General features: G+C 37.3%; 19 protein-coding genes and 3 pseudogenes across 22 annotated transcripts; 9 read left to right on the top strand and 13 right to left on the bottom strand.

The window, feature by feature from the left end:
* Nucleotides 1-27,639: 27,639 nt before the first annotated feature.
* LOC126798396 (hsp70 nucleotide exchange factor FES1) lies at nt 27,640-29,707 on the top strand. Its single transcript, XM_050525353.1, has 6 exons — nt 27,640-27,977; nt 28,075-28,217; nt 28,332-28,382; nt 28,494-28,715; nt 28,828-28,930; nt 29,042-29,707. The coding sequence occupies exons 1-6, from the start codon at nt 27,892-27,894 to the stop codon at nt 29,586-29,588; spliced, it is 1,152 nt and encodes a 383-aa protein (XP_050381310.1). The 5' UTR covers nt 27,640-27,891; the 3' UTR covers nt 29,589-29,707.
* A 985-nt stretch (nt 29,708-30,692) lies between these two features.
* LOC126798393 (calcium-dependent protein kinase 13) lies at nt 30,693-35,414 on the bottom strand. Its single transcript, XM_050525349.1, has 7 exons — nt 34,531-35,414; nt 33,257-33,400; nt 32,960-33,112; nt 32,568-32,683; nt 32,312-32,479; nt 31,279-31,509; nt 30,693-31,195 (listed from the first exon to the last, which is right to left on the bottom strand). Exons 1-7 carry the CDS (start codon nt 35,150-35,152, stop codon nt 31,046-31,048), a joined length of 1,584 nt encoding a protein of 527 aa, XP_050381306.1. The 5' UTR covers nt 35,153-35,414; the 3' UTR covers nt 30,693-31,045.
* A 9,949-nt stretch (nt 35,415-45,363) lies between these two features.
* On the top strand, nt 45,364-47,060 carry LOC126798399 (trihelix transcription factor GT-3b). Its single transcript, XM_050525356.1, has 2 exons — nt 45,364-46,012; nt 46,307-47,060. Exons 1-2 carry the CDS (start codon nt 45,641-45,643, stop codon nt 46,874-46,876), a joined length of 942 nt encoding a protein of 313 aa, XP_050381313.1. The 5' UTR covers nt 45,364-45,640; the 3' UTR covers nt 46,877-47,060.
* Nucleotides 47,061-64,611: 17,551 nt separating this feature from the next.
* Nucleotides 64,612-66,336, bottom strand: LOC126798395 (uncharacterized). Its single transcript, XM_050525352.1, has 2 exons — nt 65,331-66,336; nt 64,612-65,236 (listed from the first exon to the last, which is right to left on the bottom strand). Exons 1-2 carry the CDS (start codon nt 66,259-66,261, stop codon nt 64,923-64,925), a joined length of 1,245 nt encoding a protein of 414 aa, XP_050381309.1. The 5' UTR covers nt 66,262-66,336; the 3' UTR covers nt 64,612-64,922.
* Nucleotides 66,337-68,604: 2,268 nt separating this feature from the next.
* Nucleotides 68,605-71,172, bottom strand: LOC126796734 (temperature-sensitive sn-2 acyl-lipid omega-3 desaturase (ferredoxin), chloroplastic-like; annotated as a pseudogene).
* Nucleotides 71,173-75,871: 4,699 nt separating this feature from the next.
* Nucleotides 75,872-77,013, top strand: LOC126798404 (selT-like protein). Its single transcript, XM_050525360.1, has 4 exons — nt 75,872-76,069; nt 76,199-76,272; nt 76,423-76,741; nt 76,842-77,013. Exons 1-4 carry the CDS (start codon nt 75,872-75,874, stop codon nt 76,944-76,946), a joined length of 696 nt encoding a protein of 231 aa, XP_050381317.1. The 3' UTR covers nt 76,947-77,013.
* A 65-nt stretch (nt 77,014-77,078) lies between these two features.
* On the bottom strand, nt 77,079-86,028 carry LOC126798390 (uncharacterized). 3 transcript variants are annotated; one of them, XM_050525344.1, is made up of 24 exons: nt 85,902-86,028; nt 85,442-85,575; nt 84,944-85,028; nt 84,442-84,495; nt 84,013-84,104; nt 83,778-83,881; nt 82,983-83,058; nt 82,001-82,460; nt 81,162-81,500; nt 80,845-81,051; nt 80,608-80,706; nt 80,455-80,527; nt 80,217-80,344; nt 79,835-80,129; nt 79,491-79,729; nt 79,272-79,396; nt 78,923-79,037; nt 78,777-78,832; nt 78,532-78,625; nt 78,258-78,444; nt 78,079-78,153; nt 77,894-77,997; nt 77,751-77,813; nt 77,079-77,518 (listed from the first exon to the last, which is right to left on the bottom strand). In XM_050525344.1, the coding sequence occupies exons 1-24, from the start codon at nt 85,956-85,958 to the stop codon at nt 77,411-77,413; spliced, it is 3,369 nt and encodes a 1,122-aa protein (XP_050381301.1). In that variant the 5' UTR covers nt 85,959-86,028; the 3' UTR covers nt 77,079-77,410. The 3 variants fall into 3 exon arrangements, with proteins under 3 accessions (XP_050381301.1, XP_050381302.1, XP_050381303.1); XM_050525345.1 differs by having other exon boundaries at nt 85,442-85,572; nt 85,902-86,022; XM_050525346.1 differs by lacking the exons at nt 84,013-84,104; nt 85,902-86,028 and having other exon boundaries at nt 85,442-85,501.
* An 842-nt stretch (nt 86,029-86,870) lies between these two features.
* LOC126798408 (acyl-coenzyme A oxidase 4, peroxisomal) lies at nt 86,871-90,814 on the top strand. The gene is given in 15 exon segments (XM_050525365.1): nt 86,871-86,971; nt 87,182-87,274; nt 87,563-87,669; nt 87,781-87,794; nt 87,796-87,853; nt 87,948-88,071; nt 88,261-88,334; nt 88,490-88,599; nt 88,792-88,951; nt 89,133-89,164; nt 89,660-89,707; nt 89,801-89,972; nt 90,054-90,110; nt 90,608-90,672; nt 90,674-90,814. Coding segments are annotated over 15 exon segments (1,224 nt in total). The 5' UTR covers nt 86,871-86,949; the 3' UTR covers nt 90,762-90,814.
* Nucleotides 90,815-91,784: 970 nt separating this feature from the next.
* LOC126796733 (protein RESPONSE TO ABA AND SALT 1-like) lies at nt 91,785-92,517 on the bottom strand. Its single transcript, XM_050523474.1, has one exon. The coding sequence runs from the start codon at nt 92,454-92,456 to the stop codon at nt 91,785-91,787; it is 672 nt and encodes a 223-aa protein (XP_050379431.1). The 5' UTR covers nt 92,457-92,517.
* Nucleotides 92,518-93,421: 904 nt separating this feature from the next.
* On the bottom strand, nt 93,422-95,946 carry LOC126798406 (PHD finger-like domain-containing protein 5A). The gene is made up of 2 exons (XM_050525363.1): nt 95,819-95,946; nt 93,422-94,075 (listed from the first exon to the last, which is right to left on the bottom strand). Exon 2 carries the CDS (start codon nt 94,046-94,048, stop codon nt 93,716-93,718), a length of 333 nt encoding a protein of 110 aa, XP_050381320.1. The 5' UTR covers nt 94,049-94,075; nt 95,819-95,946; the 3' UTR covers nt 93,422-93,715.
* On the bottom strand, nt 94,109-95,921 carry LOC126798405 (uncharacterized). The gene is made up of 2 exons (XM_050525362.1): nt 95,819-95,921; nt 94,109-95,340 (listed from the first exon to the last, which is right to left on the bottom strand). The coding sequence occupies exon 2, from the start codon at nt 95,255-95,257 to the stop codon at nt 94,640-94,642; it is 618 nt and encodes a 205-aa protein (XP_050381319.1). The 5' UTR covers nt 95,258-95,340; nt 95,819-95,921; the 3' UTR covers nt 94,109-94,639.
* A 387-nt stretch (nt 95,947-96,333) lies between the features above and the next one.
* LOC126798392 (phosphoinositide phosphatase SAC8) lies at nt 96,334-101,460 on the bottom strand. Of its 2 annotated transcripts, XM_050525348.1 has the most exons (20): nt 101,199-101,452; nt 101,025-101,099; nt 100,462-100,589; nt 100,286-100,377; nt 100,042-100,099; nt 99,848-99,904; nt 99,660-99,691; nt 99,419-99,501; nt 99,217-99,323; nt 98,921-99,007; nt 98,750-98,827; nt 98,532-98,596; nt 98,180-98,278; nt 97,967-98,066; nt 97,710-97,818; nt 97,553-97,625; nt 97,373-97,466; nt 97,188-97,262; nt 96,754-96,820; nt 96,334-96,675 (listed from the first exon to the last, which is right to left on the bottom strand). In XM_050525348.1, the coding sequence occupies exons 1-20, from the start codon at nt 101,359-101,361 to the stop codon at nt 96,548-96,550; spliced, it is 1,770 nt and encodes a 589-aa protein (XP_050381305.1). In that variant the 5' UTR covers nt 101,362-101,452; the 3' UTR covers nt 96,334-96,547. The 2 variants fall into 2 exon arrangements, 1 of the variants encoding a protein (XP_050381305.1); XR_007672518.1 differs by lacking the exons at nt 96,334-96,675; nt 96,754-96,820; nt 97,188-97,262; nt 97,373-97,466; nt 97,553-97,625 and having other exon boundaries at nt 97,778-97,818; nt 97,967-98,074; nt 101,199-101,460.
* A 415-nt stretch (nt 101,461-101,875) lies between these two features.
* Nucleotides 101,876-104,021, bottom strand: LOC126798400 (bifunctional monothiol glutaredoxin-S16, chloroplastic). Its single transcript, XM_050525357.1, has 2 exons — nt 103,582-104,021; nt 101,876-102,770 (listed from the first exon to the last, which is right to left on the bottom strand). The coding sequence occupies exons 1-2, from the start codon at nt 103,963-103,965 to the stop codon at nt 102,264-102,266; spliced, it is 891 nt and encodes a 296-aa protein (XP_050381314.1). The 5' UTR covers nt 103,966-104,021; the 3' UTR covers nt 101,876-102,263.
* A 2,133-nt stretch (nt 104,022-106,154) lies between these two features.
* LOC126798394 (protein trichome birefringence-like 3) lies at nt 106,155-108,248 on the top strand. The gene is made up of 6 exons (XM_050525351.1): nt 106,155-106,353; nt 106,445-106,685; nt 107,022-107,193; nt 107,276-107,475; nt 107,596-107,754; nt 107,876-108,248. The coding sequence occupies exons 1-6, from the start codon at nt 106,158-106,160 to the stop codon at nt 108,207-108,209; spliced, it is 1,302 nt and encodes a 433-aa protein (XP_050381308.1). The 5' UTR covers nt 106,155-106,157; the 3' UTR covers nt 108,210-108,248.
* Nucleotides 108,249-108,729: 481 nt separating this feature from the next.
* LOC126796732 (UPF0481 protein At3g47200-like) lies at nt 108,730-110,536 on the bottom strand (annotated as a pseudogene).
* An 866-nt stretch (nt 110,537-111,402) lies between these two features.
* Nucleotides 111,403-113,347, top strand: LOC126798407 (uncharacterized). The gene is made up of 5 exons (XM_050525364.1): nt 111,403-111,462; nt 111,647-111,748; nt 112,754-112,815; nt 112,894-112,943; nt 113,036-113,347. Exons 2-5 carry the CDS (start codon nt 111,669-111,671, stop codon nt 113,051-113,053), a joined length of 210 nt encoding a protein of 69 aa, XP_050381321.1. The 5' UTR covers nt 111,403-111,462; nt 111,647-111,668; the 3' UTR covers nt 113,054-113,347.
* A 114-nt stretch (nt 113,348-113,461) lies between these two features.
* LOC126798391 (AMP deaminase) lies at nt 113,462-120,031 on the bottom strand. Its single transcript, XM_050525347.1, has 19 exons — nt 119,531-120,031; nt 118,776-118,948; nt 118,367-118,553; nt 117,830-118,008; nt 117,691-117,742; nt 117,468-117,595; nt 117,184-117,363; nt 116,926-116,993; nt 116,673-116,815; nt 116,472-116,533; nt 116,084-116,197; nt 115,808-115,948; nt 115,423-115,575; nt 115,060-115,113; nt 114,877-114,987; nt 114,597-114,770; nt 114,433-114,513; nt 114,096-114,194; nt 113,462-113,947 (listed from the first exon to the last, which is right to left on the bottom strand). The coding sequence occupies exons 1-19, from the start codon at nt 119,877-119,879 to the stop codon at nt 113,879-113,881; spliced, it is 2,517 nt and encodes an 838-aa protein (XP_050381304.1). The 5' UTR covers nt 119,880-120,031; the 3' UTR covers nt 113,462-113,878.
* A 6,538-nt stretch (nt 120,032-126,569) lies between these two features.
* LOC126797934 (chlorophyll synthase, chloroplastic) lies at nt 126,570-131,416 on the top strand. Its single transcript, XM_050524706.1, has 15 exons — nt 126,570-126,722; nt 126,947-126,991; nt 127,140-127,228; nt 127,472-127,559; nt 128,105-128,190; nt 128,275-128,361; nt 128,469-128,534; nt 128,625-128,708; nt 128,824-128,885; nt 129,256-129,331; nt 129,427-129,489; nt 129,570-129,651; nt 129,813-129,889; nt 130,070-130,117; nt 130,503-131,416. The coding sequence occupies exons 1-15, from the start codon at nt 126,617-126,619 to the stop codon at nt 130,563-130,565; spliced, it is 1,122 nt and encodes a 373-aa protein (XP_050380663.1). The 5' UTR covers nt 126,570-126,616; the 3' UTR covers nt 130,566-131,416.
* A 226-nt stretch (nt 131,417-131,642) lies between these two features.
* On the bottom strand, nt 131,643-132,434 carry LOC126799025 (em-like protein GEA1). Its single transcript, XM_050526134.1, is given in 3 exon segments — nt 131,643-131,901; nt 131,904-132,133; nt 132,249-132,434. Coding segments are annotated over 3 exon segments (486 nt in total). The 5' UTR covers nt 132,382-132,434; the 3' UTR covers nt 131,643-131,778.
* A 1,107-nt stretch (nt 132,435-133,541) lies between these two features.
* LOC126799064 (late embryogenesis abundant protein EMB564-like) lies at nt 133,542-134,371 on the top strand. The gene is made up of 2 exons (XM_050526181.1): nt 133,542-133,825; nt 133,976-134,371. Exons 1-2 carry the CDS (start codon nt 133,693-133,695, stop codon nt 134,137-134,139), a joined length of 297 nt encoding a protein of 98 aa, XP_050382138.1. The 5' UTR covers nt 133,542-133,692; the 3' UTR covers nt 134,140-134,371.
* Nucleotides 134,372-137,069: 2,698 nt separating this feature from the next.
* Nucleotides 137,070-137,584, bottom strand: LOC126796731 (protein EMB-1-like; annotated as a pseudogene).
* Nucleotides 137,585-138,842: 1,258 nt separating this feature from the next.
* Nucleotides 138,843-140,299, top strand: LOC126800203 (mitochondrial succinate-fumarate transporter 1). Its single transcript, XM_050527519.1, has 2 exons — nt 138,843-139,247; nt 139,763-140,299. The coding sequence occupies exons 1-2, from the start codon at nt 138,843-138,845 to the stop codon at nt 140,297-140,299; spliced, it is 942 nt and encodes a 313-aa protein (XP_050383476.1).
* The last annotated feature ends 272 nt before the right edge of the window (nt 140,300-140,571 follow it).

The following is a 140,571-nucleotide window of genomic DNA, read 5'->3' as shown; positions in this document are numbered from 1 at the left end:
CTGAGATAAAGTACTCCCAAGTTCTAGTTCCCGCCAGCGTCTCGATTCTCGGCAGCCTTCTCAAAGTACTCTTTTGCCTACAACAATGCAGAACACAATATGTGAATCAACTTACAAATGAATATGACTGCATACGACCAACAACAATTATAAAATATATGAATCAATTTACATATGAATCTGACTGCAGAGCCCCTTAAAATGTTAAACCAGAGTGAACTGCATAACATGATACTCACAAATTCCAATTTTCTCATCAAATTCCACTGTTGTGACCTCCTGCAACATTCCCAACCATAAAAATCCCACATAATTAGGAAGATAAAGTTTAATCCGCAGCAAGCAGCAATTATTTGGAAGTAAAGGAATCGACTTACATCTGAGTTATTTGAAATTGAAAAGCTAGAAAGAAAAGAAAGAGGGTGAATCGACTTACAACGGGAAAATGATGGCATGATGCAAAAAAATTATTGTTGGCACCCCTACTAGCACAAAGCTAGTATGACATGCCACCGAGCATAAGCATCACTCTCTAGGTGGATCTACAAGTCACTATGTGGCTCAACCATGATATTCATAGCGTACCTCGTCATACAAGCTTTCCAATGATAGTCGGAACTCACCAAGACACCACCGGGAAGTCACATTTCCGACCTCATCAAGATGACTCCATAGTAAGCCTAGAGGGGCACTTGTCCCACATTGAAGAATATGTAAATGAGAGGGGTTCCCTCACCTATAAAATGGACCCCTCATCCCACTTAGAGGGGGATCACTACTTGTATAACTCAAGGCTATTTGCTTATACTAGTGGATTCAAGTGGACGTAGCCTACCCCAAGAGAGGGAAGTGAACCACTATACTTCTTGTGTCAAACTAACACTCACTAATAGCTAATCGTGTGATCAGCCACCCATCTGGTAATCACTACGTTAACAATTATGCAGCACAGGAGCAGAATGAGTTGATAACTAGATAAGCAATAATGTAATATGAATAAGTCCAGCAATAAATATATACATAATTTCAACAAAGTGACTAACGACAAGTTCTCATTGAGTCATTTCACAATTTAGCAACCTGTGCAGCAACTCAAGTGCTCAACAAATACATATTCATACAATCACACATTCACACCAGTCCAACAAAATGACAAAATTTTAAAGTCCCAAGTTGCAAGTTTAACACTTCAACAATTCAACATAAACTAGAAAACATAAAAAAGTTCAAAAATGATTTAATTAATTTCAATTTGTCTCTAAATTTTACACCCAAAATCAGTTTACCACTTAAATTTTTATTTTAATCAGTTCACCTTCTATATTTTCAAATGACATAATCTCACAATACGCAAAATGTATTAGTTGTATAAATGATAATTCATATAAGACAATATTTATTTTCTATTGTATAATTAAATGCACTTGGCATCCCTTAGAACATGTTGAAAATTTTGAAACAAGCACACAAGACAAAACTTGTATTAGTTGTATAAATGATTATTCATACAAGACAAGATTCATTTTTTGTTGTATAGTTAAATGCAGTTGGTCTCCCTAAGAACATGTTGAAAGTTCGTAAACATAAGCGCACAACGCAAAAGTTGTATTAGTTGAATAAATGATTATTCATACAAGCCACGATTCATTTTATGTTGTACAATCAAATGCACATGGCATCCCTAAGAACATGTTGAAAGTTATGAAACATAAGCACACAACACAAAACTTGTATTAGTTATATAAATGATTATTCATACAAGACAAGATTCATTTTTTGTTGTATAGTTAAATGCAGTTGGTCTCCCTAAGAACATGTTGAAAAGTTCTTAAACATAAGCACATAACACAAAATTTGTATTAGTTGTATAAATGATTATTCATAAAAGCCACGATTCATTTTCTGTTGTACAATCAAATGCACTTGGCCTGCTTAAGAACATGTTGAAAGTTCTGAAACATAAGCACACAACACAAAAGTTGTATTAGTTGTATAAATGATTATTCATACATGCCAAGATTCATTTTCTGTTGTACAATCAAATGCACTTGGCATTCCTAAGAACACGTTAACAGTTCTGAAATATAAGCATACAACACAACAGTTGTATTATAAATGATTGTTCCTACAAGACAAGATTTATATTCTGTTGTTCAAACTTTTTAGCAAGTTCAGTTAGTATCCCCAGCACATATTTGAATATGGCCAGGCCAATTATACATAAAATGAGTTTCATTCAAACAACAAAACATATATTATGTGTTGTAAAAATACTAGTCATGAAATTAGTAGTTTGAATTTGTTGTCTCTACAATTTTGCATGTTGTAAAAATTTGATGAAAGATTTCTATACAACACACAAATTTCAAATGTATTGTGTGATGAAATTAAAAAAATGAAAAGTCATTGATAACACAACACATGATGATAAGTTTAGTTATATAAAGAGAATCGAGTCATGAGACAAGCGATTACATTCATTCTATTGTCTTATGTATATTGTGTGATTGAGTTATTGTAGCAGTGTCGTTGGTTATGTTTTTAGCAATACTGTCTGTGATCCAGAAGTTATTACAGCTCTCTCTCGGAGTTATATATATATATATATATATATATATATATATATATATACAGTCTCTATCCAGAGTGAAACTTCACTTTGAAATTTCAGAGTGAAGTTCTAATTTGGCACACTTTTTGGTTAAATTTTTTCAGCATAAGCGATTCAATATTTAGGTATGCTATTCAAGATCATCTCTATAAAGTTTCATCCAATTTGATAATGATTTGAGCTTTTAAAATTGAGATTTACACGAACGGTTCACGTTGAATAGTTTTAATTCATTCATTGATTTAATCTAATTTCAATACCTTAACGATGTCCGAATTAGATGAAATTTTGTAGAGATGATCTTGAATAGCATACCTAAAGATTGAATCGCTTATGCTGAAAAAATTTGACCGAACAGTGTGCCAAAATTGGAACTTCACTATGAAATTTCAGAATGAAGCTTCACTCTGGATAGGAACTGTATATATATATACTGACTAGCATCAAGATTCCGATAATTTCAGCTATACGTATTTGTTTGCTGATGGATATCAGCTATATATACGTATCAATTCTCTGGTTCAATATTACGGTCTTTGCTGAGTTCAAATTTAACTATAGCATTTCTAAACGCCAATTAATGGATTTTCTGCTTGAAAAAAAAATTACTCAGCACGGGTCTGATATTCTTCTATGTCGGCTGAATTACATGCATAAAATAAGTGTGTGAATCCGTCACTGTTGATCAGAAGAAACAGAGCATATAAAAACTTTTTAATTAAGGACCCAGATCGATGATTATAGAATCTCGCTTTGTATGCATGTATTACTGAAAAAATTTATATTAGCCAATAACCGTGTGATCGGCCGGTGTGATGATCGACTTGCAGAACACACACACACACATATCTCTGACAGTCATGGTTGGTATATTTAGATTAAATCATCAACAGTCGAATTGAACTCTTCTTGACATGTTGGTGTCATTGACTCATTGTGTCAATATGATCGATAAAATATATATATATATATATATATATATATATATCTGACGGTCATCAACAGTCGAGTTGAACTCTTCTTGACAAGTTGGTGTCATTGACTCATTGTGTCAATTTGATCGATAAATATAAGCAACGGGAAGCCATTCAAATCAAGTGGTATAACTAGTTGAACACGTGTTTCAATTAAAATTCATTATATCATATTTCATTCAAGTTTTTAAGTATGTAAATCTCCAACCGATCAATCACTTTCCCTCTAAGTAAATTAAGTCCTTTATAGCCTTTGAACATATGTAGAATTGTAGATGACGCGTACAAGTTAACTTTCATCATTAATATAAGCCTTTTTCAAACGGCTGAAGTCGCTGAACCTATCTGGCTAATGAAACATCCGACAAACTTAATTACCATTGAGGGACCATTACTCTATATATAAACTTGCCACAAGATTCATTAATGTTGTAAATCCTCAAGTCTGTACGTATAACTGTCTATATATAAAGATTCATATACATGCATGTATGCGCCCCTAATCTCTGAAGTATGGAATACACACACACATGTATTCCATATATAAAAGGGGGATGCAGGGCGGCTTCTGGAAGAGATTTCTCGCTTGCACTCCCTAGCATATCAATGGTACAAGTACAATATTGCAACCAATATATGGTATTTTGCCAACTTTATAATTTTAATCGATGGTCTTTACAATCTTATCAAGTCTTTACGTTCTTTAAATATAATGATTAAATGACTCCCCGATCATGTGTTTTTACTTTTTATTTATCTAATTATTTATGTATATTGAATGAACTACAGAGAGAAAACTATGTATATATCTGGAAATGCCATCAATTTGTTAATTAAATAATTAACATCTCTATCTATATCTATGGAATTACTTGTTATCAAAACATACGTACAATACAAAGCTTGTATATAAGCTTTTTACGTGCATGGCCGACTAATTGTTGTCTTTTTGGGACAAGATTATTAGTACGTGGTACCATTATTGTTTATCGAGAGCGCGCATGGGTTTCCACTTTCCAGTATGTCTCGATCGATCTTCCAGTACCTTTGGGAGCTTATATACGAGTGTTCAATTAGTTTGTCTTTAAATGTACATGCATCAAAAGACTTGGTTTTGATCAATGTTGTAATGTTTAATAAGTTTGATCTAAAGCTGAAAGCTATATATGAAGCGTGTGAAATTTTCAAATCAGAAGGCATGGCATGGTACAATCTTTCAGCTGGTGTGATTTGAGTCCCATACGTACCCATCGCATATGGTAGGGCTTAACAGCATTGGCATCCTAGCTAACTTGGTCCCATGAACTGTCACTGTAACTTAATCAAAATCCATGCCTACGTAGTACGTACTACCTTCAAATCAGCAGCAAGGACAAACTAAATGGCCAAAGTAGTAATAAATGATCTCATGCATGTACATGGATGGATCTAGAATTTAATAACAGATTGTGTTTGAGCGAAGAATTTTTTATTTTTTAAGGACTTTATAATAGAGCAGTGATAATTTCAACATGGAAATGATAACTTACACATGTTAGAACAAGATAGAACGTTGATATTCAAATGAAATGAATTATCATATGTATTTTGTGTTGATGGAGAAACTTAGAAAAAACAGAACAAAAAAACCTAGAAAAACATAGCAAATTACTCAATTTTTCCTGAGCAACCTTAATTGATATATACTCAATTTGTTCACTCCAAAAGAATGAGGTGGGTTACAACAAACCTGAGCTCACCCCTAGATACGTGCATGTGCATGTATGCAACTTTGCGAAGTAAAATCAGAGGGATAAAGTGTCGACAACTGGATTTTCACTCAAACACCAATATGCATAAGAGTTCAAACTGTCATCGTGAGTTATAAAATGTAATTTAGGGATGTACATCATGTAGTTGGTACTTACATATTCTGCATATGATAGTACGTAGTACATAAAGTTGTAGTACAATATAAACTCTATATGTAGCCTCCAGTATGAAATGAATAGATATATGAAAATTCATTCTCTAAATCTCGTTTTATTTTAGAGTTGTAGTACAATGTAAACCTTATATGTAGCCTCTAGTGTGGATGAATAGATATGTGAAAATTTATTCTCCAAATCTCGTCTAAACTGACTTGGTATCAGAGCAAAGATCTGAAATGACTTTGTCTCTTTATTTTTCCTCTGCAATTTATTTGTGGGATTAAACCCGATTGTTAGGGTTTTTTTTATCTCCTCTCGATTTCGTCATCTTCTTCAGCCTGGTCAAAGACTTCCTTTGGGCACCCGACTGTTTGCTTGGGCACCCAATCAGTCCTACTCAATAGCCTTGTTAGTCCGCCGTCGCATCTCCTCCGACGTCCTCTGTTCAAAGTTGTCATCTTCAAGACATTATGGCATCGTCGTTGTCAACTTCAAGTCAGTCCAACGTCGTCGTCATCTTCAAGTCAGTCCGACATCGTCAGTCGGCGTGTCCTTGTTTCCTTTCGGCGTCGTCTCAGCTAAGCACATCTCATATCGGCTTGTTTCTCGATTTGTCGACCCACTCCAGATTTGTCTCAACTTGGTTCTAGATCGTCTCAGCTGTGACTTTCCTTCAAAACCAGTTAGCCGACCCATTTCAGTATTTTCCGACCATACCAGTCTGCTTGGGCTCCAACCTGCTCCATGAGCCAGTCCCTTTTTTGGCTTGATTTACTCACCGCACCCATCTATTTGATCAGTACACTGATTTTATTAACAAAACAAATCTCGTGTTTACGTTGGCAATTTGAACTTTGGGGTTTCAGATTTGGAGCTTGAGATTGAGTTCCGTAAGTTTGGAATTATCAGAAGAGTATGAGTTACAAAAAGGCCAATAGGTTATGGTTTTATTTATTTTGTCCACATTAGAGATGCAGAGAATATTGTACGAGAGTTGGATGGCCAAAATGGTTGGAGAGTTGAATTCTTGCACAACCCTAGACATGTTTTGGGCCAATATTACATGAATGGTAACATTTCTATCACTACAAAACCTCGGGTTGGTGGTAAGATCGGTATGGCTTTGAAAGTTTCTAACTTTGTTGGTTCTGATACTTGGATTATTGATTCTGGTGCCTCAAATCACATGACTTATAATAAATCTTACTATATTACTGAGTTATCTCATCCACATGTGTCTTATGTCACTAATGCTAATAGTGAGGCTTTTCCTGTGTTAGGGAGAGAGTCAGTTCGTATTACTCCTAGTTTAGAACTTCATAATGTTTATATGTACCTGATTTATCACATCACTTGTTATCTGTTTGCCAATTGTACACTGAGTCTCGATGCTCTGTAACATTTTTCCCATGTATGTGATTTTTCAGGATCTTCTCACTAGGAAGATACTCGGTCGGTGGGATTTGAGGGGCAGATTGTTTCACCTGGATCAAACATATGCATGAGAGAAATAAGGATAACAACCACCCACCACTCTGACAGTTAGTTCTAATCAGCTAAGTAAAATTTGGTTGTGGCATTGTCGATTTGGGCATTCATCTTTCCATGTTATGAAGAAAAAAACATGCATAATTTGTTTATTGGTGTGGATGAGTCTTTGCGTTGTGAAACATGTGTCTTTGCTAAGAGTAATCGTTCTACCTATCTGAATTGTTTTAAGAGTCTTGTCTCATTTTAATTAATTCATTCTAATGTTTGAGGACATTCTAAATAGCCTACAACCATGGGTATGAGGTACTATCTGTCGTTATTGATGATTGCACTAAAGTGTCATGGATTGCTCATTCAGATCAAAGATGAGGTTTTTCATGCTTTTCAAACTCTTCATATTTATGTCCAAACACAATATAATAACACCGTTAGAGTTCTTCTTTTTTATAATGGGGGGGGGAGTATGTCAACCGTGTATTTCAACAGTTTTGTAAAAGTCATGGGATTGTTCACCAAACTACATGTCCACTAACACCAGAACAAAATGGGGTGTCCGAAAGGAAAAACCGTCAATCTCCTTGATATGGCTCGTTCCATCTTCTTTAGTTCTTATATGCCTAAGTATCTCTGGGGTCATGTTGTAGAGGCTTCAACTTATCTTATCAATTATCTTCCATCCAGTGTCCTTCAAGAAAACATTCATGTTCAGGTTCTTGCATCTCATGTCTTCATTCCCTCATTTCACAATATGCATGCCCGTGTTTTTGGTTGTGTGACTTTTGTTCATGTTCCTAAAGGTTAGAGGAAATCTAAGTTGGATCCTCGGGCGATCTAATGTGTGTTTGTTGGTTATGGAAGCAGTCAGGAGGGATACAAGTGTTATTATCCACCCACCAGAAAGTACTATGTCACTATGGATGTTACTTTCTTTGAGAACATGAGTTATTTTACCTCTTCTGATACAACCCTTTAGGGGGAGAATCCATTTTTTGAAGAGCTATATCATGGAAATGAGGAGGAATCAAAAATAGTCATTGTCGAGGGATATGTTGACTCCAGTAGCAGAAACTCATTTGAAGGTGGAAACTTCAAATAATCAGGTACCAGTAGAAGCATGAACTTATTCTGAAGTAGATACTTCAGATAACCAGGTACTAGCAGTATTGAACGCTTCAAAGAACCATATTCCAGCAGTATCAAAAGCTTCATCAGTGGTAGAAGCATCAGACACTCAGGTTCCAGAATGAGAACCAATAGTTGAGAGAACATATGCCCCTTCTGCCATCACTCATACCCCTGACCAACAACTTCCTGGTGTCAAAGATCATTGATATGAGGTATGTTCATCCACTGGTACTAGTAGTGAGTCTGATAGTTGGCAATATGTGTTACCAAATAGGTCTACAAGAGGCCAACCCCCCAAAAGATATGAACCTAGTTTACAAGCCAAATCCAAATATCCAGTAGCTAATTATATGTCCACTAGAAGATTATCAAAGTCATATAAATCTTTTGTGAATCAAATATCTATTGTATCAATACCTAATAAAGTGCATGATGCATTGAGGGATCCAAAGTAAAGGAAAGCAATGGAGGAAAATATGAAGGGATTGCAAAAATATGATACTTGGGAACTTGTGTCTCCACCACATGGCAAGAACGTTGTAGGGTGTCGTTGGGTGTTCATTGTGAAGCATAATGCGGATGGATCAATAAGCCGGTATAAAGCACGTCTTGTTGCAAAAGGGTTCTCAGACATATGGTATTGATTATGATGACACTTTTGCTCATATTGCAAAGATAAACACTATCTGAGTTCCCCTTTAATTTGCTGCTAGTTTGAATTGGCCACTTCGACAGTTTGATGTCAAGAATGCATTTTTTCATAGAGAGTTAGATGAAGAGGTGTATATAAGTCTTTCTCTAGGGTACGTAACTACCGCTTCTGGTGATTTTGTGTGCAAATTAAGAAAGTCTCTATATGGTTTCAAACAGTCATCTTGTGTTTGGTTTGAGAGGTTTTCACAGTTTATGCGGAAGATTGATTACAAACAGAGTAAATCATATCATACTATGTTTCTTAAGCACCAGCAAGGGAATGTTGTTGCCTTGATTATATATGTTGATGATATGGTGATTACTGGCAATGATATTATAGAGATGGATCGGCTGCAGAGACAATTGTCCTCTGAGTTTGAGATGAAAGATTTGGGTGATCTCAAGTATTTCTTAGGGATTGAGGTAGCGAGGGGGAGAGACGGTATTTACTTTTGCCAGAGGAAGTACATACTTGATTTGCTGACAGAGACATGTATGTTAAATTGCTCACCCATTGACACCCCTATTGAACAAAACCATCGTCTAGCATAATATCCAGACTAGACACCAACTGATCGAGCTCATTATCAGAGATTAGTTGGACGCTTGAGTTATTTAACTCATATTAGACCAGATATTGCTTATATAGTGAGTGTAGTGAGCCAGTTCATGCATAATTCAAGTGAGAGTCACATGGATGCTATGAGAATTTTGAGGTACTTGAAGTCGGTTACAGGGATATGAGTAATGTTCTCTAAACACAACAACATTCTTAAGGTTAATGGCTTTACAGATGCAGACTGGGCTGGAAATATTACAGACATAAAGTCAACATCAGGTTAGTTATTGTGGAGCTAATTTGGTCACACAAAAGAGTAAGAAGCATAAAGTTGTGGCTCGATCAAGTGTTGAGGCTGAGTATAGAGGTATGGCTCATGGAATGTGTGAATTGTTATGGTAAGAAATCTGCTACGTGATTTGGGTGTTAAGTTGAAAAGTGTTATGCAATTGTATTGTGACAATAAAGCAGCAATTAATATATCACATAATCCAGTACATCATGATCGTACTAAACACGTCGAGATGGATCGTCTTTCACAAAAGAGAAGCTAGATGCAAAGATTATTAGTTTCCCTTTTGTTCCTACTGTAGAGTAGCTTGCATATATACTCACTAAAAAAATTCTAAAAATGTGTTTTATGACTCACCTAACAAGTTGGGCATAATTAATGTGTATGCGCTAACTTAAGGGGAAATGTCAGTGTGAGTCATGTAATGTAATTTAGGGATGTACACTATGTAGTTAGTACTTACATATTATGTATATGTAGTACGTGGTACATAGAGTTGTAGTATAATGTAAATTCTATATATAGCCTCAAGTGTGAAATGAATAGATATCTGAAAATTCATTATTCAAATATCATTTTATTTTAGAGTTGTAGTACAATGTAAACTCTATATGTAGCCTCCGGTATAAGATGGATAGATATCTGGAAAAAAATTTCTCCAAATCTCGTCTTATTTGACTCAAAGTTCAAACTTGGTATATGATCTAGAGCTGCTATTAGAGGGCTTCTGGTATAAAGAATTAACCGTCACAGTAAAATTAAGAGAAATTTCATTCTATGAATCGAAAATGCAAGGATATATACGTGCGGCTTGCAGTTGGAATAGTGTGCTGCACTGTGTGAAGTTGAAGTAATTAACACCACGAATCCACTCGATGAAAATTTGTATGGCGGCTATCGCATCTTATCGATCGATCATTTTATACAGATCTTAATTTGATCAGACCAGCTAGCTGGGATAACGGGACATACAGTCAATTCATACTAAAAAGCTCTATGGAGTTCTTCGATCACTACGCAATGACCGAGCTATCCCCTTCGATTGAATTGTCCACTAAAAACTTGGTGTGAAGTCACGGCATGAATAATAGCAATAGAAATTAAGAACTTTTAAAACGTGATGGTAATTGATTTTCCTTACCACCTAGTTTAGCTCGTAAAGTCTCCTAGGAACATCTACTTCAATACAGATACAGATACAGACCGCAAATTGGGGTATTGGATGAGAAGACTAAGCTAGTGTGCAACAGAGGCGGACCTAGTAGGTGGCAACCCAAACTTCTGCTGAGAAGAAAAAAATGGGCCACGTTAAAAAAATATTATATTGGGGTAAAATTGTAACATTATTAACAGTCTACCTATTAGTATTTAGCTCATATACATATCCAACAAAAGAAAATGAGACTTACAAATCTCATTGATCAAGTGATCAAACAAGAATTGTTCTGCATCTCAGTCTCTTTTCCCATAAAATCTCTATTTTCATAATCTTTCAATCTCAATTGCAACCTCTCAATCAGATTGGTCGTCTGCACTTCATCATCTTCACGTATGTATCTCTTGACTCTCTGATTAGCATTTTGTTCTAACTTTATTAAATTCCTAAAGTTAAAAATTAGGGTTTTGAATTGTTTGAGAATTTGTAAGGATTGGGGATTTGGGGTGTTGAGTTGTATTACTTGTTTAATGAAGAGTTGTGTTTTATATAATCTAAATAGCTAAATTCTCAAATCTCAATTGTATTTTATATGTTCTGTGATGTTGCTTAATAATTAATATGAAATTCTAAATTGAGATTAATGTGTTTTATACAATCTATAGGTTATACTTTACATAATCTATTGTTTTATCCAGTGATTTTGTATAATCTGTTACTTTTATATAATAAAATGTTTGTAACTTTTGATTTAATATGATGTCTGATCATCCCAAATCCAAACGATTCAAGAATATGTTTTCTTTCTATAAAAAGGATGTTGATAATCAAACTTCAACACCAGTTGCATCAGAGACTCCAATGCCTTGTTCTGATTGTCCTTCTTCCTTGCCAATTAATGAAGTTGAAACTCCATCAGAACATGATACTAATGTGCTTCCAACTGTAACTAATGTTCCAATAGAATCCCTTATCCAAGCTGATCCTGGATTATGTGAAATGATTTACAAGATCATATCTTAAGGCAGTATATCCTTATGGGACCTTGTCAACCCAAGTTACAAAATTATCCACAAACCTTTGATGTACGTAATAATCGTCGTTTTCAATATAGATGGTTCACAGTATTTCCTTGGATGGAGTATTCAGATTGCCCATATGCCTATTATGTTCACTGTTTTGCTTATCGATTACAGTTAGTTTTGAATGCATGTGTTAGAGATGTACATGATATGTCATTGTTTTTTCAGATGCTAAGTTCCATTGTTGTCTCTTCATCAAAGCGTACAAATCAGTTAAAAGATATTCAAAAGACAGAAATTGCATAAAGTTTAGCATATGAAAATCTTGAAACAAGAAGACAACTTAACCAAATCCGTAGTTTGAAGAGAGCAGGTATGACTAGATGGGGATCTGACTTTGCTTCCATTAGTACATTAGTCTATGTATTTAAGAAATTACTCAACTTCTTCAAAGCATGATGAATGATAAAGATCTCCTAGGAAGTGTAATAGGTGATGCAAAAGGTTACCTTAAGGCATTGAGGGCATTTGACTTTGTATTTTGTTTGTTTCTCACGAACAAAGTTATGAGAATTACCGATTTACTTTCTCAAGCTTTATAGAAGAAATCACAAGACATTGTTAATGCCATGAATTTGGTTTCAAGTACAAAAGCACTTCTTCAAGCTTTCAAAGATGATGGTTGGGATAGTTTTTTCCAAAGTGTCCTACAATTTGGTGAAAATCATGGTCTTGACATGCTTAATATGGATGCAGCTTATTCAATGGGTATTGGTCGTGGTTGTTAACAACATAATGTTGTTACAAATTAACATTATTATCAGTTTGACATGTTTAATATGATTATAGATGTTCAGATGATGGAGTTGGATGACAGGTTCACTGAAGAAACTATAGAGCTACTTATTTGGAGTTATGCGTTGGATCCTAAAAATCAGTTCAAAAAGTTCGACATGGAAAAGATTTGCAAGCTTGCTGAGACGTTTTATTCTGAAGACTTTGATACATCTGAGGTAATAGCTTTGAGATTACAATTAGAACATTATAAGTATCAAGTAGTTTTTGATAAAGATTTTCATAAACTATCTTTCCTTGCACAATTGTGTAGACGATTAGTTGAAACACACTTAGCACAACTTTTTTCCTTGGTTGATAGATTAATTCGTTTAGTCTTGACACTTCTTGTTTCCACTGCAACTACTAAACATGCATTTTCAACATGAAAATTATAAAGATTAGGCTTAGAAACAAGATGGAAGATGGATATCTTTCAGGTTGTATGATGCTCCATATTGAAAAACAATATGTTGACACTATTGACTCAGATGAAGTCATTGATCATTTTGAGTCTATTGGAGATTGTAGAGCCCAATTTCAGTAGAGCACATTGTATTTGTAATGGAATTATGTATTATTTGAAGTGTCAAGTAAATGTCTTTTTGGATTCTTGATGTATGGCAATAAGAATCGTATTTTGACTTAGCAAAATTTTTGCCTCTTCTCCATGAATATTTTTCTGCTCACTTAGCTTTAAGACACTAGATCCGCCATTGGTGTGCATATAAATAATGAATCTATATATTGCAGAACATATACATTGATATATAATGTACATAGAGTTTGGCATATATGATGACTAAATTAATCCTATGTGTGGTAAATAAGAAGCTTAATTATGCCTATTTGGCTTTTTTCAACATTTGCATTGTTTGATAGCTTAGTGTCACGTCCCGTTTTCGGGAGTGTCAATCGTGGGCGTCGCTGGTTGAATGAACATCATGCATAAGTGGGATTTGCTCCAAGATTAAAAGTGCGAGTGATATATGGCTGCTCCTTCCGAGGGGTTCAAGCAGGCCGATCCGAATCAATTCGGAGAGCTTGTCGTTAGTCGGTGACTTAACATTGAAGACAGGAGTTAGCCGCCCTACACACAGATTGGGGTCTGGAGCCGATCCCCTGATGAGTCTAAAACATGGCAAAACCAGTGCATTGCCCCGTTAAATAAGACAATAGAGCTAGGTCCGTGACATTAGGAATCGGATTCACTTTACTAGCTTGGTCTGTAGCTGTGGCTGCGCCTAACAGGACGAGAAACTCAGGCTAATATTGTACACAAATTGATAATCATTCTTGCTCTTCGATTTACTTGCATGATCGATAATGTTTATTTATGGATTCTGAACCTTCCATTTTGTCTCTTTTTCGGAATGACAGTGTTCATCGACTAATTAAGTAAACTCTTCAAATGTCTCATGATTAGATTCTTAAAATAAATTTAAAAGATAGACTAAGCCCTTGTGATTCTGTGAATTCTGTCCATCAGGGATAGAGAGTCGCCACGGCACAGTACATAAGGGTTTGATGTGAGGGCACTCGAAACTCAGACCATGGTTTTATACGAGTGGTTTAGAATATTGTCGTTTAACATATTGTCGTAGTTATGCATGTCTCCTCCTGGACGGTGTCGAATCATAACCAATAAAATTATAAAAGGGTAGCCCTCGCTGTCGTTGTTCTTCCGATCCTTACAGAAGTCACCACGGACAAATGATATACATGTTTGCCGACATGGTTGAATAAGGGCGTAATAGATTAAAGACCCAAAAATCAGCATTTTTTTATATTTAAACTTACTCTTAAAATTCTTTGAACAAGAAATAATAAAATAATTATTTGTTATAAGAAATAAAATTTATTCTTAATGAAAATTATTTTATTTATTACTGGTATAAATACATTTGGTATGTTTCTGAATTACTTAATTGTAACTTCACTTTAATATCCCATTACTTTATATTAATTCATTCATCTTGAAATCCCTTCATTTTTGAAATTCTTTGTCACCTCCAAATCTCTTACCCAAGTACTACCTTAGAGTATGTATTTTTGTTATTATATGTTTTCAGTGTGTGTGTTTACTAAATCTGAAAAACCTATGTAACCAGTAAAAAACATAATCATTATTATTCAGTGGAATACGTGATTCTACGAAATATGTATGTTTTTTCTTAAGCCTGCTAAATATGTGAGATGATTCATATGGTTACTTGTGTATTAGTTGTGATTTGTAGGTTTCATAATTCTTTTGAGTAGGTGGGTTTCAGAATTTGGTTTGAATTTATATCTGTAGAGCATGTGTGGTTTGTTGTGTATCTAAGGTTGAGGTAAGAAGTTATATTCTATAAAGCATTAAAATCTACTTAGTAGGTAACATGATTTGCATATGTTTAATAGGTATACGTAAAGTAGATTATTGTTTAGTAGGTAGTGAGATATGCATCTATAGTGTTGGAATTGGGCAATTATGAGATTTCATTTTGTTCTTTGAATTATAGTGTGTATGGTTATTTTGGTTTATGATATGTTATTTCAATCTGATGAATAGGTGAAAGGATAAAAAGTATATTCCAAGTATATGAAAAAAAAATGTTGATAACATAAAGTGATAGGAGGCTAAATAGACGTCAAGAGATGGAGAAATAAAAACTAAGGCAAAACTTAAGGCTCATTATGACAAATTCAAATAATTAATCGTCTTAAATAAGAAAAATATAGAAATTCATTCAATCATACCTCTGTTTCACTCTTGTATACTATATTATTTCTCTAAATTAATGTTGATACCCGAATTTCTCAAATTTCTCCAAAATGAAATTGTAATTTTCATTTATGATAGATACAATTAAATGTTAATTAAGTTAGAAAGTTGGTCAAAGCTAATTTCAATTTCTCAACCTAGAGGGTAAAAAAGTGAAACCATTCTAAATGAAAAATATTTCTTATAAAAATATTAGGTTAAAATAATTAATTTGGGTTTAGATTGATTAAACTTTTGGGTGTGGGTTTAGATTTAAGTGGGGGCTTCAAATTGAGTTTATGTCAAATTATCTCTGGAATAAATAGAGAGGGCTTTCAGATTCATCACGTTAAGAACGAGCATATATTTACTGTAAACGTATAGAAGCTACGTGACAATAGTCTTTGCCGTTCAGGGGAATGGGGATCACATATATATATCCGTTTCTAAATGGTTCCGTGTGTGTATATGTATACGGAGCTTTTTAGAAATAGACGTCCACAAAATATAAAATATGCATATGATAAATATGCCAGATGTAGACCATAACTATCCTATACGGCATTGGCATAAAGATGGAGCTCAATGTGATCGAGGTTGAAAGTATTACGGGCAAATCATCGCACACTATTAAGCTCGACTACAAATTCATAACAGATGAGTCCAATTGCAAAACAAAGTTCCATATTGAAGCTTGATATCCTTTTAGCAAGAGATACACTGTTATTGGTGCCCAATTCAGGCTAAAAGATGGATGACATCGGGGCATCCGCATTTTTTTTGTTTTGCGGATGTATGTTCTCGAACGAGCCTATATACACACACTTTTTGGCCTTTTCAAGTAAATATCATACTCAATGGTTTGGATCCTACAAACATAATATGATTACATAACCCCGGGTGCAGAAGGAATGTCAGGCCCGGGTATAAGATATATGACCAGCTTACCACTGCAAACATTTCCTTAGATAACAAAAAAAAAGATCATTTTTAATAGTGGAGTTTTACGTACACACCCATAAATATTTAATATAATTATATAAATAAAATTTTGCATGTATATTAAATGACCAAAATATGTAAATGTAACAATTAAAAAAAATTAAATTATCAAAAGCGGAGAATTTATTTTTGGAAACAATTAATATAAGAAAATGTACAAAGAAATTAAAATTAGCATATATTTTGATAGAAAATTAAGCAGAAAATTCAAACAATCAATTCATTCTTTAATTTTCACTGAAAAAATATCATTTCTATTTTTAGAGTCTCAAACAAGGTAATCAATTAAAAGAAATTATGATTTTCATTTCATAGAATTTCATCTTCTTACGTTATTAAAAAATAAATGTTCATCTTCTTCAGTTTTTCTTATATATATATATATATATAAATTCTTCATTTTTTATCATTATCATGTTTAAAGAATAAAAAAGAAACGACATGAATATTTATAAGATGTTAGTATATATATTAATATACTAATCAAACTAAAAAGTAGACTTGTATAGCTAAATGATATGGAATTTTGTGATATGTTTTAAAGAGATTTTGTGATTTTTTTTATTTAAGTGTCCTTTTGATAATTTATGTGGTGTATTTAATAAAAATATTGAAATGAGAATTTAAATAAGTGGTGCATTAAGTATAAATATATATTAAGAGGTTTACGATGTATATTTAAAATTTCTGTTTTTTAATGTGACCAACTTACTTGTATTGTGACTCCGGTCATCTCAGTCGTACGTACAATTAAACTAGCTACATGAACTCAACTGGAAACTGAAACTCATACAATATGCATTTTTTGTTTCTGATCTCAGAGCGCCACACAATGATGAAAACATTCGGAATAACTTTAGAAGATGGATGCATTATATCTTATTCTTATCATCACCATGCATGCATGTTTCTTCTGTTTGAATGTCTGATCGACGTGTTCGCTTCCCCATCTCTCAGGGACTACCTAGTAGCTAGTCCTAGCGTTCTGAGTTGTCTGCCAAAAGAAGAAGATAAAAAAAGCAGCTTGTGTCAACTCAAAAAAGCACAGTACCGATATCGATCAAGATGTGAAACGCAAAGAATTTCAAAAATGTGTTGGTTGTTCTTCGCAACGTGAAATATATTTATGTATGCATATTGGTAGAAGAAGATTTAGTATATGGCTTCATATCTTATAATCATATTACTCATATATGATCACGTTCCAATCAGCCTTACGTACAGATACGTGGTTTTGATTGATATACGTGCTGATTTGAACTTCTCATGCAGAAGCTGTAGTGATTAATTAGATCTTTGATTTAAACGTAGTTTATTAAGCTCAAGGAAAAAAATAATTAGCCCTACTAGTACTTAAGCTCTCAGCTAGCGTGCAGGTCTGTTTGAACTCCTCTGAACTCTCTGTTTAAGAATTGGTGTAGCTCGGTAAGCTCGCTATTTCTCTCATATATTGTAAGAGTGCAGCACACTCTTAAGTGATTGGTAACATATGCGTATGTGCGCATTAAACTTTTGATCGGAGGTGTTTTAACTAAAATTAAACTAATATATCGTCAGCATCGCTCAAGATGCTCAAACGATAACAACCCAAATTAGAGGATTGGGGCGGATACAAGACCATGCCTGATTGCCTGGTGGGGCTCAAGCCCACCCAAATTTTTTTGGGTTTAAAAAAAAATTAGGTATATATTATTATTTCTGTGGTATTTATATTTGTTCTCAGTCAAATTTTTCCTAATTATACTCATTCTACACTTCTGGCCTTTGTTATTTCCCACAACTCTCACTTCTTGACGCAGTTCACATCGTGTTCGTTATTAAACGTAAAGAGAAAGTGATATTCCCAACGTTTTGGTTCATTATGTCTTCTAGTTTCTGATTGATATATATATATATATTGTAAAATAATTTTCTTCTTCTTAAATAATCAAAATTTCTTAAGTAAAAACTCTTTTAATTATCTTCCCTCTATCTATTGATTTTGAAATTATAAGTACGAGTTATTGAGGTTCAATCTAAACAATTTGAAAAGAAAAAAAATTTCATAATATTCTTCTATTTGCATTCACACCCATTTTTAATTTAAAAACTCATTAATATTTACAGTTTACATGGTTGTAGGGGTAAAAAAAAATTTTGTCTTCGACCAAATTTAAAGCTCACCCCATGTCTAAATTCTGGATCCGCCACTGATTGTCTATCTCCTAAAATATAAACTATCGAGGCACAAATACGGTTAATTACTAGACTTTGCATTATGAAGTTTGGCACAATGGTGACAAAAGAGCTAGTATGTGGTGAAGATTGGCTTATTTGGCATCTTTAATTCTTTATCTGAGGCAATTACACGACAAAGACATAGTTGTAGCCGCATGTGGCTGCTTCGCCCAAGTAGGAGAGAAATTCGTGTAGAAATTGCGACACAAAACACAGATAAAGTGTTAGTCCATCTTGATCAGCTTCTTGCTTAGATTAACAGTTTATTTATTAATGCAGAAAACATGAAGAAGTTGGACAAGGTTCAAATTTATTTACATATGAAGTAGGGCACAGCTAGCTCAGTGGAACACGCTCGATCAACCAAAAAGGTTGGAGTGGACAAGATAGAAGACAGAGTTTGTCAATCTTGTCGATTATACCTAGCTTGCTTTGTATTTCAATGAATTCTTTTGGTTCAGTCGATCTCTGACTTCATTTTGTTTATCCAGCTGAATAGGTCGAAGCTGATCTATATAGATGCAGCCCTTATGTATAGTCCTCCAATTCTAATATCGTCAAAAGCCTTATCAAATGGGAGTTTGTCACCCGATAATAATTGAGATACATCTCACTGGCATATAATTCACAATCAAGATTATCCAATGATAATAGAAAAAATATAGGGTGTTACATTTTTCTCAAAGACGATGTGTTCATCATTATAAATCACTCAATAATAGATAACATACTTTCTTTACGTAATATCCATTGACTCAATATGTAACAATCTAGAAATTTCATTACCCCACTTAACATGCATGATAATATAATATAAGATGTTAATCGAGGAAGACTAAACATTCTACTATGCATACATCATGTATGTATGCAACTTAGAAGGGATCATAATATATATATATATATATATATATATATATATATATAACATGTTAATCGACAAAGACTTGAAACTCTAGAATACTGCATAACGATGCATCGATGCTCAGTATGGTACTTGATATCATCGTAGACTTAAGTATCGACTCTTGATATGTAAATATAGTGTCTTAGTTATATGTTGTGTATGCTCTAATTAGTAAATATTAACTTACTATGAATCTCCTATTTTTGCACCATTTTCAGAAGGCTTTTTAAATTTCATTATATCAACAAGTTCATCATTAACCAACACTCGTAATCTCACTGATAATTTTGATCTCAGTTCCAAAGCACTAATCATGCCAACTATGTAAATTAAATTACATGATATGAGTACAAAATTAAAGATCATATACATAACAACCAATCGTTACTTTAGTGAATGAGATTAACTTACCATCATCATGAACGACAACACCGTGATCCATTGTGCCTTAATCCGAAGTCGCAAGGTGTTAGGCAAGGTCTTCTGTTAGTCACTACTCTCTGCTTTCTCAATGGACAAAAACTTACGTAAATAACTCGTAGTGATAACAGGGACGTTTACCATCTATATATAGAGAATCTTTAACCCTTAAGAGTCATTCCATTAAAGACATCTTGTAAGTTAAGTTATCTTATTTAGATTCCTGATTCAATACTGATTTGTAGTCTTGCTTCTAGACTTAAATTAAGATTTCTTACCATAATGATATAATACACGAAATCATTAGGAACTAGATTTGATACTATCTTTGTTTCCATGTAGAAATAGATTATGACATTAAACATGATAATCATATAATATGTGATAGGTCCAAAATTGATCTAATAATCTCCCACTTGGACAATCACTTCCGGTTTATGAAAATCAAGTTCATGTAATGTCAGAAACTATACTACCTACTGTAATGCGCACCAGAAATAATTGAATCAAAAAACCCATCACAACATGGTCACCTTGCAGTTACTTATGCAGAACAAGAAACGAGTTACACTTTAACAAAAATGCAGAGTTTCTTTGCTAAAACATAAGCTCCTGCAAAATACATATGTCCAAAACCTCAGTATTGAGATATATATATATATATATATATATATATATATATATATATATATATAATGTGTATTAACAAGTATACATATACATCAAGTCCTACCGTATGTTCTAAAAACATAACTTCAAGCAATAAACTGGACACCAATGACTTTATAACTTGCTTGAACCACATCATCATGCTAGACATGATTAAAGTCATCTGATATGCAAGTATATATACAACTGTAACTTATTTGTATAAGTTTTCAGAAACTAATGTAAAGCTGCAGAATGATATAACAATTCTGAAATACCTCAAGACTTTATTTAAAACAAAGAAAACTGTTATTAAAAAGGTAATTAAAACCAGAACTCGAAACTTGTAAATTTTTAGTTTGCTCCTACTGGACTTAGCTCCCACTGACCTCAAGTATCTAAGTTAGGCAAAATGCCTATGCTCTCTATGTGTTTCTTGAACACTTTAACTGGTAATGCTTTTGTGAAAGGATCAGCTAATTGTGAGTTTGTATCTATGCTTAGAACCACTAACTCACCCCTTTTAACCATCTCTCTAACACTGTAATACTTTAAATCTATATACTTGGAATTGCTAGATCTCTTATTGTTCTTGCAGAAGTACACAGCTGCCTCATTGTCACAAAAAACTTCCAAATTTTTCTTCCACAATGTGACTGAGTGCTTGAGTCTGCTGTAGAAAATTTCTTATCCATACCCCTTCACACACTGCTTCATATACTGCTATGTAGTGGTGGGCATAAAAAATGGAAATCCCGATCCCGTCCCGATCCCGTCCCGAAATTCATAGGGACGGGACGGGACGGAGGTCTAAAAACGTTCGTCCCGTCCCGCTTCATTCTAGTGGGATGGGACGTGGGACGAATAATTTCTATCCCGCTTCGTCCCGTCCCGTCCCACCTTTAATGAAAACTTAAATTTTCTTATATATTTGTATCAAAATGAAACTAATTTATGTTCTTAATAACTCTAAAATTATATCAACTCAAATAATAATGGTAATTTATAATATTTTGAACATAATATGCATTTTTTTTGTTAAAATTTCATTATTAAATGTTACTTTGTTATGAAAAAAAATAAAAATATAGGTTTTTATTTAGCTTCATAAAAATGTGGGATTTGTCCCGTCCCATCCTGATCCCGTCCCGTCCCAACCGGGATTAATCCCGAGTGGGATGCATTCTTAAAAACCCTCGTCCCATCCCGATCCCGTCCCGATTCAAAAGAGTGGGACGGGACGTGGGATGAGCTCCGTCCCGTCCCATCCCGTCTCGTGCCCACCCCTACTGCTATGTACTCAGCTTGCATGGTTGAGGTTGTGATCAATGCCTGCTTCATGGTTTTCCAAGCAACAGCTCCTCCTGCTAGCATGTACACGTATCCACAAGTGGACTTCTTTGAATCAGGGTAATTCCCTGCAAAATCAGAATATGAAAATCCAATAACCTTCAAATCCTTGACTTGTCTGTAAACTAGCATGTGATTCTTTGTCTTCTGTAGATACCTCAACACCTTTTTCCCTGCAACCCAGTGTTCATGACCTAGATTAGATTGAAACCATGATAACATCCCAACTGCAAAAGCTAAGTCAGGTCTTGTGCAAACTTGAGCATACATGAGGCTTCCAACTAATCTTGCATAAGGCTTCCAACTAATCTTGCATAAGGCTTTGACTTCATGTTCTCCTTCTCAGTTTCAGTTTGTAGTTGTTGACCTTTTGTGAGCTTGTCACCTTTAGACATTGGAACTTCTCCTCCAGAGCACTGTTCCATACTAAATCTCTTCAGAACTTTAGAAATGTAATTTTCTTGGGACAATCCCAACAGTTTTTGTGCTCTATCTTTTTTAATCTCAATCCCTAGTACATATGATGCTTCACCTAGATCTTTCATGTCAAAATTCTTTGACAGAAAGCTTTTGATATCTTTTAGCAGTTTTAGATCGCTGCTAGCCAAAAGTATATCATCAACATATAGTACTAATAAAATAAATTGATCTCCAACTGTTTTTAAATAAACACACTCATCAACTAGATTTTCAGTGAAGCCAAAAGAGGAAATCACTGATTCAAATTTCTTGTACCACTGCCTGGAAGCTTGCTTGAGTCCATAAATTGATTTCTTCAGCTTGCAGACCAAATTCTCATTCCCTGCTTCAATAAATCCTTCTGGTTGTTTCATGTAGATCTCTTCATCAAGCTCTCCATTTAAGAAGGCTGTCTTGACATCCATCTAGTGCAGCACCATATCATAGTGTGCAACTAACGCCATAATAATCCTAAAAGAATCTTTACAAGAAATTGGAGAAAAATTCTCAGTATAGTCTATGCCTTCGTTCTGCGTAAATCCTTTTGCAACTAACCTTGCCTTGTGTCTTTCAGTGTTTCTTGTTGCATCTTTCTTGGTTTTGTAAACCCACTTGCAGCCAATTGCTTTTTGTCTTGGATCAGCTTCAACTAATTCTCAAACTTTATTTTTCTCCATTGACTCAATTTCAGATTTCATAGCTTCTTGCCACTTCTCTGACTCAACATATTCTGTAGCTTGAACAAAATTTGTTGAATCATTGTCTTCTGCACAATCTTCTACTATGTTTGTCTCAGTTAGATAACTGACAATGTAAGGACAATCCCCCCCCCCCAAATTTTACTTTTCTAGCTCTTTCGGATCTTCTAAGCATAGGATTTTGAGGAGGAGCTGTAATTGGATTATTTTGAGGTTGTGGAGGTTGTGGAATTAGATTAGGTTCTGCTGTAGGTGCAACTGCAGTAATTGGAGGATTCCAAACAACTATATTGTTTTATGGATTGTCAATTTGCATTCCTTGATCAACTTCATGATCATCTGCATCTTGATTTTCTCTAATGATGTCATCTGCTAATTCATTATCATTATCAAAAGGTAATATATTTGCTAAATTCTCATCCATCACAAGTTCTTTAAAGTCTGAGGATAAATCCTCATAAATTGTATTGTGAATTTTCTCATTTATGAATTTTACTTGAGGAGTTTCAAAAATTTTGGGTGAGTGTTTAGCAGAATATAGCTTGTAACCTTTAGATTTATCTGAATAACCTATGAAATAGCAGCTAACAGACTTTTCATCAAGCTTGCTCATTTTTGGATTATAAATCCGAGCTTCTGCTTGACAACCCCATACATGACAATGAAAAAGACTTGGTTTTCTACTACACCATAATTCAAAAGAAGTTTTCTCTATGACTTTACTTGGTGTTCTGTTGTAAATATAATTTGCAGTTTTTAAAGCCTCTCCCCATAAGAAATTTGGCAACCCAGTAGTACACATCATACACCTAACCATATTTAGAAGGGTTCTATTCTTTCTCTCTGCAACACCATTTTATTGGGGATTATAGGGTGTTGTATATTGAGCTTTAATTCCATGCTCTTGCAGATACAAGGCAAAAGGACCATTTTCTTGACATTTTTCTGTATATTTTCCATAAAATTCCCCACTTCTATCTGATCTTACTGTTTTGATCTTTCTCTCTAGTTGATTCTCTACCTCAGCCTTAAAGATTTGAAAAGCTTTAAGTGCCTGTGATTTTTCTAAGAGTAGAGAAACATAACCGTATCTAGAGAAATCATCAATGAATGTAATGAAATATACGTTTCCACAGATAGTTTGGTGTTTAAATGGACCACAAATATCAGTGTGTATGAGTTCCAACAATTCTTTACTTCTTACTGCAGTCTTTTTCCGTTTGTTTGTCATCTTACCCTTAAAACATTCAATACAATCATGAAGGTCTGAAAAGTCTAACTCGTTTAAAATGTTGTTCCTTACTAATAGTTTCAGTCTCTCTTTGGATACATGGCCTAATCTTCTATGCCATAAATATGCAGATTTTTCATTGTTCCTGGTTCTCTTAACACCAGTTAAGGTGCTAGTACTTTTAGTGTTATCTGTTTTAACAAAAAAAATATTTTGTTGAGATATTGAACAATTTAACTTTATGTGATCATCCAATATCACACCAGAACCAATTTGCTCTTTATTTCGAAAAATAAGAATTTCTTTATTTTCAATCAAAAAACTACATCCAGCTTTAACCAATTGAGAAACTGAAACTAAATTCCTTCTCATGGAAGGTACATAATAAACGTTATTCAAAACTAGAAATTTTCCATATCCTAAATCAAGCCTAAGACATCCTGCAGCTTTTACTGCCACCTTTATCCCGTTTCCAACACGCAAGCTAACATCCTCACTTCTTGGAGTCCTGGTCCTTTTGAACCCCTGTAAGGAATTAGTTATGTAAAGAGGTGACCCGGAATCAATCCACCAAGATTGTGGATTGATATTAACAAGATTAACTTCTAAAGAAAAAACTGTATTAGAAATAATCTTACCCTTTTTAGCTAGCCAAGCCTTATAGCCAGTACAATCCTTTTTCATGTGACCTACTTTCTTACAAAAGTAGCACTTGAATCTGAATGATTTGTTATCCTTTGGCCATGTGGTTGCTGATGTCTTAGAGATGATCTTGTTAGGCTTAAGCTTGTTCTGTGGATGTGACTTCTTTTTCTTAGGCTTTTCAAGAAGGTAAATAGTTGGGGTTTGCTTCTTAATCCTTTCTTCCTCATCAGAACAGATGGTTATTAGTTCATCTAGAGTCCAGTTTTCCTTTTGAGCATTATAGCTAGTCCTGAGATGGTCAAAACTACTTAGGAGTGTGTCCAGTGCATGATGCACTAGCAAGGTGTCTTGTACTCCCACCATCATCTCTTTAAGCCTATTGTTGATATTAATCGACTTTAATAAATGCTCCATGATTCCTCCAGTTCCTGAGTATTGCAGGCTATGATATTCCCTGTTTAGCCTAGCTATCTCAGCTTTCTCACTCTCCTTGAACTTAGCTGACACGGCCTCCAGAAAATCAGTAGCAAATTCCGGCTCAGCCACACATCCTCTAATGCTTTTAGACATAGACTGCCTAATAACATTCTTAGCCATCATGTTTGAATGCATCCACTTCTTATAGTTAGCTTTTACTGTGGTTTTATCATCTTCTGTTGGGGTTTCTGGTTTATCCTCTTGAAAACAGTAACCTATCTTGTCATTCATGGTGATATAGGTTTCTACAGAATCTTTCCAAGCTCTAAAGTTTGACTCAATAAGCATTAAAACACTGTTGAAAGTGAGGTAGGTGCTACCTAAGGAGCAAAAGAAAATTTTGTGAGTTCTTAGCTTTCAGTGTTTTCTGTTTTGTCATACAATGTCAATCAAGACAAGCATAAAACAAAAACAAAAATACCATAAAACAACACAGTCATATACTTGCATGTAATTCAATCCATAACTTTAATCAACACTAAGCAATACTTTTGAGCAATTACTTAACATTATGTAATTCTTTTCAATAAGCCACACAAGATAAAAACATGTTATCCAAAGAATCAAATCAACATCTTTAGACAGAAGATCTAATTCCAAGTATCCGAATTTATTTTCATCAAATATGACTATTGTATGTATTCTAAAATCATATTTTAACCACTTCTTTGGAAGAATAAAACATGAATTTAAAAACACATAAGACAACTTTCAGTTTGTTATCTTGAAAATTCCCTGTAGATATCAAAGAAGAATGCTTTGTGCAATATGTTTAATTATACCAACAGGAAACCACAAACTAATTTTGAGCTTACAACTTTGTTTTCTACCCAGATAATCTTTATAAGAAAACTAAGCTATGTGCCATGTAACCTTTTACAATGTATAAAATTAGGAGATTTCAAATTTCTGCATACATTGTCCATCAATTACAGTACACACAAACAATGCAATCATTCAATTCATTCAATTCAACCATAGAGTATATATTTGCATAGAAAATTAAATTTCCCAGCCATACAGGAACCACACGTCAACCACAATCCAAGTCTCTAAGCTACTCTTATATGCACGCTGGGTGTGCTCTAGGGTTCTTATGTATATTCATATATATATATATATATATATATATATATATATATACTTCATATAATCTGCTTAAATTGAAATCGGAAAACCTTTAAGAAAAAACCTGTTTTGCTTTTTCCTCAAATTTGCTGTAGTTTTTGAGCGGAAGCATGGAATAAATTTTCGAATCAGCAGCAGTTCCCTTTGGGTTATGAATCCAGTAAGAGACGTAAAGGACTCAATCGCTTCCGATCCAGTCGTCTTCCCATATCCAGAAGCTCAACGTTGTGAAAAACACAACGGCTAAATTTTTTTTTTTTGTTGTTCTTGAGTTCGGATTGGGTTGAGACCGGATCCGCGTGTTTGCAACCGGTTCGACCCGTAAAGCAAAATTCCTCAGTAGTAACGCTCGCGACCCTTCGTAACGCTCGCGATCCTCAGTGACGCTCGCGACCATCAAGTACACCAATTTTTTTTTTGTTAGAATCTAAAACCAATTTTTAGTTATGCAAAACTGAAAATTTTTTGTGCTCATAAGAGCTCTGATACCATATGTAAATTAAATTACATGATATGAGTACAAAACCAAAGATCATATGCATAACAATCAATCGTTACTTTAGTGTATTAGATTAACTTACCATCATCATGAACGACAACACCGTGATCCATTGTGCCTTAATCCAAAGTCGCAAGGTGTTAGGCAAGGTCTTCTGTTAGTCACTACTCTCTGCTTTCTCAATTGATAGAAACTTACGCAAATAACTCGTATTGATGACAGGAACGTTATCTTTAACCCTTAAGAGTCATTCCATTAAAGACATCTTGTAAGTTAAGTCATCTTATTTAGATTCCTAATTTAATACTGATTTGTAGTCTTGCTTCTAGACTTAAATTAGGATTCCTTACCATAATGATATAATATACGAAATCATTAGAAACTAGATTTGATACTATCTTTGTTTTCATGTAGAAATATATTATGACATTAAACATGATAATCATATTATATGTAATATGTCCAAAATTGATCTAACAAACTATCATTGGGTCTAGTAATCATGTGCTTGTCCAATAACTCATTGGTCCTGGAACATTAAACCCACCAAATCGACTAGCAGGCCTTAATCCCTAACCTACTAGGTGCCTTCGTCTCGTTGTCTTCTGTTTTCTCAACTTTCCGTCAGTGAGTTCCAGAGACATCTTGAATGTTCCCGAACCTGAACTCTAAGCCCTTCTCTTAATTTGCTCTATATAAACCATTTGCCGCGATCTCGATAATTCTCCTTCACTATTTCCTAAGCAGAACCCAAGTCATAGTTTTTCCGCAGGATTTGTAATTTCTCAGACAAAGCAACAATGGCCGGAGACGCACCCAACTGGGAAGGGCTGCTCAAATGGAGCCTTGCCAACTCCGACGGAACTCGCCCTAATCGCAATTTGAGGTATTCATCTCTCTAATCTTACAAAAACTCTGCAATTTGATGTGTGTTTAATTTGTTTGAGATAGAAATTGAGTGGTGTTGTGGTGGTGAATTGTAGTGATGAGGATCGGAAGTTTTTTATGGAAGCTATGCAAGCTCAGAGTATTGACGTTGTGAAGAGGATGAAGGAAATAACGCTTGTGATGAAGACTCCTGAGGAGGTTTTGGAAGCTCAGGGTGTTACTCCTGCTGACATTGAAGGTACTTCAATTTCATCTCTTGCTTTGCTTCATTTCAAGTTTTCGGCTTTTCGTGTTGTAAACTATAGCTTGTTGGTATTGGTATTGTTTAGTAAATGTTTGTGAACCTTGGCAGATTTGTTGGATGAGTTGCAGGAGCATGTTGAGTCCATTGACATGGCCAATGGTAAGTTTCTTACCTTTTCTGTTGAAGTCATTATTGTGTTTTATTGTGTGTGAGAAGATCATTGTAATGTAGCGGCAATTGTTAATCAGATGTAAATTTTATGTGTTATAGATCTTCACTCCATTGGTGGTTTGGCTCCTCTACTTGAACATTTGAAGAATTCCCATGCTAATATTCGAGCCAAGGCTGCAGAGGTTGTGGCCACGATTGTGCAGAACAATCCAAAGAGCCAACAACTTGTTATGGAAGCAAATGGCTTGGAGTATTTGTATCCCTTGTTCACATCCGACCCTGATGTCAATGTTCGCACCAAAGCTCTTGGTGCAATATCCTGTAAGTTTTGTTTATAGAACTATATTCGCTTCTCTGTACATGCTTGTGGGTTACGTTTCTGAGGCGAGTAATTAGCATGCCCTGATGCTTTGCAAATGGATTATTCTTTCAGCTTTAATCCGGGACAACAAACCTGGTGTCACTGCGTTTCGTCTAGCAAATGGTTATGCAGGCTTGAGAGGTGCTTTATCTTCTGAAAGTGTGAGATTTCAGAGGTAATGAAGGAATTAAGTTTCGTCAATATTCCCTTTTTATTTCGTCCACTATTTGCAATTATAGTTGCCCCTAAGGATGCATTTCTCATTATTTTTACTATTGATTTACAGGAAAGCTCTGAACTTGATTTCTTACCTTCTGCGTGAGAATAGTTCTGATTGCAACATAATAAGCGACCTAGGATTTCCACGCATAATGGTGCACCTTGCCTCCAGTGAAGATCTCGAAGTGCGGGAAGCTGCACTCCGGGGCCTTCTTGAGCTTGCTCGAGAAAAAACTGGCGGTGCTAAAGTGACGCCAGCTGAAGAAGATGAAAAGTTGAAGCAGCTTCTTGAAGACCGAATTAAAAACATCAGTCTGATGTCTCCTGAAGATCTTGGAGCAGCTAGAGAGGAGAGGCAGCTGGTAGATTCCCTATGGGGTGCCTGCTTCAAGGAGCCATCTTCTCTTCGTGAGAAGGGGCTTCTCGTGCTTCCCGGGGAAGATGCACCACCACCTGATGTTGCAAGCAAGCATTTCGAACCTGCCCTTAGAGCGTTGGCTCCAAATCCTGCCCATATAACACCAGAGACTGAGAGGAAAGAAAGTCCTCCATTGCTTCTAGGCGCAGGCCCTCCTCCTGGGGCTGGAGATGCCTCCAGTGGGAGGTTGCAGTGATATAGCTATGGCTGTTTTTTGCTAGCTCGTTGAACTTATTGTATCATCCTTTTGGTTGCTATCGAGATCGAAAAGCTTCTATTTTGCATCCTTATGTAGTTATTTTGAGTATTTTCTAGCAAGGCTGAAGTTGTGAAAATACCAAAGCTCTGCTATGAGTATTGCGAGTGTATATCTGCCTGCTTTGGCAACCCACACAAGTGCTCTCCCATCCATTTTGCATACATTGCACTAGATTTAAAACTCGACCCGCGATTTTAAGCCTTTGCCAAAAGTGATCTTACAATGAACTTGCGCGTAATGTCTTAATCTCAATCGGCTGAACAATGTTTCGCAACAAGGACTCAAGGATTTAGCTACTTGAGGGCTAATTTAGAGATGCCAAGTCGGAAGATCTGATGTTTGCACATTTGAGCCAGGATAGCCTACCTCTGCTCCTATAGAAAGCTCAATTTTGATGGCTAAGTGATAAGAGATGGTGTTGTTGCTGGCTTTTGTGATTCGCAATTCTGATGGTAACCCTTTATTTGCAGCTAAGGAAGTTGGGAGCACAAGTGTGTTAGTTGCTGAAGCAACTGTGCTTCACGAGATTTAAAATTAGCCTTTGGTGGAAGGTGTTTTGGGATGTGTTACCCCAAAACAGGAGACTCCAAAATTTTATTGGGGACGAAAAATGAAGCAGCAGCTCTTTGGCCAATTAAAACTTCCCTTGCGGACATTCAGGTTTTTGCTGCTCAATGTCACAACATCCTCTTCAGACATGAGTCGTGCGGCCATATTATGCTGCAAGCCTGCAAACAAGCTTGCTTTTCTTGGCCATGAGTCCCTTCAGCCGAAGGTCTGGTTATTTTATTCCCTTTTCTATGTCCCCAGCGTCTCTCTTTCATAAACTGGGAGGGGGAGGGGGAGAGAGAGAGAGAGAGAGAGAGAGAGAGATAGGCTGTAGTGTCTTCGTTGTAATTTTTCTTTATGAAGAAAAGGATTGTTAATCTCATACACAAAAGTCCAGGCATTTGTACAATTAGCCGTGTCTGAAGTAACAAGACATAGGCAAGGTTCAGTACAAATGATGCAAAGACCAAAAAAACAAGTGAAGGATGATGACACGCCTAGAACACGATGGCCTGGCATTCATATTTCTCTTAAAATATACCACACTACAAAGACGGTTCAATCCGATATCATCAACCAAAATAGAGCTACAGAAGAGTAGACGTGCACAAGATTGGAGAGAATCATACGTGGTGTGCCATACCTACATCGTAGCCTGTTTTACACAAGTGAAGGCAGTCAACCTCCATGATCCTTGTATGGCACCGAAGAAAAACGAGTCCCACTTCTAAACAAAAAGGACTCTACAGCAATAATCACAAAAGAAAGCAAGTAGCTGATGTGCAGGAGAAGATCCACTATTCTTTTGCATCAATGTCCGACGACCAACTTTGCCGACTATGTTTTCACTCATTCCCCAAATTTATTGAACCATCCTTCATCAGCTTTATGCTTAGGCTGTTAAATCTCCCTCTTGAGTAATGCCGAGAAGCCTTTCTCCAATCTGTCCCAGTCTTCATCATGGCAACAAATTCGTCATAACTGATAAGCCCATCCTGCATCCAGGAAACAAAAAATAACCTCAGTCTATTATCTGCCATATCATAGTTTAAACATAAGGAACTGCTTGGGCCCTCACCTTATCTGTGTCCACTTCGTGAAAGATGTCGTTCGCTACATCTGTACAATCATCTGCGCCATCTTCCATCAATGCATCACGGAGTTCGTCTGGCTCAATAAAGCCATTGCTATTCTTGTCAAAGTATGAAAAGGCCTTGTGAAGATGCTCATCATTGGCCATTCTCTGTAGGTGGAGGGAAACAGCAACAAACTCTCCATAGTCAAGAGTTCCTTTTCCATTAGTATCAACCTGTTGCAGCAAACCCAATCAAAATCACAAGAGACAGATATTGCTGGTAAAAGGACCGTTGAAGATCAATGCAACATGATGGTAATCCATCTTTAACATGACATTACAACAGTTTAACACACAGAAGCTTTATCATAACCTTCTTCTGTGGTTCCTTTTCCAAAATTGAGTAATATGTTTCCGATCAGGGATTTTGAGATGGATAGATTTTGGATTTATTGGTCGAAAGACAAGTAGGACATGTACTAGCAGTGTGAAGGCATGTCCGGATAAAAAATTCTTCTGCAACTGCCCGGAATGAGAAAGCACAAGTAGCAAACAACAAACACTGGGTGACGAAGCTCGACTGAGACTTGTAACAAAGGCTGTCTAAGCAATGAGTAGATATTCTGTTGAACAGCCTACTGTCCTCGCTGCTTAAACAGTAGTTACAAAATCCCAGGACTAATTTTTAATGAGAGTATTCAATGAGGTGGATAGAGCAAGACCACCTGATGTAAGCATGAGGGCCAACTGAACAGCCTTGAGTGGAGAAACTACTAAACAAGCTAAAAAATTTGGGGATAAAAGAAAACCCAAAGAAGCCATCTAGCTAATAGGAGGTTATTACTTATGCAGAGGGTCCCTATCTGATATCCTTAAACCCAATCTTATACGGATAAACCATATCTAAATGTGGATGATATGATTAGCCTTTGTTTAATTATATGATACTTAAGTTTAATGCTTCAAAGATTAAGCAACAGGTGAAGTCATGGAATAGTCTACTGTTAATTTAAGCAAGGTATGAAGTGATACTCACGGCTTCTATAAGCAATTGAACATCTGACTCGGCAAGTTGTGATCCATAATTCTTAAGTCCTGATTTTAACTCTTCAATAGAAACAATGCCATCATTATCAGTGTCCATCTTCTTAAACATCTCTTTAATGTCTTCTACTTCTTCCTTGGAAAAGAAATCAGCAATAACCTGTTTGAAGTTCAACAGAAATTGTTCACGCATTCAAAAAACTATTGCAGACAGTAACAATTAAAAATTATGGAAGCAGTCAACTAACCCTCAGAGCCTTTCTTTTGAATCTGTTCATCATGGAAAACTGCTTTAGCCTTGACTTAACAACATCTCCCAGAGGAACATTTGGAGCTTTCTTGGCATTTGTGAGCCAAGGATGCTCTGGGAAAAGAAAACAGACAGACATCAGTTGTAAAATAACTACATATTCTGCTTGTACGCAACAAACTGTATTTAACACTTGGTTATAGTTAAATACAGATGGCCAAGAAATGGCTGAAACTATCATACTAGTAGTATGATTCATCCTAAAACATAGCACATATTGAAGTAAGTTACCACAAATAGCCATCACAGGAAATTTATAACTTTCTGTAACCAATTATACCATCAGAAGTGTGTTTTCATCATAAGGAATCAGAAGGACAAGAAAAGTACCGAGCACTTGCTTGGCAGTTAATCTTAGCTTTGGGTCTGGCTCCAACATTTGCTTCACTAAACTCTTGGCACCCTCTGATATACTCGGCCATGGATCACGTTTGAAATCTATCAGCCCGCGAAGAATCGCTTGTGCAACCCCTTGTTCAGACTCTGCATAGCCATGCAAAAGTTAAATTAGACAGCCCTATTATAAAAGGATTCCTGAAGTAATATCGCACCAGGGTCATCCATGGAAAGAACACAGACCAAGAAGGATCTATAAAGCATTTGGAAGGAAAAGTAGGAAATAATTACCGGCCCAAAAAGGAGGAACCCCACACAACAAAATATAGAGTATAACCCCAGCACTCCATATATCTATTTCTGGCCCATAATTCCGCTTGAGCACCTCAGGAGCCATGTAATATGGGCTACCAACAATTTCTGAGAACCTCTCGCCTAAAATAAGTAGAAGTTAGGACATATATCATCAAGAAATAAGCACAAAGTATTAAAATGGTAGACCATACATGCGTACAATGTTATAAATTCAATAATAAGAACTTCAAGATTTCCTAACTTACACCCCACCGTAGGAGTCATGGAAAAAGAATATGAATGGTAAAATGTATATTCTTATGAACCATTACAGTTTGAAATAGAGCTAGCAACTCATCCACTTTCCACTTAAAAAACTCATAATTTTTATTAAATTATGGAACTCTTAGTTTCTTATTAAAATATGGAGTAGTTGTTCGTACAACCACTTTCTGTTATGGTATTCAAGTACCCATCTCTTTAATAATCCAAAACTAATTCGAATTGATGTTTTAAAAATTTAATGGCATGTTCAACTGTGACGGTCTTCTCTTGCTAGCTACTGCAAATTAACTTTTTCTAGCAAGTTCGTGACCCGGAAAAAGCACCTATGTTAGATTTCATTTCCTCCAAACTACTTGGCAAGAAATTTTCAATTTCAAACTGCTAGCAACTAAGGTTCCTCTAAAACCACTCTTCTAACATTCACAGGGAGTCTACATGATTAACGAACCCAAGACCAAGAAATAAATTACTAAAGAGCTATACATATCTTCAAAAGGTCAGTGTAAAATAAAGAAGTGATTAGGGTGTAATTTCTTTAATAAGACACTCTTAACACGTCAATTACTAGGCTGAAACGTATGTTTTTGCTATGCCTCCAAGCCTGAGATTGCAAATTAAAGCTCACAACCTTGAAATATGACTTTTTCAACAAAGAACCATATCAGCATCCATTTGTTTATAGTACATTGACTTAAGGTCTTAAGCAGAACCTAGAGCAGTAAAAACAGATGAGGAATTGAAGTACAGCAATCGAATAAACAATACAGTTTTGAGTGCTCTACAGAACTAAACCACGAATTCAAGCTCTACGAAACACTACAATTCAGCAACTACATAATCCAAGAAACAAGTGCCGCCAATTCTCCACATAAGTCAGTATCTAAACTCTCCAAGTCACTATACAGATACATTCATGCACACAACAGTAGTAGCTTCAATTCAAAGACTAGCATTACCGAATCGAAAGCCCTAAGTTAAAATCATACCTGGCTTGAAGAATATAGACAATCCGAAATCGATAGCCTTAAGAGGCGAGTTCTCCTTCTTATTAGCAAAGAGAAAATTCTCAGGCTTCAAGTCCCTGTGAATCACACCATGCTTGTGACAGAGCTGCACAACCTCCATAATCGTCCTCGTCACCGCCGCCGCAGCTCTCTCAGTATAATGCCCCCTGGCCACAATCCGATCGAAAAGCTCGCCGCCCTCGCACAACTCCATCACCAAATGCACGGCGTGCTCGTCCTCACACGCCTCCTTCAAGCTCACAATGCTCGAGTTCTTCGGCAGATGCTTCATTATCGCCACCTCCCGCCGCACGTCCTCCACGTCCACCGCCGTCCTCAGCTTCCGCTTCGATATGCTCTTGCAGGCCAGCAGCTCCCTCGAGCTCCGGTCAATACACAGGTACGTCACCCCAAACTCGCCGCGCCCGAGCTCCCGATCCACCAGGTACTTCTCGTCGATATTCTCCTTCGGGACTCCGGTCAGCACCGTCGTCGGCGCCTTCTTGCCGGCGTTGGAGTCCCTCCGGCCGTGATCGTGGCCGGAGAAGTTCGATTTCACATCCTCCCTGGCAACCGCCGCCGGAGATCTGCAGCAATTTCCCATTTCCGAACCCTAGACTCGCCTCCGCCGCTCCAAATCTCACTGGAAACCCTAACAAGCTCCGTGCTAGGGTTTCACATGATAATGCCTAAGCCCTAGAGCAAAGCTAACAGTACAGGAATCAAAACCGATTGAGAAATAGAAGATGAAAAGGTGTGGGAGAGGAAGAGTGAGGGTGTAGCGTAGAGTACGGTGTACCGTCGCTGAGGAGCTGAGAGAGTGAGCGAGGTGGTTTTAAGAGAGAAAGAGAGTGATTTATTTAATTATATTTTTGAATAGTTTTTTTTTGGTTAAAATATTTTTTTGAAGAGTTTAGGAAATGAGAAATAAAAAAAGCGTGACAAATGGAGAATATTTATATGTTGTTCTTGCCTTCTTGGTTCTGCGACTTTTGTCGGCTATTTTGGTTTGAACGGGACGGAGGCTCCGGACGGAGGACGGGGTGAGTTGGCCGTTGGAGTCTCTGGGCCCTTGGGTTCAGGATTTTTGGGGGGTTTAATTTAATTAAATTTATTATTTTTATATTTTGGGTTTTAATTAGTTAATTAATTCTTAAGCAACATGGCAGCACCTACCTAGACTCCTAGAGCCTAGAGGCAGAGACAGAATGATAGAGGAGATAAATTAATTGGTATTTATTCTGATGCCCCTCAATTTGAGATCCATTCCAATACTCTTCCTTTAATTAGAAACTCTAAACTCGTCTCAACTTCGGTTCTTTTGCACGCACAAGATATTGGTTCATTTCTTCACATGAAACATTGCTAGATTTGGGAAGGTGTAAGAGGAATAAGTGAGAAGGAAATAGGAAAGGCGGTGGACTTTATCGTTAGGTTCATTAAATATGGATAACGAGTTCATTAAAATATAATGATCTCATAAAGGAAATAATTACCTTACCTGCTCAAATGTAGTAATTCATCACCATTCCCAATTAATGATTAATAAGGGAATATTGAAAAGTCGTATTATGTAAAGTAATGCAACTTTAAAAAAAAGACTAATGTGGTTATAGTGTCGTCTTTATTTGGTTTTTTTTTTTTTTGACATTTGGTTTTACTTGTTATTATGCCTACACGAATAATTCCAATTTAGTCTACTTTTTTTTTACTGAATTTATTTTCTATTTTAATTAAGAGTTCTTGAATTTTACAAGGTCTACCAAATGAAAACAAATCAATTTCAATTTGAATTACTTTTTTGATTGGATTTGTTTTAAATTTTTTAAGAATTCTTGAGTTTTTCAAAGTCTACCAAAAGGAACACATAGGGAATGCAAGGAAGGAAATGTCGTAGGGCATCCCCAATAGATTTTTACTCGTAATTATACCTTTAATCTCTACTCAAACATGTGACTAAAAGAACACACAAAGTGGATTCATGGCCTTTTGGTTCATACTTAATCGATTATATTGCATACAATTAGATACTAGCTCTGGAAATTTTGTTTTCTCTAATGATATGTAGACTAGTGCTAATTGACTATAGTGTTAGATTGAGCAAGTTTGAATTAGCAAGGGTGATTCCATGGGGTGAATGAAGATCCAAATGTAAAAGAGGGAGTGTGATTGACAAAAGTTACTAACCAAGTAGAATGAGGGGGCTTAAACAAGAATAAGGAGAATAAGGATCGGCAGTGGGTTCGGACAATTACTACGGGACTCAAGCGGGGTCTCAATTTTCAACTTTTTGGGCCAGTCGGGCTTTTTAATAAAATCAATACAGACGAATTATCGGGTCGGGTCAATTATATTTATGTGTAATATATATTTATTAAGAAAAAAAATTAAAAATAGAATATAGTAATTATTGACATATACACAATAAAAAATATAACTAAATAATTTAATTATTAACATATGCAATAAATAAATACATATAAAATTATTATTTTAAAATAAATGAGGTTTCAACGGGTTTTTAAGCGGCTTTTTAGAGTCATGCTGAGCTTTGGTCTTATGGACTCCAACGGGCCAGGCCTTGGGTCGGGCTTAGACTTTGAACTTTCGGTCACTACCCCGTCTTATGGCCACAAAATCGGGCTTTTATTGGACCGGGCCGAGTCTTGGCCCATTGGGCCTCTGGACCGTTTGTGGGCCAAATGATGACCCTTAAGAGAATGTCAAGACCACAATGAGAAAAGGCCAAAGAAAAATGAGGACTCTCGAAATTAATGGCATGTTTACTTACTTAGAATGGAGTTGTATTCCGCTGGAATCAATTCCATTCCGGCGTTTACTTGCCAAGAGGAATGGAATTCGTGGTGGGACCCATCTCTAAAATTCATTCCAATTCCAGAAAAGTCATGGAATTGTAATACCAAGGGGCGAGGTGGGAATGAATATTTCTTCCAAAAATATCCTTATCCCTCTACTTATATTAGTTGTGTTTGGTTTAACATGTAGACAATACATAGTACCTTAATAAACCTCTACTTAATTAGCCATAGTACAAAATGACCTACTTAAATATATATTTTGATCAAGTGTTGTAAAGGAAACATTAAAGAAAGAGTTTTTTCTTATTTGTAAAAAGGTATTTTGGTAATTAACTTAAATTTAATTCTGATTCCTTATTACAAGTAAACAACAACAATCGTAACTAGTTTCTTTCCTATTCCTCCATAGTATTCCATTCCGTCTCTCATTCCTTCTGATTCCTATTCCATATTAATTCCATTCCGGGTAAGTAAACGTACCATAAGAAGAAAAGATGCTGCAATGCTGTAAGATTTATTAGTGAACATTATAGATTAAAAGGAAACTTGTTGTCTGCCTCCCTTTTTTGTTCGTTAGTTCCAATCTCATTCTCAAATTAAAGCCTAGTTATGATTGAGTAGGTCTCACTGACACTCTTACTACTTTTTTTTATTACTTTCATTTGCTTCTGTTTTGCTTGCATCCTCAAATTGTAGAAGCCAGAACTTTCATCATTTTGTTTGAATGTGGGCTTTTGGTGTAAATTGCTGGGTCCAATATGTTGTATGGCCTAAGATTACTTTTCCCATTTTTAGGTTAGAGTTCACTCTTTTGATGATTAATCCATAACAAGTTATTTAAAGCCTCCAGACAAGAAAGATTTTCTTCTTCAAGCTCCTAAAACTTACAATATATATTTTCAGTCATCTGATCTCCGGTGATTTAGCATGCCACTCCGGTCGACCTTGTGTTATGTGGTAGTGATTCTTCCTATTTACTTACGAACAAGACTAGGGTCACCAATCGAAACTCGCAAGAAAATGAGACTATAGGTAACAAGTGTAATGCAATATTATCGCTTATATGTATCAAGTTTACTGAGCTTATCATCGAACTATGATTGATTAATGGTTTGATTGCTTTTCGAATCGGTTGGATTGGTAAGAAATTGAACAGTTTGATTGAAGGTAAAGCTCGAGATAATGAGCCCTCTAATCAGTCTAATGCATCCGAGACTAAGAGTGTGAGAGAAACATTGGTATGTCCCCTGATCGAAGGACCAATTAAAACCAACACACAACAAGTTTCAAAGATGATATCCACATATAACACGGTACCCCTCTCGATCGAGTGCGGTATTGCCAAAATTCTCTTTTATGGGATAAGCAATGATAGCAAAAATGCTTCTACAAAAGACCAACAAAGGCAACATGCAATGTCACAAAGCAAAAGAGTGCGGCCGAAATGCCAAAAGACAAGAACATCATACAAGAGAAGATCATTGATTTACAACAAAGAGAGATATGACTACGACACTAGTACAGTGACTATATCTATATAATTAATTTGAAGAATTAAGGATATATAAACGAGTGCATGCACCGGATTTCCCTTCATCGTCTCCCTCTGCTCATTTCCTAGCTCCTCCATGAAATGGTGAAGCATGGTGGTCAATATGCACGTACGGCTTCACAAAAGCTCTTGCGGCAAAGTCGATCTATTGGAGCTATAATGATAAATATGTAACACAAATATTGTCATGCATATGTCTAGTATTCTTTTTGGCAACGCCACGGTTGATATAGCTAATGTACGTTTAGTAACCTCCTTTATGTTAAGGCTAGGCCATATGGGAAAGACATCAGCTAGTTTGTTTCAATTCTATAAACGAAGGATCTAAGTTGAAGCACTCTGCATGTTATTGAGATCATATGGGCAAGTCCAAGTGTGCACAGATAACCCTTTCGTGGTTGCACTGTGGTAAATATCAATGTGGGATAACCTTATCTGACACAGATTAAAATTAGTGTGAGAGGTTATTTTGCTAGCTAGTAGTGCCCTATGTAGCATGGACATGTCCCTCAGCCACCGTATCACGTGTCCATGCGTGTCCGACACGGACACGAACACTCATGGATACGTCCGGATACAGACGGACACGGCCCATACACGTGAGTATCTGCATCGGACATGCACAAACTTGGTCCGGATACGCTAACACGCACCAACTCATGATAAAAGTGAAAGTGCTTATGGTGGGATTCGAACCTCGTTTATCTAATGTATCCAACAACTCCTTAGTCATTCTAACATATTTAATTTTTGTTATATTTATGCACACTTTAATACAAGGAGAGAAACTCATGATAAAAGTAAGAATGTTTGTGGTGAGATTTGAACCTTAGTTATCCAAGCTACTTATCAAGTCCGTAGTCATTCCAACAAGTTATGTGTTCATAATTTTAATGCACATTTTGATATGTATATATATACACACACATTCTAAATACTTTCAAAATTTATAAATTATTTTTTAAATAAATATATATTAAAAATTATATTTAATTAAGGTTTCTATCACGTGTCCGTGTCAAAAAAACATTTAATTTACCGTGTATGTGGATCGAATTATATCTAATAGTGTCCGTGCTACATAGATAATGTCAAATGTACGGAGCATCATAAAAAATAAATATACCGGTACATACATTTTTACAAAAGGTATTGAAATTGAAGTGGAATAATAACTTAATAAGAAAGACTTCCTCAATCAACTAACTTTCAATATAATTTATTGATATTCTTGTTTTCTTTTATGTTCAAGTCTCACATCTGACGTACGTCTCTCTGCATTATAGAGATGATGATCATGATTTCTCAACTTTGACTAATAATTAAAGGCAACCAAACCCCTTAAAATCCTCCGATTTGAGTAAAACACATGCATGCATGCAACTCTATCTCCTGTTTTTTCTTATACAACTGTGACAAACATCATCAATATATTGGAAATAGCTCAATGAAGACCATTGACCAACATAACATTCGAGTACGGCATGCAAGAGACGATGGAAGATTATGTCCTTGAATCATGAGTTCATGACAATAATGAGATCAACATTGATACACATATGCAGTGTAATACTGTGATGTGGGGAACACTATATCCACGCATAACTCGTTACGATCGAATCACGGAGGAATGTCGGGTCATTTTTCATTTGAATAAGTCATGCGTGATGTTGCAACTTGCAACTTTTATTTTAATGAACTTGAGTTCTTCACAGAGAAATAAATGGTATTTGAGATGATGGGAAGTACTACAATGTTTGAAGTTTATTCCTTTAATATTAGTAGAGTAGTTAAACAAAACCATATCGATCACCACCCAACATCAGAACGAGTAGCCGTGACTTGTGTCGATCCTGCCAGAGTGCCAGTAGCCGTCGGCTCTCTTAACCAACGCTCGGGCCACCACTCTCCTCCATCAAAGGGCCACCACTCTCCATTTCACATATATACAACACTGCCGCCTCCGAGTTTGAGTAGATGGTACGTGCTTTCATATTAATATATATGAACAAAGAGAAAAAATATACAAGCTTATATGCACATGTGAGTTAATTTCTAGGCTCCACATCATTCGATCGGCTACATATATATATATATATATAGTACATATCCAGAGTGAAGCTTCACTCTGAAATTTCAGAGTGAAGCTTCAATTTTGGCACACTTTTCGGTCAAATTTTTTCACCATAAGCGATTCAATATTTAGGTATGCTATTCAAGATCATCTCTACAAAATTTCATCTAATTCGGACATCGTTAAGGTATTAAAATTAGATTAAATCAATGAATGAATTAAAACTGTTAAACGTGAACCGTTCGTGTAAATCTCAATTTTGAAAGCTCAAATCATTGTCAAATTGGATGAAACTTTATAGAGATGATCTTGAATAGCATATCTATATATTGAATCGCTTATGGTGAAAAAATTTGACCGAAAAGTGTGCCAAAATTGGAACTTCATTCTGAAATTTCAGAGTGAAGCTTCACTCTAGATATGGACTATATATATATATATATATATATGAAGGATACGTTTTCTCTTTAAGCTAAATCAATGTCAATTCGATTTTCTCATCTCAATCTAGCTAATAATCGAGGTTGTTTATAATCTGAATGTCAATTCTTCAGTCGAAATCGTCTATCTAAATAAACACTTGATCAACATCACGGGTGATATATATGACCCAATAATGATCGAGATTGAACATCATGCTTTCAATAGTTACTTGGTGATAGACCTGATCTTTAGTTGCGTACTATGAGTTTTTCGCATGCTAAATGAGAAATTACAGTGTAAAGTGCACAAAATCAAGTAGGCCGGGCTTCCAATATTCTTGGCCGGGAGCTGCATATTGAAGCAGCAACAGCCATGTGTAAGCAATACTAATTAAGCTCAGTTGTTGTTCTTGTTCATCTATACAGCTAACTTAATCCGGCTTGACTTGAAATCCTGGTTAATATTGGACTTTTGGATTATGAAGGTGACTCACGTAATTCCTGAAAATGACGAGACTACCTCCCATTGAGGAAACAAAAGTCAAAGTTTATAATCGATTAAAAAGATCAAAGCATCGCAATCGAATAACACACATAAATGCTAATTTCTTCATGTAAACATCAATCATGCGTATGATGGTTCGTCATCTTTTGCGTCTTTGTTAATTCTTGTCAAGTACAAGAGAGAATTACTTTGCCGCTAATGCCAAGAGAGATTTATTATCACAACACCGCTAAGTTACCATAAAAAATTACAGATCGATCGATATCTTTGTAAGTTTGTATTCGACAAATATACAAGTCTATGATTTTTGTGTTTGAGAAAGGTAACTGCTTACGTAATTAACCTTGGCTTTAGAGTTCTTGATTAATATATACAATTAAGTTGAGCGGCAGCCTCACTGGCTCAGGATCAAAGAGGTTAATATATAGAATAAGGTTCAACTAGGGAAATCGATCGAGGAGTACGTAAATAGAAGTAACATAAGGTGGCCGGTGTCTAAAACTCCGCTTCATATATATAGGAATATCTTACTGCGTGTCTGCGTGGTAGGCGTGATCAACTCTATGGTGGTTTATTTTAGACACACAATATGTCATTTTCGTTGCGGCAATGAAAAAGCTCTCATTTGAAGCCACTATACACGGGCATGTTTAGCACACCACTGACTTTTTCATCACACTTCAAATTAATTTCAACCGTAGTCTTGGAATTTTTTAAATACCCTTTGAATTTGAAGATCGTTATCATGCAATAATTCCATTCCCATTTTCATTAGTCAAAGTCACTTATTTTCAACAACATTAATATATTGACGCTTAGCTAAATTAAAAGAATCTACAACTTCCAATACGATTACCATCACTTCCTTTTTAGTTTCAATTTCCCCTTACGTAGTAGGTGAAGTAAGTCTCCAGTTTGGGGCAATAAGTTTTCCCTTTGATGGCACTAATTTGTAAACTAGTTATTGATTTGAGAGCATACGCCACCCATATATGTCAAAATGATGAATGTCAAAGGATGTTGTTCTAAATAGCGCCTCTAATTAAAACGAAATCTCGAACTATTTAGTAGGTGAAGGATTTAAAGTTGAGTTTAGATACGCTATTTTTATCACTAGGAGGAAGAAAAATTTAACAAAGAAGAGTGCTAATAAGATTCGTTGAAACTACTATTGCATGATGTTGCATATCAAAATCTAAAAAAAGAAGCAGCATTATTACTTTATTTTGATAACGACTGATATGAAGTTATACACTATTTTTTCATGCGAGGGTAAATTTCGTTTAGTAATGACTTATATGTGGAAGAGTTATATAAAAGAGGTGATCAATCCGATCAATAAATCTAATACATGTACCAAGGGAGGCTTCTTGTTATGTAAGCGATGTAAAATGGGATAAGATTCTTGTCAATACATTGGAAAAGAGTGGGGAGCTTAATCTATGGTAGACCTTCTAAAACAATTGGCTTTTACCATGGTCTAGTAGCTCATAGAAGAAGATGGTCAATGAGGAATCCACGTTTTACTTTTATTATTTTTCTTTCTTAATCTTAAGAGAGTCTTTCATGAAAATAAATTTATCGACCATTTTTTATTTGTGCACCATATGCTCACCATTCTAAACTCATGTCATATGTCACATTACTAAATTATTATCTAAATATGAGTTGAGAAAAAACACATGACATAAGTTTAAAAAAGTGGGCACAAAATAAGTAAATAAATAGTAGTCGGTAAATTTGATTTTATTTTTCACTATTTATGGAAATGTAGTCCTATCGGCCTCTCCCTCCCTCGATGTCCAATATGGTAATTTGCGTTCCTTGTTTATGACGTGGCTTGCGGGTATTGGTTGAATGGTTCTCGGTTGGTGTATGAACTGCAGGACTGGACACGAATGGGTAATTCCATCCACCAATCAATCTGAACCATGAAACTGGCGGCCCCAGGACATTCTCAATTCTCGTTTCTGCACGCACGCCACGTGGGTAAAAGAACAAGCGTCCACACGTGTGACATGGCATATAACGCGGTGGTGATGTGCCCATAGTCTCTAATTAATTAGATTGTTGATTAAGATTTTCAGAATGCAATCAGGTACATTTTTGCATTGAAATTAATTAATTATTGTTCTTATTTGATTTACTCAACTTTTTTTTTCAATCAAATGTTCTATCAACTTCTGCTCATAAATAAACAACTGAGCTTCTACACATCATCAATTTTGATTGAAAAAAACTTGCATCCAACATATTATGTATGCATGTATGTATGTGTGTGTCCAAACTCTATTTCATTTGAACATTTGAGAAATATAAATACATAATCTTAACTGTTCAAAAATTTAATTTATCAATAAAGATCATTCATGTAAAAAATCAATATAAATAAAAATCGTTTACTCGGTCGATTGTATCAAACAAATTAACATTCATAGTGAAAGTTACTACTAGTCGTCCATTTGTTTGATGCAATTGACCGAACAAACAATTTTTATTTACATTAATCTTTTACACGAATGATATTTTATAAGAATGATCTTTATTGATAAAAACTAAACTTTTGAATGGTTAATATCATGTATTTGTACTATCTAAGTGTATAAATAAAAGAATGTTCAGACGCACACATACAAACTAGGTTGGACGCAAGTTTATTCCATTTTAATTGAGAACTTAAGATAATTATTCAATCAGCTATATATGAAATCTTTTTTGTAAACATATTTGTCTATATTTTCCAGTGTTATTTGAGTTTTAATTTCACAATTGTAATTCAAATTACTGATATTAGTCTATGAATTTCTGTCTATTTTCATATGAAAGACCACATGCATGACTAGAATAGATAATATGAATTTAAAAACTACATTTTAGTAGGTAGCTAGAATGCACAATTAATTTAATTGTTATCTTGTCAATGAGTAGCTTTGGTAAAATATATATAAGATTCGCGGGCATAAGCTTTGCACTTTCCATGCAGAAAGATCATGGAAATCAAAGATTCAAAGCCCTCATTTTACCCGGTCTAGAAGCCTTTATTTTGTTGTCACCCTCACACGCTTCAAAAAGCAAGGACTTCAGAAAGCTAAAAAAATAGATCCTAAATAACAAGCATAGAATTTGAATTAATTATACCCGAAAAGAAAATCAGAATCTAATCAATTAATTCAAAAGTCCCAAACGAGCTTTCAGATAATCTTGCAGAGGAAGATTTTAAAAAATCGGGGGTGCAGACCAAGAGAGGATAAAGAGAGAGGGAGACCCCAGTGAGTCCAGCACAGCACTCTCTTGGAGTTTTCTAGTCAGCATGACGATACATAAACGCAATGGGAACAAATGGAGATGTGCACAAAAAGAAAAGAAAAGTTTCCGCGTAGACAGATGAGATGAGACTCAGATAGAGATACACAAACAGAGACGAAGAAGAAGAAGAAGAAGAAGAAGAAGAAGAAGAGTAGGAAATCAAATGAAATAAAAAGATATGATGGCTTGCTAGAAATACCTTTTCTTAGTTGCTTCTTCTTCTTCTTTCTTTAATTTGGCTTTCGTTTTTCTCCGAATCCAATCTGAAGCAGTAGTTTATTAATTCAAATTGGTTTTTAGTTTTATTTGTTTTCCCAGATTCACACCTGCTATTCACACCACCATGATCATATAACCAGCTAAACCCCCTTTTTATCCGATTCTTCTTCCTTTCTTTTCAAGATTTTAAAAGCCATGGACGGTCATTATCCTCACCATCTTCATCAGCAGCAGCAACAAGAGCTTCATCAGTTTCAGCTCCAACATCAGTTTCAGGTGGTTCAGCAACCCCAACAGCTCCTAACTCATCCCCCGCCGCAGCAGCAGCATCATCTCAGTCCTCCGATCACCGTCCACGTCGACGCAAGTGATAGGTTTCCCCAATGGAGCCTCCACGAGACGAAGGAGCTTATAACGATCAGGGCGGGGCTGGATCAGACGTTCATGGAGACCAAACGAAACAAGCAGCTTTGGGAAGTGATTGCGACCCAGATGAAGGATAAGGGCCACAACCGCAGCGCCGAACAGTGCAAATGTAAATGGAAGAACCTCGTCACCCGATACAAGGTATGAACTGAAAGTACTAAATCTGCAAAACCTAATCAAGAATTTTTTTAATTCAAATTAACAGATTTCTTTTTCAGATGAACATTTTAGTTATGTGATGGTTTGTTTGGAGTTATTCTTATTTCTTCCCCGATTCAATTCTTCAAGATTAAAGCTATCAAGATTTTAGATAACACCGTTATATATCTGCACCTCTTCTCGAGTGCAGTAAGCTTTATGGGAGTGTGAATAACACTTCTTGTCTGGCAGTAGACTGTGTGTATTTCTTATGCTGTGGTGAATGGTGGTATTTAGGGTTGTGAGACTGCGGAGGCGGAGAACATGAGGCAGCAATTCCCCTTCTTTAATGACCTGGCCACCATTATGGCTGCCAGGGAGCAAAGAAAAACGTGGGCAGAAGCTGACGGCATTGGAGGTGCAAGCGGGTCGAAAAAGAAAGCAGCCCCTGCGGTTTCGTCTGACGAAGAGGACGAGGATCACGAGGACAGCGAGGAGGCTGGGGAGAAGGGAATCACATCAGCGAGGAAGAAGAAGAAGGTAATGAAGACGGGTAATATTGGAAGCAGCACTGTGATGGGTGTGGGGGGCAACAATGTGAAGGAGATATTGGATGATTTCATGAGGCAACAGCTTCAGCTTGACATGCAATGGCGAGAGGAGTTTCAGACAAGAGAGAACGAGAGGAGGATGAGGGAGTACGAGTGGAGGCAGACAATGGAGGCTCTTGAAAATGAGAGGCTGATGCTGGAGAGGGAATGGAGGGAGAGAGAAGAGCAAAGGAGGATGAGAGAGGAAGCTAGGGCTGAGAAGAGAGATGCTATCCTCACAGCTTTGCTAGACAGGCTCAATAGGGGGGACATGTAAACAGCTTTAGCTTTGAGCAAGAGATCGAGAGGCTATGTTCATAGTTGTTCTCACCAATTAGCTAGCTAGCTGCAGAATTAGAAAGAACTCTCATTTGGGATTAATGTGCTGGTTTCAAATGGAATTCATACACATCTTTAAATTTAATGAATCTCTTTATTAGTTCTTGAAGTTGGTTTTCTTCCATTCTGTTCCACTTTCATGATCGATGTAGATATACATGCATCAGATTACGTATAAGAGGGATATAGACTTGTTTTCAAGTTGGTGCTCTCAAGTTGGTGGCATTCAAGTGCATGACTTATTTTCTGCATTTGAACTGTTTAATTTAGAGGGATATAGACTTGTCTTCTTCAACCCAGGTTTTATTAATTGTGTATCCATGGTCATATACTCATATAGTCATGTATATGCAGGTCGACAAATCGTCTGTGCATTTAGGATTACAACCAGTGCCTGGACATAAGATTTGATTATGCATGTCGATAATTAATTTTAGGTTCTACCTCATGAATCGAATTATCCCTTGCTTGTTATATATTCTTACGGCCGAAATGAGTCTTCTGGGGTTTAGATATCAAGTTATCTAAGTTTAGGGTTCATATATGGTATAGTACTTTCAGAGGAAGATTGTTCATTACTTAATTAGTTATAACTCGATCTAGCTATGCTATAGGGTGGATTAATTGAGGATTGTCGTGGCGGTGGAGTGAGGATTTGAATCCCTGATCGACTTATTCGAGCTAAAAAAGTATAAGGTTACGTACGTAGATATGATCGTTAGTAGTTCGACATGCATGTCATATTATGTTTCGTTTGGTTCGTAACCGATGAATTACTAATAAAATGTATCTACAAGATCAATCAAATTGACATTTATCACCAAATTTGTCGAGTAATGTATAAACAGTCGATCGTAAATAACAGTTATATGTTTCATATGTATTTATTTCATACGCATGTCTGAGCTACATATGTATATGTATGCACTCAATTAATATATTTTGAGACAGACATTGTATATGTACAAATATTTGTGATACGCAAGTAAACCCAAATTTTGGCTTCTATTACATTATTCTTCAAGTCTCACTTGTGGCATGTATATATATATATATATATATATATATATATATATATACACTCAATACTTTACATGTGAGTTGATAATTAACTTGATATCTAATTTTCTTGAACTAATGAAACTCTTCTTTTACTACTTAGAAGAAAAAAAGAAAATTCTTCTTTTACTATAAATCTGACATCTGAGTTTCTTGAGGTAATAACATTTGACATTACATCCAAGTTTTGTACTTGAAAGCTCCCTTGAAAGTTGAGAGCAGCTGATTTCAAGCACGACAGGCAGGTCTATATATGAGCGTGCTCCAATCTCTGATTTTTGCATGCGTTCTTCTTTGACATTCTAGCATTTACACCATGCCAATTCCGAGCTAAATATATAATCGTACGTTATGACTCGACAAGAAAAAATATGACATTGTTTTATAATGTATGTTGTGAATAATGAGGAGGATATATATATTAGAGACACTTCCCAAACAAATAATAAAATGCTTTGTTTTAACACCGTACATGGCATGTACTATTTGAAAACGTCTCCACCTTGTTCTTGTCTTCAAATTAAGTTCAACGATCGGGAGACGACTACACACCTAAATCACAAAATTCTTTGGTCAATGAGTTTATATTGAACGTAGGTTGCTTGGAATATACACGATCATTTCGTGTTAATTGGTTTGATGTATAATAGTAGTAGTGTAATAAAATTAGGATATTTCACTCTTAGTTTGGAGACCAATCATGCGACGGTAGCAAAAATTCCATTGATTGAACAAAAAAAAATCGCAATATATATGACAATAACTGGTTCAATTTAAAAATTCCACCAAACTAAGAAGTTAATGTAACGTACATATTGTTAAAGGAATCTTCATTCAGATATTAGCCATAATTTTCTTAAAAACTTTAACCTTCATAATTAAGTGTGATTGTATAACGGTTGTTTGTAAGTTGAGAATGATGGGATGGACTTCGGAGCTAAGATACAGGTCGACTCATTCCCATTACAGCTAATGTATGCCAAAATATTGTCATGTCTGCTAGCAGCTATGGCATTAGTCAGAAAATATGGACAAAATCGAAATACTAGCTTGGCGTACAAGTTTCACATCGATCTATATATCCAAACTGATCAATATGAGGTCTCCAGCTAAGCACTTAGCTAGCTTACCGTGTTGTTCTTGCCTCTCTGGCATCAGTGGAATATATACAAAAGAACGATGTGATCGAGTAGCCTTAGCCAGTAAAACCAGCACTGGTACGTGTGTTTTCCACCGACGCATATCCATCAGGGTTGGTGGACCAATATTAGATTTTGATATGCTCTCAGAGAGAAATCGAAGTGAAGAGGCTAGCTTCCAATTCATATCGGTAGTGAGTAGTCAATTTCATATGCGTTCTTCATTCTTCTCTTCTCTGTTGGATACTGGACCACGGATCTGATCTTCACCTGAAAATGCTCCTACATAATTTGCAACAAGTTACCATGCACTGGTCATTTTCCCTCCATTTGAAAGTGATCATCTGATGACAACACCTACCTTTTTTTTTGCTGCTTTTTCTTAATTTCCAAGGCATTTCGTTATCAATTTAAGTAAACAATATACTCTGTTTATCTAGTACTTGATTGATATACACACACACACCGACACACATATATTTTAAGTGCGGGAAGAAGCTTTCATGCACGTACGTACTTTTTAATTTGATTAGTGAGAATTCATTTTATACCTAATTTTTGGACACCCTTTTAGAATAGATCTACCCATAAATTTATTTCAATTTACACTATAATAATTCAAATTATGATGATTTTTATTTTTTAGCATAATTACATATTTCCTCTATTTAAATTTAATTAATCAACTATCATAATTAAATTTAATTTAGATCTATAATTAAGGTATTTTTTTCGTAATTTTGGGAGATTTTCTTAACTAATTAGTATTGCTAGAATTATGATAATTAATTTACATATATTAATAATTCAAAAGATTTATAGATTTAAATAATGAATGTAAAACTCAATCTAGGTAATTTAAATTTTCCTTTTGGTACTCAGTTAATATAGTTATTTTCAACAATTTGCACTAACTATTTCTCTTTTGGTCTTCTATTTGTAACCTAATTCAAAGGTAGATATTAATAAAAAAGAAATCTTTAAAGTAGAAGTCTAAGTTCTTAACCTAGTTAATATATTTTACTTTTACTTATAACTTATATGTTAGACGCGTTAGTTTATATGCATATACTTATATATTAGATAACAATTGAGACTAAACTATACGAAAATATAGAAAAATACCTAGAAGAAAGATACTTACAATAAGAAAAGATTTAAGAAATCAATCTCAAGAAAATAACATACTTGTTGGTAGAAACCAAGAGAATGTAACACTTGTTGGTAGAAACCAAGAGAATGTAACAATTATGCATAGATGATAGTGTAAGTGATACATAATTATTCACAAACAAACAAATTGATTTAATCTTCTTCCTCTTTGCACTAGTTCAAAAGAAATGAATTGTTTGTATCAATATTGATTCAGTTTAGCATTGGGCTATATATAAAGTTTTTTTCAATGCAAATTTGAAATGAATGGATGTACAAATTAAGTAGAGTTGTTTCCATTTTCAAACTAGTAGGGTAAAAAATAATTCAAAATGAAAAATATTTATTTTAAAATAAAACATATTAATTTGGGTATAGATTAAAAAAAAATTGGGTGTGGGTTTGGATTCAAAATGGGGCTTCAAATTGAGGTTATGTCTAATTATCTCTTAGTTGTATACATGTTTACAGAGAGGAAGAACGATTTTGGTACCATTAACAGTACCCTAGCCTCTAGGGCCCTTTCGAGTAGTGGGTGGTTTATCCTTGTATGAAAGTTTAAATTTACAAATTATATCCATAATTAACATCAATTATATAGTATTAATTGGCTATAATTAAATTATACAGAAGAAATGTAATCAAGTAGGGATTTCATGTCTATTGGCATGCATGTTGCTCATCTATCAAACGTTTGCATAAAGTACTAACAAAGTGGCGAGTCATTGAGAAAGAGTGCTGCTACTAAGTAAGTAAATGAGTCATTATGTTTATAAACAAGTGAGTTGTATCTGAACCGACCAACTGGTTATTAATTAATGTAGATGTACGTAGTGATATATCTCATTCACAATGTCTAACGTACATGAGGTTTAACTTCAAATCCTTTTGCCAAAAATACGTATCATAATATCCACGACTAATTAGTCTTGATTAAATATCTAACAATATTTTGATTAATAGACTAATAGTGGCTGAATAATGTAAGGAATTTTCTCGTTTCAAACATGTGATTTAGTCATAGTGCATGTAATTGTATAGTATATATCAAATTTCCCACTCTCCAAGCCATGTGGTCTCTGCGAAGTCTTTTCTCAATTTCCCCACGACTTGCTCCTTGCAATTCTACATGTGAAGGAATGTCCGCCATTTTGCCTGCAAATTTCCAAGCTTTGACCAACTGCTCTTTGTCCAACTAATAGGAAATTCAGTCGAACAACCTTTCGATGCGACCCTCAGTAGTCTCTATATAATAATCTCATTCCTAACTTTCAGACAATAGGCTTAATTATACAATAGCTGTTGTTGCCATTGTTGTTTCGCTATATCTAAAATACAAAAACATTGCTATTCCTAGATGGTTCAAATCAGCTATTACAGTTGATTTTCAAATGACAAATCTAGAAGGAGATTAATGTTATACATCAGTCAAGGGGAATGGGAACGTAACTGGCTTGATGGGCTCATCATAATATATATATATATATATATATATATATATATATATTGGCAATGTGACACTAGGATTTTGGGTTTTGGGGGGATTTGTTCTTCAACTGTGTCAATGATATTCGTCAGAGTAATGTTCTTTAAGAACTTGTTCATTAAATAAACGAGCATGTGAAGCTCTCACCTTGTGCTACGCATGCTACTTTGTAAGCTTGTTCATAAGTCATAACATTCCTTTGAAAAGGAAGTAAAAAAATCCACTTTATTGGTCTGCAAGAATTTTAAGAAGATACATAAGTTTAATATGGAGAATCTCTGTACTCTTTTAATTTGGGTTGGTTTTGTTAGTAGAAAATGATCGATTGTATAATCCGGGACGTTATGTTCTCTTCTCCTACATGCAGGGGCGGATCCAGCCCAAGGCTTGCCTGGGCTGGAGCCCATGCTTAAATTTTGGGTTTCAAAAAATTATTATATATTAACTAGCCCAAGAAAAAAAAACAGATTAGATATTCCTTCGTCTCTCTCCTCACGCGAAACCCTCTGCTGCTCAGCGCACACTGCCCAGCAGCCCACTGTTTTGATACATCACAAGGCTTTTGCAAAAAATCGTAAAATCTTCGAACTCTTTGGAGCTCTCTCTATCCTTGCCTCCCTATTTTCCCTTCTTTCTTCTTCTCCGATCCCAAACCCATCGCTCTCAACTCACGGAGACCCTCTCTCTCTCTCTCTCTCTCTCTCTCTCTCTCTCTCTCTCTCTCTCTCTCTCTCTCTCTCTCAACGGCCTTCGCGATCCTTCTCCAATCCCTAAACCGCTGCGTTTCGATCGGCTTTTCTTCTTCCTTCTTATTCTCCGTGTTCGAAAACCTAGGGTTTCCGCGGACCTCATTGAAGCTTAATCCTCCACCAGGCAAGTTATATAGTCTCTTCTGATTCTCGATTCCTGTTCTTGATTTGTTACGCTTCCAATTGATACGGTAGGAATTCGTTACTGCCATTTCTAGGCTGAATCGATTGCCTTACTCGTTCTTGTTCTTGCAAATGCTTTGGTTGAGATCGAGCCGTGCTGTAGGATGTGTAGCTTTGCAGTTATTGGTTCATATTGTTTGTTAGGTTTTTGTTTATAGTTGTTAATGTATGAATGGTTGATGTACTGGGCTATTGAAATAGCAGCACAAGAAAGCCCCTAGCTCTTTTTGAAACTAGTGGTGTTTGGTTTTGTTTCCGAGATCGGATTTTTTTCATTTATTAGTTTTAGCTCTTTGGCTTATGTTTAGTAACTTTAGGTTGAAACTGTGAATTAGTGTTTATCTGTGAGACTGTGACATTGGGAAGGAGGGTGGTTACTATTAATTGCAGTTCTCCTGCACTTAATGTAGCTGGAAATAGGATAATGGGGCGACCGAAGTTTGTGATCCGTGCTTGATCATGATCGATCGAGACTATATAACTTGCCTGGTGGAGGATTATAGGGAAGTGTTGTGTCTGTTGCTGACGTATAAATTCAAGGGAGAAAAGGTTTATGAGGCAACTTTCAGCTGGCTATGCTTATGTTATAAATAGCTAACTACATGGTGTGAGTTGTGACGATTAGTGCATGAACCTGAAGTTATTAGCTAATAAAGTTTTGGTTGTGTGGTGGTTTCTATTGTGTGTTACACTTAAGATTCTAGTATGAAGCTGGAAGACGGACTTTCGGACATTGCTTGTGTTTGAAGTTGCTCATCATGTCTTTCTTTATTAGTGCTTCATATGATACCTCATATATTGACGGCAGTACGGTATGCTCATATGTGTTTACTTGTGTTTACAGTTTTTATCCAAATTGTTTGAATGACCTTGTTTGAGAGCCTTCGAGTTTGTGTTTTGTCTGATTTTGATGTATAGAATCATGAAAGTCACAGAACATCTTTGTCAAACACTACAACGAAAAGCTATTGACATCCGAGCTGCATTGAACATTGTGGCACATACAAAATCGCTTCTTCAAGAGATGAGAGATGATGGTTGGAATGATTTTTTGGTAGCCCTTACTTCATTCTGTGAGAAACATAGCATCGATATGCCTGATATGACTGCTCGTTACTTGGATGGCACGGGTCGTCCATGTCAACAACATAATTTTATCACCATTGAGCACCATTTCCACATAGAGGTATTCAATGTTGTACTTGACTATCAATTTAGATTCTATATCTGATTTATGTCGGCAACTTGTTCAAAAAAGGAAGTCAGAGTTTTTTCCGATGATATATAGATTGATTTGCTTAGTGTTGACCATTCCCGTTTCTACTGCTACCACTGAGAGAGCTTTTTCATCCATGAACATAATAAAAAACAAACTCAGAAACAAGATAGAAGACGAATTTCTTGACGATTGCATGGTACTCCACATTGAGAAGGAATTTGCTGAAGCGGTTGATAATGAGGTGGTGATCAAAGATTTTGAAGAGTTGGTTCCACGTAGAGTAAAATTTAGTTAGTTTTTATTTATGTACCTTTTATATTGTATTGTATTGCATGTTGCGCAGAGTGTTCATGAGAAAGACTTGCTACATTATTTTTATTTAATTTGTACTGTTATATAAGCCACGTTATTAAAGCTCCTGCATCATTTCAATCCTGGATCCGCCCCTGCCTACATGTACTAGGACAACTGGTTTATGTTTACCAGCCTTTATCATTTCCATACACTCCTAAAACAATTGAAGTCATGCAAAGGTGGATCGAAGAACTTTTGAAGTACGTACGAAATTGATGAAGACGACTTGCTGCATGTATACATGCACACCTTTCCTTTTCTCGCCTTCATGATTGGCTAAATAGAACAATCCACTCCATAATGTATGCATATGTACAGAGTCAGAACTTGCTAAGAAGCTAGTATCTTTTTGTTCTGGACGGCGAATTGGGAAGAGAACACTTGCTCAGCTACAATTACGTACAGCCGGCGCGGGCCCTTGCTTGGAGTTCAAGAACGGGTTCTACTATACACGATGACATCAAGAGCATGGAATTAAAAGCCCTCGAACCGTTGTTCCATTTCAGAGAAGGCATAGTTCTCTCAGACCACTTGAACCAAATACCTCTGATTGCGTACTCGATAAGCATTAAGCGATCAACAGTGGAAGAAACCCTAATACCACTTACCCAATCACTCCATCCAAAAGCTGAATCCGCTAATTGGGTACATGCCTAGCTAGTTCGATCTCTGACTTCTTACTGTTTTGTAGTGACACCAATAGTAGTGATCAAAAGTTCAAAACCAATATGGGAACTTTGATAGTCATAATGAGGAAACCCTACTACCTGTACTGCCACTTCACCTTAATGTTCATCATGCACTCTGACACCCTCATTGCCTCAGAGCTCTGAATTAATAGGCTTTCAATAATATCCAGCCAGATTGATCATAACCGTGTTTATGGTCGGTATTCAAGAATCAAGACTTCAAGAGTTCAAGTACGTAGAAGGTCAGATGATCAGTCATCTGAGTATGTAGAGGAACAAAACAGTTTATATGATGACATGGAATAATTATTGGCCATGTAAATGCACATACGTACGTACAATTACTTAAAACTACATATATGTACGTATGGCAATTGTAAAGCTTACGTTTTTGTTTCTACAATTATATACAACAACTCAATGCTAGCTCGATCCTCAAAGTCTTAACATTAACTTCTACACAGTCGCATATTAACTGAGGTAGGAAACTAGTATTCATTGATCGAACATACTTGATTTCTCAGCAAAAATCATATAGGGCACGTTTGGTACAAGGGACTATGGTAGCTAGGCTTAATTTCTACCCGTGTCCAGCTCTCCTCAAACCAAGTTTATTCTACAATAAGCCAAACCCATGTTTGGGAGCAACTTGACTATGATAACCATTAACACCACTCTAGAAACAAAACCCATAAAGAAAGAGGAGTTGATGCTGATGAAACACAATTATGGGAAAGGAAAAAGGGAAGAAATACACGAACCCAAAAACAAAAAGGAGTCGGATACAATTTTATTGAATCATAGAATCATATTGGCTCAATCTTCTACAAATTTGCTCGACCAGTCCACATACCCATTAATCCCTATTCATCGTCCTTCTCTCCTCTTCTTCTGCATCAGTTTCTCTTGCTCACAACCAATTTCTCCCAAATTCCATTCAACTTGAACAGAATCCAAATTTCTAGAATTATGAACATAATCCAATTTTTTTTTTGTAAACTCGATCGATCGATCAACAATTCCATCTAAACTCCTTTAATCACCCAAACCCAGAACTTTCAAACACCAAACCAAACACCCACCGTGAAATTGATCAAAAACTCATAGCCCCAAATCAGCTTTGCTCATGTTGAGCACGCTGCGACAGCGACACTGAAATCCCGCCGGCGGCAGCGTGGCTTGATAGGGCGGCGGTGATGGACTTGATGGGTGACGGTGAGAGATTTGATGGGCAGTGGTGATGGGAGAAAATGAGAAGAAAAAGAGAAAGAAGAAGAAGAGTTTGCGTCAGACGGAGGTGCGAAGTCGCTGGGTTCATGGGTCGGCGAAGCTGCAGTCGACTCGGTGACGAAAGTCGAAGTCTCAAAAGGAAGCGAGAGGAGGCGAGGGCTTCTACAGTCCCCCCAAAATCGGCGCCTCTCCATAGTCCCGGAAATTAGAGAAGCGGGGACTAGCTAGTCTCATTTAACCTAATCCCGTGTTTTCCCAAACATGGGTTTCAGACTAACTTTTTGGACTATGGAGTCCAATCCCAGCTAATCCCCCGTAACAAACCGAAAATTCTTCCCTTCACTAGGTGAAGGTTCACATTCAGCTAATTTCACTGCGTGGCAGCACAACAGCCACAAAATTTGTTCAATCTTGTTATTTGACTAACGGGGTGACGAGAGTGTGTTATCGAGCCATAGTGAACACCACGTGCTTTTTGTGCAACTGTGGTTGTTTAAAAAAATTATTGCTTATGGTTCCCCCTCTCCGTCTCTTCTTCCTTTCTTATTCTATTCTATCCTAACAAGCTTTGAATTGAACATATGGAGGTCTAAAAGCCATCGGGTTCAAAATTGAAAATCAACAAGTCAGGTAAAAAAAAAGGGCAGTGAAGAGAGGGCGAAACCCCAGAAAAAGAAGGTATCAATTTGGGTTCAAACGGAAAATTAACGACTCTAGCATGTAGAGAAAAAGAAGAGGAATGATATTTTACCAATTTCATGGTGAGGGAATGGTTGGATTTAGGGGTGGACACGGGTCCATTCGGTTCGGTTTTGGACAAAACCCATAACCCAACCCAAATTTTAAATTCGGTTCGGTTCGGTTCGGTTTTTCTATTTTAGAGACTGTAACCCACAACCCAACCCAACCCGTACGGTTCGGTTCGGTTCGGTTTTTTTTTCGGTTTTACCCGTATGTAAAATACGTAATATTATATATATATTAATTCATCTAATTCAGACCTCATTTGACCGTCAGAATTTTCGGTAAATTGAAAACCACTATTATGCCCTAAGGGAGGATCAATTACAAAGATGCGAACGCCGAAAGCCGTTTGCATATTTGAAGTCAACTAATTTTGTTACCTATCGTGCGCGGTCGCACTGAAGAAATCTATTTGGCAAAACCCCGGTCAATGAGGTTTTATTATGTGAAAACACCTCTTTTTTGGTTGACCGTAAGTCCGAACGGTCAAATCATGTCCAAAACGGACGAAATTTTTACGGGGTCCCTAAATATATATACCGATCACATATGCTGGTGTCGATCGACCATATTTCGAATTAGAGTTGACGATCACCTAAGTGTCAACTAATGCATCATAACCTTTATATTAGGTTTAAAATAAAACTATCGCATTATGAAACGACTATATGAAGAAAACTTCTAGGGGTCGATCGACACCAGCTGATGTGATCGGTATATATATTTAGTGACCCTATACAAATTTCATCCAATTCAGACCTCATTTAACCGTTGGAATTTTCGGTAAATTGAAAACACCACTATTATGCCCTAAGGGAGGATTCATTACAAAGATGCGAACTCCGTAAGCCATTTACATATCTGAAGTCACCTAATTTTTGTTACATATCGTGTGTGGTCGCACTGAAGAAATCTATTTGACAAAACCCCAGTCAATGAGGTTTTATTATGTGAAAACGCCTCTTTTTTGGTTGACCGTAGGTATGAACGATCAAACCATGTCCAAAATGGACGAAATTTTTACGGGGTCCCTAAATATATATACCGATCACATTTGCTGGTGTCGATCGACCATATTTCGAATTAGAGTTGACGATCACCTAAGTGTCAACTAATGTATCATAACCTTTATATTAGGTTTAAAATAAAACTATCGCATTATGAAGCGACTATATGAAGAAAACTTCTAGGGATCAATCGACACCAGCTGATGTGATCGGTATATATATTTAGTGACCCTATAAAAATTTCATCAAGTTCAGACCTCATTTGACCGTCGGAATTTTCGGTAAATCGAAAACACCACTATTATGCCCTAAGGGATGACCTATTACAAAAATGCGAACGCCGAAAGCCGTTTGCATATTTGAAGTCAACTAATTTTTGTTACCTATCGTGCGCGGTCGCACTGAAGAAATCTATTTGGCAAAACCCCGGTCAATGAGGTTTTATTATGTGAAAACGCCTCTTTTTTGGTTGACCGTAAGCCCGAACGGTCAAACCATGTCCAAAACGGACGAAATTTTTACGGGGTCCCTAAATATATATACCGATCATATCTGCTGGTGTCGATCGACCATATTTCGAATTAGAGTTGATGACCACCTAAGTGTCAACTAATGTATCATAACCTTTATATTAGGTTTAAAATAAAACTATCGCATTATGAAGCGACTATATGAAGAAAATTTATAGGGATCGATCGACACCAGCTGATGTGATCGGTATATATATTTAGTGACCCTATAAAAATATCATCCAATTCAGACCTCATTTGACCGTCGGAATTTTCTGTAAATCGAAAACACCACTATTATGCCCTAAGGGAGGACCTATTACAAATATGCGAACGCCGAAAGTTGTTTGCATATCTGAAATCACCTAATTTTTATTACCTATCGTGCGTGGTCGCATAAAAGAAATCTATTTGGCAAAACCCCGGTCAATGGGGTTTCAATATGTCAAAACGCCTCTTTTTTAGTTAACCGTAGGTACGAATGGTCAAACCATGTCCAAAATAGATGAAATTTTTACGTGGTCCCTAGATATATATAACGATCACATCTGATGGTGTCGATCAACCATATTTCGAATTAGAGTTGGCGATTGCCTAAGTGTCAACTAATATATCATAACCTTTATATTAAGTTTAAAATAAAACTATCACATTATGAAGCGACTATATGAAGGAAGCAAGACGGCTAAATAATACGCCTCTTATACATTAGGTCAATTAAGTTAGAAATTATGTGAGGCTATGAGGCCGACTACACTATTTTTTATTAAAAAAATAATAATAATGTAAAATTATAAATATGACAAAATGATGTCGTTTTGTAACGTTGACCATTGACTTCGGGTTTTTCGGGTCGGTTCGGTTTCTAAGGGACTGAACCCAAAACCCAACCCAAACAGATTCGGTTCGGTTCGGTTTTTTTATTTTCGGTTCGGTTTTATTCGGGTTTTGGTTTTTTCGGGTTCGGTTTGGGTTCGGGTCCGTTTTTTTCGGTTTTCGGGTCAGTTTGTCCACCCCTAGTTGGATTGGCCGAAATCATGGAATTTGACAGGGAAGCTTTTATTATTCATCTCGTTGATTCTCCCTCTCTAGTGCATCGATCATACATGCAAGACCATGGACTGATATCCATTGAGAAGAGGAAGAGAAAAAGACCCCTCCGCCGCCATGCGGTGGCCGGAGGTGGAGCTGAAGCTTTTGGTGTGGTAGGACCATCAGACAGGTATGCTATCGTAGAGGAAAATGTTGGCACAGACCTTTACAAAATATGACATTCTCTATGGGTCTGGACAATGTATAATTATACTACATGCCCAAATAAGTGGGCTTTAGTTTCAAGAATATTGTTTTAATAAAATGATTTTAGGAATTCAATTTCTTTATGCATTTATAAAGAGACTATATGGAGATAATTTCTCGAGATAAATCGACAACATCTGATGTATTTGACACTTATATTTATAGATCATGTAAATTTTTTATCCAATTCGGCAATTCAGGCTTTGTCTGACCGTTTGAATTTCTGGTAAATTGAAAATACCACTAATATACTCTAAAGGATGTCACTAAATATATGTTCTGATCACATCGTTTGTTGTCGATAGACCATATTGTGAACTAGTGTTGTCAATCACTACAGTCTTCACTAACGTATCATAACTTCTATATTAAGTTTAGAATAAAATTAGTCACTTATTTAAAAAATTAAAATTAACTTATCACATTATAAAGTAAATGTGTGTGTTTATAAAAACAAAACTTCAGAGAGCGAATAAAATTTTAAAAAACCGATCGTAGGATATCGTCGCTATAGTGTATTATAGTCATGGTACAAATTTCACTAATTTTTAGTAACGTCTGAATCTTGATCCACACGGTTAACAATTTATACCTCATACCTTCCTAAGAGTGGCTATTTTTCTTGAATATAACTATTTGAAGAATTTTATATCACTTAATACAGTGCTTCAATGGTAGCGTGTAGTAATTTTCACGGAATTTTTCGGACAACACCGTTATTTTTAAAGAGTTTTTAAAGTTGATAATTCATTTAAAAAACCACACACAAAACAAGGTAGGCAAATAAGTGGCTAAAATTGTGTCACGTGTCCATTCTTTGACTTTTAACAAATTTCAATGAATTGCAATACTCTAAAAAAATCATTGTGTCACATGTCCGAAAATTACTACTATCTCTAGTTAATCATTGTGTCAACGATGCATTTAAAAAATTTAAAATAAATTCAATCTCAAAAATTACTTCTAGCTCTAAATAATCTGCTTTATTGACTCCCTTTAGGGAAGTATTGTGTTAACTAAGGTTGACCGCATTGATCGAAATCCTAACGAAGTCGAAAATTGATGAACTTCAAATCGTACACATATTCAAGTGTGGGGATCACATCCAACGGTCGGAGCTTTATTTTGTGAATTTTAGTCATATAAAACATAACGTGCCTTGTAATGTAGTATAAAATTTGTATTAAATAATATGTAAATGTGTGTATTTATAGACAAACTACACTGAAGGAATAAAAATTATAAAAATCGACCGTAAGATATCGTCGATATAGTGTACTATAGCCGTGGTATAAAGTTTACTAATTTTCAGTAACGTTTGGACTTCGATCCACACAATTAACTTGTTTTGTCTCATACATGCCTAAGGGCAGCCGTTTTACCCAAATATAATTATTTGAAAATTTTTACATCACTGGATAGAGTGCATCAGTGGTAGTGTGTAATGATTTTTGTGGATTGTTTAGGACACTGAAGCTATTTCAAAAGAGTTTTTGAAGTTGAGAAATCAGTTAAAAAAACAAACACAAAAAAAAGTGGTCAAATGGGTGGTCAGAATTGCGCTACATATTCATTTTTTGACTTTTCACTAGCTATTTTGTTCAAAACATTCTCCAAAAATTACTACAATATCGAGATAATTCGTTCTCTCGATGCATTCAAAAAATATGTAATAAATTTTACCACGCACACGGCTACCTTTAAGGATGTATTGTGTTAACAAGGGCTGACCACGTTGATTGAGAACCGAATGAAGTCGAAAATTGATGAAATTTGAACCGTAGCCATATTTTAGTGTGGGGATCACATCTAACGGTCAGAGCATCATTTTGTGAATTTTAGTCATGTGAATCACAATGTACATAGCAATGTAGTTGTATTAGATGATATGTAAATGTGTGTTTATAGACAAACTACACTGAGAAAATAAACTTTAACACGCACACGGCTACCATTAGGGATATATTGTGTTAATAAGGGCTAACTGCGTCGATCGAGAACCGAACAAAGTCAAAAATTAATGAAATTCACCGAAGTATAACTGCCCTGCCACTATTCAGGCAGCCTCCGATTAACACCAAAATTTATCAACATAATCTACTCAACATTTCTAACAACATCAGACTGTTTTTTAAGATTCTAGTAAGATTTCAAAAACTTGAAAAGAAAATAAAGTCAAAAGAGTCCACGTGCCACATTTCTATCCTCACGCAACTTTTTTCAATTATTTAATTACTTCAAAAAATTTCAAAAATAACTTTGGTACCCGAAAAATTTTCAAAAAATTAATATACTCCCATAATGATTGCTTTATGCACCCATGTAAAAAATTTCAGTCATTTATTACCCCACAACAAGACTGTCCTTAGGGAGTAAGAATGAGATAAATTTGGTACATGGATCAAGGCCTAAACATTAATGAAAATAAGTAATTTTTTAATGTAGTTATACTTCACTATATTGATAATATCCTACGGTCATTTATTAAGAATTCATTTGTTATGTATAGTTGGTTTGAAAAATTACATACTTACATATAATATGTGAAACATGTTATACAATTTTAATAACCATGTTGTGTTATGTAACAAAATTTGACAAAATAAAAAATCGACTGTTTGATTTGAACCCAAAAGTGAGATGTGGCTATTCTTAAATGTTTAACTATATATGTTTGTCACTATGTTTGAATCACGATCCGAGATAGATGTTTTGTATATCCTACCTCTAAAATGATATATGCGTCTTGCGATCATTAGAATGTATTATTCTGAGAGCGTTATAATTTTATAAAACTTTTTCGAGCACTCGAACTATTTTATAATGATTTCAAAAACATTTCAGCATTTTAAAAATTAATATAAATATAAAAATGTCACGTGTCAGTTTTGTGACCACAGTCCAAACTGATAAAAGTAAAATATTTCATTTATACTAAAAAGTGTGCGAATTTACTCTTCTCCTTCACTCCTCTTTGTTCTCCCCCTCCTCCTCTGTTTTCTGATATATCTTCCTCCTTATGTGTCTCTCCTTTTTCCTCTTCTTTCTCATCTTTTCCCTTCTCCTAACTCATTATCTCTATCGACACTGATTACCCATTGTTCATAATATATGGTCTCATCACTCTCATGGAAACCCAGAAAAGAATTTAAAAGCCCATATCTTAATAATGGTAAAGCAGATGAAGACGGCTCCATATAAATTACCCATTTCATGTTCTTAAACAACCCTTTCATAGAAAACCCAGATTTTTTATTGTGGGTACTGAATATGAAGAGCAGGAGAAAGTGAGAGCAAGAAAAACATGTGAATGGAGTCACAGTGGATTTGAATCATGGGTTGGAGATGTTGACTGGATTTTCTGCAATTGATATGGATGATATTGGCCTCAATTATATGTTTGTCCCTGGCATCAAAACTATGAAATGGATATGGATAGGAAAAAGGTTGAACAGCCGAACAAAGAAACTCTAAAGAAGGGAAGGGAAGGGATCGGCAGTCTATAGACGAAGAGAAGAGCGACTTCGGTCTGGATTCTTAAAGATCTGACAAAGTTTTGGACCACCTGCTCAGTTGCTCCTCATAGTTCCCAAAAATTAATGTCCCGGTTACAATTTGAACAGTTAAAACACATTGTTGCGACCTCTTTTTTGGTTGCATAACCCAGGTCCGTTAAATCGTGTATAACACGCGCCGTTAAGATATATGGGGTGAACCTCCACAGGGTGGAGGGAAGAACCTCCGGTAACAAACGTGCCCATAGAGATCTGATCTCTGCTTTCTTTCACAAACTTTTCCCATGTAGATATACTGACCGCACTCTGTGCTGACTAAACAAATCAATGATAAATTTCCTGTAGTATTCAAGTTCCAATGCCTATTGCCTATTAAAAGGTTGCTGATGAATAACCCTAATTCTAGGTTTCCATTCCAATGTATGTTCGTTTTCTTGCTCCTTCTCCTTTGTCTGTATCATTTAGTCACTCTTTGTGGATCTGTAATTTTCTTCTTGGAACCCAACACTCTGTTCTACACATAGGAATGAAGTCGATGTAACATGAACTAACATTGTGACGTATATAAATGGGGGGTCTTACTCTTACCTGGTTATGCATGGTGTCATTTCTCTTGAACACATGTTGGGCACTCTTCGTGTCGTCATAGAGCTTTTGCATGTGTAGATGTCCAAGTGCTTTTGGTAATTCGGTGACTCCCAGCTGGCTTCAATTCCGATTAGTGCATTCCATCTATCACAAAGGCACGTACCAGAAAGCTTTGTGCTTTCTCAGCTCATTTTGATATCACCGGGCAAAATAATAGTGCGATATCGATTGGGAGAGGTTGTAGAATTGCTATGATATGATGACTCTCGATATTTTTAGTAACACATTCTCCACCTACCGACCTTTTTAGGAGGTGTTGACAATAATGCCAAAGGATTTCTAATCATTTTGTAAACTAAATTTGTTTCCTAAGTAATGTGGGTGGTTTGTAGGTTGATTGCTTCTTCTCAGAGATATAAAATCGAGCTTAAATTATGAAGGTACGAAATGTTATCATCACTCCCACTTGACAGGTTCAGCTACCTTACGCACATTTTCTACCAAAATTTTACAACTTTCAATTAAGAAAGCAAAACTGTGCTCAAAATCGAAGCCGTCCTAAATCCGATGATTGATTTTGTTGATCAAAATGTACTTGTGCACTTTATTAATTCGTTCCAAAACGTAGGGCAATCCAACTAGTTCGAACTAGATAAACAGATAACCTGGTTCACTGGAGATTTCAAAAATCAATCACTCTAAGATATTTCTTGATTGGTTTTTGAATTGTAGATCTTTGTTTTGAAAATAGAAAATTTGTTGGGCAAATTAATTCAATAAGATGAGAAATTCCAATTATGATACCTAGTCAGATTGGACCGATTTCTAATCGCAGAAAAATCTGCCCCCTCAAAATGTCAATATCTCTAGGAGTGCAGGGGACAGCAATTAAATTTTGCAGTGCTGCTTGCTGCAGGCACATCCATACTTGAAAACAAGCCAAATCCAGACTCCTTTCACACCAAAATGGCTAAAATTTCCAAGTTACAGAGTTCAAACGAAGTTACATTTATCAAGTCTAACAACTATATACAGATTCAGACAGCTTCATCTTCTTCAAGCTTAAGAAAGCTGCACAAGGTCATCAATGGCCTGGTTCATTAGCACATCAAGGATCAGCCCCTCAACTTGGATACAGATTTCTTCACATCTCTCATACTCTACCACATTCTTTGGTATCCAATTGGACTCTTTCAGTTCTTCATCTGTTAGTCTAAAGATTTTGCTCGCCAAAAGCTCAGTGTAATCTTCACTGTCCTCAATCTTAATTGGCTCCATATCTTTGAATTTGACTGCTCTCAACTCAGGGTCTTCATTGTAAGAAGCTCTTGGTGGGGATTTCATCGGGGATTTGAAATCCTTGGGACTTGAATATTCTGCATGAAACGATAACCCCAAAACAAATTTAGAATTAGTCATAGAAATGGAGTATCAGAGAACGTTAAAAAAATACATCAATAAGTAACTAACCTGATAACCAAGTTTCATGTTGGATCAAAATGTCATCAATGTCAAAAACAGAAACAGGGCTTGAATTCTCCGAGCATGAACTAATATCCACAGCCTCTCTTTTCTTTACTGCATTTTGATGATTTCCCTTCTTGAATTTTGGCTCTGCCACCACTTTCTTCTTCTTCTTCTGACTCGTCGTTTTCTTCAGTGGACTATGTTCCCCACTACCTTCTGTGAAATTCACACCGCCATTTTTACTCATAGCCTTCTCTTTTGGTCGAACAGAGTACCCCAAACCGTCATCCCCTTTGCCATTACGACTAGCCCTCGAAGATTGAGCACCACATTCCCTCCTAGGCTCATTTTTCAGCTTCGAAATCTTCTTACTATTTTTCTTCACTACTTTCTCTTCATTCTTATTCTTAATCACCGCACTACTCTCTCTATTCTTCCTCCTCTGTTCCTTCCCCTGTTTCACTTCCTCTGCTTTCTTCACTTCGGCACCAAACTCCTTCCCCTTATCCACACTATCCAAATACACCACCAGAAACTCCTGCCCCTCCGGCTGACTCATTACCGCCGGAACCTCCCGGAAAGAGACGGAGGTCCGGACACGGCGGTGCTGACTAGTCGGAGTCACATCAAAGTCCATCAAGTAATCCGCAAAGCTCACCGACTTGCTTCTCGTAACCAACTCCGGGGTTCTCACCCAGTTCGTCTCCGGCAGCGAGTCGAGCCCCATTAGCCTGGCTACTATCCCAGGCGAGACTGAAGCCGAAGGAGAAGGTAAAGGTTGGAACTTGGGTTCATACTTTGGATTTTTTGGTGGTTTAGCGAGTTGGGTAGGGCTAGAGTCCAGAATGTAGTCCGATGATGGGTGAGTAGGAACGTTGCCAGTGCACAAAAGCCGGCGTAAGATGCTGTTGAAACAGGTAGAATTCTCGGTCATTATTGCTGTGATGGTGAAACAGAGAGAAGGATTATGAGGAAAGTGAGAGCAAGAGAAATAGGGAAACAGAGAGAGAGGTTTTAATGGCTATTCTACGACTTTGTGAGGAAAAGTTGAATACTCTGGTCGTTGGTTTCACATTGGAAACTAGATGGAAATGTGGGAGCGCGTGGAGATACGCGGATTCGGGGCGCGTTTGGGACGTGTGGTTTTTGGTAGTCAATTAATTGGCTTTGCCGTATTTGGCCTTGATAGCGAAAAATGGGAAAATTTTGAAAAAGGACTGGGGCTTATTTGGTGATGGGCAAACTGGTAATTATAAGGGGAATGCCGAAGTTATTGACTATTTTAGTAGTACGGAGGAGCAGTAAGGAATTCGGAATCCGACCGACTTTGCTGACTGACTGAACCGGTTTATCAATAGGCTTAAGAGTCTTGACCACACAGGTCGGGAGTTGACCAGACTTTTTAATCAATTAATCTCGATGGGATTTAGAGCAGATGAACACATATACTAAAATTTCCCTTTAATAGTTTTAGTCACGGATCCGGATTGTCTCATGATATGTTAGGTGTTTATAGCAAGTTCGAATGAGTATCGTATATATGTGATATATAAGCTTTCAATTACTAACAAATTGTCGGACAATAAAAGACTATTGAGATACTAAAGTTACGTTCCAGAGTTAAAAGATAAGTTATCTTTGATCTAGTTTGAGATCCGGTAACTACGTTGATGTGTTATGCAAAAGTTTCGATGGATATGCAAAAGTTAAATTACCATCATAGAAATGAAAATGAAAATGAAATTGAAATGCAACTCCTTATTTGAAGGAAAAACACGACACATTTCATATGTAGAGTAATCAACGTATGATCGATGTGGAGATACCGGCCTTGTATTAGTTGAGTAATGGTTGCACTACTCCTCAGCAATACCAGGCTCTTTTTCCTCTGAGTGTACATCGATAAACAACATATAAACAAAAAAAAACATTCTCATACCTAAATGTCTCTGATTCAGTGGCAGATCTAAGATCGAAACATAGGGTGTGCATCGACTTTAATCAGGCAAAATGTAGACGTCAATAAGTTTTAAAATAAAAGTAGGCGTTAATGCAAGTAGAAGAATATTATGAAAATCAAAGACAAACTAAAATTTCCAACAAAATTGTTCTCAAATTGATTAAATTAAAACTCTTAATAATTCGTATTTGCAATTTCATATTCAATATATAAAGGGAAGAAGATTAAAAGAGTTATATTTTTTTATATTTTAAAAAGAAAATACTATATTATAGTGGAAATGTATACTAAAACTCAATTTAGTACAAACATAGAGATAACACTAATACAATAATATTTTTTGGCTAAAAAATGATGCATGGGCTCCAGCCCTTGGAATCCTGGCAAGCCAAAGGCTGGATCCGCCTGGTTACGTCTTCCCAAATATACAAATGATCTGGACTTCTCTTTAAAACTATAGTGATTGTTGGTAGGACAAGGTTATTCTCCAAATAACACATCACAAAAACTGTTATTGGATAACGGGTATTGACATCGTATCAGTTTTGTAAAATAAAGATATAACGGAAATATATCGGATTATATCGGATTTATCGTTTTTACTAGTTTTTAATTAAATTTAATATATTTATTAACATATACTTCAAAATATACCAAATAAACTTGAGAAATCAAAACTTATAGTTCAAAATGTACCCAATAAATTTCATAAAAGAAAAACATCTGATTGTTTTGTCAATTAAAATACATAAATAATTTTAATTAATAAAATGGTGCCTAAATGATAAATTGAGGTTATCATTCATCATAAACTCTCTCGTACTATCAACGACACTTTCATTTTCCTTAAAAAAAAATTTCAAAACCATGGTTTAAAAAAAAAACTGATATATCGAGTCGACCAATATAATTGATTTATTGTGTCGTTTTGTAAAAATCAGGGATATATCGCCGTGTCGATATTTTGAACATTGCATATAATTCATGGTACGCCAATTCTTATGGGACAGTGACAAGACGATACCAGATTACCAGTTCTGTGAAGAAGAACACTGTTTTTATAACCCGATCAACAAATTAGCAGAGAAAATGACTCAGCCAGTGTCGGTAGCTAATAGGGTGGAGTAGTCATTGACATATGTCCAATCAATTCCATAGGAAGTGGCGGGTGTTTCTTTGTTTGTTTTTCATTTGATCCAAATCAAACAATAACTTTTACATGATTAATGATTTTCATGTTCAGCACAAGATTTGCAGAAATCATAAGAAGCACAAGGCTCATTTTCACAAACAGAATCCTTAGCACATTCACAAAAGTCAAACAAAAGCACTAAAAGATGGTTGCTTTCTTCAATTATTTCTCCTTTAATCTTCATGAATGTTTGTTTTACAACGCAGTACGTATAGCAGAAGAGAGATTAATCCCTCTCCATAAAAATTCAAATTCTACACCTATTTTGACTGGTAATGGCAACAGGCTGCTATCTGCAGTAGCTCTTCTAACTCTTAAGCCATGGATTCTCCTCTGCCACACAAAAACCACAAGCAATCCGACTATCCGAGGCTGGAAACCTGAGACTCTTCGTGCGGTCGTCTACTTGACTAAATACTATAGCTTCACTCTGAACTAAGCTTGGGGTCGGTTTGGTAGTAGACAACATCCCCACAGTCACTGACGTAATGGTCCTTTTTCAAGCTTGTTATAAAATCTCCGAGTAGGTGAAATGGTAGAGGTCCTGATTTCTTAGGCTCTCTGTAATATTTCCCAAACACTGGCTTAGCTGCCTCTGTCTGCAAGTTCAAGAAGCAAAGCATCAAAGCTCTGCAGGTATGATTGTGTTAATTCTTTGAAGTAAATTCAAGTTGGTACTTACTGATTCAACTAAATGGTAGTGAGGGATTTGAGGAAAAAGATGATGGACACATGGGTTCCAATATCGTGATGAATGTTATTGATCAATCCGTAGTCACGATCAAGCGTTGTGAGTCCTCCCCTCAGGTAACTCCATTCCTACCAAAACATTAAGAAAAATCAAAATCTTGAAACTGGTAAGCTTAAACAAGAGTAGATGATACGTATTGACAGAATTTTTGTCCTGGTTGTGGCATGATAAGGAAAACAATCCCTGTCATGAATGCCTCTTTTAAAAGTTTTGTACCTTTCCGCGATACCACGGTAACTTGTCTTTGTGACCATGATGGTGCAAGTAAGTCACTAAATCCAACCACATCACGAACACCTAAAATGAAAGCAGTATCAGATTTAAATTTTCATTATTTGGATTTGTAGATGACAAACACCTAACACGAATCAAACATATATGTTTTGATTGGATTAGTAAAAGCAATCCCTACTTGTATAGTAGAGTGTAGACCAATTAAAAAATTAAAGATGTAGAATTTACTCTGTAAGGGAATCAATTAACATATCTTTGATTGGGTTAGTGAAAGCATTTTAAAACTCAAGATGTAGAATTTACTCCGTAAGGGAGTCAAACATTTATTTGATTTGAATTAGTGAAAGCAATCCTACTTGTAGAGCAGAGTGCAGGTCTATTCGAAGTTAAAGATGTAGAATTTATCCAGTAGGGAATGCCATAGAGCTTAAGCATTTGAATAGAACCAATCACAATTGATAACCCCACAAGCAAAGCAGCCATTGCTGTCCAACATACAGTGGAAGTGATCACATCTTTCTTCTCACTGGGGACAAAAAGGTCGCTGCTTGGCTCAAAATGAGAACCAGTTTTTCCTGGACTTCTATTCCACTGCAGAAAACCAATACTAATAAGCTACTAAATTCATGAATTCTCTGTGCCGGATTAACATTCAAGCAGTTTAAACGAACAAGGTAGAAAGGGTACGCTAGCAGGGGAAAAGGCAAAGTGAACCGCAACATTTGTGTTGTTTTATCCAAAGTTTTGTAAATTCTCTCAGACAACTGCAACAATACAAAGTTATCATCTTCAGATATAAAGAAACCCAGCATGCCACAAGAAAGCAGAACAATAAAAAATGAATGTTCATAAAAAAACTACAGAAAGACCAACCGGGTGCCATGATTCATCATTCTCAACATGTCCATGGTTTTGATGGTGAGTCCTGTGGCTAATTCTCCTACACCATCCAATTTCAAACTTTCAGTTCATCTTATAATAATGATAATGCTACTCAAAACACATGAAACCAATACTCATAATGACAATGCAACTGTATATCACTCATCACTATCATACCATCCATGATAAGAATTGAAGAATGCAGTAGGGTCCAACCACACTATTTAGCTTGGGATTGTTCAAACACCAAAACATCAACAAAAAACAGGAGGATATCAGTGATTACCAATCATGACCAAGAACAAAGAGAGCCCAAAACATAGTCCCCTGATCTTCACCTCCATTGATTCTCATTCTCTCTTCCTCATCTTCTGTAGAAGCAACTTTCAATGGAGCACTCACCTTCAATCCCCAGCTTCTAAACCGCCCATCTGAAATCCGGGCCGACCCGAATCCGATATCTTTCGTCAAAGTCGGAAGCTTTATTGGTTTTCCGGCAATTCTGGTTCTGGGTCTAATTGAAACTTGGGTGAGAGGCTTAAGGCTACATTGTGAGAGGACGAAACTCGCCATTGGAGAGACCCAGATAGAGCAAGAACAGAAGCACCAGGGTTCTGGGTCTCTCTCAGGCTTTGAGAGAGAGAGAGAGAGAGAGAGAGAGGATGCCTGAAGCTGAAGTAACGAGAAAGAAAGTTGGAAAGTTGGAACACCAATAATATCTGAGGCACATAAAAATTGGAATGTATGTTCAATGAGACAGAACACAGAGAGGTAGCTCGATTAATTTAATGATTTTGTGTTCTATCGCTCTGAGTCTCTGGAAGTTGAATTTGATATTGGTGTTGTGAAGATGACGAAGAAAACGGTTAAATAACGAATGCAAAGGTCAGCTTGGTCTGGAGACCATAGGACCTGTTCCAAGGTTAACCTAGTCATTTGCTTCGGTGAAGGCTTGAAGCCATTGAGAATTTGATGCTTCACCTTTTACTTTTACCATGACATCCAATTATGTCTGGATTACGGTCTACAAGAGGAATAAGAACAAAATTAGTAGCTTATGTCTGGATAATGGCAATTGAATCAGTGGGGAGGCGCAGATCAGTGCAGCTTTTGCTGAGTTCTTTGGTAAATTGCACTGCACGTCTGATTCTAGAAGAGCAGAGGATACGCTGATGGCAGTGGATAGTCAAATTTCTGAAAGTGAGAACCTGTCGTTCACAATGCCCTTCTCTCCTGATGAAGTTAGGAAGGTTGTGATGCAGTTTGGGAATTGGAAGGCGCTAGGGCCGGATGGTTATCCTGGTCATTTTAACAAGGAGCATTGGGAAGTGGTTTGTGGGAATATCAATAGAGCAGCTTCTTGTTTCAGTAATGGTGATTCTTATTGTGGCGAGCCTCAACAAGACCAATATAGTCTTTTTGTTGAAAGTGCCTCTCCTAGAGAATGTCTCAATTACGCTCGATTAGCCTGTGTAATAGCTCTATGAAGATTATCTCCAAACTTCTTGCAAATAGATTGAAACGTCTGCTTCCTAATCTTATCTCGGAGCATCAAAATGCCTTCGTTCCTAATAGGCTGATTCAAGACAATCTTATCTTAGCGCATGAAGCTTACCATTACCTCAAGTTGAAGAGGTCGAAGCATTGTCATGAATTTGCCTTGAAGTTGGATATGCAAAAAGCTTACGATAGGGTTGAATGAGACTTTCTTGAGACGGCTTTGTTGAAGTTTGGTTTAAATTTGGCATGAGTGAGGCTGATTATGAAGGTGGTTATCTCGGTTTCTTTCTCAATCATGATCAATGGGAAACATATGAGGAATTGTGAGCTATTTTAATCCTTCAAGAGGGCTGTGACAAGGTGATCCCATGTTGTCTTATCTTTTTCTTATTGTTGGGGAAGTTTTATTGAGGAATATTGAAGCTGAGATTATAAACGGTAATCTTCAAAGTATAAAGCTTATCCCTCAATGTCTAGGGCTCTCTCATCTCATGTTTGCTGACGATACAATCCTGTTTACTAAGGCCACTTTCGTGAATTCTAAGGCTTTGAAGTCGATCTTGGATTCGTATTGTGTTGCATCGGGGCAAGTTGTTAACCTTGGTAAGTCGTCAGTTTTCTTCTTTGCTAATACTCCTAATGAAATTCGTGAGATGATTGTAGCGGAGTTGGAAATTCCTATAAGTTCTTAGCCAAGAATTTATTCTTGGGGAAATTCCAAGAAAAGTGTGATGGCTTACATACGAGAGAGAATTAATCAAAAAATTCAAGGGTGGAAGGCTAATAATCTCTCTCAAGTTGGAAGAGAGATGCTCATAAAAGTTGTTGCCATGGCGGTTCTAGCCTACCATATGGCTATCTTCTTTCTTCCGAAGGCGCTTTGCAAATCAATCAACTTTGATCTTTCTAAGTTTTGGTGGGGTTTCAATGAGTCTAAAGAATAAGTGCACTCGAAATGCTGGGATGATCTTTGTAAGGGGAAGTTTGAGGGTGGTCTTGGCTTCAAAAATTTATAGCATATAATTTGGCTCTTCTTGCTAAGCATTGTTGGAGGTTAGTGAATAACATTTTCTCCTTGTGGGTTCGGGTTCTCAAAGCTAGATATTTCCCCCATATGAGTTTCTTGAATGCCAAAAAAGGGTCTAGGCCTTCTTGGATTTGGAACAATATGCTTGCTGGCAGAGATTCTATTGCGGAGAAGTTGATTTGGAGAGTGGGAAATGGTAAGGGTATTGATGTATGGGTGGATAGCTGGGTCCCAAACAACAATGGTGGTCGTATCATTCCAACTGATTCATCAAACCGGTTCACTCCCTTGTTGGTTGCGGATTTGATTGATTCTCAGAGGAATTAGAACATTGATCATCTGAACATGTTTCTTAGCAAAGATGATATGAGTGCCATTGGTGCAATTCAGGCAGGAAGTGAGTAGGATAGTGATGTGTTTGTGTGGCCTCATTCAAATAGTGGCTATTACTCGGCTAGGAGTGGGTACAAGTTGATTTGTTACGAGTTGGGGAAAGATTCTTTGAAGAAGATTAAGCCCTCCACGTCTCACATCATTGATTCCAAAGTTTGAAAAGCTATTTGGCAACCGGGTTTTGTTCCTAAGATCTCTAATTTTATGTGGCGTGCCCTTTCTAATGCTTTGTCCATGATTTGGTGCATTTTTAAGAGGAAAATCATTCATAGTCCGGTGTGTGAGCTGTGTGGAGAGCATCAAGAAACTGTGGAGCATTGCTTGTTGCTTTGTCTTTGGACCAAAGCAATTTGGTTAGGTACGTAGCACCCTTGGTTACATTCCGGATATAGCTTCAATATCTACTCTTGATGTCTGGCTGCTTGCTATGTTTATGAATTTCAGTGGTGGGGATGGTGGTACTTATAATCTCTTCTTGTTTGTGTGCTTCCATCTGTGGGGAATATGGAAGCAAATATGAAAGGCAGTCATGAAGAAGGTTCTCCTGGATACGGCTGCAACAATTGACTATATTAAGCGTAGTTTTGCCTAGTGGTCTATTGTTCAACCTATTCTACCGGAAGGAAATGTGAAGGTAGGTGATATAGTTGGGTGGCTGCCTCCTCCTCTAGGTTTTTTGAAGGTGAATTTTGATGCCTCTTGGAATTCTAAACATCCTAAGTGTAGTTTTGGAGTGGTTATGATGAGGAATGTGTTTGTTTAGCGGGAGCAAGTCATGTCAACTCTCATAATTATGTGGTAGAGGCTGAGTCTATGGTAGCTTTGATGGGGCTTCAAATGGTGGCTGACATGCAGCATAAGAAAGTGGTAATAGAAGGTGACTGTAAGGAGGTAATAAGTGCTCTCAAGGGTAATTTTTGTGTTAACTAGAGGTATGTTCCTATTTTAAGGAAGATTACTCAGTTGAGTGAGGCGTTTGATGAGGTTTTATGGAATTGGATTCCGCATGACGCTAACCGCTCAACAGATGCTGGGGCCAAGCTTGCAATGGTGGAGCTGAGCTCTTCGGAATGGGTGGAGACACCCCCACCTTTCCTCTCGGGTGATGAGGAACGATGGATTACTAGGACCGCCTAAATGTGTTATTGCCTGTTGTTTCCTTCATTGTTTTTAGTTTGGTAGTTGTGTTGTTTTTTATGTTCTCATGTTTCTTTCTTTTTTACTACTTGCGTTCTCTGTGTTGTTCTCTTAGTTTGGGCTTTGCCATGTTTTAATGAAGTTTCGTATTGACAAAAAAAAAATTATATATTTTCGGATTTTTTTCAACTTTCACAGTGTAACCACTCTACATTTTGTTGTTTCATGTTTTTGTAGAATTTCAAACCAAACCAATGAAAGAAGAATGTGAATGTGCTCTGAGTTAGAACTATAATAGAACCTCGATAAATTAATATCCGATTAATTATGAACCTCACTAAAATAATACTTTTTGCTAGTACCGACTCGAGGCTAACGTGCTAAATTAATATTTCGCTAAATTTGTAAGATAATAGAAATTTGAGAATTCATATACACTTCATCGAATATATAAATTAAAATAACATAATTTGTATAATAAATTTTACATTTATGAAGATTTCATTGAAAATTTTTGCTGATTTAATTATTATTAAATAAAATAATACAATACATCAAACAACATAATATTTTGAACAATAATATCTATGATAAATCCAACAATGTGGTGCATGAACATAAAGTAAAACTTTGTTCTTTGAAAAAATGAAAGAAAATATTTATTATACATTGATTAATTAATTATTAATTAATTATTAATTAATTATTAATTAATTATTAATTTATCGATATATTAATATCTCGCTAAATAATAAATTTCCTCAGTCCCGAGCCTATAAATTTATAGAGGTTTTAATGTATAGTAGTTTATGTGCTTGCATCACATTTTGTTGTGAGACTAGGGGAAGAATAAGAGAGACCCGACACTATTAACCGAAATAAATAGGAACACAAGGTAACATGCATGCAAAAGCCATGAACTGAAATAGGAATAGCTTGGATTCCTAAATGCCCAAAGTAAATTTCAGATGTCAAGTAAACGACTCATGTCTTTTATCATCGCATAAAATCACTCACAAAGATGTAATGATAAAAGATCAAATGAAATGATAACTTGAAGGCTTATACTCTGTCTTGAATTTTTTATGTTAGAATTTACTCAATTTCTAATCTTAGTCATCTATATTATAAATCTATAAATCTAAAAAGCGTGTGAGTAAAACAAAGAATTCTGACAATTTTGAAGTGTTTGTAGTGTCACAAACTCACAAGTAGAGATTGGTTTTTTATATTTGTACGTAGTACACCACTAGAATTGATTGGACCAAACTATACGAAATTGATATTAACCTAGCTAGTGTTTGGGGGTTAGATGATTGGCATTTGTCACATTCATTCCCATGGAAAATGAAGATCCTACTAATCAGCAAAGCTTCTATGAGCAAGTGAATCATATGCCTTGGCAATAGCCTAAAACAGAAGACAATCACTCTGTTTTGTTATCTGGGTGTCTCCATTACTCTCTTTGATGGATCGAGCTCATATAGTTCTAGTTGCGTTACCAATCCTTTTGTTCTGCAGAGACATTTTCAACCTATTCACACCTAGACCTCCCAAGCCTACCTTGTATCATTATCACCAGATTGCTGACCCTGATGAACAAGACCCTGATCCCCAAACCGAACAGCAAGAGATTCTCCAAGAGCCGCTTAAATTCCCAGTTCAGGTCTCTCTGAAACCTCATTTTTCATTATCATAGTGGCATAGTTTATAATTATGCACACGGATGAATTGCATATAAATATCACCTCATATATGCTGAAGATTCTTATCTTGATGTGTTTGTTCAACTCAGAAATCCAACGACATTGGAGAAACTGGCGTAGGAAACACCGTCAATATTGATTTTTGCACATCTTGTTCTTACAGGTTTCTCCTTTTTTTTTTTTGAGAACTTCTTCCCAATTCAAATTTTGATGATTGGTAACAGTGATCAAGCTATAGAACTATAGTAGGTAGTTAAAGTAGTCACATATTCTCATCACAATCCTTTTCTTTGCTATGTATAATTTGTGGCAGAGGAAATGCAATAACAATGAAAAACATGTTGGCAACATCATATCCTGGGATGACTGTTATACTAGCAAACCACCCTGCTTCATTACCAAAACGCTTGTTCAGCAAATTGGTACCAGTTATTCAAGTAGGGATCATCGGAACGATATTGGGCGGTGAGCACATTTTTCAGAGGCTTGGGATGCTGCCACCACCTTCTTGGTACCAGTCTTTGCAAGCTAATAGATTTGGGAGCATTGCAACCAGTTGGCTTTTGGGGAACTTCTTGCAATCATTCCTTGAAAGTACCGGAGCTTTTGAAGTTTATTGTAATGGTGAACTGGTATGATTTAGAGCAATCATCAATGATGTCTTGCAATCCATAGTTTCTGTTTGAGTTCCATTTCTCTTGATTCTCATCCTTGTCTCCTTTCACATTCTAGGTGTTTTCGAAGCTGAAGGAGGAGAGGTTCCCTAGTGAAATTGAGTTGAGGGATCTTGTTGGGAATAAGCTTGCTGCTAATTCGAGAACAGTTCTGAAAAGCTGACACCAGAAAAATGCGGCCATGGATATGTCATAGACCACTGTTTGTGACTAACTTTAGAGCATAAAATCAAATTTGCCTCGTCTTTTATTTTTCTCTGCAACAAGAGCAAGGGCTGAATTGTAACGAAACTGATGATTGAAATGCTTCGCAGTTTCTCCTTTATATATATTTTCACACTTCTTTCACAATCATGAACATATCAGAAAAAATGCGGCTTCCACTGTTGAAGCCAAGCAACCACCTAAACTGCTTTGCCACCACATAATTTAATGTGCATCAAATGCAACATACAATGAGATGACAAATTGAGTTCTATACACTACAAGCGTGCGAACTTCGGAATGTCTTCTGATCACGCCACAGATGAGGTCTTTACATAAACTGTCTTCTCTCGGCCTTAGTCAAAGAGGACCAACAACTCCCCTTATATGAAACCTGGAAGCCAGCAAAAAAGGTGGAACAATTTAAATATGCCACCATTTTCGTGCTTCTAGTGTCTTGACTAGCTCATTCGCCATTGATGCAAAATCTTCAGCTCCATTCTGTAGATCCTCAGTGCGCTTGCTGAGTTTCTGATGCAAGCGAAATTTTGAATTAGAAGAAAGTGAAAAGAAGCCAGTTGGTGTAAGAGTCATTCAAACATTTCCTCCGTTTTAAAAGTATACTGTCACTGGATCCAGGAAAAACTGAGATAAAGTAAAACAGTTTGCAGTCACTAGTACCCCCAAGTGACAGTATCACAGCATTTTTCCAATAAATGGAAGATGAAATATAATAGTCAGTTTCTCAAATCTGTCAACCTACCTCAAGCTTTTGCCCCCTCTCCATTAGCTTATTTCTTGCTTGAGAAGCCACCGAAGAAGCATCCTGAATCCATATTAGAGCGAAAATTAATTCTAGGGTACATGCTTATCTCATATAAAACCAGTATCATCATCTGAAATTACCTCAGCTTTTCTATATTTAGCTTTGATTTCTTCAGCAGTCCTAACTCTGGGTTTTGTATCACCAGTCCCACCTTGAAATAATCTATCCCTCTCTGAGTCCCCTTCTGCAATACAAATTTGTTCTTATTGTTGTGCTTTAATTTTTTTTTTTAAAAACATCATGCAAACATAACAAACAAAATTACCTCTCTTTTTATCATCAACATCATGGGATGTTGACGTAGATGCTACATATAGAGGTTCATCAATTTCAATGTCATCTGCCAAAACCATAAATTCAGTTTGAAATTAAAAGTGTACGGTTGACCCAACAAAGCAAAGATTCAACAGGGAGATGAAAATAAAGGAGTGAAGAGGAACAGACCTATGTTAAGCTCCAAATTTCCATGATGATCCAAAACTGGGACAGAATCCAACTGTTGAGACTTCAAAAACACGCCTTCGACACGGTCAAACCTGGATTTAGGAGTTGCAGTAGAATCTCCACTCTGAACCATTTTTCCTCCTTTCAAACCTTTGACAATACCACCTAATATCGCAGGGGCAGTACTCTGTATGTAGTGAATGCAACATAATGAATCCTTCAGAAAATAAAAACCTAATAAAAGTATAAAAACTAAATTTTGTTTTCTCTAAACCTGTTTCTTCTTCTGATTTGAAGAGACACTTAATGCAGCCTCTGCAGCAGATGCTAGAACTGGATCATGTAGACAAGGCAAAGACTCTGGAATCCTATAGAAGTAAAATTTCAGGAATCATCTTTATTACTCCCAATTCAAAAACCAAACTTTAATGCTTAATGCCTCAACTTCACATCTAAACCAATGGACCAGTAGCTAGATTGCTAAACTAATATGATGAAAACAAAAGAAAAAGAATGCACCTGAAATCATTTTCAGCAGCTAACAGGGAGATGAATGCTGTTTCATACCCATTTTCCTGTAAGAATCATACTAATCAGTCATGCCTCAATTTAACAGCAACAACTCAAGTGCCCCTACATTTCTTAAATTTTCGGAAAAACATTACCACTGTAATATGCGCATCATCAAAACTCATTGTCTTATCCATGTTTGCCTTAGAGTTCCACCTTAGAATTGACATCAAGGAGCTTTCTTTCACCAATTCTAAATCAGGAACAGATCTGCACATTGAAAGGTATGATTATTCCATTAAACGATTGCATCTTTTTTCTTCCCTTCCGTAACGAATGGATTACATAGTGGACCAACATTTTTTTATGACATGCTATGGATATCAGCAATTTCAATCAATAATCTATCAATTATGATAGGTCGATGGGAGGCGCAGATCACTCAAAGTAGCACATTCTGTATTTTTTTTATTATTGCTGCCAGGAAAGAATGAGAAACTCTACCTAATTTCAATCTCTCCCGTCTGAAATAGCAAAGTCAATCCCCAAACTTTTTTAGATTTCTTCAGAGTTGCTGACCAGATGCAAGTTCTTGCATGTTTCACCTTCCGAATGGGTTCATTGTTTCCCTAATGAGAGCATATAGCCTTAGCATGCTAAGAAAAATGCAACAAAGTAGTAAGCAAGAACAAAGGAATATGATAAAGGCAGCATAACAAGCACCTGAATCACAGATTTCGTCAAGTACATGTGTACTGAATCCACACAACAAAGCAAAATCAGCGAGTTCAACAATCTTTCTTCAGAGTATGCATTTTCTGAATTATAGTTCAGGTCTCCCTCGAATGAATTTAAAGGAACCGGATAACTTCCTGCCACAGAGTTGTTCTTGGTTGAAGAATCCTTTGCCGCCTCCTCCGGCAGATTTGCATCAGATACTTTAGAGGCTGAAATTCTGCCATCTGGAGTAAAAATCATAATACGTAGAAACTCAGAATTGTCTAATTACTAAATAAATGAAATATAACAAGTGTTTAGTGTTTTCCTAGATTGAAATTGATACTTGCCTATAATATACATTGAAATTGCAACCGACTCCTTTTTCAATTGCCAAGGCCGAGGGATGATCATATTACCCGTGTTTCCACAGATTAAATGTATATTTGCATCTTTGGTTAAGATGAATATTACTTCCTCTGCAGGGTGAACCTGTGACTTTGTTTCTGAGAGCTTTGAACTCTTCAAGAAGCCTTGAGGATTTGTAATTTCTTTCCAACTCATTGATATGACTGGGGAGCTAGATAAAGATGCAACTTTAATGAAAAACAAAATAGATAAGGAACTTGTGTCCAGCATTGCGACCTGAGACGGGAACATCAATTTAAAATCCTTCAAAACTATCAAACGATTAAAAAAAACTATCAACAGTAATGAACAAATGAAACTTACATGACCACATTCAAATCCCACTGCAAGTTTACCTCCATGCTTCACAAACTGTAGCACTTGAACTCGGGAATTAGTAAGACTGAAAACAGCTCTGCATTGAGGTCCTTTGACTTCAGACAAACTGTGGGCTAATAAACAAGTTATCAATTGTTAGCTTGATAGAATAAAAGCTCTAGAATAACAATTTCAAGGTCATATTAAGCGGATTTGATCAAAGAAAGTCAAGGACATTGAATACCTTCACATTTGGTTTCGGTTACAAAGAGGAATTTTATCTCATCTGAACACCCTTTAAGGTTGTAAATACGAACCTATTCATGCCGGTGGAAAGTCGATCAGTATAGTAAAACTTAGAAGTGAAATATAGTAATTAATAGTGAAAATATCTAACCAAACCAGATTCACTGCCAACAGCCAAGTTTAGAGTGGAGATGCATAAATCGATTCCTGAGACTGGAGAACTTAGACCAGCCACTCTTATACCTTGTACCTGCCAATTAGATTAAAATAACTTAAATATGTCTACCTTATATACAGAGAAGTTGTGTGCTACATGAATATATATATATATATATATATATATTATAATAGTACATTCAATATTCAATGAGTGGTGAACTGGTGATACCTCGCCTTCTAAAACACAGACACAAGATAAGAGCGGATATGTGGCATTCCAGATCCGAACAGATCCATCTGAATATCCTGCTAGATATACTCTCTCAAGACCACTATTCTTCGAAAGAGATAATTGACTGGGCACACCTCCAGTCAAGGGCCAAGTTGTACCATCTACTGAAGTTGGTAATGAGCACAGGTTCAGAACTGAGGATATCTGAAAAATAAAAAATGAAGCATGTGAGGTAGAAAAAGATAAGCATGAGCACTTTATGAATGAAAAAAGTGAAACACCCCTGCCAGATATAAACTCGAAAAATGTTATACCTCTGATAGAGCCTTTAATGAGTTCTCCCCAGTAGGTGTCTTAACAAGTTTGGCAGCAGTCATGGTCGGATTAGTAGTAGGTATCACCACTGGAAAATCCAAACCAGAGACAGATGGTTTCTTTTCTTGCTGGGATATTAAGGTGGATAGGCTGGTTTCATCATAAAATTGCAATTGGCCAGGATTTGTTAACACAAAAGCATCAGCTCTGTGATTACCCACAAATGCTGCAGAATGTGGCAATAAAATCATGTCTGCAAACGAACCAGTAAGGATAAGGTCTGTACGGCCAACACACCTTAAATTTCCCATCCCAGATGACCAATCAAGAGTTAAAACCTGGACAGAAGAAAAACAATCAGCACCAATCTTGAATGCCAGTAGCTTTCAGAGATAAGACAAAGCAATGAAGCTCTGCTTCATAAAGAATGAAGCGACAACACATGCAACATATTAATTTCCAAACGCATCCAGGATACAATCATAAAACTAAAAATCAGTTAATCAATATCAGAATCAGAACTGGAAAAAGAGGCAAGGGACAAAAAACTGCATGCAGCTCATACTAGATGAGAAATCAAAATTATGTAATAAAGAGCGAAAATGTTGTTTATTTGAAAATCATCAGGCATATAAACCAATTTTATTGTTTCAAGATATAATTTCACTTTCACACTTATGTCTTTACTATTTCTAGGTATGTTGTAATGTTATTGAGAAGTGTAAGCTTGGATGGATATCTTATATTGGGACAAATCCATAAAATATTCAGCAACTGCATTCAATTGCAACTAAATGGCACAAAAGGGAAGTCAAACAACTTTAAACATATGACGCACCGTCAGAACTTCGTCTGATCCTATTTCATCACCACCATAGATAAATAGTTGTCCATCACAATCATTGTGGGATTTATTTAATGTGCACCACTGCAAGACAATGACAGGAAGTCTTCTTTCTGCTGATGATAACCGTAATTTAACAACATTATTAGATGATGACAATACTTGCTGACCCTTACTGGAAGCAGCAGAGGACGTGTTCCAGAACAATATATCTCCATCTACATATCCCACAGCCAAAATGGACCCATTGGATGATGCCCAACAAAGAGCGCTTATCTCTTTCTCTGCCAGTTCATTTTCTATGGTATTTTCAGGAGAATCTATATTGACTTCATCAGTAGGCTTAACAACTCCATCCTTTAGTTGGAGATCCTTACCACCTCCAAGAAAAACAATCTGAGCTTCAGAAACGTCCCACAGAATAAGCAGCCCATTTTGATATGCAATCAGTACTCTGATAACAACAAACCCTCATCATTCAATAAAATGTATAAATATAAGGTAGTTTTTCCGATTATTGATGTAAGCCTTGACAAATATAAGCAAGCAGCGAGCAAAAGTCAGATATAAAATCTTTAGAAGTTACTAGCAAACTGCAAAACTATAATTTTAAGAGAAGTATTTGAAGTCCTCCTTGGCCATATAAAAATCTGAACTGTTGCCTTGATAAAATAAAAAAGAAGAAGAAAAAAGCATAATAGCATTTAAATGCGATACTTGTGAATTTCAATATATCCGTCTTATGAAAAGAAATTGCTCTCTTAGATGATAATTTGATTAAAGAATAATTGGTTCTATGAAAAATAGACATGTTTACTAATTATTACTTAACTGAATTTAAGTAACTTAATTTAAGAACAACGGCCAGCAGTGATGATTGTTCTGGCAAAATCAGAAAGAGAACATCTAGGCCAATCTGTTTCACACTATTAAGGGATTATGTGATGTGAGAAATTATAAATATGCCATTACTTGCCTATTTCCATATGAACCAGGCTGGGGAAGAAGTCCAACTATCGGTTGATCAGTCGAAAATGGAAACTCAGCAGCTTCTGCATGATAGCAAAGAACAATAGGATGAGTAATAATTGTAGAAGAAATGAATCATACTGTCGATAACAATATGGTACAGATATTGATAGACATCACAATAAAAACAAGACACCTCACGGGAAAATACTAAGACATAGGTAGTAGAAATCTTTGACATCCCTACAACTTCAAAATCCAATTCCAACTCTTTCTCAGTAACAGATTTTATTTAAACATGTTAACACAACAAGGTCAAGGAAACTCTTAAGAACATGTTGTCCAACAAAACTGAAACAATAAACAGAATGGACAGAAGCAAATCATGGCCTGAGATTAACTGAACTTGGATCCCTGATTATCTGAGTAAAAAGAACACAAAGACTGACAATTTAGCGACCCAAAGTTTTCATGCGACAATCATATCATCTTAATTGTTGCAACACTCTTTACTGAATTGATGCCCACATTTGCGAGATTTATGATAAAATGTTCTCAAGCATCCCAGAGGACATTTTATATTTGTTTATATAGATATATTTTTGTTCTTTGGTTTTTACTTTATTTTTCTAGGGAGACACCTCTTCTATGGATAGAGCCCTTGCATCGTTCAGTTAGCTTCTTCTACGATAAGGTAATCAACATAACAGAGGGAGCTAATGTGAGCTAAAAGAGATGCCAACTTATGATTCCTTTATGCACTTCAGTTATAAACCAGCAGAGTGAAGAAAATAAGAAATACCGCTTAATGAATCCGCAGATATTTGATATGGCAACTGCAAAAGTTTTCCCTCCTCAGCATCATACTTCACCACAGACAATAAAGCATACTCATCCCCCACGTACCTACGAATTGTAAAGTACTAGAAAGATTATCAAGTGTACTTCTCCATCTGATAAATAGATGACTGCAAACGAAAAAGAAAAAAAGAAAAAAAGAGAGAGAGAAAGTAATTCTGTTCTGGTCAGTAAAATACATTAAGTTGGAGCCATGGATTACAGAAAAAGCAGTTATATTTGATTCCCACTCTAGAGAACAAACTAGGCATCTGTCGTCAAGATTCCAAACCTGCCAAAAATTGAGAAGTTACTGATCAATTGTAAGCAGAAAGAATGTCCTATTGTTAGCATTTCATTATCAACTATAGTTGTCAAGTTAACGGTCTTTGCTGCAATCAACTATCATCTATTTCTGTAATAGATTTAGTTGAACAGGTAAACATAATTCACCCAACCACAAACACTATGCGGAATAGCTACCTAAAAGACACTGCTCTTTAAAAATTGCCAAAAGGGAAATTAAAGAGGATGCATGACATAGAAAGACTTTTATAAAACTTTCACGTTTTCCATGTACATTAAGGTGGCATGGAAAATAAACACTACAGAGTACAAAGAATCAATACCTGAATGTTATTATCATTTAAGATGCTGACCAAGTAACCCTGATTTTGTAGAAACTGCAAAAAGTACAGTAAATTTAAGTTTACTGGTTAATCAGTAAGAAAAAGAGAAGAAGAGTAGTCAAGTAATGCAGACCGGAAGGAAAAGGTGTACCAAAATATATGTACATGAATGTAACCTTAAGGCATAGACTATATTTAGTAATTCCCTCCACGCGGAGAAGTCCGTCCGAAATTCACGCACTATATGTATGGGTCAGTAGTTGTTTCTTCAAGTATTTAAAAAAAAAATTACAGTGGTTTTCTCAATATGCGAGATACTATTTTTACTTATTTGTTTTGATGAAGGAGAAAGTATCAGCCTTTTCAAAAATTTATAGAAATATTCCTTGAAAATATCACCCTACTATACCGTACCCTTGTATTACTAACAGTAGACTAAGGGGGAACATGAAAAAAATATATATTACAGTAAATATATATAGGTGATGGTGCAAGCTGATACCTCAATGAATTTGTAAGGAAGTTGCTTTGGGGATATAAGGAGCCCTTCAATACCGTCACCACCAATTACTTTGATCCTTCCATCCCTATCAGCATCAAAAACAAATAATGTCACACAATCGTGCATAATTGATGTCAAGCAAGACGATCCACTGTTCATCAAAGTGAACACACAACGCAATCCTAGCAGCCTATCCAGCTGAAAGTTACAAAAATATTGCATTGCCTTCTTTGAAATAAGTACACAACCGCTCTCACCAAAACTACCTACCTATCTTCCATAATTAGTTCTAACCACAATCAATGTACAAGGAAAGGAGAAAGCACGAATACTAGTTTGCAAGGTACAGTCACTCGAAATTAACAGTCATGCTAAGAAATGCATAGCGACAATGCTTAGTAGCAACAAGTAAGCCAACTTATCAGCAACATTTACTATCCAAATTCTGCGAATTTAACTGCGAAAAAGATAGAGAAAAAAAGGTGCATTTGAACTGACAGTGTCCCGATGGCGAGAAGACGCTGAATGGGGTCAAAAGCAAGAAGGGACGAAGTAGATGGAATCCCGTAATGAACTGCAACTCGCAGGTCCAAGTCTGCTGACGTCAAGCTGCCTTCTTGCTGCAAATTCTGCTGAAATCAAACAATCACAAAACTCAATCAAAACTTGAAAGCACAAAAAAGAAACACCGATCGATCACAAGTCCCATAGTAGTTAAAATCCAATTAAAAGCTCTTCAGTTTCCAAGAGCTCGAGCTCGAAATTCAATTCACGGAAGCACAACTCTTTCAGATGGAAGCAAGCGAATCGAAAGAAGAAAGATTTAGCCAATTACAGTAAGAAATGAAAACCCTAGGCACTCGATCAATCAATTCAACTCGGTTGTTGTAGTAGAAGGGTAAAGGAGTAGAGATACAGGCGGCGGCGATGGGATGGCCGGAAAGTGAAGGAGGAATACCTGAGAATGGTGGTGGTGGTGGTTGACGGCTTTCTGAAGGAGTCGCTTGGCGAACATAGCGAGAGATTTTGGAGGTGAATCGGAGAGGAGACTTTGTTTAAGTAATCAAACGATTCAAACCGATGACATTTCATACTCTTAGAGAGAGAGAGAGCTGTAAATATTTATTTTTTATTCATTTATCTTTTATAATTGCGTGTTGTAGTCCTTCTTCTCTCTAAAAATTCTACTCCCCCATCACTACAATAGGACAACTGACTACACATTTCATATTAATTTTCATGAAATGGTAAAGGTTAGAAAAATACATGAAGTCACTAATTGAGGATTAATTTTAGGTCAAAAGAAAAATAACACATAAAACACAAGTCTCCAACTCAATTAAACTCGAGAAAGAACGAGAGGAAGCTAAATGAATTTACACCCAAAAGTATAAATGGTTGAAATCTACTACATACACACCACCAAGCAATAAAAATTGTCGTTGTATTCGTTGTCGATAACAATGAGATCTCTCTAGCTTTCGATTTAGTTACCAGCTTGTTTTGGGGACTAAAGTGACTTGATTTAACTCCGTGATTGGTAGGCAGATCACGATCATCCACTTAGGTCAACTACTGGTTATCGCATTAAAAAAGGTACTAAACTAGAATTCTGTTATCTAAAATCATTTCGGATAACTAATGTACGTCAAACTAATTTCGCATAAATCGTGTGGAAACCATAAGGCCATAACTCAAAAGCTCCCTCAAATATTAATATTAGAAAGGGGAGGAGTGGTGCCTTATGGATTTGAATAATAATACCCTATATATTGAATGTATAGGGAGTTACAATTTACAAATGTAGAAACCATAAATAGACATGGGTCAAAGGTTAGAATAGGGGAAAAATCAAATGATCAGAAAGAGGACAACATATAAAAGCCTAGAGTTGCGTGCCAACAACCTCATCACTGATCCGCCTAATTTGGAGCTCAAACTCAATCGCCACTGATCCCAACGAACCGGAAAGCACTGAAAAAAAAAACCCAATCCATTTTTTCATCATGACTGTACCACCAAATCAAGGTAACCACGATTCAGCTCAGTCTCTACTTCGTTATTCCTCCAAATCAATAAACTAAATGAATTGGAATTGTCGGGAGGGAAAAAGATCAATAATTTATGGCTTTTTGTTGGATTCTTGAGCTTGAACGAAGTCTTGTTCATTGTGTTTTTGGTTTTAGTGATTCTGATAATTTTTGATAAGCTGGTATTGTGTTGTGATATTAGTTGCAGATGAAGCGATGACCACTTATTTCAATTCACCTGCATTGGATGTCTCCCTTGCTTTTCCACAGGCAACTCCGGCCTCGACATTTCCTCCCTGCAGTAAGAAATCATACTCATCACATATATACAATATGTCAAAATCAAAATGATAGTCGATAGATAACTCGATAGTTTATGTATGCATCCATTTTGTGAACACACGCATTGTGTGATTTATTTGTTTTTTAAATTTCTGTTGATATTGTTATTATTACTGTTCTGTCGAGTATTTTGCACGCAGAAAGATTTTGCTTAGTTGCCAGTTCTATTTGTAGAAAATGTAGGCTATTAGGCGATTTCGGGTATTAGCTTTCCTTGCTATCATCTCGTGACCTTGAAAATTTACAGCTTCCGACTCTTATCAATCTAATGATCTATTGACGCCTGAGGAGTAGGCTATCAGGATGAAAGTAGGACAGGCTGTAGAGAAAGAAGTCGCTCCAATCATGGCAAAGGTATACTTTTTGTTAAACTTATTAGTGTTTGTGTACTTATTAGATTCTAAACAATTCAGCTGTATTCAAACCCATAAATATTGAGATTTATCTGTGAATTTGATTTTTCAGTATTGGGAAAAGGCTTCCATTTCATATTATTCCAAAGCTCGGTGCCTTGCGAATTGCTGGGGGCACAATCAAGGTAACTAGTGGATTCTATATCTATTATTTTGAGTTGTGATTTGGAGTATGTCCGTATGGGTCGTTAAACTTGTTTTGGACCTTCTTGCAATCAGGGCTATGGGTGTCCTGGTCTCTCTGTTACAGCAAGTGCTATTGCTACAGAAGAAGTTGCTAGGGTTGATGCTACATGTTCGACTTTCATCCTAGTGCATTCATCACTAGCCATGCTCACTATTGGTGAGAACTTGGAAAATCTTGTACTTTGGAGTCTCTAATTTTCAAATAACCAAATTATTAGCTGTTTGCTGTACTGATACCACTTTACTTTAATAATGAAATAAAATATCTTGCACCGGATCCAAAATCCAAACACTGCTGTTGATAAGTCATGCCTTGGTCTAACTCTTTTCTGGCTGTGAAGAATAGCATTATGTGGATCAGAGGCTCAAAAGCAGAAGTATCTACCGTCTTTGGCTGAGTTAAAAACCACAGCAAGAAAGGTATTGGCTCTCAACCTTGCCTATTTGCTTGTTTATATTTGTTAAATGACTCTTTTTTTGGTTTTGTATCTTTTAGCTTACAGATCCCTATAGAACTGTGATTATGGTCTTAATTCTCATTTTTATCCCATATCTAATGTAATTGGGATAATTAGGTGGAAGGAGGTTGGATTCTTGACGGCCAAAAGCGCTGGATTGGAAACGCTACCTTTTCTGATGTGCTGGTTATTTTTGCTAGGAATACAACAACAAATCAGATCAAGGGGTATGTGAATCATAAATGTGCGGCAAAGTCTCTATATTTGGTAGTTTTTTAGTTATACTGCTCCATATTCCTTTCTCATTATTTTTCATAGTTCATGAATAGTGCCCTTTTGTTTTTGAGAAATGTATTGCATTGGTATGCAGATGCTCTAGTTTGTGCAAAAGCTCACAAGTTCTCCTCTTTCTGTTTCAGATATATAGTAAACAAGAATGTCCCTGGACTGAAAGCGACAAAAATAGAAAAGAAAATTGGTTTGCGTATGGTCCAAAATGGAGATATTTTGTTAAATCAAGTTTTTGTCCCTGATGAGGATAGGTTACCTGGTGTTAATTCTTTTCAGGATACCAGCAAGGTATAATGCAATTGTAAGAAATAATTTCTTGCAGTCTGTTCTATCTTTTAGGCACTTTGAGCATAATTGTCGAAAGGCAGAATATTTGTTGTATGTATCAAGTCATTATTAAATGATGAGTTGTTCTTAACTAGTGATTACTTATGTTTGTATGTTGCCTACTTTGAATTACTGGAAATAGGTACTTGCTGTTTCCCGCGTCATGGTTGCATGGCAACCAAGGATGCACAAGTACATACGGGTACGGCATGACACGGGATACGTTCTTTTCTAAAATATAGTGTTTTTGATACGTTTTGTAAAATAATATTTAATATATATATTATATATATAAATTCTAAAAGTTAATCAAACAAGCAATTAAAATACCTAAATTCCATTAATTTTATAATAAACATAAGTTTATAAATTAAAATACTTAATAAGTTCAAGCAAATACAACAATGGAATGAGCTATTAGACTCTCCACCTAATTGTAATTAGTAGTTTAGTACTATAGTTATTCTGAATGTTTAACGTGGCATTGACAATTATACCCCAAAACGTATCCAAAATGTCTTTTGACCGTATCAGGTGAGTTGACTATATAGTACATATTATGGATACGTATTTTCAGCCACGGATACATAAATGTAGCGTATCCATACCGTACCCGTATCCGATACGGGTACGATACGGGCATTCATTTTTTCTCACGGTGCATCACAGCTGGCAACCTATTGGTATATCTATGGGTGTCTATGATATGTGCCACAGGTATAAAAACTGTATCTATGTGTCTGCATTTCTCTTCTACCGAGTCTATTTTCAAGCTTTCAGTACCAAGTCTGATCTTTGAGGGATTGAAAGGTATCTGAAGGAGAGAAAAAAAATTCAGAGCACCCTAGCAGCTTTTCAAATCAACCAAGAGAAACTTATTCATATGCTGGGTAATGTTCAAGCCATGATACTTATAGGTTGGCGCCTCTGCAAGTTGTATGAGGCAGATAAAATGACTCCAGGTCAGGCTAGCATGGGCAAGGTGAGAGGAAATTGCATTCTCTTGTTTATTACAGCTATCAAATTGTGTATCCAATCTTAACAAATTATTGTACATCTTCAGTCATGGATCACTGTGAAAGCAAGGCAAACAGTTGCTCCAGGGAGGGAATTACTTGGTGTCACGTCAGATAATTTTCTATTCATACATAAGTAACTAACTAAGAGATGAGAATGAAACCTTTGCAACTAGAAAGTCGGATAAGATTCCATATCCAATACGATTTTAGTTTAGAATTTAGAATTTGGATCCTTTGCTGCACTTGCCAAGTTGCAAGTATCCAATTCTTGGAGAATATGTCCACCCACATACCCAAACCGTGTTGTGGTTTGATTTCCTCCTATGCTCGCTTACCCTCAAATTTAGAATACATGTTTAAAGTGAAAAATGAGCAACAGGATCCGGATCCTTACTTTCCTCACCACCATACCTGTTTTGTTTGGTACATTTATATCTTTCAGATGGTTCCTGTCCTTTGTGTTAACATAGTTCAGCATTTTCAGTGTTACAAAGTAAATCTGATTGCATCAAGTCTTAAACTTGGTATGGTATTGGGGGGCTAAATGCTGGGCACTGAAGTCCTTACATACACATCGTTCTGTACAATTTTCTAAAAGTCTCTGACATTTCATTTCACCTTGCAGGCTTTCTGTGATTTGGAACCCATCTACACCTACGAAAGTGGACATCAATAGCCTTGTCACAGGCCGGGAAATCACTGGAGTTGCCAGCTTCAAACCAGCTGCATTGAGCAAACAAAGGCGCCTGTAGCAGCATTACTTTTGTAGATCTCAACTCTGGAATACAAAGTGTTATCTTGACAACACGGTTTAAATAAGATAGACAGACGTGCATTGTTCAAATTTCAAGTGTTGATTAGTTGACAGTAGAAAATAAAGATGTATATTAACAACTGTATTTGCCATATCATCCAATGCCTGAGAACCAGGTTTGTGCATCCAATCAATCTGGCGAACCCAACTTTCACCAAAACAACAAAAATCTTGAACGTCACATTTTCCGGCCCGAAGTTTCGTGAAATACGGCGTAGTCAAGGTTGCACAGCTCTATTCGTATGGACCAAAGTCTCCAACTCCATCAAATTCCAGTCTCGCACAAGCTATGCCTACCTTCCAACAGAAGCAAAATCTCTGTTGATGCTCAATACAAGTGTTACCCTTTTACAGTCAAGAGTGCTCCAAAAGTTTTTTAGTTTGGCAAGCTAGAAGCCTTGAATCGTAGCCAAACGTCGTAAGCAACAACACGCCACCTACAAGACTCACTACATAGGTCTAGGGAAAGCAGGATCCCTCGATACAAAGAAGGCAAGAATGAACCCTTTTACAAGGAAATGGGCCGTAGCCGTAGGACACCTCAACATCCAAAAATCGCCTTAAATTTTTGACTACTTTGCATGGGTTGATAACTTGGGAAACAAATTTAAATTTAAAGTATCATAACAATAAAATTTTGATTGTTAGGCTGAAATTTAAAAAAAAATTAAATTCGCAGTATAACATCAATCCGATGATTCGCCAGACAACAATTGTATTAGTGATTGTAATTAACAATTAGAAAGAACACTAAATTGAGGACCAGTTGAGGGCTATGTATCTAATTATAGACCCAACATATATACGAAAAAAGACAACAAAGTGAAATGTTCTCTAACTAGTGCCATCCTCATTATTATACTCATATATATTCTTTCATCAAATTAGCAAAAAACAAAAAGAAAACAAGAAGAAAGTAACTAACTAACTAGCTTACTAAACAATTAATAAAAGTTCCAAACTACCACCGCCTTCCGGAGCGCTGCTGCCTCTCCAACCCACGGTTCCTAATTTTGAGCTGAAACTGACCCACCGTGACCAGAAACCTCACCGCCTGAGCGCCGCTGAGCATCTCCACCAGCTTGGTCGCTATAGTCGTCCTCAGCAAGTCCGCATTCGCCACCACCACTCGCAATGCCGACTTCAACGACCGCGTCGCCTCCTCCTCCTCCCCCTCGCCGTCTATCCACCGCGAATAACGACGCGCCACGTTGACGAACCGAGGTGCCGCCACGCTCTCGTGTATCTTGGCCAGCTTATCATTCAGCGTCCGCTCCTCGACCCGGGTCTCCTCTATCAGCCGGGCCACCCGGACCCGCTGGTCGTCGGACAAGTCGGGTACGGAGTCCGTAAAGAGCCGGAATGCCAGACCCGGTTTGAACCCGGCTATCCAGAGCAGGGCCCGCTCCAGCGGAGTGAACCAAGTCGGACAAAACACCCGAAACACATCTCTCTCGGCGATTCTTGATTTCTCTTCATAGTATTGCTGGTAATGAAGAAGGACCCGACCAACGAGGTCCCTGAGGTCGACGTCACGGACCTCGTCGGCCCGCTGCTGGGCCGACTGGAGCTCGTCGAGGTAGTGCTCTTGCCGCACCAGCCATGCCTCGAAGAAGGCTTCAAAAGAGGACATTGAGTAAAACTAAAGTCAAGTTTGAGTGAGCGGTTTTGCGTTTTGCTGCCAAGAAAAATGGTGGCTGGGTGGATACTTATGGGATGGAATACTTCGAGAGCAAGGTAAGGATTGGGGGAAGAAGACAGGGGGAGATCGAGGTTTTAAAAGACACGTGTGGAACTGGACGCCAAAATAGAGTTCTGTGGGATTTTGGTCGGTGTGCAAAACCGACTCAAGACCATTTAAACTAAAAAAAGGTCGGGATGGTAACTTGGAGTTGGAGCTCGGTGCTTATTGTCGTGTAGCTGAAGAGGGAGAGATCAGAATCATCAGATAGCGCATGGAAGGAAACCCAAAAATTTACAGGATCTGGGATTCTGGGTTTTGGGCTGACGGGGCAACACGTCTCAAGAATGCGAAGTGGAGAGGTTATGTGAAGACAAGTCATGTTAGTCATCGGGTGAAAAATTGAGAAGAAAGGGGAAGGGGTGGAGTTCAGGTGTTAAATGCAAATGGCTAAGATCGGAGAGAGAGGTAGAAGAAGGAAGCCAGATGGCTGTGACGAAGGGAAGCTTGTACGTCGACCAATTGGTGCTCGTGTTGCCAATTGAAGAGGTTGAAATAGTTGAACAGCCAATGATGGAGGAGGAGGAGACATATCAACTCATTCAACTGTTGACATATTTTCAGGTACTCGTTGATTTTATGATCTCTAGAATAGTATTGACGTGAAACAAGTAACGAAGAAACTCTTGTGCTGCTTGCATGTCTGCATTGACCATGTGAATAAGGATTCTTCTGTTATTGGTGTTTGTAGCTCTAGTGATTAGGCCATTTACCAACGTGTAATGATGGCTGTAACGAACGAATATGGTTGCTTGCCAGAATCACAGATGCAACCAGTTTTGGAAACTCAATTATGTAACAGCAAAGTTGCCCTAGTTGAGTAATGCAAACTTAATAGAATCCTGCACGAGTGTAAATCCGAGAAAGGCATCCATGGATAGATGTCACTGAGTAACAACAATGAACAAGAGCTGATTCAACGTTTTACATTCCTCAACTACATGTCACATACTGGGAAACAAGACAATGCATCCAAAAGAGCCAACAACAGGAGCAGTCCTATATGCGTAAAGAAAAATAAGAGCAGCCCAAACACATAGTAAGCAGAGTCCTATATGAAGACGTTTGCTAAGCAGATCCGACTGATAGTAATATAAGCTAGCGGCAATATTTGAGCACAACAAAATGATCTCACTAAGCTAAGCGAACGATCACCTTTTCTTGAAACCATACTTCTTCCTTTCATAGAACAGATCTGTTTTGGCACTTCCTAGATTCACAATTTTTGGACACCCGTCTCTATCTTTCTCCTGCTGAGTACACTCCTTGCAGTAATAAGCATCAGAAATTCCAACACCACCACAGATAACACACCGTCCCTGGAAGGATCCATAGTTGCACTCATCGCAGACCCTAACAAGTGTGCAGGGGCGCACATAGGAGTCACATATCACACACTTACCATCACACTTTTCGCACAACCTTCCAATAGCTATTCCTGGTTGTTTCCTGCACATAATCAGATCAGGATGATGCTTCGCCATGTTCCTGCAACAACACTATTGCTACTCCTGCAATTGTAATCCATAAGTATAAATGTCAGTTACTTTCCCAAATTACCAGCATCATAGCTTATAAATCAATAAGATAGAAACCAAAAAAGACTTGTGAAATTAGTTTGATAGATGGGTTTCAGAATTAGAGCCCTGTTGAGAGAAATTGCCAAAAGCAATGGCCCTGTTGACTTGTCAGTTGCTAATAGATGCTACATTTTCTAACAGTCATGAACGTTCTTTCTCAAATTTGTTCATCAACAGTTGCAAGCTGAATAGTAACTATACTAAATTTAAGAAAGAAGCGAAATCACATCTATGTGCATGTCTACTAACTTTCAGCAAATAAAATTGAAGGTGTGCATAATAATGAGAAAGAAACTATCAAGCTGGAACGTCAATCATTTTTTGACAGGAGTAACAGTACTTGAATTATAGCAATGCTGCAACATGCAGCAAATGCAATACAAGAAGCTGATGGAGGAAGTGACAACAAAATGATGGATCAGTTAAGACTACAGCTGCCAAATATCATAAGACAATGACTTCCATACGACCCCTTGAGAACAGACCAGAAATAGCTTACGCCGAAAGCAATGTTACAGCAAAGAACAAAACCAAAGACAGTCCAAAGCAAGCTCCAACAATTGCTGCAAAAGCTTTTCCCTGAGACCTAAAATGGAACTTGACGGTGAACCAGGATAATCCCTTGTCCACGAAAGGAGCAAGAGCAAGGGCTCCTCCAGCTCGAATAAGCTTAGTAACCTGGCTACCAGCCCACACCATGGCCATTATTTTAAGAAATCGCTGAGCAGCTGCGAGGTAGCCCATCTTTCCAGGTGCAGGAGCAACATAAAACCACACGATGAGAAATGTCGTAAGATAATAGACAGTATTCAATAACCCGTACGACAACAATCCAGAAATACCATATCTCCTCAGTTTCGCCAACGTATCATTGGATGTGGCAGAACCTCTCTGACCACTATCACTATTCCTCCTTGAATCTTCAGGTTCAGGATCAGAATAATGACTACCAGTATTATTTCCATCAATCGAAGACAATCGCCGAAACTGGTTCTGATTCAGTTGTCTGTAGCCAAGCTTTGGCAACAAAACGCAGGGCTTGCTCAGGTACGAAAATTTATTGCAGCACAGGGGTTGCAAAAAAGGAGTAGGCAGAGTCAGGCAACAAGCCATGATCGAGATAGAGAAAGCGTATGACTCTATGGCCGTCTACAAATCCAGACAAAGTAACTGCTTACATTCACAGGCCATGCAACCTAAGATTATCATAGTCAACGAATCAACAATGGGGACTTAAATTGTGCATTAATCCCAGTGGTATACTTTCACAAAATCAATACAATCATTTTCTCAAGGGCAACAACAACTAACATGAACAGCAACATCACCAATCGAAGGAACTATGTTCCGATATCAACATCGATTTCCCTCTTGATTCAACTTAATTCTTCGAAATTTAGGTTTTTGTGATGGTTGTCAATTCCCAAATTTCCTTTTCTTTTTATAACTACAATGAAATTGTGAGCTTCAGGCATGCGCCTCAGTAAGATTAGACGCCGAAAATAATCGAACAAAGTGTGGATGGAGCTGAAAAATTCTAAGGGAAATTCGAACATAATGCGATGTGGAAATCATGATAAATCAGATGCGCGCATTCATAGTTAGAAGAGTCTAAGTGTGGCAGCAGTTACTACATTCAACAGAAATCAACAAGGAGAAGAAGGTGATAGTTACCGAGGATGGAGAAGAGTAGAGGAGGTCGTAGCTACTTGTTCTTCTTCACTATGACAAAGGTGGAGGAGCTTTGGAGCTTAGGTCACACAGAGAGTGTGAAAACTGAAAACCCCAATCCAGCAAAACCACGTCGTTTTATGGGTTTTCTTAAATTTTTATCATTTTGACTCTTGGGCCCTTCTCCTATAATAGTTTAATTTACGAGCCCTTAGTCCCATTTGGTAATGGTACTCAGGTACTGAGACAACTTTCTCATCCGTTTGATTCGGATGCCTTATAGGCTTATACGTTTAGGCTGAGCACTTTCTTAGAGCCGAGTTCTAACCCAAATGAAAATTTTGTAAACGAAATCCAGGACTGTAAATCAATGATTCTTCTTAATCAATACCACTGAGTGGCTGTTGCCATAGTATCGAAGGAGGGAAAATTCTCATCTCTCTCCAACATGTCATGATCATTCAGCTGTTTTATGAAAAACTTGGATAAACTGTTTAAAAGAGGGTAAGCAATTAATCTCCACTTCAATTTCATTCTAGTTATTATTATGCAAGGGATATTTCCTTTTGGTTCGGTCAATTGTCAACCCAAATTTATGTAGTGAGATCTCCATATCCAGAACTAGAAGCTCTAACACAAAGTAACAAGCCCAAAACGACAATCCCAATGTGATTCTGCACAGTTTGAGAGAACTACTGTTTAAGCAACTAGCAGCTCTATCTCAGAATAATGTTACACGAGTCTGCACAAGCGAGGTCTAGAACAGAACTGTCTTCCATTAGCTTTCACCACTGCTGCTACTCCGGCAGTCACTCCGGCCCAAAGTACAGAAGTCATGAATTGGTGTGCGTTTCGCCCCGCTGCAATACAGATAGTTTTTAAGTACTTTATGAGTAGGATGGCAAAATCAAGTTGAATTCCTGCCATGATAGTTTTACCTTGCTGAAGTGTAAAAGATGTCACCGTCAAACCTCCAATTAGCAAAGCTGAAGCCACCGGTAGATACTGCAATATACCATATAACCAGTCAAGACTAAACCATAAACTCTGAATCTAAAAAATGACAGACTTAGAGAGAAACCCCAGATTGCTAAGACCTCGGATTTCATTACTAATTTGATTTCAATAGACACACACAGCAAGACCATTGGCCTAATACCCAACTATAGCAACCTACACTACATGCTTTGATAGCTGTCTGCCAAACATGAAGAGGTCAATGAGCTGTAATCATTTACTACCATTACAAACTTAACCTGAACCTAAGAGACTTGTTTTATTATACCAACTGTGTCAGGAACTGAAAACTAACACATAATATACTCTACGGCACTTATATATCTTAGAAACTCCTCATTGAAAGAGTACTTACAGAAAAGGATTCTGGCTGGCGTGGTGAACCATCCCTCCTAACCATATAGCGGCCACTGATAAGATCAGCAGCATCCTGAATACATTTCAAGTTTATTCAATCATGAGGAACTACTGAGGACTAATTGAGAGAGAGAGAGAGAGAGAGAGAGAGAGAGAGAGAGAGAGAGTCAGCTAGCTCCTTACCTGCCGAATACCATCCTGAAAGTTATTCAAATAATATCTTGAAAGAGCACTCATCCCATCTTTAATCATTCCTCCAAACGTCTGTTTTCCATACCTGTGTAATATGGATCCAGAAAATATCACATAAAACTTTGAATATTGACAATGATTCTTGAAAATCATGGTTTCGATAGGAGTTACCTAACTAGGTCCCCTTTCAAGGCGTGAGTCCCAGCATACTCGAGGCTTACCTCGTCACCGTGTTCAGCCCACACTAAACAACAAAGTTAGAATAGTAGACAGATATGACTAATTCTGGAAAGGTCGAATACTTGAATTATAAAACAAAAGTCCATACATGTTCTGAATTTTTGATACTCTTCATCAAACACAGAAATTGACTCAGTTGAATCAAGCACTCCCATCCTTTGCAACTGGGCATCCAGACACTTCTGAGCCAAGTAACTCTGCAAAATGCATTTGAAGGAAGCAGCATTTTACTCATGGTATGGCAGATGGCATGCTATCATTTTTTTATTCATGGTATCGCATGCTATATTAATATATTGGCACAACTCCTGAGAAACAATTAGACTAGATAATACTCTAAGAAACCTGGGTAACATTTGTTCTATCGAGGCAATCGATGCAGTTAGATCTGACAATTCCTTTCTGCTCCTCCAGTATTGTTCCTTCCGCATCAACGAGAAAGTATCTGCTCAGCTGGAACAGTAATGATTAAAAACAGTATTACAGATAATACCTGGATTTTTTTCATAGTTAAATGAATCTGATATTTGGCAATAAATTGCCATCTAATTTAATTACCCTTGCTTTTCAAGTTGCTCTGATAGTTGCTCATATAAGACCTTTAAGTTTTCAAAATTTGAGTTGCCACATATATGATGGAAGTCGAATGGAACATATCTGCCACAAGCAAAGTTATATAATTATGATGTCAGTCCTTTGAAATATTTCCATAGCCAATCAATAACGAATTGAGGGCAAATTCTCACCGTTGATGTTGTTATAATATCATAAATGACAGAAGAGAAGACATATTAAGGGTTTGTATAGTAAGAATTATAATGGGAAAAAGAAGCCTATAATTAACTATATAGTAAACTAAGCGAAACAGGGGATGTCAACAAGTACGTACGAAAAAGTGCCAAGAGGTCACCTCATGTTTGGTAGATTTTTCGTCTCATTAGAAAATGCCTTGCTTAGTTGACCTTCATCACCGTGCTACAAGTAAAATAAATGAAAGAGTTATGAAACTTCAATTATATGAGATAGTATAAACCTCACATAATAATTGAAACTATATAGTATTAGACACATATCTCTCGGGAAAAAATCATCATAACTACATTGAAATTTTTAGAATTTAAATCTTACTTTATCAGTCAAGTCTACTGCTATCGTCTCTCCATATCTTTGGAAAAGATCATGAAAATGTCGCTCCACTACATTTGACTGTAGCCATGTTAGAAATTATCTTTTAAAAAAAAAAAAGGAGCTGCATCATCACGAAGCAATAACAAAAGGCTAATTTGGACAAAAACTTACCGTCTGATCATGATAATTGATTTTAAGTCGTGGTTTATAGCTCAAGTCAACAATTTGCTCCCAAAGAAGTGGAATTGAACCTCGAATCTGAAAGACATATGAAACAGTGTTATGGAGTTTTCTTTATCCTATTTCACTACACCCAACAATATTTCACTGTGTATAATGAACCCAAGGTATACCTGATGCCTTATTTTGGCACAGGAAGAGAATAATAAATAACCAAACCAACTAAGTTATGGAAATGTTGATTAAATGATCTCAAGCAAGATATATTTTCAGAACCTAAATATTACCTGCAGCAACGATGACCTGAAACCTTCAAACTCCACCAATTGCTCCGTTTCAATAAAGTTAGCTACATCTCCTTCAAGGTTAGCTCCTCGTCTCCACATTCTTGTTCCTATGTGTCCATATAATATTGTGATTAGATATCAAAGCTCAATGATATAGAGACGAGATGATGATTACAATAGATATCATTTCTAGAAATTCTACCTAGCCGACGGGTACACCTCCTTGAGAATATTGTAAGTGCAACAGGTGAGTCTTTTAACTTTAGCTGTGTGGCCTGGAAGCTTAAACCTAGATTAAGGTACACAATATACTATTTCTCAACTGAATTTATTACCTAACTGAGGGGTAAGTTTCTCTGTGTGTGTGTGTGTGTGTGTGTGTGTGTGGAGGGTAGAGAATTTTAAGGAAAAAAAAAAAGGAAATCAGTGGCTTGAGGATATTTCCTTGTAGAAGAGGAATAATAAACCCGTCCAGCTGCCACACAAATTAAAAAAGAATCGTGAGTTTCAGGAACTAACAACTTTTGGATAATGCTTTGTTAAAGATACAGATGCCTTGGCTTTGGAGGAAGAGTATTGACTCCCAAGATTTTTAACCAGTCATACCTTAACGACACCAAGAAAATCATACCTTATACTCAATGAGTTCATCCAACAGATTTTTGTTCCAAACAAATCGAGGGTCAGCCTGAAAAACTGAAAGTTTATAAATCTGACCAATTTATAACAAGTTGCAGATTATGATACTTAACGTGGATTACTTCCAATAGCATTTCAAAGAATAATTCAATTCACAGTAAATTATAATTCCAAGTTTCAGCCAACCTGCTTCCATATTGGTTTGGCCATCCAACCTCCTATCAACTTGCTTCTTCTTTGTATGCTGATAGAAATGATCAAACACATGAAGTTAGCATAAACTGATATGACAGGCAAAAAAAATAAGAGAAGAAGCAAAAGTTGACATGATACACCTCTGTATAAATTAGGGAGAAAATCACTTGACAAGTATGGCAACAGTGATGATATACTTAAATTAGTGGCCAAGCGCTAGGTATAGAGAACTTACTTTAATGTTAAGTCTGTTTCATATGAAAAGTACAGACCCGGAGTTAATTGAACTGTTTTCAACAGAGCCATGAAGTATGCCTCATCCTTTTTCTGCACATGAAGATGACCTTTAGTAAAACATCATATAACCGCTCACTTTTGCTTTGTATACTAAGCAAAGAAACAAAATCTTACTTCTTGAGCAGTTGAGAGCTTCAACACCTCATTGCAGGAGAGAAAATTCATAGAGTTCACTCGGTAAACAGGGAAGCCAAGATACTTCCCAACTTCTATGCGAGAAGTTATTACAAGTAAGTAATTTCCTGAACCAAACACACCCAAAATATCATAAAAGACCACATTACTCCGTTTCAATTTCAAAGCAAAACCCACATTATTCTGTTGAAACTATCAAGCCAAAACTCCAATATACCATCAGCAGCAAAACTGATTTGCTTCTGCGATACTAATGTCGCTTCCGGAAACCAAATCTCATCGAATAAAAGCTCATAGTTGACTTCTAAAATGAGAGCTCATAACACATAGATTAAGCAAATGTAAAACTCTTCTACTCTGAGGCAAAGAAACACTAATGACTATTGAGCCACAAATATAGTGGATGCAAAATTCTAGAACCAAATTCAAAATACAGAATCATATACTGATACAAAAAGCAGAATCATATACTATCAGAATCGGATTTTGTTGAGTTTGAACGATCACAATTCACAAAGGCTTACAACAGTGGCAGTGATTACCTGCGAGCAATCTGATCGTGCCGACGACTCCATATATCGTCGAAGTTTTCGACGGCTTCGCAGAGGAAGAATCAGCTTCATGATCAAATTACAACAAAAACGATTCAGATCACATTAAACGCGAAAAGCTTGAATAAACTCAAACGAACTAAAACATAGCCTTTGTATTTTTACCGTTGAGCGGTTCAATAGTCCCGTCGCGGCGGCCGATCACGAAGCCTTGATCGGGAGCTTCAACGGATTTGATGACGTACTTGTCCGGAAACTCCTGCAACTCCAGCTGCTCGTAGAGCTTGAAGTTTCCGGCGGAGGAAGAAGAAGAAGATCCACCGTCCATTTCCCGCGTGTTCCAGTAAACCCTAGATTGAACGATCCCCCTGCTTTAATTGATCGAAGAAGAAGAAGAAGAATTCTCTACACATTTTAGCAATCATTTCTGAGAGTAACGAATTTAACGAATCCTGAGAACACTGGACTATAATGGAAATGACGTTACTGCCCCCCAATAATAATTGAGAACATTATCCAATGAGACGCTGTCTCAGTTTGTCAGGGTGGTTTATTTGGTAGCGATGGGCAGCAGGACGGTGGTGACGGGAGTGTATGACGTGGCGGATATTTGGCTGCCAGAGAGTGGCAGTTTGGTAAAATTGAGAGGTCTGTTATGGCATGGCCGGCAAGCAAGACTAAACGGCTGGGCATTACGTGCAAGTTAGTAAGTTCGTTCCCAACTAACAGTCATGGTTTTAGTTTCATTATTTGATGTATCGATACATTGACGTTAGAAGCTGCCCATCAAATGAAGCATTATCGGAGATAGCTGCATTTCTGGCCAGTGTAGTCTGCGGTAGGGTTTCAGGATAAGAGCGAATCCAAAAAGAACCGAAGCGTTTGAAAACCAAAGGGAAATACAACAACAATGTCGATTCTCAAAACCAAATGGAGAACTTGCAGGTCTCAAATACATATCAAGTACAAATAGAGAGTATGAATGCAATGAGAGCAGGCCAAAACTTATGGGAGATGCAGACAACTTCATAATCAGCTCGATCAATATTAATTCTTTTTCACTAAACCTGAAACCTTTGTTGAGTTTGTTCCATAGATAGATGCAACTAATGAAGTACAGGCCTCAATATGCTGCATAGAACTAATCACTTGATACATGATTTGGCTAGCTAATACGTACAGCTGCGAACTCGCACCCCATCTGTATAGAGACCAAAACTTAGCTAACAATCACTTCTTAAACAAGTTAGCAAGCTCGCCCTTTTCGTGCATGGATGTTAAAATATCACAACCCCCAACTAGTTCTCCATTCACAAATATCTGAGGGAAAGTAGGCCAATTGCTATAGGTTTTAAGAGTCTCCCTCAATCCAGAGTTATACTCTTCGTCAAGCACATCAACACTCTCATAATCCACCCCTTGACTTTCAAGAATGCCTACAACCCTCTGCGAGAAACCACACAATGGGGCGCTTCTTGAACCCTTGATGAAGGCAACGACCTTGTTCTCCTTTACCAACTGATCCACAAGTTGTTCTAATGGAACTGTCAACTGCATGTGACGGCCTGGTGTCAGCCGCAGATCAGGCTTCTTCTTCTTAGGTGCCTTCCGCACCCAGGTGGCATTGCCTGATTCATTACCCGGGGGAACCTTCCCAGTAGCTTTTATGTGTTCTTCCATCCATGATTTCCAAGCTTCGGTTAGAACCGTCCTATCCGGTTCGTCTACTATCCCAACCTACATTACAACAATACAATCACTTGTAGCAGAATAACAGCACAAAATTGATTAAGCGGCTTTGCAGAAATGAATACTGATTCACCAGACTATGCCTCGTGCAAGATATACAAACCATGTGAGAGTATGGATTATTAACTAATCTCGTAATACTTAACTTCTAAAGGTGCATCATTATTATACGTATTATTAGACTACTGTACCATAACAAACTGCATGAACCTGATTATGCCTACACCAAACAACTTCATGGGCTTATAACCTATAGCAATGTTGATTCTGGGTAAGAAACACCAGAAGAGAATCTTAAACTGGCAGACCTGTTTTTTGTTGCACAAATATCATACTGAACACTATGCAGTCGCAAACAATTCCATAACATTCAATCACATTAAACTTCACTTCCAAAGATGTACAATTTATTTCATTAAGAAGCAACTGATAGTAGCCTAGCACCTTTCTTCAAATATATATCTCGCTATCATATTAGACTTATGTGCCCCCTTAATTTTACCAAAAAAAAATTAATGCTTATAGCAGCGTTGATTCTTGGTTCCTTACTCTATACGTGAAACATCTATTCCCCTAACAACCACCCCTAAACACTTGGAATGCTTAATTAAGTTGATTTGATCAGTTCTAATTCAATTTAGAGAAGGAAACTATTAAATGTTTGATTTCACAAACTAACAATAATCGAATGAAGTATAACAGTATTTACTAAATAAGCTCAAAACTTAGCATCAAAATATGAACCTGAGGAACAAACTGAAATAAGCTCAAAATTTCCAAGGTACCAGAAAACGCTTACCTTGACGGAGTGGCATAGCTCCGGCACCGATTTCCGGTGAACAAGAATACTCGCCGCTATGTTCCTCGATAAGCCGACGAACTGAAGCTCGCCGTTCTGGTCAAAGACGGCGTAGACGCCGGTCTCCGAAGGCAAATTTCCGGCGACTTCTTCACCATCGACTGAGACTACCTCAGTCTCCGAGAGGCTCTTGACAGCCGAAGTGACGACCAGAGCGCGAGGCCTGGCCGGAGCGTAGGGGTTGAGAGAAATGGAGGGAAGGGAGAGGGGTTTGGGGTGTAAATTGAGAGAGAGGTGAAGGGTAGTTTGGGAAGATTGGGGAGAAAATAAGCGAGGAGACGGCGGCGGAGTTTGAATCGGAGAGAGGTGGATGATTGTGGCCATTGAGATGGAGTATTGGAGAACCGAGGCTTCTAAACCAGTAATCTATCAGATATTATCGGACCGCCAAACGGGTTCGGTTTCGGATCTAGCTATTGGGCTCGGTATTGAATACCGAATTGGACCTCATCCACCGATTAGTGCCACATTAGAGACTTCCTTAGCAATCGATTTAACAATGTTACAGCAATAATTACATGTTATGTTTTATCAAATGATACGTGGGGAGCGAATGTTTAGATATTTCTTTAGCTATGGATGAGTCAATTGACAAATTTAGCAAATATCAAATTTATGTTTGGAGCTCCAATTTACATCCAAAAATGTCAAATTGTTAGATAATTTCAAATTAGTAATACTACTGGAAATGTTTTTATCACTCTACCAAAAGGTCCGTTACTATAAAGTTTATAATATATATTATTCAATAATCATATATCACATGTTCTTTATAACGTTCACAATAGATAATTGATTAGACTATCACTATTACGTTTTGAATATACTACGAACTTTCACATAACATTGACACATGAGTAAATGCATGTAGCAAGTAGTGAATTGTTTAAAAAAAATTACTAGCTGATGTTCATGTAGTACTCATGAACGATGGTTCATGCTACTTTCCTTTTGTTTCTTGCTGAAGAATTTTCAATTTCGAATTCAGATACCTAGATGATGATACCAGTACGAAAGCTTCCGTGCACAGTGCTATGATATTTTGGCCATAAAGAGATGATGATACCAGTATAGACTATTAGACTTCTCAAGTGGCTATGAAAGGGTTTGGAGTAAAAATGCAGCAAATGCGTACGTGGTAGGCAATGATGTAGATGAGACTCATGAGAGGGGACTATTGTCGCACAAGAACATGATGCAAAAATTAATGGTAGGTTTCATCTATTTGATTTTCACGCAAACAGAATCATACCTTCACAAGGTGAGTGAGGTTTTTTTTTTTTTTTTGATGAAACAAGGTGAGTGAGGTTGCCATTCTCTTACTTAACCAAATCTTATATATTGCAGCTGATCATTGCAACACTCTTTTAGGGGTCAAAAGAAAGTTTTATTCATTTTTTTTTCTTTCTTTTTTCCAAATTTCAGAGTCACCCATTTGGCCATTTCAGTAGCTTCTAACAGCAGCTAGCTTGTTTTCAGTTTTGTAAAGGATGTTCAGGTTGATCCATCAGTTTTTAGAATCATTTAATTGATTTTTATTAGATTCAGGATCAATCTCATGATGTGGGAGTTATCATGTCCAAATCTTCAAGAAATGTTTTTTTTTAACGTGAAGGTTGATAGTAATATTACACAGAAGTTAATACCAAGTTACCAACCTTTGTTTACTACAAGTGTCTCATAAAATATCCTAGGATGCGATTTTACAAGTTAACGATGACCAGCTTCTCAGCTTGTAGCTCTTCTTGTTTGGATCATCTCTAAAATGGTGAGTCCCCGATTTCCTCATAATAAATAGTCCGTAAGAATTAAAGTTAAAGACCCTTTTGCAGTTTTGCCCACATTTCTCCTTTGGGACCAAAACTTTGCCTAGTAATGATGAGACATGCAAGCTTACTGAACATGCAATTGCTTCCATCTTTTCAATGAATAAACCCTAACAACCTCAAGCATAATTCTTTCTTCACGAAAGGGAAGTTAATTGAAAAAAAGAATTGATGGAATCTAGTGTTGAATAACCAGCAGATCAGAAACAGACATGCACTTCATAGTTCATACAGTTCAAGCTACTTATAGTAAGAGTGTTATACATTTTTGTTTTGGGAGAATTAAAAAGACGGGTATACATTTGTGTGTGAGTGTGTGTACAACTGTACATGTATGATGGAGTAGTTTACCATTTAAATAGGTATACTTTGCCTCTGCATCTAGCCCTTTACTACGTACCCACCTAATGAAGAACTTCAACGGTATGTATGAACATGAAAGCAATAGCATAGTTGTTGGATCCTCAATTCCTCATATAGCTAAAATCCACAAAGGATGTTAGCCTTGCAACTTACCCCTAACCTCTCCATTAAATATATTCTAAAAAGAAAAGGTTTTAAGGAACCCAGCCAGTACAAGGCTTTAGCTTTACTCCTACTCAAAATCTCACAATAAAGTATTTCTCAAAAGGAAAACAATCCCCAAGTCCTCATCATTCTGCTGCACACCAATTCATATAATCTTACCCCATGAGCTCAAGGCAGTCTACCACTGCAGGCACAATGAAAGCCTTTAGAGGAAAGCTACACCTTCCTATCATCATGGTCTGTTCCATTGCCGTGATCAGTCTTTTGTATACTGAAAGGATCAGTATTCTTCTTTCTTCCAATCCTTTTTTCAAGCATAAATCCTGTTCCAGAAGAGTAGCATCTGTCACAAAAAAGAGTAAGTATGAATCCTAATCATTCATGTGATTCTGTTGAAATTTAACTGTTATTGATTTTAATTGATGTTACACTATCATATTTTATGACAGATGATAGAAATGCTACTGAGGAAAAGATAGATGCTTCAATTGTAGATGATAGGTTTGTGTTCGACCCAGAGGAGTGTAACGTTGAGAATGGAAAATGGGTGTTCAACCGTTCTATCAAGCCTTTTTACTCGGACAGAAGTTGTCCATATCTTGATAGGCAAGTCTCTTGTGTCAAAAATGGAAGACCCGATTCTGACTACCGCCGCTGGGAATGGCAGCCTGAAGATTGCACATTGCCTAGGTAAAGTACCACTTATATGTCATGCATTGTCCAAATTTCAGGACAGGGATACAAGAACACAGAATTACAGATATACTGTATAAATTCTCTAGTTAGATAGTTAACATGTTATGTTGTTATACTGATAATCAGGATATAGGGAACATTTTCCCTTTTTTGTGTAGATATACACAATAAAAGTACATATTTATGCTGATTAGAAATGCTTACACATGCCAGTAAAAGCTTACAATATTGATCAAAGCAATATACATGTCAACATGTGTTAAATTGTATGCAACTATTTTACATATGCTTCTGCATGAGTTTTTGCTAATTATTATACTTCTTCTGTAGATTTAATCCAGAATTCATGCTTGAGAAACTTCGTAATAAGAGGCTAATGTTTGTTGGAGATTCTTTGCAAAGAGGTCAATGGCAATCTTTAGTCTGTATGGTTGAATCCATCATACCTCAAGACAAACAGTCCATGCGCCGGGGGCGCGCTCTTTCAGTCTTCAGGGCCAAAGTATGTTTTAGGTTCTTCATCTATGCTAAACCAAGCAAACTGAACATGATGATATTGAACAACTCTCATTCATCCATTTCAGGAGTACAATGCTACAATTGAATTTTACTGGGATCCATTTCTGGTAGAGTCCAATTCTGACATCCACATAGTTGGAAATCCAAGGGAAAGAATACTAAAAGTGGATTCAGTTGACAAGCATGCCAAGCACTGGAATGGAGTTGATATTCTTGTCTTCAATACTTATGTTTGGTGGATGAGCGGCTATACAATCAAGTCATAGTACGTCACTCTCAGAAATTGTAACCAGTTATATTTCTTTAACTATTCTGCAAATGAGTATCAGTATTCTCTTCTTTTTAAGATTGATCGATCTAAGAGACAATGTTTAAATGAACACAGCTGGGGTTCATTTCCAAATGGGGAAGAAGGATATGAAGAGTTGGAAGCAGTAGTTGCATACAGAATAGCATTGAAGACATGGGCCAACTGGGTCGACACAAATATCAATCCAAACCAGACTCGTGTCTTCTTCACTACCATGTCTCCCACACACATGAGGTCTCTGTCTCAAGCACAGAAGAAATTCAAGATTCTCTAATTTTACTAGCTGACAATTCTACATGTAGCATAAATTAAAATTTTTACTGCCAATTAACAACTCCAGTCTGTTGTTTTCCAGGAGTGCAGACTGGAACAATCCAGAAGGGATGAAATGCTTCAATGAAACAAAGCCTTACATGAAAAAGGGATTCTGGAGTACTGGTGCTGATAAGAGGATCATGCGTGTGGTGGTCGAAGTAATAAAGAAAATGAAAGTTCCGGTTTCAGTTCTTAACATAACACAGATGTCAGATTACCGGGTTGACGCTCACACAAAAGTTTATACTGAGACTGGAGGTAAACTGCTAACTGATGAGCAGAAGGCCGATGTGCTACACAACTCAGATTGTATACACTGGTGTCTGCCAGGAGTTCCGGATACATGGAATCAAATTTTTTTGGCAAATTTGTAGCCACTTGATATGTTGAAAGTATCATACATATTTCTTTCTTCTGGATTGCTTTTGCAAATACTGGATCACATTTTCTCGAACAGAATTGCACAGCAAAAGCTGCGGAAGCCAGTTTGTAGCTTTTGTATCCAAGTCTTAACTCTGTTTTGGGAGCATAACTCAACATTTAAAGATTTACCTGGCAATTAACTTGACAATATATGCTGATATATATATATATATGCATGTGATTCTCCTAGTCATTACCACGTAACTCATTCAGATTAAACAGTTTGTATATTACGTAACCAAGAACAAGAAAGTGAGAAACTAAAGCCATGCATTAGCAGACTAATTATAAGAAATATACTAGAATTTTGAAAGCAATAATTCATGATTTAAAGACGATATATAAATTACTGACAGAGAGGAACTCTATCTGGTTCCATACAATTACACATAATTGAAATTATATTGAAACTTGACAATTAGTTCCCTTGCCCCAACTGCATCTACGAAGAGAAATTATGTGAAGTTAGGTTTAGTGAGGGTTGACGATGGCAACGTATGTCTGTATGACAGTGAGAATGAAAAGGCAAGTAGCAGCAATGAATGATATCATACTCCATGCCGTTGAGAAATAAGTGCGGTAAAGAGAGTTCATCTTTCTACGAAACCAGAACTTACTCGCGTAGGCATTCACTTGGTCACACAGATGACCGAAATAGAAGTCCTTGGGGACAACTTCATCCAGAAGACTTTTAAAAAGTGTTACAAATTCTTTGTCTTCGATCCAATTCTGAGATATGATGCATTTTCTCCTAAGAACCTTGACATCTCCTGGAGAACAAATGAGAGTTTTCACGAGGATAGCATACGATGTAACATGTTGACTAGTGGTGATACTGCTTTGCTCGTAGGCAATCAGATTCCTGAGTAGTGAGTCCCTTTTCTCTTCAATGAACACCGATGGGATGTTGATAAACTTTCCACCGCTCGTGGCGGTTATGTTCACCAAAGAGTCCGAGGACTCCTGTTGACAAAGTTCGATTCTGGACTGTACAAGCTCTGAAGCGCAATAACCAAATCCCCAATGTTGAATATCTGGAATAAACTTAACCTGCAGTGCACCCTGATTAGAGTGTGTTACTGCTAAGTCATCCGAGTAACGTCTTTCACGAGTTGCCAGCAGGGAGGATTTGTGCAAGAGATCAAGCAAATGCTTGCAGTCTTCGTACGAATGCTCTTCTGTATGTGAATTTTGGGTCATCTTAGGCTTGAAGAAACTTAAAGCAAGCCCAGCGACCGAGCCGGGAGCTTCAAGGTTTATCATTTCGCGGCGAAGCTCGGTTAACTTATATAAAGTGTCGAGAATGAAGAAGGGTATCTGGTTTTCAAGCAATGCTAGATCACGTCAAAGAGCTCTGATCATCCAAGCACTGTTTATTACTGGATCTGACCGGAATTCTTCTGGCGTTATATAATTCAAGTTTGGGGCTAACCTGAGGAAAAGTTCCAATGAAGCTGTTAAACAGCGACAAGCGTGGCCCGTGGACCAACTGTACCGATATTGTCCCAACTTAACCACCTCACAGGTGTTGGGTTTTAATCACAAAAAACCTCAGTACAATTAGTTATTATCCACCCACTTATAAGCTTTATTTTCTTTGTCACTTCTTAGATGTGGATCTCTCCTCTCCAACACAACAGAAGCAGCATCAAAGAGCAGCAATGGTAAAAAGTTAAAAGCAGGTAGTCCGCTCTTGTCACTGTAGCATCCACCAACCATCTTCCCAACAGAAAGAGTAACAGCAATAAACCTTTTCTCCTCCTCCTTGCCACGATATTGATCATATTTTTTTCCTTTGGAGTAAAAACATGGCATGCTCATCACGAGCTTGATCAATGTCAACAATAAACATCCGACGAAGAAAGGATTTCACGTAAGACGATTTATGTTGTTGCATTGGTGCAAGGTCACCTTTGTCTCGATGGAAAGGTCCAATTGAGACAAGGCGGGGATTGTAGGCATCCTCCTTCAGTTTTCGAACTTTCTCCGGTACTCTGTATATGGAAACCTCCGGTCTCCTCCCATTTTCTATGTTGTACAACGCCGCCCTCAACTTCAGCTCCAGCGCGAGTAGCAGGCTACCGTTTTGTGGCTGTGAAAAATGGACAGAATGAGATGAAGTCTTTGAGCGCGCATGGACATTTATCACAGCATGTAGCTTGATTAGAGAAGTCCAGTTTTCTTTGAAAAGTTGTAAATAGCTAAAAACAGAGAGTAGATATATATAGCTAGAGATGGAAGAGTTGGAAACCTGCAAGTAGTCAACATGGTCGTCCATGCTATCCATCATCTTCCAGCGTCGATCGCCAATCTTAGCTTTATAGCTAGACGATTGTAATAATGGATCTTTGCTGCTGTTTACAAACCCTCGTTGAGTTCATGGAAAGCAACCATCGCTCGAACAACGTGTACGTTGGTGGTGCATGTAATGTACTGTAATGAAAAACGACTCTCCTGAAACGCGACCACGTACTACACATATTATCAAACCAAAGATTGCACTAGCTTCAATTTAATTAGTAATACGAAAAACTTATAAACATTCTATCAAAATATTCATCAAACACAAATTGATCATAATGGGATGAGAGTTCACTAACCGGCCAGATGATGCAGATGATATTGCAATATTGAGACTTGAAAGCACAAGTCTTCTCTTCTCCCAATCCGTTAGTGGTATATAGAGTATATAATGTTGCTTGATTACAAGGACATGGACCCTTGCTCTATACTGGAATGGTAGTCATTAAATATTCCCATAAGGATTGTCTTGTGAACTATGGAATCAACTCATCTGCAAAGCATAGTATATGACTGTTACTTCATAATTAAGTTTTTTTTTTTTTTGCAAGTTATCCGAATTGTGTGATCTTTAATATCCTGAATCACCCCCATGTTTTTTTAACTTCTAAAATTTTAAATTTGATGTTTGCGGATGAGTTTATTAGTTGCTAAACTAACTCATTTGCTGCCAAAAGTATTTTAAAGCCTTGAAGGTGTTGCCACGCTAAATGTAAATAGATCCGGCATTTATATTTTCAATTTCACCCCTCCATGCCTCTTCAGCCTTTGGGCCCGTGAAGTGGACAGCCCAGCCCAATCACTTTGGTCTACACCCCATCGTATAAAAACGGGCTGAAGCCGCATTTCTGCTTGCTTCTCGAAGACTCGAGATTTCTCGGAGGTCTAGAAATCAACGTGCTTATCTCTCCTCTCGATTAGGGTTTCTAAATCCCCCATCTCTCTCTATCTCCCTTCAAATTTCACTCTCCTTCTGTTCTAATTGATTGCAAAGCCCCAAACCTGAGGTTTATATATTTAGGGTTTAACAAAATCTTCAACCTTTTTCTCTAAACTCAATCAGGGAGTTTATTCGTATTAACTTTTCCAGGTAATTAGAATACAAAACCATGGCCGGTGGTGGAGGTTTCGCTCACAGAGTCATGTCGTACCTCGTCAATGAGCTTCTGGTTGATAGCCTCGCCAACAGGTACCTTCGTCTTCATTGATATTAATTTTGGGTGGTTTTAATTTGGTTAAAAGCTTCATCTCTGGCCACAAGGATCATTCTATTCCTGATCGGCTCGTTCCAATAGAAGCGAAACTTAGCTCTCAAGTTTGTAGATTTTCGTCTAATTTAAGCTGCGGCGCAGCTTTTTATTGCGTTGCTGCTTCAAATGCTTGAGGACATTATTAATTTGGGTTGAATTGTAATTTTAGTGTTTTGTTTTATTATGTTCTTGGCTGCTGATAGTTGAGATTGAGATGGTTGATAACTAGCGATTTGAAAGGCCGGCAGGACCATTGTTTATATTCCTGATTGGTAGGCTCTCGAAGCAAAACAATTTTGGTCTTGCATTGTAACGTTTGATATGCTGCAGATATGAGGAAATGGAGGTCTTGAGAATATTTTGGCCATAGGGGTCGATTTTTTGGTTGTTCTAACATGCAATTTTAAGCTGTTTTGGGGCAACCATTTATTCACAACGATAGTTAGTGTCATTTTTTGTTTTTTGGTAAATTGATATACGGACTGGTACACTGGTGTGAAATGCGTGACTGAAAGTGAGATATTTTGCAATCTTCCGTTGTTACTGTTGTTGCGAGTAGCTGAAATGTAGTCTGCTATGTGGCTGGGTTAGGACATGTTACCACAAAGATGGCTGCTTGTCTATACATACTGATATCTCTTGTAATGGCAAGAGCCACATACACTGCTTTGCCACAATAAGTACATTGGAGGTTCCAGGCTAATAGCCTTGATGGCCTTGCTGGTGAAAGCCTGGCCCTTGTTTGTGCATGTAACCAAGTCCTGTTTTATGCTAGAATAATCGTCAGTCTCTTCTGTGGTCATCTGTTTAGTCTATTCATGCATTTTGCATAGATTGCTTTGCTTATTAAATGACTAGTAAGTGCTACCAAGTCCTAAGGAAATGTATTATGTATGGGTTTTCATTCAACGATCTCTCTTTACTGAATTTGTGCTGGATTTCAGTAAATCATTCCAGAGGTTTGCTGTGAGGACATCAAAGCAGGTGGAGGAGCTATCTAATATAGGTAAGTACAATATAGCTGGTCCTTGTGCTGCACATTTGACCGAGTATTGTGCGTATATTAAACAGTGTATTTTCACAGCTGCCAAGAAGAAGGAACAATTTGCTGAGCAGATGAAGGATATCTCTGAAGTGAGTATTGTTTCTCTTTTCGAGTAGAAGTTCTCCATATCTGAGAATGAGAATGGCTAATGTCGTGTCTTTTTTTTTTTACCTGTTTGCAGACTTTCAAAGACCGGTAAGACATTACTAAGGATTCCTGCTGTCCTCCCGCCATCTGTGTACATCCTTCTTGATATATGGGAGCAAATAATGTTTCTTAGATGTTCGTTTGATCACTATCTTTGTTTCCAACCAAGAAACTCAGATGTGCTTCTGAAGGCACAGTATTGTGTTACCTAAGATACTTTGAAACTAGAATAGTCTATGGAATTTTATCTCCTGTTAAAGCTACATCTGTTTATCACGATTTAACTGAATACTCGTGTATTTATTTGTTTTATTCAAGTCTTGCAACTTTGCATCTTTGGGATGAACATTATAGGGCAGTCATCCATTGTCTGTGGATTGATTCAATACGACAGAAATAGAGTCGGTGTAGTTGGACCCCGGAGGCATAAACGAAAAGAGAAATTGGGAAATGAATGGGGTAAGAAACGAAAAGAATTGGGAGATGAATAACTTGATGCAAATGAGTAGCATGGCCACAGATCTAATCGTACATAAGTATTATACTCACCTTACAGTACATGCTAAACCACTACTTATTTTATCAAATCCTATGGCATCTTGACTGATTTGTGACTTGACACTGTCTGATACAATGCAGTATATGTAATCTTGACATGCAGCAGCAGACAGACCCAATCTCATTCTTACACTATGCCTTTTGCCAAGCCAATTCTCAGCTTGCATGGGCTAGCCGATGATCACACGTATAGGCATGAAAAGTCCTCACCTATAAAGAGTGCTGCAATTCACTTCGAGTCTGCAAAACTTGGAAGTATAAATTACGTTTACATCTATGACTATTCCGGTGTGGCCAAGGTTCCCATCCCGTCGGGACCTTATCTGTCAACTTCTTTGGGAATGATTGCCTTGCCAAGATAAACTTGTTTCATCTCCTCCCTCCAGATCTGCAAATTTCATTGTTAAATTAGTTTTAAGAGTTCTGAAACATTCATGTGCATCTTCGAGTGAGATAAAATATGGTTTCAGAAAAGATTGGGGGGAGGGAGAGAGAGAGAGAGAGAGAGAGAGAGAGAGAGAGAGAGAGATTCACACCGTTTCACGGAATTCCACCCTGATATGAGGAACATTTGTTTTGTGGATGTCATTTCCATCTGGTCCTCTCCTGTAGTACTCTCTCCCAATCCAGTGCGACTGAAGAAATATAATGATGACTCCGGTTCAACAAATAGAGCAATGAAGCAATATATGTAAACAATTAATTTGCTCAACTCCAAATTGGATTGTGATGTATACAAAAAATATATAAAGTTCAAAAACCAACTGTTTATGTTGCTGATAAATAATATTACATGCATGCTAGAACCATTTCATATAGTATAGTTTACTTCTGTATGACACTAGTAACCAGATTATGTAGCATGTAACATACCTTCAGAGCATGTGAGAAACCTGACTGGTAAACTGAATTACGGGCAATTTCACATAGATCGCATGAACTTAATTTCCATACCTGTAAAGGAAGAAATTTGGGTTGTCACATACATTCCGTAAGTTCTACAAAGAGAGGGAGAAGGAGAAGGGCAGAGAGCTTACAGAAGCAGCTATACTATATTCTTCTACCAAGGGTTCTTTAGTCAAGTGGATTTGAAGAGGATCATCAGTAGAGAGAGACACGTTAAGACCCCGTAGGAAAAATACGGGAAAAGGGTTGCGATGGTAGTCCAAGAACAATGAATTGTTGCTCAGGGGTGACATAGCCAAACCAATCTGATTGAACAAACAAAATACAATAGCCAATTAGAATTACAAAAGGATGAAGTCAGCTAAAGTCAGCTATATGACTAAGTCGTCTAAGTATGTCTCCTCTGCTGACCTGAGCAAGATAATATAAATATTGAAGGACAGGAGACTTCCTCAAATTGATTCCATGTGCGATATTAGTTGCAGTAAGAAATGTTGCAGCAAGGTGGTCAATGTCCCCAGCCTGAAAAATTCTTGTGTAAGTGACAATATGTAATACATGTGTTCAAGTAAAACATATATCTATAATAACTACCTCCCCAGAATGTGGACGGAATTTGATAGTTGTCATGCCCTTAGATTCACGTAGCTGAAGAACAAGATTTCATTAGGCCAGCATTTGAATAATAAATATTGCAAGCATCTACACACAAAACCAAAGCTGAATAGGACTACAATCTTCCATGTTGGCAAATACAACCGCAAGACATGTTCTAAACTCTAAACATTCTAAGTTCTTAAACTCTGAGACGCAACCAATGGATACAAAACTATCACCCACCACAGAAAACTAACTCACAATCATATTTATTTAAATTTTGAACCCTTGAATTGTTATGTCATAATTCAAATTACATGTGCACACAAGTGAAATATTGTGTAATGACAGAACAACTACCTTGTTTAGTGTGTAGAGATTAGCATAACAATAGTATACATAGTACGAAAATGCAGGATTGAAAACATTTGTCCATTGTGCTGGAGTAGGCATGTGTTTTGTGGGCCGCCTTTCAGGTTTGCTTTCATCATCAACCAAATCTAACCCAACAACCTGAAAATCCAAATATGTTGAAGTCAAACTTCAAACCGGCACGCATCAATACCAAACTACATGTATCCAGAGCAACATGAACAAGAGACGTCATGAATAACATGTCTCAGGGAAGACAACTATTTTAAAGCATCTCAAATGACACTTCCATTCACCAGTGAAGATGTAATTGGCATAAGTAAGCTACAAGTTCAATATATATATATATAACTCTAGATTACAGATAGCAAACCTGTTTCAGAAAAAGATGCAACTGCGGGTGAGAATCTGGATTTATGGTAACCTCAAACAGTGGTATAAAGATATTGTCAAGAATATTCTGAAAGGATGTGACTATCCCCATTTCCTTGTATATATTGTATAGCCGAGGGAGCTGAAAGAAGACAAATTATCAGAATTCAACAATTTTACAGAACGCATGAATACCTTGTAATCTAAGGTTATTATGAAAACTCCCACATCCAAATGACCTTTTTTCTTAAAGGTTATATACATTTTTTGCATTTACCTGTATTAACCATACAACATTCGCACTGTACAATTCATTGTTCACTATCCAACTAGCCATTTGGTCCCACTCACTTTGTTTCCTGCCATATATCGATATTCTGTACTCAGCCATCTGCAATACAAAAACCAGAACATCACACAAGGATCGAATCTGGACATGCAGAAATGACAAAGAGACAAACAGAGAAGGATGAAGGGAGAGGGAGTGGTCAGTTGTTCCATATCAATGAACATTCAGACTGGGGGGAGGATTGGAGGAAGGATAATAATGGCATATGAAATAATCAAAAATTGGGGGTTATCACCTAATAAATGGCAGTCTAGTATGGTTCATGATCGATGATTTACAAAAGATACAAACCAAAAATATGACTAAAACTTGGCACCTGATATTTACTGGCAGATAGATCAGAGAACACTTGCTTTGTCAGCTCAGCGAGGAAACGGCCTATTCCACAAAAGATAATTTAATATCACACTCATCGAGTCATCATTCAGACTCAAAAGAAATAACTTCTCAAAAGTCATGGCCTGAAAATCCAATTCTCCACCATGAAAAGAGCAAGTAGGCCAATAATCAAATATACCTTGGATAAGATTATCCTGCTTAAGGAAAATCTCCCTGAGCCTACTTTGACCACAGGGATTGTACTTCAGATTGAACTTATCAAAACGATGAAATGTGCTTTTGTCTGCATGAACATCCAAGAGGTCCACATTCAGGTCATACCTGTTGAAACAAATGTGAAAAATGTGTACGTCAATTATGGTGCATCTTTATGAAAATATTTAAATCAGGAACTCAAAGAAAAGAAATTGAAAGTGTGACAGGGGAGATACCCGGTCAAATCCAAACTCTCAAAAACTTCTCTCAACGTCAAATAGGTGCCATCTCGAAATATTACAACCTGAAAATAATAGCAAACAAACCTGAGCAATCAATGATTATCATACACGAGATGCAATATTAGCAATGAAATGAATAATATAACGAATGTAAATCTCGCTACAGCTGATCTCTTGCTACTATTTAATAGAAATCAAGGGAAGAAAGACGGAATCAGTCGACAACATATTGGCGTTGAAATGTTAAATTACCTCATCAGGCTCCTTCCTCAACTTTGACTTTATAAATCTTAAAAGATGCTTCTGGTTCATGCATGCCGAGTGATGAACATGGGTATCAACTTTCCTGACATTATAAAAATCACGATGTGGAGCACTTTTCTGGGCTAGGAATTCCTTATCCGCATTAAGCATCAAGTGAAGATTAAATTTCTACATGGAAGCAAGCATATAGTAAGTAATAAATAAACTGCCCTCCATGCGTAAGAGCATTTGTATGTGTTCGAATAGCTATTAATCAGTACAAATCTCCTTACTTGTTCCAGAAGATTCAAGCGATGATGGCATAAAGTTCTGATATTCCCTGCTGCTATAACTCGAAGTATGTGATGAAGGTCAGTGAAAAAGGTAGTTGCATCAGCAACAGGATAAAGCTCTTCTTTTGCTGCAAGAAGGGGAAAAAAGTAGATATTCACCAAAGGAAACCAATTTATGACAAACGAGAAAGCTGGATATGAATAAGAATCATCAGCGTCTTACAATCTTTATTTGGATACACGTGAATTACTCCATCTTGCATCTCAAAATGATGCTGCAGAACAATAAGAGCATGTTAACTTAAAACACAACCTTCTTAGATATGATCGTAAGAATATGAGATTTACAAGTTCAGACTTACTTCAGACTTTCCCTCGGAATCATAGAAAAATGGTTCTGGATTAGGCTTTGGGGTACTGGGATCAGATATAATTTCTCTCTCCCATGGCGCAACAGCCTCACTGAATAAATACCGCTTTCGCAGTTCAAGACATTCTTGAAGAACCACGTAGACCTCTACTTCATCAGGTGATGGTAATTCTGCAATAGAAAGAGAACACCATCCAAATTTCATCCTGAAGCTCAATTTTAGAGATTAAAAATACGATCAACTTCTTGATACTAGTTAAGCACCCAAATTTTGAATCCCTAACTCGTTAAAGACCATAAGAGTGCAACCGCCAAAAGAATTAGGTAGTCTCGTTGATTTTCAAGTTTAGTAGAATTCCTCATCTTGCACTACTTCTGTTAATCTATCAAATAAGCAATAACACAGTGTTCAATAATTCACAGTTGGGTCCATATCACGTTCCAAACTCTGTACATGTATATTTATTGAAATAAAAAATATGAACCGGCCAAAGGGAGTGCATCAAAAGGAAATATAAGAAATTCATACCAGTAGGAGTAATTTTAAGTCGTGCAAAAGTTTCCTGCTCAGGCTCTTTCCTTAAAATGTCAGCTGCAATTGGATCAGGCTGGACACCATGCAGATCACCAGATACAGAATGTGACCTAATCATACTTGAAGAAGCTATAGCAGGTGGCTCTCCATTGGCAGTAACATGGTTTGGTAAATCTGGCCCCTGCACGTGACAAATAGCAATTGCAGGACAATGAGAAACTTTCAAGTATTAGAGATATTATTAGAAACACAAAAAAAAAAAAAGGTGCAAACTTCCACCAAAACTAATATGCAACAGAAGCATGTTGCTTATCAGGGAAAGGTTATGGCAGTTTCCAACACCCCCACTGGCACATGCAATCACACACAAAGACACACCCACACATAAGCCATATAAACTCACCGCATTTCCATTAGCATGATATACGGTGCCTAGTTGAGCATTGTCAGTCAAATTATCTTCATCGTCTGAGCCTTCAATGCTCTCAAAGGCACTAGCACTTGCAACTGGAGACTTGGGAGAAACAGGTCTGATACCAGTTCTCTTCGTTGAACCCACATGATCAGCAGATTTTCCTGAAACATGAAAACCCTGTACTTAACCACCAAAAGAAATTGGCATTTCTCATCAAGGCAATAAAAATTCTTATTCCAAAACCAACATAAAATCCAGCTTAAGCCACGCTTCAAGTTCATATAAGCCAAAATTACATTGTAATGAAAATTGTCTCCCATTAACTTTTACCAGGGATTATATTACAGCCTCAGAAGGCCTCTAAGTTGTGTAAACTTCCACTGGTATAAGGAGACGATAAACAAACAATTAAAGCACTGATCGTATCGTGAATTGACTGAATTCTAAGCCCCCATTTCCTCCTAATTCATTAGATATTTAAAGGTGTGCGAAACACATTCTACAATCTGTTCTGTTCAATAGTTTATTAGCATTCTGTATCATACAGAGTTATAAACAACATTCACATACTTAAGTTAACGAGCTATTCTACATATCTATTGAGGCATTCATAAACTTTAAAGAAAACTCCAAAACAAAGAAGCCAAACTCCAAAACGACTGCGTGTCACACTAGTAGTATGCAATCAAAACCATAATAATCAATACAAAAATCGATCGATCAATCAATCCGGTGAGATGTACCTTCCGGAAGCGTGTGCAACCTCGGCAGCCCCGCCGGAATACCGTCCACCATTCCGTTCCCATCAACCCCGCCGGATATAGCCGTCACGTCCGGCAACGACCCCGAGCCGCGCCGGTAGTACCCGCCGCCCTTGCGCCGCGCGTTACCCCTACGCTTCTTCATCTGCTGCGGCGAGTCGGCGCCGCCGCCGTCGGAGTTCTCCTCCCGCTCACGCTCCCTCTCCACCGTCTTCGCGAACTCGAGCAGCTGAGTTAGGGTTTTCCGGTGCATATAGTAAGCCGAGACCGCCACCAGCGACGCCCCTACCAGAGCCGCCATGGCCAAATGTACCGCGTACGACGACTCCATCTCCTCGCCGCCGCCGCAACAAATCTCCGGCGGAAGTCTCCGGCGAATGAAAGACTGATCGGTTTTTAGGTTTAGGAGAGAGAAAACTCACACAAAAACCCTACTGATTTTTTGAGCTCAGCAGGGGAGAGAACCAGAAGAGTGCTCTCTGTTTTTCTCTCGACAAGCCGTGGAGGCTAACTATTTATAGGTAAGAGCCCGAACATATTCCTTTTTTTTTTTCTCATTTTTACCAAGTGATTAATTAAAATTAGAAAATGAAAATTATGAAAAGGTTTGAGTGCTATGCAGCTTTTTATCGCCGCTTAACGTTTATTAATTTTGTTGAGGGCACTAATTCCTTAGGTTTTTTATGATGGGGGCCACGAGTCGGACAAAGGAGGGTTTGGATTGGAAGAGGGCGGGTGAAAATGGGCGCGTGGATTGTTGGAGTCACTTTCGTTATCCATGCAAATGGTGCCGAGGTAGGCCTTATTTTTTGGGTTTGGACTTTGGAGGCACATCGGCACATGTCATAGGAGCACTGATGTGAGAACCCCAGATCTGTGTCCATTTTTAGTATGGAATTACAGTCTTGCCCCACCCTAATTTGGTGATACTTAAACTTTTTTTTTTTTTGGGTCTGAACTTAAATGATTCATACAAGACTAAACTAGGTAATAATAAGGTACAGGGATAGCAATCATACCATGAAGTTCGTTGAAAGTAGCTGAAGTGGACTGCATAAAAAATTAAGTAATTTCACCCTTTTATTTTGTAATTTTGAATAATTCATTTACGTTGTCTTGATATGATGGTTTGTTATAATCAATTAACCGTTAAACTTTGATAAATTGGCACTGACAGTTTCCTTCTAATGTCAATCTCCAATTCATATATGTTTGTATGAATGTTGTCATTTCCTATGACATGCCGAGAGTTGCAATATGCCGCGATTGTCAGTTACACACTTCGTGGATATTTCATCAATATCATGTACACACGTTGGCAATTGTATACGACAACTCTATACGCAACTATAAAGTTACATTTATCAATTAAATATAGTTGAATTGAATTTTCGTAGATTTCATTATGTTCAGTTATGTTCTGACACTACTACGCATATCCGTACACGTGAGAGAATAAATGAGAGACATAATTATATAGTCGTATTTAACAATCGTATCCAGCTGTGAATTAAAGTTTAATGAATTTTGATATGCTTGAAAGTGTTATGGCACTACCATGCATAAAATGTTACTGTACCCATACACAACTAAAATGTTGTAAAAATAGCAGTTGAATCTAATCTTGAATTAATTTTTCATAAAATTCCAATATGTCTAATAATGGTTTGATTTGGACAAGTGCTTTCACACGTGTTTTAATGGTGGAATGGGATTATAGTGGAGCTAAATTTTATTTCATTTTTGTTAATATAAATAGTCACAACTTTTTTTATATAAATTATTTGCCTAGAATATTTGTTTAATGGTAAGTGCTCGAATTGAAGATGTCTAACAAGTTACAGTGTATCTAGAAGAGAAAACCAAACTTATGTTTCAATATTTCGAATCACTATGACATTAATTATTTGACTCGAGTCACCCGTATTTAAGGATCAATCACTAGTTGGGTGAGACTTATATATATATATATATATATATATATATGCGTGTCTCATATATCAAGAAGGCCGATATTCTAATTCGCACAGGTTTGATGATAGTTTTTTTTTTCCCTCTTCTAGCTAGGACATCAGAAAGCGGGCAAGCCAGCTATATAGATCGGATCTTGTGATTCTTGTCATCTAACGTGGTATGATTGTGCACCTTTTGCCCAAGATGATGATCAAGTGCATGCCATCAAGGCTTGTCGCAATAATATACATATATAGATTATCCTGTAATGGACCACGGTAGAAATTATCTACACCACGTACAAATGACATTTTATCATCATATGCACCTTTTCTTTTTAATTACAAATATGATCACTTTGAGCAAGCACGATCTCCATGAATGATCGATACGTGAAAACTATCGCTCGTACGTATTACATGGAAAAGTTTGGTGACAGATTAAGAAGTTCATATTGCACACTCATACAATCATACGTACGTGCACTCGTGTATGTGAGGTATGCATGACACGCACACACTCGAGTCATTTTTACGATGCATTCTTGTTCAATTTGCATTAGAGCCTATCCAATCAAACTAATAACAATACCAATCCGAGAGATTCAGGCGATGATTGTTGGTTATTAATAGATGCAATCCTGCACCGGAAATGAAACTAACCAAGGAGCAAGCCGATACTAATCAAAACTACTTATCTTGACATGCATTATGATTGAGACTAACGTACTAATTGTTAAATATAAATGATATATATGTATACAAGAATTTAACGACATGAACATGTCTTATAAACTATCCCGACCGAGGAAAATAACACGTAGTTGCAGACGATTATACCTACGATACAATCATACAGTATTGATTTTTCTTGGAAGTTTTACTTGTTAATCTTGTTATTGTCGTTTTATCTCGTCGATGTGATATATAAGTGACTAATCAACTACTCATCTTAGCACATAGAGATCATGGGAAAAGTTGTAGTCTCTTGCTCGTCACTTTACACAACAAGGACTGATATGTGTCTTCCACTTCATGCATAAGTTAGGGATCTCCTAAACCTTTTGAAGTTGGTTAACTATAGAAGTACCATTAGTAAATGATGAGCATATATTACATATATGATATACAATAAGGTGCCCAATGGCTACATATCTAAACCTACTTCCGAGTGAGTGTAGATAGGTGGATCGAGTATATACCAAAACAAAACAAACGACTTTTGAAGTTTGATTATAAAACGCCTATTCATCATTTCTTACATGTTAACTAAGACGCGTGTTTATTGAATTATCGATAGTGGTGGTAGTTTTGTTTTCCTAGCTATATCCTTGTTTGTTTAGACTAAACTAATTAACATTATTGACGCTAATTACCCAAGCTTCTTTCTATCTGCTAATGATACTACAAGAAATGGCCGCAATAGCTACAATTGTTTCGTGGCTTAGATGCATTCTTGAGTAGTTCCAGGTCCGGGTACCACGAATGATCAAGTTAGCGACATTTGCATTACTTTATATTATAACTATAACCAAATTTATCCACTTGATTAAGCAACTTTTGTCCTTGAAGTATTAAAAAAATCCATAAACATGATGTACTCCCACAAAAGCTAAGTTTTCGTGACGGCCCCTACAGTCAAGCCGACAACCAGGCTGATTCAAATTTATTTATTCAGTTTTTTATGACTAATTTACTTATTCAGTTTTGTATAATTAGACACAAGGTCACAAGAAGTCAAGAACCTCTCTCAGTTCCTAAACGAGAGGTGGCTATTTGTTTTGGTTTAAGTTGTTTATTTTATAGTTTATATCTAACAATTATCTTTTCATCTCTCTGAGGATAAAACCGAAAAACTCATTCCCCCAGCACAATCCAAATACAACGTCGTTGTGATCATCGATCATACCATTTGGCAAGGTGACATTTTCAATTTGTTTATTTTGCTTTGTCTCTTTCTTGCATCTGTTTTATTGACCGACTTTTTTCCTTATTCACGGGGTTGGTTTTCTCAACGGTTTGGGTTCACTTGAACACATAGCTGGCCAAGGAGTAGGTGATACCTTAATCAAAACTCTAACTTTATCGATCTCATAGTTGTTATTTTTCTCTTGCAGATCAATGGGAGGTAGCCAACATAGATTATATATGGTTGAATCAAGTTTCTCATAATTCTTATTTTTCTCTTGCAGATCGTTCTGGGATCTTGCATTGAAACCTATGGAATTCTCGTCGGTGCTTCTAGATTTGACGCAAATCTCATGCAATTAGAGGTCGTCGTTTCTGCAATAGTGGCACAAGACATCGTTTATTCCTTCTTAATAGAGTCCCAACAGTCTTTGGGTGCCCAGTAAGTACCACTTCACACATTTAGATGACCAATTTGCATATCTCGATTTTTTGATGACTTCATTTGATATTTGCTGCGGACACCTTAATCATTGCCTTTTGTAATTGTAGGATTTCAGACAAAGAAAACTAAGCGACTGGGATTGGGTTCAAGAGATCAAGAAAACATCATCAATATGAGTCCTTCAAGAACCAAGAACTCTAGATTGTGATGATTGGTGCTTCAAGAATCAAGAACTCCATATTGAACATTTTGAACTAATGAATATAAAAAGGAAAAAATGTAAATGAAAATTAAAGCAAGAAAAAAAATGAAAGGAATAATATATCAAATATTGGGCAATGAAATCAGCTCTAGTGGCACTATGGGGCCCAGCCTTGTAAAAACTGCAGCGTCTCACGAATGTTTTAATTTGAGCCAAAATGACTAATGGCCATGGGAGCAATCCGCATTATCTGTTAAACGTCGCTGCATCATGGTGAATGGGCTTTGTGCACACATTTTTGTGGGGAAGTGGGTATTGCTCACGAATAAGAATCGTGGGGTTTGAAAAAAAAAATTGTAGTGTGACATCTCTGTTTTTGCTTAATCATTTTGGCTTTATTGATTGCAAAGCTAGTTTATGCTGATCTGACTCCATGCAAACGATTCCGACCAGAAAAGGATAGTTTTCCGACCAAAACCAAGAGTGGCTTTTGCTGCCAAATAGCCTTAGAATCTGCACAGAGTGATTCCTTATAGTTGGGAGATTACATGATGCACGTCTTAGATAAGAATATAAGTTATGTTGAAATGTTATTTAAGTCAATAGGCTATATAGGACTATATAAAAAAAATAATGTAGTATTTTGTTTCTAACCAAAAATATACAAGATGTAGTCTTTTTGAGATATAGTTTTGCTCTTTTTAAATTTCCTTTACTTCTTCTTTATTTTCAATTGAATAAACCATACTACTCAACAGTGTTTTGGGTAATTTTAGGTTCTCCTGGGTGGAGCTGGGAATCGCATTCCCATTAATTCAGTATAGCACCGGGAATATTTGGAACAGAATAATTAGGGAATACTAGAGGAGCGAATTTTTGCAGAAGCACTGTGGGAATTGTGAGCATCATTTTCTTATACTGGCAGAAGATTCGTTAAAGAGAAGTATCGTTTTGGACTGATTCAGTTTAGTTGTGTGAGGATATGGAATTTGCTGACCCCAGCAACAATTTAAAGAGAGAAAAAAAGAGCGATCTATCTCTTTTAGCATAAGGAGCGAATTATTCTCTTTAGTTTAGGGTTTTTGAGTGGTATTCTCTGAGGAGGACAACGTTTGATACCCTAATGATGCCGTAAGAATTCGACGAGTATTGTTTCTTGCATCTATTCATCCATCCAATAAAAGATTTTGAGCGGAAGTTCCCCCTACCATGCCAGTTTTTTGAGCTTTATAATCGTAGTGCAAAACTGGAAATATTTTTCAACGCAAATATGTAACATAATTCGATAAGAATGGCTGCATGTGACTTGTTGGATTGATCGAATATGTTATCTAGCGACAAAAATAAGCCACTCAGTTATGTCAATCAATGTGTATGATGGCCAAATACTCTTCTGAAAATGAGTTCATGATCATTTCAAAACAAAATTAAAATGATGCTAAATTTGTTCGAATTAACTAGTACTCTAAGGAAAGAGATGTAGAGGTTTTAGTTTATATCTACTGGTGTACATCTCTACATCTCTTTCCCTAAAAAAACACACACACACATGCACTATACCTTCAAGCAATAGTACGTGACATGCACCCACTTATCTCAATAAAGTAGATATTACACACTCATCATGAAACCTGATTTTTGTCCATAATGTGATCTTAGCTTTTCTTATTAAGATACAGGGAAATCCTTTTCACAAAAGATTCCAATGACAAAAAGTGAATGAAATCTAAATTGAGAACAACTTATAGGTTAAAAATGTGAAAAGGAAAAAAAAAACCTCTCTCTCTCTCTCTCTAGACTTAAGTGAGAGAAACCATATCTAAGCCATTTCTACTCTCCCGGCCGAGCGGCGCGGGCCCTGGTGCTGTACATGCTTCGGTCTGGGAGGCCATTGCTTCGTGTTAGAGGAGGAGGCCGGGAGCCATCTTCGGTGGTAAAGGGGAATAATATGGTGGAGAGATGGGAAGATTTCGGGAGGTTCAATCGCAAGAAGAGCCTCGGAGAAGGAAACCCTGGCATGCAGCTGCTAGGTTACTTTCAATTCGCAAGAAGACGAAAGTGTGTGCAAGTTTCTAAAGTAGTCCGATGATCGACTTAGTGTAACTGCAGTGTTGTATAATTGTATTACTGTATTAGACTATTAGGGGATCGGAAGTCAGCCTTACATGGTAAAGAACAGTGTGCTTGCAACGCAGGTAACAACTCAAGCATACAAACTAGTAGAGATAGAAATCCAAAGCTATTTCAAGCTTCACATAATAGAATTAGAAACCTTAATCCACCTCAGTTAGACCCTAATTACGCAACTACCATGTAATTACTACTTTGCCACGACACAGAGCGTCAAAGTGTGCTTTGCACGAGGATTAGCAAATCAATCTGCCCAATCACCCCTCGCCACGCAACCGAGCACAGCTTAAACACCCTACAACCTACCACACCCTACACCTCCTCCTCCCTTCTTCAAATAATAATCACAGGTACAGTTATCGGCTAGTCCGTGCACTACTGAGCTCTCCCTCTTCAGCAAAAGTCCAGTCCTCTCTGCAGCATATCAATCAATGGCGTCCATACTCAACACAGTCTCGTCCGTCAGATTATCAAACCCTAACTCCAGCCGACTCCGTCCTGACTCCATTTTCGCTCCGGTTTCCGTTTCGTTTTCCAGTCAGTACTTCTCTCTCCCTCTCACTCACCCCTTTAACCGCTCCGTTCATTTTTTTTCTCAAGAAAACAAAAATTCAAATTGAACTAAGCAGTGTTTGAAGTACTAAATCATGATGCTAATTCTTTCCAAGTTGAATTAATTGATTTCATTTCAATTTCATCAATTTGACTTCGGTATCATCAATTTGTCGTTATGCTGAGACGAGGTTTTGGGATTATTTCAGGGCGGCGATTTACAATTAGGGCTGCAGAGACTGATACGGATGAAGGTGTGTGTTGTCATACTGAGCTTCTTTATTTATTTTTTAATTTTTTTTTATTTACTTGATGAAATGTCATAAATGAGGTGGATTGTAGACTTGTAGTGGAAGGTTTTTGGGGGTTTAGATTGGTTTGTTATATGTGTGTTGGTTACAGGAGTTAAATCTCAGGCACCAGATAAGGCGCCGGCTAGCGGTTCAAGCTTCAATCAGCTTCTTGGAATCAAGGGAGCTTCTCAGGAGACTGTAAGTCATCAATGCTGGCTGGTTTTGTGACCTTTTAAATGAAAGTCAGAGCTCTTTAAATTTTGTTGAGCTGGAAATGGATTAGACAATTAGCTATGTGGATATTTGTACGCAATGGAAGCTGTTTGTGATGGAGATTGTGATATACCAATAGGGTGGAGTATGAAAATTTGTTGAAATGCTTCTTGCAGTGGATATATAAGGTGATATAATTGTATTGAGACTGTGAATTTTGCTGTGCAGAATAAATGGAAGATCCGTCTTCAGCTGACCAAACCTGTTACTTGGCCTCCCTTGGTATGGGGAGTAGTTTGCGGAGCTGCTGCCTCTGGTATGCTCTTTGCTTTTAGCTATCTTAAAATGTTGGTTCATAAGTGGCAATTGTTTGTCTAGCTAGCTAGTGAAGACTTCTGCAAACTACTTATCCAAAACAATATTCCTGTTTCCGACCTGCAAGATTGGCTTTTTAAGTCTTTGCAAGAACTCAGGAATTTCGTGCTAAGCTGTTAATACCTGATAACCATTCACCCACGTTGATGAAATTGTCCTTTATCTGGTCATTAACACTAGATTATTATACTAACCACAGCTTCAAGTTCATCGTAAAGACTATACCTGCCATAGTACCTTTCTTTTCTACATAATGTGGTCATTCTTTGGATTCTGGGATCCCCTGACATTAAGGATGAGAATTGCCACTTCAGATGACTTACTCGGAGCATCTATCCCACAATCCCACTCTATGTCATGTGGGTAGTACATGCTTTTATAGGATGTCTCTATTATTTCCTGAGAGAAGTCCTGATGGATTTCTAGTGATAGTTACAACCCTTCAAATTCATAAATAGCTTCTCTGCCGTATTTTTCATGTTGCAGGAAATTTTCATTGGACTTTGGAGGATGTTGCTAAATCTATACTTTGTATGTCAATGTCTGGCCCTTTTCTTACTGGTTACACACAGGTACGCTGACTAAAGTTGTAAAAAGTAAATTTTGCTTTGATTGAGTGAGATCTATACTCTAAATTTCCTTGGTCTTTTGCTTAGACACTTAATGATTGGTATGACCGAGAGATTGATGCAATCAATGAACCTTATCGTCCTATTCCGTCGGGAGCAATATCTGAAAATGAGGTAATGGTGTCACCCACTGAATTCTGTATAGATGATCAATCGGCAGTAACTGAATTTTCTTATCTTGTTATTTGCTTTTATTTTCCTCTCCTCTCTGATTCTCATAGGTTATTACTCAAATATGGGTACTGCTTTTAGGAGGTCTTGTCTCAGCTGGTATTTTAGATGTGTGGGTAAGTGATGTTATTGGTGGACTGGCTCTTGTTTACCCTTGTCCATATATATTCAGATAAATTTCAATGATGAAATGTTGTTCTTTTTAGGCTGGACATGATTTCCCAACAATCTTTTACCTTGCTCTGGGTGGATCCCTGCTATCATACATTTACTCTGCTCCACCTCTAAAGGTAGTGGTTTTATTCATTTATTTATTTTTGCTTTCTTTCCTTATATAATTACTGGAGTGCTATGACTCGGAAAGTTTGCTTAAGCCTTGACAAAGCTTCCTGATTTACTTCACAGCTTAAACAAAATGGATGGATTGGAAATTTCGCTCTTGGAGCAAGTTATATCGGTTTGCCATGGTATCATATCCTATAAATAGTGTTCTTTAGTAACTTATTGAAATTAACATGATTCAAGCAGATGTTATTGGTGATTTGTATATAGGTCCTTCCTTGAAGAAGATTGGCAAAATGATTAACATTTTGGCCATTTCCTATATTTTGCTTGAAGTATTCATAAAATAATCAGTTCCCAATAAATTCATGTAATTGGATAGTAATTCCCCCTGTTTTTCCAATAGATTGGAATCCTTTTGGAAGGGATGAGGTGCTGTAACTTTATAATAATGAACTATCACCACCATACTCTTGTAGTTTAGTTATCTGCTAGAAACAGCTTTGGATATCAACTGTGTTGGTGACAAGTTTTGATTCAATTTCTTACTGATAGGTGGGCTGGTCAGGCATTATTTGGAACCCTTACTCCGGACATAGTTGTCCTGACACTCCTGTACAGCATAGCTGGAGTACGTTACTGAAAGAAGTATCTTAACGTACATGTTCTTACATTAAACTATCAGATCCAGCTAAGATTGTATATTTCTTTGTTACTATATTTCAGTTGGGAATTGCTATTGTAAATGACTTCAAAAGTGTTGAAGGAGATAGAGCACTGGGACTTCAGGTCTGTTATATTCTATATAGTGTTTTATACAAATTAGATTCCAGATGATGTGACATTACATGTTGTGGTTATATTTACAGTCACTTCCTGTAGCTTTTGGTTCTGAAACTGCAAAATGGATTTGCGTGGGTGCCATCGATATAACTCAACTATCGGTTGCTGGTATGTCGTCTTGATTTATAAAGGGGTTGGAGTCATTGAAGTTATGTTTTGTGATCTGGACTTGGTATATTATTGTGTTAGAATACCAAATTATCTCCGGATGGTTTGGCATAGTTAATTTTATAAGAAAGTTTACCGTGTGCATATGTTGACAACTGCAGGTTATCTACTAGGGGCTGGTAAACCATTTTATGCGTTAGCTCTAGTTGCTTTGATAGCTCCCCAAGTCTTTTTTCAGGTAACCATAAGAAAAAGAAATGTCGAGTTAATAAAATGAGAAAGGTGTATGCCAATTTTTGTGTGCTTACCTTTGCACATATGTTTCATGGTCTTCGTCTAGAATGGTAGATATTGAATCAATAGTTTTTGATACCCTTCAGTTAAACTGCTTGCTTATACCACTTCTTACTTTCTGCAGTTCAAGTATTTTCTCAAAGATCCTGTCAAGTATGACGTTAAATATCAGGTACTCTTTCATTTCTTTACTCCACAGAGTTGAACTAAATAAAAAGAGATTTGTATATTTTCATTGCACTTCGATTGAAAAGACTTCATGCTAAAGACGTGGGTACGGGGAACTCATAATTCCAAAATATGGACCACAAATTGCCCGTTTTTTCTGGATACCCTGCGTCTTCATATAGTCCAACAGATTATAATTTGGTTTGAACATACATCTTAAACTCCGAGTTTGGAAGATTATAGGACGTGGTTCCTCCCTATCAGTTACCTTCAAGCCTTTCTCAATTGTATGATGTTCTAGAGGATCTCTCGTGTATAGTGGTCTTAAATGACACTCCCAATTTCGACATGACTCTCCACAAGTTCATCTGTTGTTTTGTATATATCAGGCTAGCGCGCAGCCATTTCTTGTACTTGGTCTTCTGGTAACAGCTTTAGCAACGAGTCATTGACATTGCAAACCACAAGCAGTACTCTGCCAGATGCGGTACCCTGGAAGAGGCTACCAGATGCGGTACTCTGGAACAGCTACCAGATGGGGTACTCTGCCAGTCCATTAGAACAGCTATTGTCTTGTTGAAAAGGAAGTTTTGCCTTGAAGCAAAGATATTTTTCCACTAGTTTCTTTGTATTTACCCAGCGTCACAATTGGAAGTTTTTGTTGTAAATATAGTACTTGTGAATTGTGATTGCACCTCGACTGAAGTATTTGAAAGTGAACCATTCTGAGAGCGGAAACCTGCTACATATCCCAATTCCTAGCCTCTTCATTCCTCTAATGAAATGCTCCTCATACTTCATCTCCGTATCCTCTTGATAAGTGGTATATAGCTCGCTTGCCATGTTCACACCTTCATACAAAGGTGCATTATTGGCGGATGGTTACAAACCTCTCACTTGTGTCCGTGCCGACACTCAGATAGTGGATGAGAAACCAGAATTCTTAGGGATGAATTGGGATATGCTGGTCGCAATGAATTCGAGTGCCCTCGGAGACACTTCTCCAAAGAAAGATATAAAGAAACGGAAGAAAGATCTCCGGAGAAAGATATCATGAAATGGAAGAAGTTATGGAAGAAGAGGGTGCCGTTTTTATACTCCTTATTCCTTAATCGCAGCATATGGTTGTTACAGCTTATTAGTTACTGGGAAACCCTAAAGACAAATGGAGGAAACTGTACGTGATACATTCGTTGGCCATGTATAATCGGGGGATGGTTGAAGCTAATTGGTTTGTGTTGTGCAAGTAGTTCTAGTTTAACTGGTCCTAATATCAAGGCTACCTGGTTTATTGGCTTTGGAATTGCCCTGCAACTTTATGGTGTTAGATCATCTCGAAGTTATTATTCTTTGTTTTTTTTTTTTAGAATGCATGACGCTTGCAATATTTAAAGTTATAAACCAAAGGTATACTAGCAATAAAGTCATCTTACAACACGAAGCCACTCGTAGGATCCCTAGGCCCCTCTTACTCGACACAACTAGAATAACCAACTTAACAAAGCATAAACAAAAGCACTATGATACCCCCTCCTGAGAGGGCAGGAGCACTTAAAAAGTTAAACCATTTGTACAACCCTTGGTCACCGCACACGCAGAAAGGAAAAACACAAAACGAAAGCCTACTTCAGAAGCATCCTCTAAGCTTTGAAACACACATCAAGCTCAAGGAGTCTTGGTTTTATATTTGGATTCGTCAATTGGGATCTCTTCCTCCGCAGCACGCTCAGCTCCAGACTTGTCCTTGGTGCTCAGACCTCCTTTCCTCCCCATCTCCTGATAGTCTGATACCCTTCACGGCCGATCTGCTCCCTCCTGGTCTCGCCTCCTTTGCGGCCCATCTCCTGGTACCCTTCATCTCCGAGCTGCTCCCTCCTCGCCTCGCCTCCTTTCTTCCCTATCTCCTGGTATCCTTCATGTTCCAGCTGCTCCCTCCTAGTCTCGCCTCCTCGGTGGCCAATCTCCTGGTACCCCTCATGTCCCAGCTGCTCTCTCCTAGCCTCGCCTCAACGGTGACGCCCTTCACAAACACGGCAAAACCCAAGATTAGTCCAAATCAAAGCTAGCTCCCTCACATAATTAAAGAGTTGAGAAATAAAGAAACAAACGCTGTCAAAAAGGTTTTAAAACTGTACCTTCAGCAAGGTGTTCTTGAGCTTCAAGGGTCTTGCCACCAGTTCCGCCAGGAACAACAGTCTCTCCCTCCCTTGCTTTCTCGTCCAGCTCTTCTCTCTTCTGAGGATCCCTTCTCTCCTGCTCCGATGCCATTTTCTCATTATCTCTTTGAACTTGCTAAGCTACTTCTCACAATCTCTGCTCGCTTTCTAAGTACTTGACGTCGTTGGTAAGCTGCTTCTGCTGCTTTGCATGCAGGAAGGCTTTATATAGAGTGGCTCTGGTTACTGTAGTGAGAGTGAGAGGCATGCAGAGATAGGGGAACTGGACACGTAGTTAGGTAAACGCGGCTGATGGGGAGATGTTGAGCTACTATGCCGCAGTGCCACGCAGGTGCTTGGTCAGTTAAGTGATGCAGCAAGCATGACACGAGTTCAAAGCTATTTGGTGACGCGGTGATTTGCTTTTCTGTTCTAGCCTCCGCGGTCACCGAGGCGTAGAAGATCAAGATCAGCACGTACTGTTTCACAAAAGGGAAGGTTTGAGGCTTTGTAGGGGTGGCACTTAAGACCGAAAAACCGAAAACCGAACCGAAAAAATCGGACCGAAACCGAAAAAAACCGAACCGAACACACGAAAAACCGAACCGAACCGAATTAATCGGTTTGGTTTCAGTTTGCAATATTGAAAAACCGAATAGTAAACCGAACCGAACCGAACCGAAATTAAATTTCAGTTTGGTTTACGGTTTGACCCTAAAACAGAACCGTTTAAACCGAATGCCACCCCTAAGGCTTTGAGGTGACACTCGTTCATGATAGAGGTAGACAGGTAGCTAATGTGCCTCTACCGCCAAAATGTCCCTGGGTCGATCAGATGATCAGTACAGCAACATATATTTTTTATTGGATCAAACTACATAAATTCAGTTGATCAATAATTGTTGCTCATCAAAAACTTGTAGCAAACTGATAACTGGTATTCGAGGCCTAAATTACCACCTATATTCCCCCCCAAATATTTACTTAATTATAAACGTTATTGGAAGCAACTAAAAGCTTCAATTGTTAAAATTTGCTTGTGGGATTGGAAGTGTGGGTGGAATCGTAGATGTAAAAACTATAAGGCAATATCTCACAACAAAGCAAAGAAATAATGACATAGTGCGTTCCAAAACCGTCGGTGAGTTTGGACTCGTACCATTGTTACTGATCAACTATTCATCAAAAACACACGAACGTGTCGTTTAAGAGTAGTTCTACATCTCCCCGTCAGCCGCGTTTACCCTAATACGTGTCTACTGCTTGATTTCCTTCCTCTGCCCCTTCACTCACCTCAAGCTCTTCTCGATCTCTTTATAAACCAGGCATATCCTCCAGGTTCAACTCATTGTCAACCGGATCACATATTCTAGTCTTTGTACGTTCAAAACTAACAGGGTAATTAGAGTAAGATTGTGAAGTCATGGCCTCCGCACAAGAGAGAAAGGATCCCAATAAGAGAGAAGAGCTGGACGCCAAGGCAAGGCAGGGAGAGACTGTTGTTCCTGGTGGAACTGGTGGCAAGACTCTTGAGGCACAAGAGCACCTTGCTGAAGGTATTAGCACGTAAAGATCGATTAGTTTTCGATTAAATGTTTGTTGTGCTCATTTAGCTGGGCTGTGCTATACGCACATCTTGTGTTTATTTAATTAGCTGAGCTAATGGTGTGTGTGCCCTGTGTGCTTATCGTGCTGCAATGGATTAGGGCGACAGAAGGGAGGTGAGACCAGGAGGGAGCAGATGGGTCGTGAAGGGTACCAAGAGATGGGCAAAAAGGGCGGACTGAGCACCATGGACAAATCCGGTGGAGACCGTGCTGCTGAGGAAGGAATTACCATTGACGAGTCGAAGTACAAAACTAAAGGTTAAGAAGTTCTTACTTAGTTTGGCTTATCTACATCCGCCGGTGTAGTGTTCTACTGTGTTATGAATAAGGAGTCAAATGTCTTTGTTTCTGTTATGCCTAGGTTTTCTTTTGTTGCGTCCAAGTATGTTGTTGTAGCCTCCTTTTAGAGAATAACGGTCTGGCCATAGTACGTCCTACCGTACTGTTATTTTTCTTTGTATGAAAATCTTGGATATGGAAGGCTGGTTTGGTTTTTATTACTGTCTTCTAGTTCTTTTCCAGTTCAATCGACGGGCTCATCCCTGACCTACACTGTGAGGTGTGGTACTATTGTAATTTGTCGATGGAAATTAATTTTGAGTAATGTAGCTAGCTAGCAGTACTAAATACTGGTAATCATGAACTTTCAGTGCTCTCAAACCTTGAGAAGAACTTGAGGATAACTGAAATTCCAATGTTATTCCATCCGGACTGGATGCAAAGACAAACGAGTTCTTCGAATTCCCAAGTGATTAAGGTCTTAGTATATATATACCTCACGTAAGAAAGGGACGGACCATGACATGTATGCACCTGGCTCTTTAGCTAATATAAGCTTTGCTTACTTGGAACAGTTGAAGGATTAGATTTAATAAACGACCACTCCCTTGGTGCCCCAGAGAAGAGCGAGCACCATAAGCTATCGTTTAAAGTTGTCAATTGATCAAATTATACGAATTGTCGATTGATCAAGTTGGCCGTTAGTCATTCAAACAGTTTTGAGGAGCCGGCGCCATTCTCAGATATTGCATGATTTTGGATGTCAGTGATGTAAGATTTTTACTGGAAATATATAGAACTGTGTGTAATTAATTAATTAGTTCTGCGCTTTGTAAAACACTATTCCACACAGACAACAACACAACTACGTATAAGCTAAGCTGCTAGCTAGTTTGCTAAACACCTGCATATACGACACTGTTCCTTGGTACAACTACTATGGAGTACATTACGGCAGCGACTGTTTCTACGTCCCTGTTTTACAAGCTAATTGAACTTCAATCTTGAAAAGGTATTCGATCATTTCAGTGAGCAACTATTTGTTTTGTGCACGTCCATTGTAACGGCTTCCTCATCGGCACGCTGCTCTTCAGACTCGTCTCTTGGGCCTATCACCTCAATCTCCTCCCTTCTACCCTCTCTTATGTCGTCCTTCATTATTCCATAAAAGCACACCAACACGCAGCTGATCATGTACTGATCAGTAGGCATATAAAAACTAACAAAAACAATATGTACTAGCTACGGGGAATACGTACATATAAGAACAACCAACATATACATTTACCTTCAGCGATGCTCCTGAGAGTCGACGCTAAAACCGCCAGTTCCACCAGGAACCACAGTCTCTCCAATCTTTGCTCTTTCTTCCAGCTCTGCCCTTTTCTGCGGATCCCTTCTCTCTTGTTCTGATGCCATGGTTTTCTGTTCTCGATCGTATCGATGCACTGTTTCATTTTCGATCAGTTGATGACGAGTTGGATTCTGAGATATCAACCGGCTTCTTGTATGGGAACAAAAGACCTCAATTCAAACTTCAAAGGGCAACGAAAGATCTAGTGACACTGTACATGCAGTGTGAATGACACGAGTCATCTTCGTGGCGACTCACTGATTCAATTAGCCTGATCCATATAGCTCTGTACTTATCTTGCTTATTAATATTGCCTTTGTTTTTGTTTCCTTTACGGTGCCTAGGTAGAGAATGCTCCCCGGCCATCAGTAAATACCAGATAAAACCCTATAATTGCACGTACGTGCAAGAATTATCACTACAACAATTTCCGACTCTGAAAGTGGTCGAAAAAAAACCCTAACTTGGTCGTTAATACTCTTTCCGACCAAATAAATCTGATCGGGCTCGGTCGGTACTACCTCGGTCACAAATACTCTTTTCCGACCATTTTAGTTGGAAATAATAGTAATTTACAACCAAAGTTACCGTCAGAAACTCCGTCGTATATGTCATTATTTCAGACAAAAAAAAACCCTCGTTGGAATTTGGTTGAAAATAATTTAAATTTTAGCAAGCTAATTCAATAATTCCTATCACACCATTGTAGGAATTTTTCTTTATTATGTTACTTTTTTTGGAGAAATTTTATTTTAATATATTTTTGAATTCTTGTTATTTTCGTCTTAAAATTGTTCTTCACCTATCTAATTGAATAAATATAATATATATATATATACTCTCGAGCTTCTCAGCTCCGAATCGTCCGGATTCGTCCGTTCCGGCGCTGGTGATGCGCAACGACGACGCGGATGGTGCCCGCCACACTCCTCCTCCCGATGCTCTTGTTTGTGCCGGTCGGAACTCCAACGCTGGTCCACAGCGGCCGGAATTGCAGAATTTCCACACAATGCCCAGAAAAATTTGAAATTTCTACCGTGGGCCGGCGCTTGAGCTTTGGCTGGCACAAACATGAGCGCCGGGAGAGGGGGAATATAGCAGACATCATCCACGCCGTCGTCACACGTTACCAGTACCAGAACAGACGAATCCGGACGTCCGAAGTTGAGAAATTCTCTATATATACTTGTGTTGATATATTCACCCGGCAAACATTTGGTTTGCATCTTTTTGTTGCTTAACATTTTAATGATATTACCCTCCTGCGCTGTATATCGAAGACTTATCTCTAGTTAACTTTTCGAAATTATTAAGTGTACCAAAATCTTTTGGCACTCGCATGTGGTTAATTAAACCAGAATTAACACTAATACAATCGTACAAACTTCGATTGCTACATAACTACACCACAAACAACAATCACGCACACTTAGCTAGTACTGGTACATTACGGTGATTACACTCTTACAACATACAAGAAAAGCGACGCAGTACGTACATCGGTACATGCATATACTAGCTAGCAAATTAATTCCATCTAGCTAGGCTTCATCCGTACGTTCAGCTATTCTTTGTTTTGTACTTGGACTCCTCGATCGTGACGCCTTCCTCCGCCGCACGCTCTCCACCGGACTTGTCGCTGGTGCTGAGACCACCCTTTTTACCCATCTCATGGTATCCTTCGTGACCTAGCTGCTCCCTCCTAGTCTCGTCTCCCTTCTGTCGCCCTAGTTCATTCCCAAGTGTAAACAGTATCATCAATCGAAATTTTGAACGAATCTAGCCTATATTAATATGTACAAGCTAGCACTCATGCTCACATGCAACAAAATCAAAATACAATTGCATATACAAGCAGTACTCATGCACAGAATAACAGATCACTGCTTTATATAATGATAGATACCTTGAGCACGCAAGTTGTTCTTGAGCTTGTAGGCTCTTTCCACCCGTCCCACCAGGAACAACAGTCCCGTCCCCCCCCCCCCCCCCCCCCCCCCCCCCCCCCCCGCCTTGCTCTTTCGTCTAGCTCCGCCCTTTTTTTGCGGATCCTTTCTGTCCTGTTCCGATGCCATAGTTTCTTAGAATTCAATTCCTTTTTCTCTCCTAAGTACGTACCAGCTATCTTTTCACGAACACTTCATCGTATGAACCAGCTAGCTGGAAGGAATACAATTCTAGAACAGGAGCTTAATTTTGAAGGTGTACGTTGAGGAAGAGGCACACAGGGGGGAGCTGACACGTAAAAGGGTAACCACAGCTGACTGAGAGAGCGGGATATGCTACTTACGACACGCAGATATGCTTTCGAAAAACACAGTTAAGACTTAAGAGTGTCACGTTCATGCCTCAAAGTAAGAATGAATGAATGATCAATCATAAATCGAACTTAGTGCTTTTTTTTTAAAGGAGAACAGTTGCTAATATAATTCAGGAAAACACTTGGATATCCCGGAAATTAATAAGCTGTATTGTTTGATGAGTTTTTAGTTCATCCCGATAGTGATATGCCGATGTAATGAAAAATGATGAGTCAAAATGTGACTTTGAGTTCCAATAGAAAGGAACAATTTCCATCCTAACATCAGGGTGTGCTGTGCAACAAAGTATGGAATACACACAGTTGTGTGTGGTGATAGAGTGATGTCATAACATGCACGATGAGTGTGGGGATATGAAGAATTTTCCCCTAACATCCAACTCAAGAATGTCATACTACGGAGATTCTATATCAAATTAGATTGTTACTTGAGTGGTGATGTGAGCAAACCCTAGGGCAATCCTTAGAAGATTCTCCCTCAAAATTTGGATCTCCTTGACAATAAATCCCAACATTGGACACCAACATAAGCCTCGATAAATCCCAACATTGGACACCAATCCTACTTTGTTCCATCAAAAGAAAATTAAAAAAGCCTCTAGAGTCAGTAGAGTGTGTGGCTTTAACTAACATTCCCAAGTCCACTTGCGACATTTCAGCTCATCAACAACAACATTGACTACCTGAATCTTCCCAGTCTCAAACCCCAAAATCGCGACGTCTTTCTCTCATTCCCTCTTCATCAACAATCGCCATCTCGGAAACAAGATCTCCTGTATTCTATACTACAGATGCACACCTCATTTCACCCCCCGACCTTAACTAATGTGTTCTAAACTACAATTGCATGCACGCCTCATTTGACCCCCAATACAAGCGCTGCATTTCTGTCACTCTTATACAACTAAGAACGTCGTCTCTACTCTTCCTCCTCTTAAGGAGACGAAGTCGAAGGGATAAATCCCAAACCCAGTTTCTCCTCCACCTCATCTCTCTCCTACTCAAAAATTCAGATGGGGAAAACTCAGAGCGACTCCCCTAGCGTCTTCAAGACTCCCATCCCGCCCTACGTGAAGGCCATATCGGGCTCCTTCGGTGGGATTGTCGAGGCATCGTGCCTCCAGCCCATTGATGTCATCAAGACGCGAATGCAGCTGGATCGCACCAGGGCCTACCGGGGAATCATCCACTGCGGTGCCACCGTGTCCCGCACGGAAGGCGTGAGGGCTCTGTGGAAGGGGTTGACCCCCTTCGCAACGCATCTTACGCTGAAGTACGCGCTGCGCATGGGATCCAATGCGGTGCTTCAGGGCGTGTTTAAGGACGCCAAGACCGGGAAAGTCAGTAATCACGGCCGGTTCATTTCCGGGTTTGGCGCCGGAGTGCTTGAAGCTCTTGTTATTGTCACTCCTTTTGAGGTAACTGCATTTATATTACGCTTACTATCGTAGTTGTGTTTTGATATAGGGAGTTGGCATGCATGATACCATTTCCAGGTTATTATTGTTTCATTTTTTTGGCAATAGTAGGTTTACTTAGGTTTGAAAATTAGCAGAACGTATCAATTTTGTTTTGGTTGATTTTCAGTTTTGAATTAGACTAAGAATTTTCATTTTTGAGGGTTAGGTTGATTTGTGTTTGAATTTCATCAAAAAAGTACCGTATGAAAAGTTTTGACACGGGTGTTTATTGACTATAAAGGATATATAGTTTAAGAGACCCCATAGCTAGTTTAATTAGGATAATGGGAACTGGGAAGAGCTGCGATTATTCGGAAACTGCAGTAGCTTATGAGTTTCTTAATACACATATAAAATCTATTTTGGATGCATGTTCGCACTATTATATATATATATATATATATATATATATATATAATTAGCTTGATTAGGAAGAGCTAAGTAGTTTTTTGTTAAAATTGTATTTTATGCAGGTGGTGAAAATCAGACTGCAGCAACAGAGAGGATTGAGTCATGATCTTCTAAAGTACAAGGGTCCTGTACACTGTGCTCGTAGGATCATCAGTGAGGAAGGCATTCGTGGGCTTTGGTCCGGGGCTTGTCCAACTGTTATGCGCAATGGGACAAACCAGGCGACCATGTTTTCAGCCAAAAATGCATGTGATATTCTCCTGTGGAAGAAGCATGAAGGAGACGGCAGAGTTCTGCTACCATGGCAGTCTATGATTTCAGGTTTCATCGCAGGAACAGCAGGTCCCATTTGCAACAATCCCTTTGATGTTGTCAAGACAAGGCTCATGGCTCAGGGCAGAGGAGATGGCGAGTTGAAATACAAAGGCCTTTTCCATACCATGAGAACAGTATATGTTGAGGAAGGGTTTCGTGCCTTGTGGAGAGGACTGTTGCCGCGGCTCATGAGGATACCGCCGGGGCAGGCCATTATGTGGGGAGTGGCTGACCAAGTAATAGGTTTGTACGAGGGACAACATCTTCATGTTGCTGCCTTATAGGTATCAATGGTTTCATCTCATTGGTTTTGCTTGTTCTGGTAATTTATCTGATTACAAGCATAATAATATCTCAAGTCATTAGTTCGGAGTTTCTTTGGCTTCTCATAAAGAGCAACGACTCTCTATGATCTTATCAGCAGCTTATTAAGTTTAAGAGGTTAGATTGTAGAGCAAACCTTCTTTCTGAAACAAATTCATAACGAGAAAAGAGGGAACATGACATTTGATGTGTGAGGAAGACTTCCATGCATGTATTTTGTGTCAGTATTGTT

This window comes from Argentina anserina, chromosome 6 (assembly GCF_933775445.1).
Source record: "Argentina anserina chromosome 6, drPotAnse1.1, whole genome shotgun sequence".
In the NCBI taxonomy this organism is placed as follows: Eukaryota; Viridiplantae; Streptophyta; class Magnoliopsida; order Rosales; family Rosaceae; genus Argentina; species Argentina anserina.
Note: the sequence above shows the minus strand (reverse complement) of the source record. Positions and strands in the feature narration are given on the sequence as shown.

Coding starts and splice junctions, on each gene's coding strand:
- LOC126798396 (XM_050525353.1), top strand. CDS start 27,892: ATGGCCGGAGACGCACCCAACTGGGAAGGGCTGCTCAAATGGAGCCTT. Junction 28,716..28,827: donor AGCTCTTGGTGCAATATCCT/GTAAGTTTTGTT, acceptor TTATTCTTTCAG/CTTTAATCCGGGACAACAAA. Junction 28,931..29,041: donor GAAAGTGTGAGATTTCAGAG/GTAATGAAGGAA, acceptor ATTGATTTACAG/GAAAGCTCTGAACTTGATTT.
- LOC126798393 (XM_050525349.1), bottom strand. CDS start 35,152: ATGGGAAATTGCTGCAGATCTCCGGCGGCGGTTGCCAGGGAGGATGTG. Junction 33,401..34,530: donor GTCTATATTCTTCAAGCCAG/GTATGATTTTAA, acceptor TACTTATTTTAG/GCGAGAGGTTCTCAGAAATT. Junction 31,196..31,278: donor ACGAAGTGGACACAGATAAG/GTGAGGGCCCAA, acceptor TCCTGGATGCAG/GATGGGCTTATCAGTTATGA.
- LOC126798399 (XM_050525356.1), top strand. CDS start 45,641: ATGGACGGTCATTATCCTCACCATCTTCATCAGCAGCAGCAACAAGAG. Junction 46,013..46,306: donor ACCTCGTCACCCGATACAAG/GTATGAACTGAA, acceptor GGTGGTATTTAG/GGTTGTGAGACTGCGGAGGC.
- LOC126798395 (XM_050525352.1), bottom strand. CDS start 66,261: ATGACCGAGAATTCTACCTGTTTCAACAGCATCTTACGCCGGCTTTTG. Junction 65,237..65,330: donor ACATGAAACTTGGTTATCAG/GTTAGTTACTTA, acceptor CGTTTCATGCAG/AATATTCAAGTCCCAAGGAT.
- LOC126798404 (XM_050525360.1), top strand. CDS start 75,872: ATGGATCGAGCTCATATAGTTCTAGTTGCGTTACCAATCCTTTTGTTC. Junction 76,070..76,198: donor CGCTTAAATTCCCAGTTCAG/GTCTCTCTGAAA, acceptor TGTTCAACTCAG/AAATCCAACGACATTGGAGA. Junction 76,742..76,841: donor TTTATTGTAATGGTGAACTG/GTATGATTTAGA, acceptor TTCACATTCTAG/GTGTTTTCGAAGCTGAAGGA.
- LOC126798390 (XM_050525344.1), bottom strand. CDS start 85,958: ATGTTCGCCAAGCGACTCCTTCAGAAAGCCGTCAACCACCACCACCAC. Junction 85,576..85,901: donor ACCACCACCACCATTCTCAG/GTATTCCTCCTT, acceptor GTTTGATTTCAG/CAGAATTTGCAGCAAGAAGG. Junction 79,730..79,834: donor AATTTCAATGTATATTATAG/GCAAGTATCAAT, acceptor TTTTTACTCCAG/ATGGCAGAATTTCAGCCTCT.
- LOC126796733 (XM_050523474.1), bottom strand. CDS start 92,456: ATGTCCTCTTTTGAAGCCTTCTTCGAGGCATGGCTGGTGCGGCAAGAG.
- LOC126798406 (XM_050525363.1), bottom strand. CDS start 94,048: ATGGCGAAGCATCATCCTGATCTGATTATGTGCAGGAAACAACCAGGA.
- LOC126798405 (XM_050525362.1), bottom strand. CDS start 95,257: ATGGCTTGTTGCCTGACTCTGCCTACTCCTTTTTTGCAACCCCTGTGC.
- LOC126798392 (XM_050525348.1), bottom strand. CDS start 101,361: ATGGACGGTGGATCTTCTTCTTCTTCCTCCGCCGGAAACTTCAAGCTC. Junction 100,590..101,024: donor CACGATCAGATTGCTCGCAG/GTAATCACTGCC, acceptor TGTTTGGTTCAG/GAAATTACTTACTTGTAATA. Junction 98,828..98,920: donor TCAATTATCATGATCAGACG/GTAAGTTTTTGT, acceptor ACATGGCTACAG/TCAAATGTAGTGGAGCGACA.
- LOC126798400 (XM_050525357.1), bottom strand. CDS start 103,965: ATGGCCACAATCATCCACCTCTCTCCGATTCAAACTCCGCCGCCGTCT. Junction 102,771..103,581: donor AGCTATGCCACTCCGTCAAG/GTAAGCGTTTTC, acceptor GTTGTAATGTAG/GTTGGGATAGTAGACGAACC.
- LOC126798394 (XM_050525351.1), top strand. CDS start 106,158: ATGAGCTCAAGGCAGTCTACCACTGCAGGCACAATGAAAGCCTTTAGA. Junction 106,354..106,444: donor AGCATCTGTCACAAAAAAGA/GTAAGTATGAAT, acceptor ATTTTATGACAG/ATGATAGAAATGCTACTGAG. Junction 107,476..107,595: donor GGCTATACAATCAAGTCATA/GTACGTCACTCT, acceptor AAATGAACACAG/CTGGGGTTCATTTCCAAATG.
- LOC126798407 (XM_050525364.1), top strand. CDS start 111,669: ATGGCCGGTGGTGGAGGTTTCGCTCACAGAGTCATGTCGTACCTCGTC. Junction 111,749..112,753: donor GTTGATAGCCTCGCCAACAG/GTACCTTCGTCT, acceptor GCTGGATTTCAG/TAAATCATTCCAGAGGTTTG. Junction 112,816..112,893: donor GGAGGAGCTATCTAATATAG/GTAAGTACAATA, acceptor GTATTTTCACAG/CTGCCAAGAAGAAGGAACAA.
- LOC126798391 (XM_050525347.1), bottom strand. CDS start 119,879: ATGGAGTCGTCGTACGCGGTACATTTGGCCATGGCGGCTCTGGTAGGG. Junction 117,743..117,829: donor ATTCCGAGGGAAAGTCTGAA/GTAAGTCTGAAC, acceptor ATTGTTCTGCAG/CATCATTTTGAGATGCAAGA. Junction 114,771..114,876: donor ATTTATATTATCTTGCTCAG/GTCAGCAGAGGA, acceptor TTGTTCAATCAG/ATTGGTTTGGCTATGTCACC.
- LOC126797934 (XM_050524706.1), top strand. CDS start 126,617: ATGGCGTCCATACTCAACACAGTCTCGTCCGTCAGATTATCAAACCCT. Junction 128,886..129,255: donor AGTTATATCGGTTTGCCATG/GTATCATATCCT, acceptor TCTTACTGATAG/GTGGGCTGGTCAGGCATTAT. Junction 129,332..129,426: donor TCCTGTACAGCATAGCTGGA/GTACGTTACTGA, acceptor ACTATATTTCAG/TTGGGAATTGCTATTGTAAA.
- LOC126799064 (XM_050526181.1), top strand. CDS start 133,693: ATGGCCTCCGCACAAGAGAGAAAGGATCCCAATAAGAGAGAAGAGCTG. Junction 133,826..133,975: donor ACAAGAGCACCTTGCTGAAG/GTATTAGCACGT, acceptor GCAATGGATTAG/GGCGACAGAAGGGAGGTGAG.
- LOC126800203 (XM_050527519.1), top strand. CDS start 138,843: ATGGGGAAAACTCAGAGCGACTCCCCTAGCGTCTTCAAGACTCCCATC. Junction 139,248..139,762: donor TTATTGTCACTCCTTTTGAG/GTAACTGCATTT, acceptor TATTTTATGCAG/GTGGTGAAAATCAGACTGCA.